General features: G+C 44.6%; 5 protein-coding genes across 6 annotated transcripts in view; all 5 read left to right on the forward strand.

Annotated features, from left to right (window-relative positions):
* Positions 1–8226: 8226 nt before the first annotated feature.
* On the forward strand, positions 8227–23769 carry tspan7 (tetraspanin 7). 2 transcript variants are annotated; one of them, XM_085375253.1, is made up of 8 exons: positions 8227–8359; positions 18215–18403; positions 18771–18845; positions 18949–19044; positions 20189–20344; positions 20588–20671; positions 20764–20849; positions 20949–23769. In XM_085375253.1, the coding sequence occupies exons 1-7, from the start codon at positions 8294–8296 to the stop codon at positions 20830–20832; spliced, it is 735 nt and encodes a 244-aa protein (XP_085231379.1). In that variant the 5' UTR covers positions 8227–8293; the 3' UTR covers positions 20833–20849; positions 20949–23769. The 2 variants fall into 2 exon arrangements, with proteins under 2 accessions (XP_085231379.1, XP_085231380.1); XM_085375254.1 differs by lacking the exon at positions 8227–8359 and adding an exon at positions 14715–14854.
* A 6631-nt stretch (positions 23770–30400) lies between these two features.
* LOC146615960 (mid1-interacting protein 1-B-like) lies at positions 30401–32353 on the forward strand. Its single transcript, XM_085374094.1, has 2 exons — positions 30401–30518; positions 30745–32353. The coding sequence occupies exon 2, from the start codon at positions 31091–31093 to the stop codon at positions 31583–31585; it is 495 nt and encodes a 164-aa protein (XP_085230220.1). The 5' UTR covers positions 30401–30518; positions 30745–31090; the 3' UTR covers positions 31586–32353.
* Positions 32354–38999: 6646 nt separating this feature from the next.
* LOC146615961 (cyclic AMP receptor-like protein A) lies at positions 39000–92540 on the forward strand. Its single transcript, XM_085374390.1, has 13 exons — positions 39000–39151; positions 44155–44207; positions 45723–45777; positions 46924–46980; positions 47083–47143; positions 48979–49066; positions 51925–52014; positions 52508–52546; positions 57958–58036; positions 61201–61248; positions 66485–66567; positions 82696–82843; positions 90986–92540. The coding sequence occupies exons 1-13, from the start codon at positions 39071–39073 to the stop codon at positions 91145–91147; spliced, it is 1044 nt and encodes a 347-aa protein (XP_085230516.1). The 5' UTR covers positions 39000–39070; the 3' UTR covers positions 91148–92540.
* A 9604-nt stretch (positions 92541–102144) lies between these two features.
* On the forward strand, positions 102145–134116 carry bcor (BCL6 corepressor). The gene is made up of 15 exons (XM_085374272.1): positions 102145–102160; positions 102506–102704; positions 111408–111489; positions 111680–114826; positions 116341–116397; positions 116971–117130; positions 118216–118554; positions 119636–119920; positions 121208–121533; positions 122759–123043; positions 129625–129791; positions 130530–130675; positions 132526–132603; positions 132775–132928; positions 133014–134116. Exons 1-15 carry the CDS (start codon positions 102145–102147, stop codon positions 133342–133344), a joined length of 5772 nt encoding a protein of 1923 aa, XP_085230398.1. The 3' UTR covers positions 133345–134116.
* A 9029-nt stretch (positions 134117–143145) lies between these two features.
* Positions 143146–143820, forward strand: part of atp6ap2 (ATPase H+ transporting accessory protein 2) — a 6449-nt gene continuing 5774 nt past the window's right edge. The window contains exon 1 of the mRNA XM_085374581.1: positions 143146–143235. Within this exon, the coding sequence (XP_085230707.1) occupies positions 143160–143235 (76 nt within the window). The 5' untranslated portion in view covers positions 143146–143159. The remainder of the gene's footprint in view (positions 143236–143820) is intronic.

Genomic DNA, 143820 nt, shown 5'->3' on the forward strand with positions numbered 1-143820 from the left:
CACCGTCACTCTCCGTCAGTGATTTAATTGGAATGTTTACGTTTTGTTTCTGTTTTTTTTTTTTCTTCTCGTTTTTTTTTTTCCTCCTCTCTTTTCCCCCTCTTGGTTTTATGCTGCTCACCCCTGTCCTTGGTTTCTTTCTTTATTCCTTTCACTGCCTCGATCACCTGCTTCGACACTCATCCACAAACATCCTTTATTTCGACACATACGCACCATGCGCTCAACGGCAGCACATTTACATCAGTCAGACAGCGCACACAGTCATATAAGATACACACACACACTTAAGCCAAGCCTACTCATATTAGTAACTATGCATACACAAAGTCAGACTCAGGGAGCATCTCGCCACACATTTTTTCTCTCTCTCCTTCTCTTTATTTATGAACAAGTGACGTATTCTCTCCACCTGTCTAAGCAACGCACACAGCATACATCCCTAGTTATACACAAACATCTATGGGTACACTGAGGTTCATTACATGGAATATAAATGGAGCTGGCTCCAGAGAAAAGAGGTTAAAAATATTTAACCAACTCAAAAAACTACAGGCAGATGTTGTCCTATTACAAGAGACCCACAGACCTCTTAGAGGTTCGAATGAACTTAAAACACCTGAGTTTCCTAATGTGTTCTCAGCTTGTTATAATTCTAGACAAAGGGGAGTAGCAATTTTAATACATAAAAATATTAATTTCACAGTACTCGATACAGTTATAGATCCAGAGGGCAGATTCTTAATCATTAAACTATCTATACGTGATAAAAAGCTATGTATTGCAAGTGTATATGGTCCAAATGTTGATGATCCCTCATTCTTTCACGGTTTTTTCAGTGCACTCTCTGAACACTTAGATGGCACACTTGTTCTTGGAGGTGACCTCAACCTTGGACTAAATGAAGACATGGATAGGCTCAATACAGCGGGAACTCAGCGTAATTGGCAGTCCACAAATATAATCAAACAGTATATGAGCGACTTTGGTCTTTGCGATGCATGGCGCTCCCTTCACCCCACCAGTAAGGAATATACTTTTTTCTCACATGTCCATCACTCCTACTCTCGTCTGGATTATTTTTTGGTCAGCAGCTCACTGCTGAACGACATTTCAGACACTGAGATTCACCCTATAGCTGTCAGCGATCATGGTCCTGTATCTTTAACACTAATGCACAAGAATAATACTACGCCAAGAAAAAACTGGAGATTTAATATATCACTACTTAAAGATGAAGACTTTATTAAATATTTTAAAAAAGAGTGGACTTCATATTTGAACTATAATGACACTCCCGAAACATCAGCTTCTGTTCTATGGGAAGCAGGGAAAGCTGTGATGAGAGGTAAAATAATTTCTTTCTCATCACATAAAAAGAAAAAAGAAAACAAAAATATTCAGGAATTAGAAAAAAACATCAAATCACTAGAAGAAGCCTACGCGTCCCACCAAGATCAGGAAACATTGAACAAAATACGCAAAACAAAACTAGAATTAAATGAGATAATTGATAAAAAAACAAAATTCTTAGTACAAAGACTACGCCTACAAAATTATGAACATGGTAATAAATCCGGTCAATTTCTAGCAAACCAGCTAAAAATAAATAAAGAAAAAACAACTATATTTGCTGTTCAAGATTTATCTGGGAACACAATATATGATCCGATACAAATAAACAACATTTTCAGGGATTTCTATAAAACGTTGTATTCACCACAAATAAACCCATCTAAAAAAGAAATTGATCAGTTTTTGGACAACATAACTCTTCCAAAATTATTGGACACTCAAGCAATGGCACTGGATTCACCACTGACACCAGGTGAACTCCAGGAAGCCCTGATAAGTATGCACAATAATAAGGCTCCAGGTCCAGACGGCTTTCCTGCAGAATTCTACAAAGAATTCTGGTCGATTCTAGCACCAGTTTTCTACAGAACGTTGTTGGAAATTAAAGAAAAGGGCAGACTTCCATCAAATATGAATTCTGCAAACATTAATCTCCTGCTAAAACCAGGCAAAGACCCTGTATATCCCTCAAGCTATCGTCCAATATCCCTTATAAATGTAGACCTTAAAATAATCTGCAAAGCTCTCTCAAAGAGACTGGAGAAAATAACCCCCCTCTTAATTCATCCTGACCAAACTGGTTTCATAAAAGGTAGGCACTCATCAACAAATACACGTAGATTACTTAATTTGATAGACTACTCATACAGTAAAAACCTAGAAACTACAATATTCTCTTTAGACGCAGAAAAAGCATTTGACAGAGTTAACTGGAAATTTCTATTTGCAACTTTACACAAATTTGGTTTTGGATCCTCTTTCATAAACTGGTTAAAAATATTATATAATTCCCCAACAGCTTGTGTTAGAACAAATGACCAGACATCCTCCAGCTTCTGTCTCTTGAGGGGCACCAGGCAGGGATGCCCACTCTCCCCTTCACTATTTGCAATTTTTATTGAACCACTAGCAGCAGCAATTAGACAGAATTCAGTAATTAAGGGCATAAAATGCAAGAACGTGGAACATAAAATCAGCCTTTATGCGGATGATGTGTTACTCTTTCTCCAAAATTCACAAACCAATATCTCTGGGGTGATTGAATTGATAAACTCTTTTGCAAGAATATCAGATTACTCAATTAACTGGTCAAAATCTACAGTCCTACCGATTAATTGCTCCTTCCATAATTCCTCTTCTACACCACTGCAATCGGGAAATATAAAATATTTAGGTATTAATGTTTCTCCCAAGCTTGCAGATCTAACTAAATTAAACCATATCCCACTTTTAAAGAAGGTAGAAGATGATCTGGCTAGATGGAAATGTCTACCCATATCACTCATGGGAAGGGTTGCCGCTATAAAAATGATGGTCTTACCAAAAATAAATTATTTATTCTCAATGATCCCAACTAAACCGCCACAAGATTGGTTCAGATCTCTAGATTCATGTATGTCCAAATTCCTTTGGAAAAATAAACCCCCACGTATAAGCTTAAAAACACTACAAAAGACCAAGGATAAAGGAGGACTAGAACTGCCTAACTTTCAGCACTACTTCTTAGCCAACAGGCTTCAGTTTATCTCAGGATGGCTAAAACACACCCTCTTAGATGAACCTTGGCTAGATGTAGAACAAGCACTCTGCAATAATCTAGAGATCTCAGACCTACCATTTATCAGCTCAAACATCCAACGACATGAATGCTTTAAAAGCATCAACATCAGCTCTTCTCTGACAGCATGGTGGGAGTTTCTAAAATTGACGGCGTCTTCATTAATCCCATGCAAACGTACACCTATCTGGAACAACCCTGACATATTACAAAACAATAATATGATAAACTTTTCAGATTGGAGTGATAAAGGAATCAAATATTTAGAACATATACTAGAAGGAACAGAATTTATTTCATTTGACGGACTAGTTACACAATATGGGATCAACAAGAAAAGATTTTTAGAATATCAACAAATTAAATCCATAGTAAAAAAGAAATTTAAACCGGGTCAAGTTGAACTACAAACACCACCAAGTGTGGTTCAATTTCTTACTCTTAAACCCCCCAAATTACTATCCAAAATATACAGAATGCTTTCTAAAACAGATGAATCAATATCACTTCCTATTGCAAAATGGGAAGCGGATTTATCAGTTAACTTAGACCTAAACTTCTGGTCTCAGATTTGCTTAAAAACCTTTCATCTAATTAGAAATCCCAGTCTTCAATTAATTCAATACAAAATATTACATAGAGTGCACTATACAGGTCATCGGATGTTCAAGATGGGCTTTACGTCTACCAACAACTGCTCACACTGCCAAACCAATTCACCGGACAATTATATCCACGCTCTTTGGTTCTGTCCACCAGTTCAGAAGTTTTGGCGCGAGATATGTGAAGACTTATCGAAGTGTCTGAAATGTAACATTCCAACTTCCCCCTTAGTGTGTTTGTTGGGCAGCTTAGATAATGTCACTTCAGAAAAGAATATCGCCCATATGGTTTTCACTGCCCTATGCATAGCCAAGAAAACAGTCCTCATGAACTGGAAAAATAAAAATAATCTTAATTCTAACCAATATAGAAATTATCTATTAGATTACATTAGTCTTGATACAGCCTCTGCCACCACATCAGATCAATTGCTCTGGGCTCCTTTGATCAGCTCCATCACCTAGTGGGGGTGGGGGGTCATAGTTTGGTCCCGCCTTCACTGTTGTGATTGGTGTGGGGGTAGGGACAGGCTTAGGGCGTCGGGGGGTTCCCCGGAGGCATCTTCCTTGGGGGGCTCAACCCGGGGTAGCGGTCATGTCCGGTTAGGGGCTCTGTTGGCTCTCCGGTGACTGTTTCCTCGCGACTGCGTGCAGCGGGGCTAGGGGAGGGTCTGTGCTGACGGACGTGGGTTACTGACCTGGTAGCCTGGCTGCCCCTGGGTGGGTCCGGGATGGGCGTGAGGTTCTGGGGGCGCTCCGTCTCTGGGCTGGGACCCGGACCGGGCCTCGGGGGCTTGGGTCCTGGTTGGTGTGTTGCCGGGGTTGTGGGCGGGTGGGTGCATGGGGGCCCAGCCCTGGAGCAGGGTGCCGCCGGTGCGTCGAGCCACCTGGGGGGCTCTTCAACTGGTGGGGGAGATTGTCACATCTTGCAGGAGCTTTCCTCTCCTCAGGAGCTGCCTCTGCAGGAGGGGGAGATACAGGAGAGGTGGAGGAAGATCTCAGCCTGGGTGTTTATTGTCTTATGTAGTCTGGAAGATGAGTGGATGGTGGGGTGGGTGCAGTTTTCTCTGTGGTGGGGTTGGGTGGACTGTCCCGGGCTCTGTGGGGCCGGGCGGCGCTGCTGCACTGGGCCCGGTCTGGATGGGCCTGGGCCCCCTTTCCCTGGCGGGTCGCGGAGTATGGGGGTGCCTACTGGGGTCAGCGGGGGAGCTGGCCCCAGGGAGGGGTCACTTGCCCCTCCCTTCCTTCCCTCCCCATCTCCAGCTGCCTCCCTCTTCCCGCTCCACCACAACCACCCACACATGCAGGGCCTTGGAGTAGGGGTATGTCACCAGGGTGCAGAAGAGGCTACCCCCCCCCCCCCCCCCCTCTGTCCCCTTCTGGCTGCCTCTGCCTCAATTTTATCCCACAACTTAGACATTCACATTACTCACACTCTCATTACACATACATATAGGATCTTGGGGGTGGGCACGATACACGGAGTCCAAAGTACCATCAGGGTGTACACTCCACCCCTGGCATCGTTGCCCACCTCTCAATTTTAAATACACGTAGACATTGAGGGCTAGCAGGAGGGACCATGCGCTTACCTGCTGCTCTCTGGCAGGTAGCTCCAATCCCTCCTGGGTTTTAAATGCACCTTAGAACACACATGCATCAACATTACAATGAGCGGGTGGAGGGAGGTTCGGAGTCTTCTCTCACCCCCGTTCTCTGCGACCTGCTGGAGCAGGGGGGCTAGGACTAGGAGGAGGAGTTGACCGTCCGACTGCGGTCTGGAGTGTGGAGCCTTCCTGCTGCTGCGGAGTCGGGGCGGTCTGCCTCCCCCCACCGCAGGGAAAAGGGAAACACCACCTGGGTCTGGGTGCAGTTCCCCCCTCCAGGGGCGGGGGCACCTAGACCCGGTTTGTAGAGTACGCTTGGGGAGTGTGAGCGTGTGTACAACGTCTCTTTATGTCTGTCTCCACGTTGGTTGAGTGTGGAGTAAGTGCATATGAGAGCATGAGGGTGGGAATGGATGTTTGTATCTGTGTGTGCCTGTATGTCTGTGTCTATATGTCAGGTTGGGTGTCAGGCGCCACCTCTCTGGGGACATCTCAGGCCCTCCAAGGTTTGGAGGCCTATCTCCCCCTACCACCACTTTCCCTGCCAGTGGCGGACCCCCTCAGACATCGGTGCGTTGGTGGTTCTTTGTGTCCGGGGATGGGCGTCCAGCTGGCTGCCGGCGGAGCTCACGGGCGCGTCACTGCAACTCCCCCTGGCTTCTGCTCCGCGGCTGCTGAGTGAGCCCTCATCTGGGACTCTCCTCAGCTCTTTCCGGGACAGTGGCGCAGCTGCCCCTCTGTTGGTCTTCCTTGGTCTCTTGTGTTCTGGGGGCCTCTGGATGTCTGGAGTTTTGATCTCCTCCACACCTGCTTCACGCCCTGGAGGACGGGGCTGTGGCCCCCCCACACCCTCTAGCAGATTATTACATGAAGGAACCTTTTAAAAAAAACAAAAAACAAGCGCGTCCATGCTCACAGGTGTACACACTGGTGATCACACCCACAAACTACACCCTTTTTGGCTCCTACCTCAAAGCACACTGTGTTCTGTTGATCTTATGTGCTGCACAATAATGTTTAACATTTAGTATTTACTGTCATATTCCCATATATCATTGTGATGTTGTTTATTCTATTACTCTTGTTCTCTTCTGCTTGCTTTCTTTTTTCTTTCTCAGCAGGTGATCCAGGTGATTGATATATGCATTTTTTTTTCTCTGCCCGTTCTGTTGGTTTTTGTCTTTTGCCCTTCTCCCCCGTCCCTCTTCTCAGCTGTTTCTCTTTCCCTCTTTCTTTCTCCCCTTCTTTCCCCCAGTCAAGTCTGTCCCGTATTCAGTAAGTGAAAATAAAATAAACAATAAAAGGTGAATCAAATGGACCATTACGGCAAGGCTGGGATGGTCAGTTTGGTAAAGTAAATCCGTTGGGCATCTTTCTTTGCCTTTAGACAACAATTCTGATGGCAAAAGAGCCAAACGGGACAGGCCAAAAAAAAAAAAAAAAAAAAATCTAAGGGTTCTAGGAACTTTTACATTTTCAGTTGTAATTATAATATACCAACATTTTTTATTTAAGCTTCTAGGAATTTTTTGCACTTTTGAGTGCAAAACATGAGTACTTTTGTACTCACATTTTGTATTATTCTGTCTTATTCTATCTCAATTTTTCTCCACCACGAGCATGGCCAAAGAGCTGTCAAAGGATGTTAGTGACAGGATTGTAGAGCTGTGCAAGGCTCGAATTTGCTACAGGACCATCATCAAGAAACTTGGTGAGAAGGTAACAACTATTGGTGTGATTATTTGGAAATGGAAGAGATCTAAAACTATCAATCTCGCTTGGTCTAGAGCTCCATGCAAAATCTTGCCTTATTAAAAGAGTGCCAGATCACCTGAAAACTACACTGGAGGAGTTTGTTAATGATCTGAAGGTAGCTGGAACCACAGTCACCAGGAACACCATTGGTAATGCACTACAGCATAATGGATTGAAATCTTGCAGCAACCGCAAGGTTCCAGTGAACAGCTGAGTGATTTAGACAAGGCTTGGGAGAAAGTGTTGTGGTCGGATGAAACTAAAATCGATCTCTTAGGCATTAAATGTGCCTGCTGTGTTTGGGACTTTGGGGCTATTTTTTTCTGTTAAGGGTACAGGGTCCCCAACACACTGGATGGGGCCATGTACCATAAAATATTGGACAAAAACTCCCTTCCTTCATCCAGAACACTAAAGATGGGTCATGGTTCTTCCAGCAAGGGAAAGAGAAATTGTCTCCAGTCTCCAGACCACTATCCTACAGAAAATCTATGGAGGGGGCTGAAGCTTTAAGTTGCCAAGCAGCAGTCAAGAAACCTAAAGGATTTAGAGTTTCCTTAATTGGGGAGTGAGACAAAATCCTTACTGAGACACGTGCAAACTTGGTGATCAGCTACTACAATAAACATCTTACTACTGTACTTAGCAACAAGAGTTTTTCCACCAAGTACTAAGTCATGTTTTGCTCGGGGATTAAATACAAATCAATTTCTAACTTTTGTATAATGTGGTTTCTTTTTTTCTGGAATTTCTGGTTGATATTCTGTCTCTCCATAAAAATTAGAGACTGTTCATTTCTTTGTAAGTCAGCAAACTTAACAACACACCAATACATGGTACTCACTTTACCTGAATAACCTTTGGAGTGTAAATTTTGACTGGTAATGGAGTATTTGTTATTTTCACTCACTTTAAGAAGCTTTTACTGGAGTCACCCCCGAGGATCTATATTTTTCTTCCGCCACTGAGGAAATTCAGCATTATTAAAAACTGTTGGCGTCATGCAGTAATCGATGCTGCTGTTTGATGCTAAATGAAAAAAGAGCAGTGATCATGATTTGAGAGCTGTGAGCAGGTCTAGTGACGCCGTGCGGCTGCATCAGAGCAGGGGCGCAACGCGACAGCTCGCAGGAGACGTTTCTGTTTTTTTCTGCTCCCGTTAATTTTTACCACAGCGGGTCCAGCGTAGATCCACAATGGAGACCAAACCGGTCATCACCTGCCTTAAAACTCTCCTCATCGTGTACTCGTTCGTATTTTGGGTAGGTAGCCTTTTTCTATCCTCTTAAACACAAAAGAAATACCCTGCGGAGGAAGATGTCAGTCCATCTCAATCCGCCGCTGCTCTGTTTTTGTTGTGCGCGATGAAGGAGTGGACAGTGCCAGCATCATCGACGGATCCATTCCGTCGTTTGAATAAACGCTCAATTTTGATAATAATCCACACAGGTGAAATAAAGCCGCCTATTTCGGCGTCTGTGGGACATTTGTTATCTGCTAGCGGGCTATGTAACGGGGGTTAAGGTTACACACAGCCCGTTTTGGCTGCTGGGCGTCAGTGCGTAGCTTATATCACATATAGCATCATGGTTGGTATCAGTTAGCGAGGTGGATGATGTTAACATCACTGCGATGGTTTAACTCCGGCGTTAAGGGCCTGGTCTGTGCAATGAGGCCCTGGTTAGAGCCCATTTTCCCCGGCCACATACTATAGATTTCGGGGTCGCTGGTATAGATTCTTAAAGGGCCCTCGCACCGTCGGTGTAGCCTCAGTGGTGGAATTTATTTTTACTTCATCGTCAGAAACAAGTGCACATGATGCTACTCTGTTGCGCTCCAGACTCAAACGTTACATAAAGGACTACAAATTATGAATAAACTACCAAAAATATGCGATTAGCTGATTCATATTAATGCGTGAAGGCATCAAATTTAAAACGAGTCATTGTGTACTAATTACTTATTACTAAAGGTGGCGCTCACCAGACATCCCGCTATATTATCGTCGCAACACTTCACTCTACCATATTGCGATTTTTAAAAAATTATTTTTTACATTTTGTGATGTTCATTTTATTTATGTAAAGGTAAAGGCCCTACAGTAATACAGCGAAATCCCCAACAATCAGACGCCCCTCTGTGAGCAAGAGATTTGGCAACAGTGGGAAGGAAAAACTCCCTTTTAACAAGAAGAACCCCTCCACCATAACCAGCCTCAGAGTGGAGCAGCCATCTGCCACGACCAGTTGGGGGTGAGGGTAGGGAGACAAGACAGAGGACGTGCTGTGGAAGATAGCCAGAGATTAATAATATCTCATAATTAATTGCAGAGTGGTGCATAAACACTCGGTGAGAGAAAGACAAACACTCAGTGCATCATGGAAATCCCAAGTAGTATAAGTCCGTTAGAGAATAACTAAGGGTTGATTTAGGGTTTATGATATTAAATATTGCGATTTTACGATCGCAAATAAGGTCCTCAAAGTTAAACACTCAGGATCTGTTTTATCCAATAAGATAACGTTATCTCACTTCTTTTTGTCTTCAAAATGATATTGTCAACACTCTGACTAAAACCTGGAATAAATGTTGTAAGACAGCATCAGGGGCTCAAGTTAGCAATTACATGCAATCTGTTTCTGATAATACAGCGTTTATCGGTGATAAATGATCAAAAATCACACATCCTTTGCTGTCTGCATAGACATAAACCCACATTTAACTATTATATTTGTGCTCACCAACCTTTCTGTTCTACAGGAATGTAACCAGGGGCACCAAGTTGTGTCGAAACTGCACTAATTGATAAAGAGTCATTCAGACTGATGGTAGCATGTTGGCAACCTGTCTGCATTTATAAATTAGACAGCAATTTGAGATTAAATGCAGTCAGTCTGAGTCAGACTGCGACTGCCTGCAGAAAGATTGCCTCCTGTCAGATGAGACGAGTCTTCTTCTTCATAGTGTTTTAATTTATTTATTTATTTTGTGTCTCTGTACTATGCTGTATCGATTCTTGTCCTTATCCCTATTTTTTACAATGTAGGAGTCTTGCTTGTGATGACATATTTTGGCATTATGTAGCGCTGTGAAATACTCAACTGCAGAGCAAAAATGAGCTTAGAAAAGTAAAAGGTCTGTAAGCTCTGTCAGCCTCACATTGTTTTACCGCTACTTCATAATTATTGCTGTATTTCAGTGTTGCTGTTTGAAGCAGCAGAACTAGTTCCACTCATTTAAATGTAGATTTGTGTGGTTTAACTAACCACATAAAAACTGTTGTGTGTGTGTTTTATATGCGCTTTGTCAGCTTTTAAATCATAATCTGTAGAGCTGCATAACAAATATAAGTGCGGTGTAGTCAACAGGATAGTATTTCTATCTGAAATAGTGGATTGTAAATACACAGTGGCAGTGTCATATTGAGATACAGCGTTCCTGTTAGCAGTAAAATACCTGTTAGCTTTAAATGTGACGTTAATGCAGATACTGCTTATTAGTTTTGTTGACTCCCTGTTTTGTTGTGGTTGTGAAAGGATGTAAATATCCAGCACTTTGCTGAAAGCGGTGATGCAATAAGCAAATTATTGTTTTATGTAGCAAACACTTAGAAAAAGAGTATTTTTTGTCTGCCCAACAGTCCATAAACTCAAAATATTCAGTTTAATATAACATAAAGAGGGAAATTCATTAAATCCTCCCACCGAAGAAGACAGAACAAGATATTTAATTTATATTGAAATATCATTCAAATGTGTTTCAATATACATCAGTCAATAATATATAGACTACATAATTGTTTTAGGGTTTTTTTATTTTTCCAATTTCAGTTGCTGGCTATGCAGAAGAGTTGTAATTTTAGGGTTGTCCTTTGGGTTTGTGCTGTTGTGTTGTATGATACAGTGCTGTGCAAAAGTCTTGAGCCGTCTCTTATATCTTTCTTCTTTTTCTTTCTGAGCAGCCAGACCTTCTTGTCATTTTTTTAAAAATGACTTCCTGAAGGTCTTTCAGAGTTTGTCATTGGACACTGGCTGCCAGCCCATGCACCTGACCATTTTCAGAGGAATATTTTTGTTTGTTAAGCCACAAAATAATTACCAATGAGCAGTGTTGGGTAAGTTACTTTAAATTAGTAACTTAGTTACATTACTAGTTACTTCTCTCAAAAGTAACTCAGTTACTTCAAGTTACTCGTTACTTTCAGAGTAACTAGTTACTAGGGAAAGTAACTTTGGTTTTACTCAGAATTCTCTTGTTAATGTGTTTCTTCCATAACTTTGCCAGTCTTCTAGCTTGCTTACTTGCCACAAGTGCACTGTGCCACCTACCAATAGAAAGGAAAAGATAATGTGCACATTTCCACGAGAGAAATCCCACGCCTGGACCGTTGTTGACCGCCGCTATGATTCTAGCCTACGTCACAGCGTCATGTGCGCTTTTTACATCCAACACAAAAACTGCAGTCGTGGTGCTTTCAATTGTACTCAGAACTCGGAAATTCTGCCTTCTGAATAGGAAGATGTAGGCAACACCAGACTGCAGATGAGCTGCATACAGGGCTGGACTGGGACAAAAAATCGGCCCAGGACATAGGAAAAATCATAAAGCCTTTGAATGAAAACAAACACTGTTGTGACAGTGATGTACACTGTTTTCATGGTATATATGTATCAATGTATCAATCTATCAATCGTTTGTTGTAAGACTCAGATAATTATTTTTTAAAAGTGAGACATTTTAAATGAGAATAAGAAAGTATTTCTTTGTGCCCCCCTTTCCCTGTTAACGCCCTACATGGCCCCCTGGTAAGACTTTGCTAGACCCGCCCCTGCACAGTTACCAGCTGTCAGCTGCTTAGAAAAGGATCCTGGTGTTATTTGTCTCTCAGAAACAGTTCATAACTTCCCTTCAACTCATTCATGTCACCTAAAAGGTAAACCTGTTTCTCCATCACAGCTCTGATGATTCAGTAAGGACATCTCCTGGTTTCATCTTCATGTTTCCCTCTCATCACATATTCAAACCGACATCATGACCAGCAGGTTTACAGCTGTGGCTCCAGCAAACATCAGCTGATACTAGAAATTAATATTAATTAAATTCTAACATCAGCTGATCAAGCTTAAACGTGCTGCTGTTGTTTACCGCGACATCAGCTGGTTTCGCCTTTCTGTGGGCGATAAACAAACAAGAGAGAAAAGTCGATCAGCTGATCATTGATCAGTTTAATGATTGAAGTAGAAACAGGAGAGGGAGGGTGAGAGGATGAGAGGAGAAGAGGCAGCTGTGCAGCAAAGACACAGAATAACTCCACCTTTGTATCTTTTTCATTGTAGCTGAAGTCCGGGACAAATCGCGTTCCTTTTCACCTCAATATGAAACGCGTAATATTTTCTCTGAATATGAGATGATTCCGTTTTTAGGGGACGGTTGGCAACTCTAATATTTAACCTTATGAACAAAACAAAGTTCAACATCAGTAACATCATAGCACCCACCCAGCTGTATAGAAACTCCCTCATGCTAGCTAGTACCCAGTAGGAAAAAGTCAGCACAACGAAAATAAACTTGGTTTATGTCTGACCCAGATGGACTGCAGGTCATAACTTCTTACCTGAAGTTCAGTTCACCTGACACTCGGACCGGCAGTCGCTTCGGGTCTCTCCTCTTGCCTCCCCTTTCCCTCATCCACCTGCTGGCCTCCACCACTTGCTAATGTTATTGAATCTGTGGAAGCTCCGTGATAGCCACCACACGAAGTAACGAATAACGAGCCCATCTAAATCCCAGTAACGAGTAACGCGTTCCTGGTTTTGGCATAATAACTAGTTACCGTGCTCATTACCACAATAATAACGTAGTTACTGTAACGCGTTACTTAATAACGCGTTAGTCCCAACACTGCCAATGAGTCATTCAACTATAATAAAAGGCACCTAACTCACTTTGTTAAAGCACTTGATTTATTACCATTTATTTATTAATGAATCCATGAAAAATGCCTAAAAGGCTGTCAGGAACTAGACTAAAAATCAGTGGCAACACATCTTATAGAACAATAAATAAAAATGTGAAATTTTTGGTTAAGATCATGGACAATATGTACAAAACAATGAGTGTCTACAGCCATCTGTAAAACTCAGCGGAGGCTCTGTCGTGGTTTGGGGTGGCTTTTTCGCCAGTGTTGTTAGAGATCTTGTCATGGATGGGCCTCCCCAGAGCCCGGGCCTCAACAAGAAATAACAAGAAAACATATCTAAGAGGGGTCAGGCTGTGTTGAAGCATAAAGGTTGTCATACCAAATTCAAGCTTGTTAGAGTTGTTTGAATATTTTACACGCTTAATAATGAAAGCGCAAATACAAATTATGCAAACCAACACAGCGCTACAAAAGCCTTAAATTTGTAGTGCACAATCAATATTTCTGCCAGCTCTTTTTTTACTAGGGTGTTAAGCTGCAAATTCTTTTTCCGATTCGAAAATAATACAAAAAAAATTGATTCTGCTCAGTTGTATTTAACACTCCTTATACTACTTTTCCCGAGGATTTGAAACGGCAGATCACTCAAGGAATCGCTAAAACCAAATTTTGAGATAAATTTGTTTGCGATTAATCCGTGAAGTGAGGAGTGAAATGCTATCTCTGTTTGATTTGCAGTGCTTTGGATTTTCCTCTGTTTACCTTTTGATTATCAGCCCAGTCTTCAAATATGATCATGCAGGGAACAGTACAAACATAAGGCAGCACTGAACACAGTACTGTGTGACTGATCTTTTTTAGCCATAATTGCGCATTACAGACTTATTCCCGTCTGTCTTTTTGGTAGCAGCCAGATATAGCCAGGGGGAAATGATCTAAAAGCTCCCCTCTGCACTCACCCTGAACATTCACCCTAGAAAGCTAAAAAAGAAAACCCAAAAGCTTCAATACTTTCCTTTGAGCAAAACCTGAATAAATCCTAACTGAATTAACCCTAACTTTGTAGAACGTCGTTAAAGCTGAGATCAGCCCTTCGAGTTAGGATCTGTAGTCGAAAAACTCTTGAATAGAAGAGTTGTGCTGTGTCTTCCTACATTGTAGACATGCACCGGTGTCACGCGTGTGAACTTTTATATTTAGTCTGGATTGGATGGTCTTTTAGCACTCCCTTACATCAACAGCTTCAGGTTTCATGCTTCGTGCGCCGAAAGTGCAGAAGAGTCTCGCGGCTCACTGGGTGTCCTCAGCCCCTTAGGGCAGAGCTCGGAGAGAGCGCTGGCACCGCATTTAGTGCAGAAGAAGTGTTTCTATGGGTTTCTCGTGGCAAATAATGTCATAATTGGGAAGAACACACATACATGGGTGTGCACATACTGGGCTGGGGAACGCAGAGCAGGTGGTGGAGTCATATATTTTGTCATTGCACCTTCTGTTTCTTTATGAGGCCGATGAAGGGAGGAGGAGGAGGGAAGAGAGAGGAGGGTGACCTGTTTTAAACTCTGTGCTGGAACCAGGGTGGCCAGTCGGGCATTGAATTTCAAACAAAACACCCGAGGGTGGGTGGGTGGAGGGGGGTGGAGAAGGAGGAGGAGGCAGAGGTGTTTGAAATTCAGCAGCAGAAGTGAAGTCGAGACGATTTTGCCCCATGCTTCTCTGACTTGATTTCCCAGTTGACTTTAAAATTAGCACTTTAGCAGTGACAAGATGATCATTTATTGGTATGCAGCGGCAGCGGCTCTTTTGAGGAGAGACATTTTGTCGCTGATGGCCATAAACAGTGAGTAGATCGTCATCAAGAGGACTGTTCTCCGGAATGACAGTCTGCTCTGGCTATTAGATTCACTGTTAATAGAAAGAGTAGCTGTCATTACTAAAGAATCTAATCATCAGCCCGCAGTCCTTCAGTTCAGCTGAGCAGGGAACTGAAAAAAACAGCTTGCTTACATATGTTAAGTTGCATCAGTTTAGCCAACACTTTGTACCTTCTTTTATTAGGTCTGCTATTATGACAGTATAATAGCAGGCCTGTCCCATTTAGTCATAGTGTTTAAACTTTTGCATCTGTGGAGCCTCTTAAAAATGCTGCTTTTTTTCTCCTTTCCACATTTCGAAGCCCATATATCTTTCTTTATATCACATTGTGTTATCTGAATGCTTTCAGTGTCCTCTGGTTTTCCAGTATAGATTTAAATTGAGAGTGCGGAGGGGAAAAAAATAGATTTTATGAACCAGAAATGTTCTCTCCACTGTATTGGCTTTCAGGGGGTAATGTTGCAAATCACTGTCCACAGCTGCTTTATGGCACTATTGGATTTTTAAAATGATTTTTGCATCAGTGAAGTGATGAAGTGCATTTCTTTGTCAATTATTTAATTTGAAGCGTCCATCTATAAAGTGTCCGAAAACAGTCTCTCAACAAAATGTAATTGCGTCGATTATTATCGCATTACAGAGGTAGGCGAATCGATCATTTTTTGCTGATGGTCTAAAGCAGGCGCGTCAAACATACGGCCCAGGGCCCAGAATCGGCCACGCAAAGACTCCAATCTGGTCCACTGGATGACTGAAAATATGATGTCGAACATAAATTTTTGTACTTTACAAAAATGACAAGTTTTACCGCTTGTTCCTCTGATAAAGACCTCCTCCACAGCCATTCATAAGGCACCAAAGCAGCGAAGTAATAGATAAACAGTTAAATGACTGTTTTTCACTGTCTATTATAGAGATTTCTGTTAAGAAAAAGAAGAAAATGTTCATCAATCAAGAAAAACAAAGAATAATAATAATAATATAGTTTCACTTGTCCGGTCCACTTAAAGTCAAAGTGGGCTGTACAATTAAAAATGAGTTTGAAATCCCTGCTCTGAAGTCTCTCATTTGTAGAGTGTTCAATTCAAGTTCATAAGGGCGACAGACAGCCATGCATATGTCACAGAAAGTTGCCTAAAAATGTGTTGAATTTTATTATTTAGTCAAGATTAAATGACTGTAAAAGATTTCTGTTTTAAGGTATTTCAAAAAAAAAAAAGATCATAGTTGTCAAATGCCATCCTGCTTTTGCTCTCCACATGGACTGTTTACCTGCAAGCCTGCTCGAACATAATTAGTTTACATAATATAGTCAATAGAACCATAAGCACACACAGATGGAAACCAGAAGGCTTCTGCTGCCAAAAGTCTTTTTCCTTGCCTACTTACACCTGATTATACATATAATGAGCATTACTCTATTACTAATAATTGGATGAGTGTATATAATATGAGTTGTAGTGATGAAGCCACAGAGATTCTGCAGCTCTTTAGCGTCTTTTAGCTTTTTGTTTTGTGACTTTAACAGTTTGGTTTAGTCTCACTGCTTTCAACAACCTTCTTTCCAAATCTGTGAGACTGGTATCAGCCAAAAAAGCTGTGATTGAGCTACATTTCACTGCATGCTCGCCATCAAACTGGGGTCAGATAAATTATGCAGCTCAGTGGTTAATATTGTAGAGCAGATAACAAGACAGCTATTTGATAGAGACCAAAACAGAGCGAGAAACTGAATTAATCATTCATCAGTTCTTGCCTCATGTTTGTACTGAGATCAACTTTAAAGTTACAATATGTCAATTTGTAGTGCTTTGTGTGTTGTTACAGTGCAAATGATTTAAAGACAGCACAAGTCAACTTATGTGCATGCACGGAGTAAAGTGCTGAAATAGTCATTGTCAGACCCAATGCTGCTGCATGATGCATCGAACACATAATGGGTAGAACCATCCAGCCGTCCATTTTTTTCACACTTATCCCATTCAGGGTCGTGGATGCGTGGAGTCTATCCCAGCTGTCACGGTGCGAGAGGCGGGGTACACCCTGGACAGGTCGGCAGTCTGTCCCAGGGGTTATTGGATGAATCACTCATGCAAATTATTTTTACAGCCTCAAACAAGGAATTTGAAGATACAGCGCTAGTTCAGTTAAAGTGCTTTGCCTCTCCGTAGGCCGTAGCTGACCTCATTGTCTGGGCGTGCCATGATGCTGATAGGAAAATTCATAAGCGCATTTTTGCATGAGCAACAATTACGTTGAGCCATTTTACTCCGCAACTGCATTTTATTATTATATTCTGAAGCTACAGGTCAAAAGGACACCTAAGGTTTGCTCAAAACCTGCAAACAAACAAGTCAGAACAAAGCAGCTCAGTCAAAGCACAGGCTGGCTATTAGTCACGGTGAAAGACCTTTGTCGAGGCATTGTGTGTGCACCCTGCCAAGGGGGCAAAGTGTAAATGTTGTTAACACCACCATTAACCTGCGGAGGCTTTTCTGAATTTACAGGCAGCCCCGGTTTCCGTATTGCTGTTAATCATTTCTGTTCTGCATCAGTGACTAATAGCTAAGAGGGAACCGCAGAGAGCCGAGTGTATTTCTCTCATTAGCTTTAAAGGTTTCAGGCTGCACAGAGACATTTTGTACAGGCTGCTCCCCCTCCAGTCAGAGGGCCATGGCAGCAGGACGGCGAACAGCCTCCTCTTGGAAGAAAGGAGGTTAGGATGATGAGTTGGCCCTCGCTGGAGTCAGCTCATCAGCAGCCGTTCCACACCCCACTCTCTTTCTGATGCCAGCAAGACATACCCAGCTGAGACACACGCCGCTTCAGCTGCCTCGTACAACACGCTCTTTTATCCGTAGCCTTCATTTGAAATGCTAAGAGAGGCGCAACAGGAGGAAGCGTCTCGCCTCGGATCAAAGAGCTTCTTTGATTTGTCCTCTTTCCTTTTCTCTCTTCCTCTGTGTATTGTTGTGTGTGTGTGTGTGTGTGTGTGTGTGTGTGTGTGTGTGTGTGTGTGTGTGTGTGTGTGTGTGTGTGTGTGTGTGTGTGTGTGTGTGTAAAGCAGGTGATCGCCATCCTGTACTCCAGATAAATGTGTGTCTTCGGTCTCCCGTCTCCTCCTCCTTACTCTAATTGCACTCCTTTCTTGTTCTGTATTGATCCCCTTCCTCCTCCTCCCTGTTGCCGTGGCGCTAAAACACAACTTTTTGTAAACCATGATATCGCAGAGGTGCAGCAATAAAGGCCTGCTCCGCAAATTTCATTCTTGTTCTCCGTGCTTCTCTGTTTAACATCTGTCTCGCTCACAACCTCCACCCTTTAGATAACAGGAGCTATCCTGCTGGCGGTGGGAGTATGGGGGAAGCTGATGTTGGGCCCGTACATCTCTCTGATAGCCGACAACTCCACCAACGCCCCATACGTCCTCATCGGCACCGGGACAGTCATCATTGTTTTCGGCCTGTTTGGCTGCTTCGCCACCTGCAGAGGAAGCCCATGGATGCTGAAGCTGGTGAGAGGCTGTTGGAGGAGGAGGGGGAGGGTGGAGGGGGTGTTATGTTGCAGTGAATGGTGTCGATGCTGATTAATTAGCTTCAGGTCACATTATACAGGGAATAATGGTTGACCGCTATCCCACAGAGGGGTTGCTGCAGGGCACTTTGTTCCATTAATGAATGACAGTCAAGTAAATGTGTTGGAGTGTGTGTGTGTGTGTATGTGTGTGTGTGTGTGTGTGTGTGTGTGTGTGTGTGTGTGTGTGTGTGTGTGTGTGTGTGTTGTGTAGTAGTACAACCATAGGCAAATGATATTCATCTAAAGCAGAGGGTTTTCACACTAACTATGCAAATCTCCCTCCTCCTTCCCTTCCTTCTCTGCAGTATGCCATGTTTCTGTCACTCGTCTTCCTCGCTGAGTTAGTGGCGGGCATCTCTGGATTTGTGTTTCGCCACGAGGTCAGTATGCATGTACCAATTTTCTTTCTTTTTTAAGACTGTAGCTCAGTAAACAGCCTTTCTCTTGTTAATGCCTGTGCTTACGATCGCCCCTAAACCGCAGATCAAGGGAACCTTCCGCAGAACGTACACCGAAGCGGTGAAGCACTACAATGCCGAGGATGAGGCGAGCCGTGCCGTCGATAACTTGCAGCACAAGGTGAGCCCTCATCCTCAAGATTAAATAAATGAGACATCGTCACTTTAAAGTGGTATTTTTCCCCACCGCCACCGTTGGAGTCTACATATGCTTATGACAGTGGAGCAAAGGGTTAAGGATGATTGTGGAGTTCTGGGGGGTAGGGTAGGACTACTCATGAGACCCACAGGCAGTGGAGTTAAAGAGGGTAGAGGAGGCTTGCATTGATTTGACACTGCAATGACAGCTGACAGCACTGGCTCGCACATAGGGACTGTGGCAAAATCAGATTGATTTAACTGTGGAAAGAACACGCCTCTGCCAGCTGATGTGATGCGTTTGGAGCAGGAAAGGAGCAAGAGATGGGATGAGAAAGAGAGAGAGGATATGAAAAAAATAGTCTTAGCATAAGCTAATAAAGAAGGAATGAACAGCTAAAGAATCCAGCAGCAGAAAATCAAAACACGCGACTAAAGCTAAAGGTTCACAGATGTCAGTAGACGTTTTATTTTTCTTATTGCCAACAAAGCCAATCAAACAATTGTTTTTTAAGCACTGTTTGTGTACAAAAAGCCACATCACATTATAATCAGATCCATGACTCGAAGCCCTTTACAGCACAACCCACATTTGCCTGGCTTCAAAGAACCGAGGGTCAAACCGTCGCCACCCCAGTTAGTGGATGTCATGCAGTGAGAAATTCATTTCCTGTAGACCGAGAAATCTTTCTAGAAAGATTTACAAAGTGTCTAAATCAGGCATAAGACTATTAACAATGGGCACTGTTGCTTAGCTGCCATACACGGCTCATGCGTTTGAAGTGTGTCGGTCTGATGCTGAACTCACTCCTTTGTAAGCAGCGTTTGCTGAAAACGAAATGACACTGCGCTGCGTGGTGGTGTGGTGGTTAACACCCATTGTCTTACAACATTACAGTGTGTATGTTCTTCCTGTGTCAGGGTGGGTATTCTGGCTTCCTCCCACAGTCCAAAAAATGCTTACTAGGTTAATTGGTGACACTGAAGTGGGTGTAGGTGTGAATGGTTGATGTACATAAGAAGATGTGGGAAATTGTTGAACAAAGGAAACTGTATTTTTGACTCGTCGTTAATGTGGATTTATTGAAGGATAATTCTGATCTTTCTCCGTTTCCGCCTCTCTTCAGCTGCGTTGCTGTGGCGTTTATAACTACACGAGTTGGATTGAGAGCGTGTATTATCCCTCAAATGGCATTCCTGCCAGCTGCTGCTTCAACTCCTCTGACTGCCACCTCGAAGACCTTCGCAACGCGACTGTAGCCCCGAGCAAGGTGTACCACCAGGTCAGTTTTTGTATTCTGCTTTCCTCCTTCTCATCTATCTGCTGTCAGACAGTCGATAAAACTCACAGGTTAGAAGGTAGCTATGTTTACATCAGACGTCCTCACGTGCCTTTTCAAATCCCTGCCTTCTCCATATACTAACACCTGCCTCAGATACGTTCCCACATACCCTTCTTGCCTCTGATTTGCTCATATAACATGTCCCCGTACACTCTGCGGACTAACCTGCCCCCTGTGTTCCAGGGCTGCTTTGAGTTGGTCACTTCTTTCATGGAGACCAACATGGCCATTATCGCAGGAGTGACGTTTGGGATTGCGTTCTCACAGGTAGGACTTGAGGTTTTTGCAGGTGACGGCGTGCACGTTTGGTGTTTGGTGTATAAATAAATCCTCAACGCGCCGATTTTTCTGTCTTTCAGCTGATTGGCATGCTGCTGGCCTGCTGTCTGTCCAGGATCATCACAGCCAATCAGTATGAGATGGTGTAGCTGATGTGAGGTGGCAGGTAGGAGCCATTAAAAACCAAAGATCACCTCTCCAAGTAAATTTAAAGAAAAACGTTGTTCTCTCTATTCTACAACGTGAACTCTTCTTTATCTTTCAGAGAGGGAGTCGAAGAGAATTAGAGACGAAGACTCTTGACACACGACCAGAGTAAATTCCTGAAACTCTACCCAACATCCGAATTGGAATTTACGTCCCTCCGTCTCTCTGCCTGTGATCTTAATGTAATATCTTAATGTATCTTACTGTAAAGCACCATTCCATGACTCACTTGCACCACAGCTTTCTATACCACACGTTCCATCGCGGCTCAATGTAGAAGTTGCTCACCGGCACGTATCTCAGATCAGGACGGCCCACGGCAAGCAGGTAGACCAGAGTTGTCTTGAGTGGACAGCGGTGTTGGTCTCGGGTAGATGAGCGGGCTCAAACTTGGTTTCTCAGTTGGCTGCAGCATGCTTAAAAAAAACACTGCACATGTTTGTACTAAATGACTTTGCTAAAGCTTGAGAGCAATCCTTTTACTAGGTAGATTCAGTTGTTGCATTTGACTTTGCTGTCGCTCATCCTTGTGTATCCTTTGGTTGTGACACTTTGTGAATTGATTACATGCACTGAGGAGTATGTTTTAGGTTTATATGAAAAGTGAGGAAGCCGAAAAAGAAGGGGAAAGATTATTTTTAACCTTAAGACAAAGCATGATATATTTTTCTTGTCTAAAATAATGTATTTAGGTAGTTTAAATATGAATGGCACAGGTTTAATGGTATTTGGAAACTTTAGTGTGGGATACAAATACCAAACTACAAAATAACAGTCAACTTTGCGCACATTTTACAGTCTGTCATTAGTTTTACATGGAATGAAATGCAGTCCGTTCAGCGAGTCACACCTTTGAGGTCAGTCTAAAAGGCCTGGTCACACCAATTGCCAATTAGCATATTAGTGTAGATAGCATCTCTGCATCTAAAAGAAAAGGACACTCTTTCAAGGATGCCAATGTTCCCATGTCGGACAGAGAAGACAGGCGGTTTGAAAGAGGATTTAAGGAAGCCATCTATGTCCACTGTGAACAACCAGCGTTGAACAGAGGTGGTGGTTTACGACACCAACTGTCTATAATCCAGTTTTGAGATCCCTTCCCAGACGCCTTAATGCCCACTCACATCCTGGGCTTTTTGACCTCAGGAAATCACATGATAGGGTGGGGCTAGGTTTCACAGTGGGTTCACCTGAAACCTTGGTCCACACCTGTTTTCACACCTTGGCTCGTGTGATTAGGTAGAGGATCAATAGAGGTTCCATGACCTTCTTGGGGACATTCCCATAGGACTTCACTAGTTGCTCTTAAAAGTGAAGAAGCTTCTCGGATGAGAGGTGAAACGTCTTCAAGGAAACTTAAAGAAGTCCAGACGCTTGTCTTTCCAAGCTCCTTAGATTAGTGTAGATGCTAACTCAATCAGTTTCTACAAAACACAGATTATACCATTGAAAGCTGTCTGATAACTGTATCTACATTTTTTGGTTGGTAGATGAGGGTTAAAATAAATATTAAAGAAAAAAATTGGACTATCCAGTTTAAAATTTAAAAAAACCAAAACAGAAAAACATGCAAACGTCACCTAAACATCTTTTCACTACTGCAAGTTCATTTAAATGTACTGATTTTGCTTCAATACTGGTGTGACCGGGTTTTTTCAGGCTCTGAATTAGACCTCTAGTAATTAGTAATCGTTAAGGTTACTGCTCTTCAGCTTCCTTTGAGGAGCAATCAAAGGCCACATGTGCTTCAGCTGGGGTTTTTTGAGGGTCATACTTGTAAACCTGAATATGAATTAAATACAGAAAAAAGGCCCTGACTTTTACACAGTCTCTGCAAGCACATTTAGAGTGTTGCTGATATAGAGAACAGATGGAAAACAGGATGAAAGTTGTCTGCAAGGGGAAACAAGCACTTATATGACGCATACTGACACTTTAGTGATGTTTTAGTACTCGTGTTCGTGTTATTATATGTAGAAAATGTAGAAATTACTGGCAGATTTTAGCTTTAAAGAGACCCGTCTTACTTTTTGCTTCGTTCTAGTGGTTAAGAGCTCGCAGAGCAGCGCTTTACAGCTTGCTAGTGTCATGTCGAATCATTAGGGTCGCCAATTGTTTTCTGCTGGTTTGAGCTAACGTCAGCGGTCTGCTACGGCAAAGGATGCCAGATTTAGCAAGAAGACACGTGTTCATCTACTGTATTGTGTGTGGTGCCATGCAACATGCTTAATCATCGTCATCATCAGCTGTAGATATGTATCGGAAATGTAATTTATATGACATACCGTTTCTCATTCTAATATGCTAATCAGTATAAATGTTGTGTCACAGTTTTGAATCCACACTTTGTGCTGTATTTGTTTAATAGTTTATAGGAAGACCCCGCACTGAAAAAAAGAATCGTGGCCGATGTTTCGTTGAGAGTAACGCGCAGTTTAGCTGTGTATTTATTAGAGTTCGGTTGGCATTCAGTTTACACTTTCACCAAGTGGTTTTTTATCTCTCTTTCGGTATGCGTGTGCGTGTGAGACTTTGTTCCTCTGTAGCTGACTATCTCTGTAACTTTGAGCGTGCGTGTAAGCGAGAGAGTGCGAGCGTCTAGACTCTGTGGATCCTGTTGTTATTCGGTTTTGGTCAGTATTTGGTTGTGGCTTTTCAAAGCTTGTTGCTTTTGAAACTGTATATTTATTTAGTGAATGTATGTTTTCCAGCACCCTTAAACTTACTTTACCTTTCTCTGAACTGATATTTTCCTGTAAATACTAAATTGTAATACCATCCTGCTTACACATGGGGTCACTAGACACCCGAAGAAGAACTGCACCATGCCGTCTACTATCGACTAAGTCACCATCAGTGGTCTTATTATCAATAAATATACAGAATAACACTTTTGTTTGCACTGTGGTCATTTTGCTTCAACAGAAACGTAACTGGGGATTTTTTTCATTTACAGTACTGTGCAAAAGTTTGAACCATCCCTCATTTATTTATATGCTGCAGGGAAAATGGCAACATACATTGACAGCCACTCTTCCGTTGACACCGTTTCTGATGAGTCTTCAGTGAAGAAGAGTAAGGTGCATCTCTAAGGTTTCTTTTGGACTTTTTCAAATTTCTTAATGTGACAAGACTTTGAGATACCGTTTGCATGCTGTAGATATTATTTGTTTTGTGACATGCTGCTTGTAACAAAATGCCTAAAGATACGATTTACAATTTGTTCCGGCTCATCCCTTGAATTGGGTGTCTTTTTTAAGCTTGAATGAGTCATGGGTCGGTGTTAAGTGGAAAGAAACATTCCTCTGAAAACGCTCAGGTGCAAGGACTGCACTGGAAATGAGTGAAAAAGTAGCCAATGTCCAAAGAAAAACTTTGAAATACCTTCAGAACTGCTCCTCAAGACCACTTCAAAAAAAGAAAAACTACAATAAAGTCTATTTTATTTTTTATTGCTTTTGACTTTTAAGAATTTTGCACAGCATTGTAGCCATTTCTGCATCATGATTTCCTGTTGTTTCCATAAGACTTCTTCTAACAATGTAGATTGCCATCACCAGTGTGTGAATGTGTGTGTGAATGCGTGGATGACTGAATGTGTAAAGCGCAAATACAGGCCATTTACCATTTAACACGAAAAAATCCCCACTCGGTTCACTAAAAATATTCACTTAAAATTGGGAAATTATATCTAATCCGTATTTGATTCACTAGATGGCTCGTAATTTGACCAGTGTATAGGGCCTCGGTTTAAACGAGAAGTAGAGAAAAGATCGGATTAAAAGTAACAACATGTTAAACGTAGGCTAAATAGACGACAAGCACCTATATGGTGTTATAATAATACCCCCTAAAAAGTAAAATGAAAATAAAATAAATGAACAAAAATGTAAATTTCCATTAAACGTGATCTCATCCTATAAATAATTTCACTTATGTTCTTCCAGTCCTTTCAAAAGCTCCCTCTTCCCGCATCGCTGCACACTCGCTAACGGCGCAGGTGGCCGTTTCTTTTATCTTATCACGCCGTGCTCGTCCACATGATGGCGCCTGGTTATCAGCTCAAAACGGAACTGTGGAGAGATTTCACCGAGAGAGAGAGAGAGAGAGAGAGCGTGCGGAGGGAGGGGGGAGAAAACACGGAGGGGAAACCGCATTTGTCAAAGCGCCGCACACACATTCCCCGGTCTCTGTGTGTCTGTTTTCCTCCCCTGCTGCAGCTGCTGCTGCTGCGGGCTGCGTCGGAAACAAGGCCGGAAAAAGCGGTGCGACGATAGGGGAAGAGAGGCTGGTACTCGCAGGGAGACCGCGCCGACCGACTGGGCTCGCTCCAATCTCGTTACGCAAATTACCGGCAGAGCGGCGCGGCAGTGGGTCCGCTAATGGAGCGTGCGTGCCGTTGCCTCCCGCGCCCTGCCTCGCCCTCGCCTCCGCCTCCCGACTGCACATAATGGGTTATAGGCTAGAGGGAGGCATTCACTGGGGAAGCGCTATTACTCACACGCACGGCAGACACACAAAGCGCCGCTCCAGAGCGCGTCGGTGTGTGCGCAGTGCAGCGGGTCTAATTATGAGGAGATAAGTCTGCTTATCGTCAGTCCACTTTAAAAAAAAAAAAAGAAAGACAGAAAGAAAAGAAAAAAGAAAACACAGAACATAAGGAGAATTTAGAGTCTTTGCCTTCTGAAATGAGCCAGCGGACGGAAATGTGACCGCTCTGAGTGCGCGGTGGATCAGCAGGGCGGTCAGAGAAAACTACTGAGGTCAGGAGTTGTTGGGGGGCCCCTCTCCACCCACGCCCCCCCCCCCCCCCCCCCCTCACCCCCAGACTGCAAATTATAACCAGACTCTGTGGGAAAGCCTCAAGTCTCTTTTAATATCCTTTAAAACCCGTTTGTTGGGCTGTGTTAATTAGGTCAGAGTATTGCAATAAAGTTCAATACCTGAAGCCTCAAAATGACCGTACAGTTGAATCAATGTCCCTCTTAAACAGTTTAGAGCAATAACGATCATGGAAAAAAAAGTTAACTGCTACGACTGTGTTCATTTTAGCTTAGTATAACCATGCCGCATCCTATTTTTCCCCTAAATGCGATGGTGTGCACAAGACTCTTTCCCTATGAAGTTGCATCTACCTCACTTTAAGCCTTCTTTTAAGCAGCTTGACTTGACCTAGTTATTGTAGTTTGGCAGAGACTTTTCTCAAAAGCATCGGGACGCTACCAAAGTCGGAAAAGCACAGTGACATATTTAAAACTGAGGACGGCTTTCCTCCAATGAGCTTTAGCAGTCGCATTGTCCTGTGCCGGGGACATACGTCATTGTTTTCATGGGTTTTATGACTGCACTGTTCAGTTTACTCTGCAGACTTTAGAGAGTTCATTGCACAACAAACAGTCATCAGTAAGATGTTTTATTCAATAATTCAAAGATGCAGAAATCTGAAAAGAAAACCAAAAACCAATCTTAACCAAGGTCACTGTGGCAAGGTGTTGATACATTCAGCAATCCCGAAATTCTCCTCCTGACGCTCAAACAGCTTCATTATTTTTAGGCCTTTTAAAAACACAAAAGTCCACAGCTTTGAAATGCGTGTTAACGTAATTCTTTTGGGGTAACTAAATAGTCCAAATGTGCTTAAAATTTACAAATAAGTTACAATATTACATGAAATCCAACAACTGTACAAAAACAGGGAAATCACTCACTGCAGTATTGTTGTAAAGTTTTCAAACCCCTGTCGTGGTATCCCAAGTATCTGAAGTCCTTCTTACCTGAAAACATTATGTCATTAGAAGGTTCCCATTTATTGTCGTAAATGCTAATGTGCTACATTGGACGCTGCTCCTGATTTGTCTCAGTGATGGCTGCCAGCCTTAAGCGGCGCACGAGGTTCAGTATGAAAGACAAGTTGGGTTTTTTTAAATGGCTGATTAAAAATCGTATTAAATCCACAACAGGAATTACTTTGACTGCTTCGACACACACCCACACCCACACCCTACCGTCTGCACCCCACGGTGACGCCTTATTTACTGTCTTATAAAGTAAAATAGGAGGCCTGCCCCATTCCACCTGTCTGTTTGTGATGGGAGCTGTTGTCGCTGTTGTTCTCGCAGCTGTTGTTGTTCTAATTGCTGTTGCTGCTTCGCCTCAAGCTTCCCCGCTTAACTCAGACACCCCTGCCTCACACTTTTCAGCAACATGCAGTTGTGATGACAAGTACTAGAGTTCCCACTCAAGCTGCCTGTTCCTATAGCTCAGCACACCACTCTAACCCTCTCTCCCAACCACCTCCCCCTCCTCCTCTATCTCCTCTCTCTCCCTTACTCTTTGAAGCCTCGGGGATGATGATGACACCCGCCGTAATCGGTGGATGCTCAGCTCCTGACATGACACACAATCGAGAAACTCTCCCGAACTGATCCGGGTTTGGTTGTTGCATTCAGGCGCGGTACGTCCTCTGACAAGTGGAAAGGCCTTTCACGGTAGAATAGAGGAATTCAGTGAGGTGGGGTCCATGACTGACAGGTCTGTTGAGAAAGCAAAGCCAGCTCCAGTTTCACATCTCTCCTCTGCAGTGGTGCACATTTGCTCTGCTGACCTGTTTCTTTTTTTTTTCTTAACTAGATCTGGGATCAGCTAATCTTCAAAGCAGCACTAAGATTAGTTCATTTGTTTTCATGAGGCTTTGCAGTTTTGGAGCGGGAGGGATGTGGGACAGGGACAAGGCTCCAAGCACATTTGCTTTTATCCAGAAAAGGTCCTTTGTTTAAGCATTCACATTTTTACTTCTTCAATATTTTGCCTTCACTCTACAGCACAGTACTGTGCAAAAATCTTGAGACGCCCTCCTTTCTTTATAGTTTCCTTCCAAGGTGCTCGACTTTCTTTTAATTTGTGATAGTGATAGTTCTCCAGGCTTCTCCAGGGTTTGTTAAGCCATTTAACACTGACCTATGAATCATTCAAGCACAAAAATTGCACCTAACTCAAGGAATGAACCAGTGTTGAGGCAACTTAGCAAAGAAATGGCACTTTGTTACTAGTCGCATGTTGTAAAAAGAAATCATTTGCCCCCATGTTTTTAGTTGACTATGAAAAACACAGTTTTACACATCTCGGCATGCTGTGCAGAGTGTCCTTAAAAGATTTTCGAGGAAACTGGAAAACTGAAAGGAAAAAGAAGAAATGTCAGGCTTAAAACACAACAGATAAACAATGATAAGAATGACAATGATCCCAAACACACTGAGAATGCAGTAAAGGGCATAGATGAATAGAAAAACACACAAAGGAACACTGTCAGCCATGGATTGGCCTCCCCGGAACACAGGCCTCAACATTACTGAAGCAGTGTGGATCATTTTAACAGAGAACAGAACAAAAGGATTGTTAAAGAATGTCAGAGATCTCTACCTGAAGACTACTGTGTTGAAGAATAAAGGTGGTCAAACTATTGATTTTCAAGCTTGTCAGAGCTGCACAGACTCTCTTTTGGCCTTGTGTACTGTATTTCCATACATGTTTGCACGGTTCAATAAATCTCTGCGCCTAGTTCTCATTTTCCTAGCAAAATATAAAGAAATGAAGGCTGGCTTGATACTTTTGCATATTGCTGTATTTATTTATATGTTTAGGGCACTGAAACAGATGATAAAACACAGAGTACAGTGAAAGTCAAAAATAAACAAAAGCAGCATTACATTAATGCTTATATGTTACTTTTTGCTCATACTGCATTTCACAGGGAAATATATTTTGTCATGCTAACCTTTGCATTATAATTTAAAAAAGTACAAATTGGTTTTTGCTTAATATGAATAAGTATGAATCAATAATATGTTATAGAGCAATAGAATAATGACACACAACCTTTCTGCTTACATAGTGAGTAGTTTGATTCTTATACTTTAAGTATGTTTCATTGGTATTAGCAATACTTCCTCCACCACTGGGTGTGCGGTGGAAACGATATGACAAGGGACATAACAAAGAGAAGCTGTAGGTAGATTACGAAACACAGAGAGACAGAAACCCAGCAAACAGGTTTTTGTCTTCACATTCTCACAATTCTTGCTGAGTGAGACTTCTTGAATGCTGATGCATTTACAAAGAATCTAGAACAAACTGTGCCCGCATACATCATCTCCAAGACACACAGCATGATTCAGGCCACCCCTTTATCCGTGCTTTAACTTCCGACACATCCTAACATCATTCATATGAGCTTATCCCTGTTTTGATTTAACACATTTTGATTTAATGCCTGTCAACATGGTGGAATTTTATTTTTGCTGACGGTGGTATGTGGAAAACATGTGTGTACAGTTTCACCTTGGCCAGAAGTGTTTACCAAAGCTCAGATTTCAGACTCCCACCGGGTGCACCTAGTGTATCAAGTACTAATGCTGGGCTATTTCTGATGCAGGGGCTGTGTGGGAGTTCCCCTGTTTACCAGCAGCTGAAGGGCAGACGAAAATCAGCTACCCACCACCACTGCTGGAAACCGGCTGGTGCAACAGTTCAGATTTTAAGCGTAATCTCACAAACCTTGACAGCGCTGCACCTGGTTTATGGACTAAATTACCCCGAGAGGAGTTCAGCAGGCCTGTTATATTTCTGTTAGTGTGAGACTGGTACTCAGTAACGAGTAAACCTGTACTCTAATCACATTTTTTGTTACTTTAATTGCATTTTTGTTGCCATAGATGCACAGTATCCATGGTATTTCTGCCTATTATGGGTATTTTGTACACAAAATACACCAAAAAAAGAAATTGCTTTATGAAAAAACAAGTTGACAGTATTATAGACTGTAAGCATACTGTATATGATTAGCATAAGAGGACACCAGGCAACTTCCCTGTGCTATTAAACCAAATAAAACCTGATCCACAAAGAGAAAAAGGAATTAAAATTCAAAGATAATTGAGTGATAGATGTTGCAGGACATTACTGCCCCCTCTTTCTTAAAGCATTAATTGTGTAATGACTGTTTGCACTTGACACACCCCAACGTTGAAACACCCAGCTTTATAAAGTATTTAACACAGGCTACACCCCCTCCACCTGCAACAGTAAACACTTATACTAACGTTTAATACAGATAAAGAACCACTGAATACTTCTATTATACTGCTGCTTATAATTTGCTGATGTCACTGCTGTAGACTTGCTGCCTGTGCTTTTTTACTCCAGATCATGAACCCAGTAACTCTACATTAGTACCAGTTCTACCGGAGTGTCTTTCACATACAGAAAACAGGCACTACGTGGTCGAGCTCTCAAGGATTCCAATAACTACACTATAAATATACATCGTTGAAAGGACTTCTTCCACGTGTTGCTTCTGTGCTCTTTGCACGACTACCGTCTCCTCATTGGTCAAACTCGGACTTGTCCCGCCTCCGGGTCATGATTGGTTTGCCTGGAAACCAAAGTGATGGGCTGATGGCTTGGATAATGAATATTCATAATACCGGTCCGCACGCTACAGCCTCACCCTACGTGCCTCAGCTGTGTGCTTCATCGGAACAGAATGTGGGATGTGGTGATGTAATCTCAGCGACTTTTTTTACCGGAAGACAGCGGTACACTGTAGGTTTACAGGACGGCACGTTGCACAGTAAGTGAAGTTTGGGATGAAATTGTTACGCGTAAATACGCACCGTGAAACATCGCGTGTATTGGGCTTTAATTGACGTCTGAACTCGATTTTGAGCTTTTTCTCGAGCTTTGCATCGGTGTTTGAGGTTTACTGTGGAATGTGTTCTAGTCTACCTGTCAACATAAAGCCACGCCTTTTCTAGAGAAAGCGCCAAACCTCTGTTCTCTGCTCTGTGCCATTTCAGGTCATTTGGGTCCGATTACTCTTGGTAGAACTCGACAAACAAGTTGTGGCACCGCCTTGAAACTACCTGTGTGTATATATCCCAGCGCTTTCGACGCGTTTCAGAACGATCGAGAAGAGCAAGCAACTGAGCGATAAAGCTCAAGAACCGAGCACGACTACCAGAGCAAGTCGCATGATTGCTTGAGGGCAGCCAATCTTCGCTGGAGCATTAACAGAAAAGCAGCCTCTGCGTAAAGCCGATCAGCGCGGTATTACAGCTGGGCACACACAGAAGAGAGGAAAGCGAGACAAGACATTCGGATCATTGCTTTCACGTTTGGAGGAAAAAAACAACTACCGCCAAGATGATGATGATGCAGCTGCAAGAAACCACAACTCAGAAAAACTCCCTCTTCAACGCCATGAACAGCTTCATCGGGGCCGTAAAGAACATGGACCAGACCATCCTGTTACCCAGCCTGCTGCGGGATGTCCCGCTGGATGAGGACAGCCAGATGAGCTCTCTGAAATCAGAGGAGGACGAGGGGGACATGTACAGCTACTACCAGCTGCTTAAATCTATCCGCGGGGAGATCGAGTGGGGAGTCAGGCACGGCACCTCCGACGAGACGCGCAAAGAGAGCATGAAAGTCACTCGCTCTCACTCCTCGATGTCGATGTCCTCCCTCTCTTCAGCCTCATCCGAGGAGGAAGACGAGATTGAAGACGAGAATCTGCAGAGCCAGTTCCAGTACCATCTCACCGGGCTGCAAATGGTGCTGTCCAAGCTCACTGACCAGGCTAACTCTCTCACCAAGCGCTACAAGAAGGAGCTTGGCATCGGAGGTTGGGGCCAGTAGAGCCCACATAAACTCTGACGCACAGACTCTTTTCGTTAACTGAATGACAAAAGTGTCTTCTTTGAATAGGCCTTCATGCTGCTGCTGCTGTTACTACTGATGAAATTCATGGACAAACATTTGAATGGTAGAAAAGAAAGCAGCTATTTTTATCTACAGGCCTAAATGGTGTTGGTCTACTTTGTGGTCTTGACTGTAGATGTGTTGATCTTGGAGAAAGCATTTGCGTGCTCATCACACTTGACTATATTTTTGCACTCCAAAGTGTCACACGCAGAATGCTTTCAGTTCAAGTGATCCACAGATGAAACGTATTTAAGCCTTTTATTTAATGTGTAATTTATTACCTCACTCTGTATGTTTAAGAGCCAGATGTTATTTCAAAGTTGGAGAAGAAGTGGTCTGTTGGATCTTAGACTGTTCTTCTGAACCACCTCACTGACAGGGATACTGACAAAAGACTTAGCGTCCTATCTGCGACACTGATGATGTTAGTGTGTTCAGATGAACTGTATGTATTGACTGTTGTTTTAGTCTAATGTGTCTCATGTAAAGTTCTTTGGAAGGAGGCAGATGCTTATTGTAGCTGCCCATGATCGCCTCATGTCCTAAATGGTCAATGAACTGGAAACGATGGATAATTCTTCTGGATGGAGAATAATGAGGTTTTCCATGAGATACATTAGTTATTGTAATTTTACCCTGTTATGTCCATCTGTCAGTTTAAGCCGATGCTTTTGTATGCACCTTATGCCCCATTTTTGTACTTGGTAATATTTGTCTTTAAAATAAACTTTTATAGAAACTTATTGCACTTGTTGTGTTTTGTTTTTTCTTTTTGTAAAATCACTGCAGTTTTACATTTTAGATAAAAAGTGGGAGATTATTATAGCGTATTATTTTGTTTTGTCTCCCTCCCCTCACTCCCAACCTTTGTGGCAGATGGTCACCCTGCCTTGAGCCTGGTTCTGCTCTCAGTTTCTTCCTGTTAAAAGGGAGTTTTTCCTTCCCACTATCGCCAGGCACTTGCTGATTGTGTGATTGTTGTGCCCAGATAGCAAGGAAACATTGAAACAATGTTGAGTCAATATCAGGCTGTGTCATTGAACCAACGTTGAAGTGTGACGTTGACCTAACGTCACTCTTGCACCCTTTTTTAATGTTGAAACAACGTCAGGTTTTGATGTTGAATCAATGTTGAAACCTGACGTTGATTCAACGTTATATTTTCTAATACTGCTGACATTGAAACAATGTCAGATTCTGATATTGAAACACTGTTGAGCTATGGTGTTGATTTTCCGCCTCTTTCGCACAGTTGCTTTTTATTAAAACAGTTAAATCATGACTGGAAATCTACCTTTCTTTATAGGTATTTTAACCAATACTAAACTACTGCATGTTTCCATCAATACTTCAACCACCTAAACACATTGTACTTATTCCTTAAATTGGACACCCTTTATAAAAAAAAACCCAAATGTCTCACAATGTATCATGTCAATATTAATATCCTAAAATAAGAAAGCATTGCATGTGATGTAACAGAGAAAAAACATAAACAAAAAAGGTCAATAGGCATGTTTCGTTTGCTAAATACTTTATTAAAAGACAGTTTCCTATTTACGTTTACATGATTCACAGAAGTTTGTAATTTTTTGCATGATGTGCGTCCTGCACCACCCAAACGATCTGGGGCGTATCGGAGCCATTTCTGCACTGCTTGTGCAAAGACAAACTCGGACATAGAGTTTGCCCCTAACTGCTGCGTCAGGCTCCAATCAAGGCAAAGCGTCTCACCTATAGACACATTTTAAGAGATGGAATTAGCGTGTCTCATGTCTTAAATGTGTATGCAAGTGCTTGTGTGTTTAATCAACAGGCCGTTGTTATGTATTTAAATCACATCTGACAGCTATTACACTTTATAGTTACAAAGTGTACATAACCTTTATATACTTACCATTGCCTTATTTGCCTCTTGTGATTGAAGAGCTGGCTCTGCATTGTTTAGCTCCTCAATGTTGTGCAAGGGCAAATCCAGAGGCAGTACCCCAGCATCTACCGATTCATTGCAGCCGGTATTGCGGATGGCTCTGACCTCCTCACGGAGTTCGTTAACAGCTCTCGTCAGGTCTGACAGAAAAAGATGATTTTTTTTAAAGTATTTAAGAATACAGACAACTTGTCAAAAGTTTCCTTGTGTCACACACAGATATGTACAAAGACACTAGACAGTATTTTATTACCTGGTATTTTCACTCGAGGGGCCTGGGGAAACCATTTTTTTGTGGGCTGCTCATCCTCTGAGTCACTATATGTGTACAGGGGATTTGGTCTAAAGAAAAAAAGTTGAAAACGGTCATAAGTAATTACAAATGTGCTTTTGGAATATTTTTTCCTAAAGTTACAGTTTGATTTATAACAACACACACAGGAAACGGAGATGTGCAAGAAGGTACAGTATACAAGGAATTTTTGAAGTGCACAAGTGTATACGGCTTTGCATTTATAAAAAGTTTACAAGCTTCCACTTTTTGGACTATATTATGTGGTGATATTGCAGTATGCAAGCACCACAGATATGTATAAAAGACAAGATCATAAATTCTTAGCAATCAAAGATATGTTTGTGAAATAAAAAAAGTTTTACTTGTGCTTTCTTTTATGACTGGTCTGAGTTTCAGCTTCGGACTGAAGGTCAGACGTATCACAGTGTTCACTTAGATATTTCTGAAGACTGCGTTCTGCTTCGTGAAATGTGTCTGGAAGTACAAACACAATGTATGGCCAGACATAAATTAGGACACGAAAAACTTGTTATTGTTACATTTATACAACACCAATCCAGATGATACCCACCATGGCTTATTAGAAGTCGGACTGGTGCATAGGTGAGCCATGTTGCACCAGGATGAACTCTCCTCTTTACTGCGTCGTGGATCCTGAATGTGTCTCACGGAGGATATGGAGGCCATGACAATTTCTCCCCATTTATCCATGATCTAGGGACTATTTCTGTACCACCAGTGCTAAACTGCACAATGCACCAGTCTTTCATTTTTATCTTTTTTTTTAATTTGGAGTCCTTTTTTGCCCTGTCTAGGATAAACAGGAAACAGATAATTACAATATATTTCATAGTCACTACAAAACTTGATCTATTGATTGAACTAAATAATAAATAATAGCTTAAAATGTATATAGGCAACAATTACAAGCAAACCCGTATATGTAAGCATTTAAACACTGAAGATAATAAAATTAACAGTATTTTGTCTAAGTCTGCCATTGTAGGAATTCATGGCACCGAGACAAAAACTTGGCGCACAGTGTGGCGTCAAAATAGGCGCACACCTTTGACGCTGCGTTTTCTCCGTCTTCCTCGTCCACACGTAAATGCTAAACGCAGTTTACGTGTGGACAAAAGGTGCAAACGCAAGTTAGGTGAGCGTGCAGCGTAAAGTTAGGTGAGCGTGCAACGTAAAGTTTGAATTGAGTGCGAATCGAAGCGGGTGCTCACCAATCATTAAAAGTAACAAAGTCATTGAACACATTTATACAGTTACCTTTACGTTTATCAATCATATATCACAGATTTACAATTTTTTGTAGTACTATGCTAAAAAGCAACTACAGAGCGAAAGTCTGGGTCAAGCGCCGAGGTGACGGCAAGAACAAAGGAACCCTCGAAGCGTTAAAGCTAGCTTTGTAAGGGAATATAACGGAAAAGTATGAAACGAAAATGTTTTCTTTGTTGATAGACTTTGTTTGCAGTGCAATTTATTTGTTGCCGGATTGTAAGAAGAAAGTAGACACAATTTCGGGCTCCCACATTTTATCCGAAACTTTACATTAACAAGTTTTTTTTTTTTTTTTTACTGTTATTCAAATGCGACCGTGGAAATAACGAATAGAACAAAAGTCATTCATTCTTACCTTATACTAATCGTGGTGCAGGCCAGTGCAGTGCATGAACTGATGCCTTCTCCGGTCAATTCCGCTGAGAGTAAATCTAATGTCCCGCTCTACTGTACAAGACAATGGTTACCTGGAGGGATGTACCACTGAGAGGGGTGCTGCGGAATAGTCCAAGTGGTAGCAGCTTTAATTTCCCGCTCAACCATAAATCGATGGTTTTTCAACGTGATTGTTGTCACCTTGTCAACTATAAATAGATCAACAATCAACGATGACGGAACAACAGTGAATCAATGTTATTTCAATGTCAGTGTAAGGTTTCATCAGTATTTCAATGTTGTTTCAACATTGGTTTTGTGTTGACATTTCAATCCTGACGATTCTGATGGTTCAGATGGAAAATCAACATCTGTTCAATGTCTCCTTGCTATCTGGGTGGTTTCTCTATATTATTGTAGAGTCTTTACCTTACAATCTAAAGTTCCTTGAGTTGACTTTTGTGAACAGATACTATACAAATTGAATAACTATTGAGTAAAGACGGCAAAAAATGGAGTTATTTCTTGATTTTTACTTGGGATTTGCTTTAAAGCTAAACACCTAACACAACTGATCTTTCCTCTTTTGATCACAATGAAAGCCTGTAGGCTATTCTTAAACATTCAGAGTGTTGGTAATGTTAAGAGTTGCCACAAATTATGCATTATAAACTTGAACCATCTTTTTAAAATAATATGCAACATGAACATGTATCCAGAGATGGAAAGAGCCAGGTTATACATTACAAAAGAGAGAGAACGGAAACATCCAGACTTCCTGGTTGCATTCAGCTTCAATCCTTGACTTTTAAAAACGACTGGTTATCTCACAGTGATGATGGTTGTGTAAAGTCATTGTTCTGAGCTCTTATCAGCTGGTGACAGATAAAGTATGAGTTTTGTTAGAGTTATTTTATCATAACACCCAAATATTTTGTTGCTCAACTGCACTTTTGTTTTGTTTCTTTTTCTTTTTTGATCATTTGTGTTGTTGTTGGGGGAAAAAAAATAGGTTATGACGCTGTAGCATTGTCTGCATTTTCTAAAGACAATCTCTGGGGAAAGGTGGATCTCAAAACCAGCAAGGGAATTAGTTGATCTTTTTGTATTTGCAGTCAATAGAGTGCCAACATATGCAGCCTGACCCAACAATACTGCAGTTTTGTCCGTGCTATGATAACCTCTCAGGTTAAAAACCAAAAGATTCACAGAAAGGCATTCTGACCTTCAGATTTACCACAATTGCATTCAGCCATTTGGAATTTAAAAACATGTTATAGAGTAGAAGTAGAAGGAATGCTACCTGCCAGTTAAGTTTCGAGTGACAACACCTTAACCCAACTGGGCTCTGTGTGATAAAAGGCTGATAATATTACATGTATTTGAATGCGTCGAAAAAGACTTGTTACTTCCTTTTCTTAAAATCTCATTGTTTCCTCTGGATATTTCCAACTGACTAAGTGTATGACACAGAAAGAAAATATGTAAAATATTTGAAATTACATTGTTCAATCAGCATTTTCCTGCAGTCTGGGAATACCTGTGGCAGTTTAGGTGTGCTCTGTAACTACTTTCATCAAACTAACATTTTACAGTATGTAAGCATTTTGGAATGCATGAAAAGGAGTGCCAAGTCTGTTGTGAATATACACATGTGTTACACATGTGTTACACACTAATGTAACACCCAGAAAACATCCAGAAAACAGATTTCCTTCACTGAGGTAGTGACAACCTCAAAGACCAGCAGGTACAGCTGGAGTTCCAGTGTAACAATAGGGCAACAAAGATGCACACACCCACTTTCCACTTTGATTCTCTGTTTCATTCACACTTGTGTAGAACTGCAGAAAACAAAAAGCCACAATCATCAGCAAATAAGGCAATTTGAAAGGAAAGGTGACATTTGAGGAATGAAGCGCACTTAATACATTCATCTCTGTGATGCAGCCAAGCTCTCTACAGCTAACTGAAATAAAGATTTTTTTTTTTACTTTTATTTAACTTGTATATTTAATTATACCCAATGCAATGCATGAACAAAATCTACAATAACTAATAGAAAGCTACTAATGGCTACTACACTGGGTATCTCTGCCTGTTTGATATGGCAGATGCTCTTCCTGATGCAGTCCCAAAAGGAAAAATTGCTCCTACGAATGAACTGGGAATCATTAGGTTGTTAAGTGAATGTGTAAACCACTCCAATATTGAGACACAAAACATGGAATGAAGTGAAAACATTGCTTAATTTTCTCTTGCCTGTCTTGTTTCAGAGAAACATAAAATTTACACATCCTTTAAAATGCATATAAATAGAGCCTAGTCCACAAAAATAAAAAAATCTCCAAACATACACACCTTGAAAATACATCTCAGAGGTTTTGCACAAAATCTAAACCCTGCCCATGCGAAGGACAAAGGTAACATGCTTTGCTACATTTATCAGTAATCTAAATGAGCTGGCAGTTTGTAAAAACATCCGCTGAGATAGTACAATCTTATCTTAATCTCAACCTTAAAATGGCTACCAGAAACGACCAGAAAGGCTTTTGTTGTCAGTCACCAGACAGTAATACTGCAACATGCTTTAATGGAATCACAAGGTTATGTTTTGTGGGTTGTGCTTGTTTATGTTTGTTTAATTATTTGTGCCCATAATCACGTTAGACATGGGGGACTTTGCGACCTCTTAGTTGCATACTAAAGGTTAACTGGTATGAGATATCTTGCTTAAATAAACATAAGAATGCAAAACTTTGTTCATGTGAACATTCACTAGCTTACTCAGCGTAAAGGTTCTTTTAATTTTGGGGAGATGTTATGCTATAATAAAAACAATCTTGTTATTTCATCATATTTTTATGGCCATATAAACCTTACACATTTCACCATAACACATCAGGACAGGTAATGTTTCTGCTTTATTGTCCCTTTGTTAAACTGGAGAACAGAGGTATGGTATTGTATATTTATTTTGAACATATTGAAATAGTGCAACAACAACAGAGAAAAGAGAGACACAAAAACTGAGCAAAACAAAACGAAAACAAAACAATAATACTTATAAATAGCTTGCATGTTCAAAAGGGAGTAGGAGGAAGCATAAGCTCATTTAATCCCACCCCTTTCCAGTATTTGATAACTAATCGTCAACACTTTTTCTTTCTGTTTATGCCCCATCCATCATAAATTCTTCCTTTGTTGAATGTATTTGCATTTATAACCCCACTAACACACCAAAAGATATACAAATTTACAGATATATACATATATAAACATACATAATAGTGGGTTAGAACACCTGATCAAAACCTTACCTCATCACTGTACTTTTCAAAAACCATATTTTTGTATGGCTTTCAGAAACATGGGCTACAAAACGTCTGCACTCGATTTTTTCGCAAACAGTGTCTATCAGTTTTGTCCCCTTGCGCACACGGTAGAAACAGGAAGTTAATGGAAAGCTACAGCAAAATAAAAACAAATCGAAGCGAAATTGGCTGAAAATCGCTGCGAATCAAATATGGCCAGTCCAGATCCAAAGTCAATAAGTAACGATTCACGCTGCATATTTTTTAACACTCATTCAGGAGACTATCAATGCGTAAGTAGTTGACGTCAGTTAAACTTCAGCTTTTGGCTAATTAGCTAGTTAGCCGCGAAACGTTTTACCGTTTTTCTCTTCTGGGGGACTCTGCTGATTAAAAGAGAGTAAAAGAAATGTCCCATCCTGTTTTTAGTTAATGATTAGTTGATAAACAAAGACCTAACCCCTGCTTGGTTCCTGCTGCTAAGCTTTGGCACTTCACCCGATTTCATAGGCGTCTCCCATGCTAGCTGCGGCTAATCAACGTTAACGTCATTTCAGAAACCTACTGTGAGGTCCACTGGCTCATTAAACGATAACTGCACTCACCCACACTTAACCAGCCTTACACTGAAACACTACTGTCAATACGTATTGTTAACATATCTTAGTTTATATCTAAGCCGTAGGCTTGGAAAGAGTACGTTCATATGTTTGTCTATATAAAAATGATACGTGAGCCAATTTAGTAATTTTAGATGTTAATTAGAATTTAAATTCATTCAACTCAATTAAATTTTCTTTTTTAAATGAGTGCCACCACTCATAGATTTCTGAGGAAGCGCTGGATCGTTCGTGGAGAACCATTTAGGCCTAAATGATGTGTGCTATCATTGGGCTGCTTGTTTACTAAAACAAAGTTTGTTTACTTTACCAAAACTAGAAAAAGTCGATTTTGAAAAATATTCATTAAATAATCCTGACCACCAAGTTAATGTAAGTAAAAGATAGTCATCATTATGCTGAATACTCATTCAAATTCAATGCAAATTCAGACAAGGCTTAATTTATATTAATGTAAGCAACTTTTCAAATTGTCACACCTTTTATTCTTTCTTTCAGATTTTCACAATGTATACACAAGTCTTTGTTCAAATACATTTTATAATTCAAACTATAAAGAGGCAATAGATTAAACGCTTTTGAGATTTGAGATAAACTATTGTTATTAATTAAAATAATATAACAAGGTTTAAATATACTGAATTTTTAACATTTATTTGCAGTGAGTTTTTTTTAAATTTTTTTTTTATGGTAGTGCTAGACCTAGAATTAGCGCTTTCTGAGGAAAGAATGCCAGCTAAATGGAGTTACCTAAACAAAGGAAGGAAACTGAAAATAATTTGTCTTGTTTTGGTTATTTTTGTAACGGAGTTGCATTGATTAGAGCGACAGTCTCGATCTGATCAGGACAGAAACACAAAAGACTGACTGACCTTTGTTTTACCCGTGGTGTTCGCACATGATCCGATCATATCACATTCTGTTTGTTGTGTCATATCACTGTTTATTCTCTTCCTTTTAAACGCTAAATAGGTTTTGGTGGCGGGGTTGCACATGGGGTCATGCATAATAACTGTTCTTTAAAATAGGTTGGTGTCAAATAAAATTGTTTAACAATTATAAGAGACATGTATGAAGAAATGAAAGCCACATAAAAATTGTATTTATAACTAATTTTACCTCTTGACGTGCAGTTTGGGCATCAAGAAATTGGGACAAGACAACAGGTCATTTTTGGGGTTCTCAAGAGCTATTTTGTATTTTAAATAATATTTTGGAACCACTTTATAAAGCTAACTTTACATTTTGTTGGAGAGCAAGAGTAGTTTACACAGAAAATGCGTGTTTTAGTATTTTGTGCATGGAATATTTTCAAGTTCCTGGGTGGGACCAGAAGTGTCCTTGTAGAATGGCTCAGTAGCTTTTACTCCACAATATTAATTTATTAGCAGCAGCTGTTTATCCTCCTATAAATGAAACTACTCAGTCTGTTTGAAGCAGTTAATGTTTGTACAACATGAAGGTAGTGCTAACATGTTAATACATCAGTAGTAATTATGCAGTGATAGAATAATGTAACAGAGTTTTATGCAGATATTGGCAGCATATCTGCGGTCAGTGATCCAGTTTTATATTCTGAATATCTGATTGTTGTTCATTGCCCTCTCAAAACCCACCACCTCTTTGAATATTATGGTGTTTGTATAGTGTCAAAATGTGTCAGAGAGTTGTGGGGTTTTTTTTGTTTTTTTACTATGGCAACAGCAGTTGCTTCAGGAAGAACAGTCTCTTCCTCAGCAGGGGGTTGGCAAAGAGCATCATCTGTCTGAACTGCTGAATCTCCTCTGCCTGCCACCAGTCCTTTGAAGCTAATTAAGAATACTGCTGGTGTTTAACCTCCTCAAATTTCCCCATATCACTTCACATCTTTGTTCCTGTTGCTGGCCCTCTGTTCTTTGCGTAATCTGGATTGAAAGTCTGATGGTAGGCTACCGGTACATAGAAACTGCTCCTCTTATCTCTAATCCAAGGCCAAACCCTGCACTCTGGCGGCTCAAACTCTGTGTCATTCCTCTGCTGCTTTGGGGCTGTAGTGGTGTTGAACTGCCTTATGACATAGACAGAAAGCGCAACTGTTAAAACAGCATCTATCAGCCCTGTGCTAATATTTACAACAAAAAAAAGAGACAGAGAGACATGGCAAACAATCACCTTAAGCCCAAAGCGGCTTGAGGGTTCAATCAGCACCTCTCTGCAAATTCAAGTGCCAAACCTGGATACTATAAGGCACTAGACATACAGGTGGTATGGAGTGTGCACTCTTTAAAAGGTCATTGATAAATAAATTTATCAGGCGTAGCTTTCTGCCTAAACCAAAGTTGACATGAGCTTGGGAGATTAGATTGGAAAGACAAAATCAGTACTTTTTCTGGTACACTAAATTTGCTTGTGTGAGAAGGTGTGGGTCTCGTGTGCCAGCAGTATCAGGCTGCAGGTTATCATCAGTTCTTGCAGCAGCTCAGCTGCGCTTGATAAAGTGTGCTGCAGTAGGGCTGTCTTGTGCGGCGCCCAGATCAGTAATGATGCAAAGGTAACTGCAATTTCCGGGGAAATAGCTGACTAACCCACATACAGATGTTCCTCAGTGAAGAAGGTAGCTATCTGAGTTTTTGGACAGTTTTTATTCATCGATTTCTTACTTTATCCTCTCATTATTAAAGATTGTGGGAAAGATGTTAATGCACATGTTTTTGTTGGCTTAGCAACACCTTGACAATGAGCCTTTCAGTTTGTGGAAATGTTTTGTTTTCAGACACATTGGAGGGTTTTCAAGCATGAGCGGCCCATTTGAGGTCATGTGAAATCAGATTTAATTTTAATTCTTTAATTAGGCTATTGCAATTTGATTTTGATTTTTGTTTTTTGTGAGCCATTCATAGGTGGACTTGCTTGTGTGTTTTATGCTTCATTGTCCTGCTGCATAACTTAAGTGCACTTGACCTTCAGGGCCAGACATTCTCCTTCAGGATTTTATGGTAGAGAGCAGAAGTTGTGATTACATCAACATCTGAAGCAGCAAAGCAGCCCCTGACCATCACACGGCCACCACCTGGCATGATTGTTACTTGTGTTGTATTTTGAGATCTTTTAGCCTATTTCACTTAGTTAGATAGATTATATTTAACTGATTTGTCAATTGAGCAGGTCTAGCAGTAATCAAGTCTGGTTGCGGCTTTTTGAAAATAAACAGCCTTTTTCCTCAATAATTCAAGTCATCATTTAATACCAGATCAAGATAAGTGGAAGGAGACATATGGCAACAAATATACACCGACCCTCTGAATGGATTCTGCTACATTGGATGCTTTGCAAAGAATTTGGTGGATTTAACACAGTGTGTGGTTGATTACCTTTAGAGCTGAAATCTTTAAGTATTTAACTGATGGGTTCATCAATTAAAAAATATAATTAGCAATACAGTATAGTTTATACACAATCAAATAAGAAAATTAATAAATACTTTCTTGTTCCAGCTGCTTAATTGTGAGGATTTGTTGGGGGTTTTTTCTGACTCAGCCCCCGTGTCTAACCCTTCATTACATAGTCAAAGTAAACAGCCATATATGTTAAAATAAGGCTGTTTTCACTGAAGGTTCATTACTTTGTCAGTTTTTAGTAGGAATGAGACTCAGAGGTAAAACTCACAACTATGATATGAGGAGAAAAATAAAAAATAAAAAAATGGAATTATGAGCTTTTGTACCCTGAGTGTTGTTAACATTCCTGCAGTACTACATTGGAAGTCCTTCACATGAAACGAAGACAACAGGAAGGCCACACAGACAAAAAAGAATGTTTGAAAAATATGCCTTTAAATAAATGAAATCTTTCCTATCTTAAAACCTTTGAAAGTCTTAACTTCTAAGTTATGCATTAAAGGAAGACTTAATTTTTTGCAGTAAATTTCCATCTTTTTTTGAAAGGGCTGGATATGACGCAGCATTTGTTTTTTGCGGAAGTGATTATCAGACTGATCGAAGGAGCTCCTTGTTATTGTTGATGTGTCCCTTCCGAGAACACACGTGTTGGATGTGTGCAAAGGGCCAGTGCAGCGATGTTGCATGTTGGATTGTGCGGACATGCCGTTGTCTGTTTTGTATGCAAGGCTTCTGCTGCTGGCTCGTTCATCTACCCAGACTGACAGGACTGACTCACATATAATTCATTCTCATCATTCTTTCGCTTTCTGAGATCAGTTTCAGGTTGCACACAGCTTTTAGCAGAAAATGTAGAGTGTCAGGTTCTAGCTGTGTCTGTGTTTCATTTCCCAAAGCTTCCTCAGAAACCCTTTCTTTATAGTGCATTAAAATAGGTTCATGGACACTGTAGATGTGTCAGGTGCCTCCAGTTTTGATGCCCAGGTTGCCATAAGTGTATGCAAATCCTGTTCTTTTTTTTTAAGCTTGCATGTTTGCATTTATGTACACAAACACAGAGAACACATGCTAGAACAAATGGCAGACGTGTAGCCTGAGCTTATCAGGCACAGCGTTTGTACATCTGATGCTGTACGTGCTTCTAGTGCTTTCCAGTGCTTCCAGTAGATCATACAGAGTACACTACAAGGAGTACGCATAAGTCAGCTGAAGATGTTTATATGATTTATGATTTATATATTTTTATGATTAGTGCACGTGACCTGGACACTAATAAGATTCATTTTTTTTGTTTTGCAGGGGGTGATTTTAACAGTAAAGCGAGCCACAGGAACCTTCTCGTTAGTAGGATGGTGAATATATTTTGACTTATATCTTCCTCAAATTATTCTTTGTGTTCAGGGGTTGATTTTTTCTACATTGCTAAGTATTTAAGATATACAGACTGAGTGATGTGAGAATTTTGAAGACCGTTACCAATATTGGTGTTTGGCAATATAAAAAAGAAATTTGATTTTATTTTTCTCTTTCAGACACAAAAAAAATATTTCTTATGTGTCGTTTATTTACTTGTTTACACCCTGCCTGATTTGCATGGATCAACTGGTAGCTTTGTTTTTGGTGTTCCAAAGGTGTGACAAGGAAGTTGCAGACTGCCCTCTGATGGATAAATTATGCAATGTCAATACTCAAAACATGGTTGAAGGGTGTTTCTCAAATTAAGGATGACAAAAGGATGATGTATGCATCGCATTTGCACTGCTCACACTGATCTAAAATTTGTGCTTTTAACCAGAGCCACAGAGTTGAAGGAGGACTTGATGACTTGATGAAAATTGAAAACAAAAAAGAAAAAGAAAACAAAACAGGCAACACATGGGGCAGATTCCATAACACGAGGGATGACTGCAGTATTTTGAGCTACTTTGACAATGAAAATGAAATTGCAGTGCTTGTGTTCTCAGACTTAGCAAACTTGTAGATCAAACCCAAAAATCACCCTTCTGCATCCTGTTTGCTTGACATTTCTTTAAGAGTATTACTTACTCATCCATGAATAGATAAATTAAGGTAATCAAGTGGCCATCAGTGCATTATGTAGTACAGTCAGTGATATTTTCCAACACAGTATGTAGGTGTTAGTGGTATTTGATGTTGGTGATAATTTGCTTAATAGGTCACTGGCCTTTCCACAGTATTACATATTTGGCTAAGCTGCTAATTAGAATTAGTCATATAACATTTATAGAATATAATTAAGAGTGCTTGATGATCTTTTTTGCATTCATTTTTCGAGATGATGTGGGTTGTGTTGGGGTGGATGACATTATAACAGCAAAAAATTCAGTCACCTTTTATAGGAATAATACCAATAATGAACACTGTCCATGTAAAGCTTCCAGTGAGCCTTGAGGTTGCTTATGTAGGTAGAAAAAAAATAGTTGAAAATAGTAATGAAACTAAATAATTTATATCAAAATTTTCTGAACCCCCAGGCTGGTAGCATTAAGAGTTTAAGTGGACAATTATTTTAGTTAGCAGTTCATATATTGGACTCTAGCATTGATACTGCTTTGACTTTACAACATTTAACCCAGGTGGTCCTTTGTTGACACGGATTAGGCCCGCCACACGACTCTAAGCAAGCCGTAGCGGTTTAGTTTTTATTAATTTCAGCCTAAACAAGCTTTCATGCTTAGTGATCTTACTACAAGCTAAACAGTATTAGCAGTTAAGAGTACAAGAGAGCCCGCAGGGTTACGTGCTGGAGTTGTGATGATGTATAGAGCAGTAATTGGTCTGTAATGCTCAAACCGGTGCCCTTGTAATTAGCCAATCTCACTGATGTTTTTCTTCTCTCTCCTCAGCGTTTTCATGCTGTTTGTAATCTGGCTGCTTCGCAGGTATCACTCTTTGGCGCAGGTAAATTTGTACCTACGGTGTTCAGTATGTGTTTGACACTTCTTTTCCTGTTTGCTTCATTGCCAGCAGAAAGATGTTTAATTAGCCATGGCAAATCTTGGCATAATTGAATCCAATTAAAATGCACCAGATTAATGAAATGTGGAGTTAATTGACTTAATGGTCATTCTGCGATAGTGGTTGCCGTCTTGGGTTTTTTTTTTCTTTATTTGTTTTTTCTCTCTCCAAATGAAGAAGTTTAAATATATATAAAAAATGTTGGCTAGCTTTTTCTCCACTTTTTCATTCGTCGAGTCAAAGGGAGTTTTTCTGCAGTATGCTGCTCTTTCTGTTTTGTGTTTTTGAGACCATGTGGAATTTTTTGTGTTTTTTAAAGCCGGTCCAGCAGGAATGTCAGGTTTAGAAGCAGTGCATATTATCCTCTTAATCTGAAGTAAATGACAGCTTAGTGTTGGGCTCTGATGGATCCTATTACCTCTGGAGCAGGTTGCAGGGAGTGACCTCACATCCCTAATGCTCTTCCTCCTCCTCTTCCTCATCCTCCTCCTCTGCTCCTCTTATGCCACATAAACCTTCTCCTTTAGTCCATCCACTTTCAAAGGTTATCTGTCAGTCAATAGTCTTTAGTGCTCTCAAGGCCCTCCTGCGCTCTTTTCCTGTCTCCACCTCTCTCTGTTCACCCCCATCCTCCCCACCCCTCCTGCTCTGTAGCCTTGGCCGGGTCACTGTGGGACGCAAATTGATAAAATACCCTGTGTGTGTGTGTGTGTGTGTGTGTGTGTGTGTGTCTTTTTGTGTGCAGCCACTTCCACACTGTGTTACCACCTTTACAGGCAGAATTTAACTAACATCTGGCGAGCACAACCTTCCCTCCGGAAATTCTGCAGCGTACAGATTATTGATTCATTTCATATAAAATACAATGATTTTGCTCTAAAGCGAGTGGAAATACGGAGACTCTCTCGTATCTGATATTTTCACTGAGTTGTCACCAGGGATCCCAGTCTGTCAGTTACATCAGTGATCATTCGAACAATAATTTGCCCCTTCTCTCTAAGTGAATATAAATACGCAGTCTTTTTTTTCCACCTTGGATGTTATCTTAGAGAATAATCCTTTGTCTTTTTTTTAATTTCCACTGTACAGAAGATGATTCTTAGCCTGACTGTAGCCGCCGCCTTTGACAGCGTAGCATATGTCATGGTGAGTTACTCTTGTGTCTTCCACTAAACACACACGCAGTCTTTTTTTGTTTTCAGCGGTTGTAAAAATGTAAAACCGTGCTGCTTTTCTTTCTCTGCCCAGGGTGAGTCCCAACCAGATGGATCACTTTGTGATTTCCAAGCCTGGTGGCTAACGTATTTTGGTAAGAACAGTTTAATTGAGTGTTTATTGGTGCAGTTTGCATGACAAGCATGTGTAACAATAGACATCAAGCAAAGACATCAGATAAATATAAGGGGAGTTGTTTGTGCATTCAAGTGAGCTTTCCACTGTTGATCAAATAACTGCTACAACCCTGCTTTTCGGTATTAAAATAGATCCTTAAATCAGAAATATTCATTACTTAGAGATGCTTACTCATATGTTGGTAATCAGTGTGTTTTTTCTCAGTCATAATATGAATGGATATGTGCTTTTGTTGCATTTGGCATTGTGATTGTGGCTATTCTGTTTTATGCTATGGATTTAAAATTAATTCAGGGACTGTGTCATAGATAGCCAGATAAAATTCCGTTAATTTCCACCCAGCGCGTCCTACCCTGAGTTCTCCAAAAAAGGCAATGATCATTGTTGCTAACAAAGTGGTTAGGCCGGCTCAGCTTTTACAAGTATTCACACACAAATATGTGCCAAGTATGGGTGTGTAATATTTGCGACTGTGTTTTGTAGTCATTGGCCTGTTGCTACCTTTTTAGTGTACCTCCTTCAAACCAGAGGGCGGTGCATTAAGAAGTGTATGAGGAGACGATTCTCCGCCAATGACAATACAGGACTTCTGATTTCATTTGTGACAACCGGGCACACCTCAAGGTTCTTAGTGTTCATTTGCTTCAGGATTCTCGGGTGTATTTGCTTTGCTTGCATTTGTTGCAATTAGCGTTGATTAGTTTAAAGATTCTTAGTTAGGACTGGCTGTTAATACGACGCTACACCAGGCTCGTTTTATTGGTCTCGCTGGCAGACACTCACCTACACGAACACACACGCGCGCGCAAACACACACTCAGATTGATGCAGGGTAATGGGCGGTGAGTTAGTGCTGCAGGGTTGGTGTGTGTCACCTTGGTTTATCATGAGGATCCTCGCGCTGAGGACAAACGGGCGCACATAAACACCAGCTGAACCGGCACTTTGTTCTGTAGCACAGCGTCGAGTCTGGCGGGAGCCGCAGAGCGCAGCTCCGCTTTTAACTCCCACCAATAAAATTTTATGAAATGTGTTTGAAATAGAGGAAGGCGGTATCAGGGGCAGCAGCGGGACAGGAGGTGAAGCCGAGCTGTATGTTGTCCAGCTCGAGAAAACCTTTGGCTGCCTTCTGCTTATGTAAAATGCATTAGCTATTGCAGTGATAGTAATTTATTAAAATAATGACATAAACAGCCATTCTTCTTCTTTCTTGGCAATTGCACAGCAATCCCAAAGGTTCCCTAAATATAAGGGGAGCATGCGTAGTGGAAAATATATTTGTGTAAATGCGAAGCTGTCCTTCTAGACTCTTCCTCGTCTCTGTGTACACCCATTTTCCCGTGCTGCTGACTGTGCCTTCCTTCTCCTTTCTTTATATCTTCTTTTCATTGTTTTAACACTCGCTGTAGTCCACTCCGCCACCTCCACCCCTGATTACCCTGCCCCTCACTTTACTGCTCTTTTTTTCTCCCTCCCTCTCTAGTCTTATCTCCCTTCTGCTTTTCTACAGTTCATCATTATCTCTCTTTGAGCTCCCACCTCTCATCCATCACCCTAAGCTACAGGTTTCCCTCATATTACTGCTGAATGGGCCTTCATTTATCAAAAAGTGGAACACATGCACACACGCGCACACACACACACACACACACACTCACTCTCTCGCTCTCGCTCTCTTTCATACATAGGTGTATGTTTGGACACACGTTTGCAGGTGCATGCTGTGTGGCAGCGAGCTGTGTTGTAATTTGACCTTGGTGTTTTTCTGTGTGTGTGTGTGTGTGTCTGTAGACTGGAGTGCCTTGGCTTGGGTTTGCCTCATCACACTAAACCTCTACCTCAACCTGGTCGGAGAAATAAGCACCAACAGATATGAAATGTAAGTAGGGAACTACTTGAGGATCTTTTTTTATTTTATTTTATTTGTATAACTTCTTTTGATTTATCGTTTGGTTTGTTGTGTCTTTAAATGTCCTTTTTTCTAACCTGCTTCACAAAATGTAAATGTATTCAAATTGTAGTGTTTCAAGAGAGCAACGACAATTCCTCATATTGGAGAGGATGCAATCACTTGTTTATCACTTATCAAAGATGTCACTGATTGTATTTTTTTCTAATCTTGCCAGTTATTAATAATTTGATCAGTTATTTAAATTTAACATAATCCGTTTATCCCTCGTGTGCATGAACAGTTCTTTTTCTTTCTCTCTGTGTCCACATTTGAATGTTTATTTGTGTCTTGTTTTGGGCTCTTCCTCCTTCGCGTGTGTCTTGTATGTCCATATGCATGTTTGGTCTGCCAGAGCATGTGTCTCCCCACAGAGCATTGACAGACCCCTCCTCCTCCTCCTTTTATGTTCCAGCCAGCCGACACTCTAATTGAAAAGGGAGTGAGTGTCAGCCGTTAAGTGCGTTCTAGTGTGTGTGTGTGTCTGTGTGTGTGTGTGGGCGCGCATACCCATCTTCACGCTTTGTGGCTCTATGTCTCTATGTTGCTGTCGCTCAAACTCCCATGAGCACTTTCCATGGCGCAAGTGTGAATTTGCCTGTGTGTGTGTGTGTGTGTAATATTTTTGCATTTTTAATGCCTAATGAAAGCTTTGTGAGAGAAATGCACAATCTGAAGGGGGGGGAAAAGACGCAACTATGCGTGCTACGTCAAGCCAAATTGTTAATGGGCGTATCCTGTTGATGTGTCTTGGTGGTCCAGAAAAAAAAGTCCCACCCTTGTGTGCGAGAGGGTGGGCCATTAAGATGTGTACGCCACCCACCACCACCCCCATGGGAATTTTCCTGCATTGATTAGCAATACGCCAGACAATATAATGGTGGTATAACTCAAAAGGTGACGGTTTTATGGGTGCTGGCAAGGGGCAAACTTGGAGGCCAAAATGAGCTTGCTTCAGAGCCTTATCTGCTGCATACCTCTTATAAGTCCTGGGGGAGCAAAGTGGGAGGAGGATATATCTGTATATTTGCGGCTGGTCGCACATGATGTGAAGAGGGGGAAAAACACAGCGCTTTAATAGTAAGAGCGAAGCAAAGACGGCGTGTCAGTGGGGCTCTCGTGTGTTGACTCTGCGGAGAGAAGCTGCATGTGTTTAGGAGGCAGTATGTGGCTTTGCATCCATACGCAATTACGTCTCAGCCCCCTAACCCAACCTCCCACCCTCTCGCTCTCGCACTCACATTCACAGGGACGACACAGCGCGATGGTTTATGAATGAACAAACTGCTAGAGGAGATGGAGAATGGAGGCCGGATGATCTAAGAATGATTGAAGTGGATGCAAGAGAGGATAGGAAGTGTGCACACGCGCTCATGTGTGTGTGTTTGTGTGTATGTGTGTGTGAATGTTTATGAGGATTTGAAGTAAGAATTTGCGCAAACCGAATGTGCTGGGCGATAGAAGCTAAAGGGGTGGGGGCGATAGAGGAGTGGTGTGAGGCAGTGAGAAATGAGATTGAGCCTCGAGAGAGATTTCTATATGAGCTCGTGCGTGTGTGTGTCTGCACACGTGTGGGTGTGTATGCAGGTGTGTGAAATGCAGCACGCATAGCAGTCCTGCTGTGCCTCATTAAGCCCATGTTGAGCGCAGCTCCGGACCTCGTCATCTCCCTCTCAAAGCATTGCAAGTGTGTGATGCGTGTGTTGCAGCGTGCATGCTGGTGCATGTGTGTTTGGGAGGGGGTGGGGAGTGAGGGCTCTGTGAGCTCTCAGCATTGATTTCCTGACAAGCCCCCCCACATATGCACCAGTTGTCATGCCATACACTGGCAGCACCGATTTCACCGTTTGTATCCTCCCGCCTTGTCTTTCTTTGTTTTGTTGTTTTCTTTCTGGCCTCTTGCTTGCTTGTTTTCATCTTTCTCACACACTTCCTTCTCATGTTCGATCTAAAGACAAACTCTGTCTGGATCCATATATTTACTATGTCTCTCTCCCGCCTACTTTTCTGTTCTATTTAAACCAGCAGCCTTTCCTTTCTTCCTGCTCCTCCCACACACTCAGGGCTGTCCATCAGCAAGAGGGTCGGGGAGAGGGGAGCGTACAGTGCGCCCCAGTGAAATAGAGTGATAAAGTGTGTGTGTGTGGGTGTGTGTGTCACACAACTGGAGTGGGATTGAGCGTGTGTCAGCTGTGTCACCACTGCTCGATTGACTGTACTCGGAACAAGTCAGGGCAGGACTTCCACTCTATTGACCAGGCGACGCTGTACGCTCTATCGACTCCCACACAGACGCCGAAGACACTGGCGCACACACCTCGTCTGGCACACACACGCTCAAAAGGCCGTCACCGTCACTGTTATCATTTTTCATCGATAGCCTGTATGAGGCTCTCCAGCCTCCTTAACCTCCTCCCTTTGAAAGCAGACTGTTTTTATAGTGCACAAACATATTTTAGGTACACAGTTACACTTAAATTGTCCATCCACTAGGATCCCCTTGAGTGAGAATCTGCATCCTGCTTGTGGTTTTGATGCAGGGATTTCCACTGAAAATCATCTTTTCCCCAACAGTTAAGCTAATTATGGTTTATATTACCATGAGTAATTGGCTGTCTGGCTGGTATAGACATTCGTCTGGACCTGAAAAATGACCCTAGTGTGAGTGCCAACAAAGGGATGAAGTGAAGAAGAAAAGAATTGATTTATTTATAAGCTTTTTTTTTTCCAGGGAAAAACCTGCCGAACCCTCTGTGCTCATAATGAAATAAATGTGTTCCTTTTATCAGGTTTTACCATCTGATGGCGTGGGGGGTACCTTTGGTCATGGCCTCGCTGCCGCTGTTCAAGGGTTACTATGGCCCCGCAGGAGCCTGGTGGTGAGTACGCCCCAGCTAGAGTGTAGTTTTTGTGTTTTGTCAGCTAGTGACCGTGTATTTTCCATTAAATGTCTTTTCTTTCAAGGGAGGCCACAGCACTGGCCTCATTCCAACTCTAGATTTGCTTCAACCATTATAGGAGTTTATGTGCTTAAAATTGGCAATTATCAGCACATCTGATCACAGTGCAACACCTCCTCGTGCTCTCCGGTTCTTGTGGTAAATGGGAAAGGCATTATTTGTTTGGAGGGTTGTTAAAGGGGGTGAGGAAAAGTGGAAGAGGCCAAGGAGAGGAGGCAGTGGAATGAGAATTGGGACAGAGCCTTAATCTCCGGGCTCGGCTCTCTCTTTCCACTCTCGGCTTATTAATAGCTACAGCTGCACAGCTTCTCCCCTCTGCAGTCACACAAGTCTCTCTTCCGCTCACGCTCTCCCTTTTCCTTTGTAACCCCCTCATCGCTCTCTCTCTCTCTCTCTCTCTCTCTTCCCCCAGCTGGATCACAGACGATCACGTAGCCTGGAGATTTGGGATGTAAGTAGACCCTTTCAGCACCGCCATCAAAGCTTCCCCCACTGGGGGAGATGGGGAGGAGGAGGGAGGAGAAGGGCTGTCTCTGCGGGGAAATGTGAAGGGTTGCATGTCAGGGGAGCCTGCAGGGTTTTTTTCCCCCTTGGTGCAAGGCCAAGAAGTGTGTGTGTGTGCGTGCGTGCGTGCGTGCGTGCGTGCGTGTGCGTGCGTGCGTGCGTGCGTGCGTGCGTGTGTGGATGTTCCTGTGTCTGCCTCTGCCTTGTCAGATTTAGGGGAGTTGCTACACTGTGTATTTAAGTGTTTAGGACGGCTATGAAGGATTATGCCTGTCTAATGCTTTCTGCAACTGGCCCTAAGTCTGCAAGGGCTCTGCCAATCTGCCGGTGCAGACACGTAAACACACACACACATACACACAACAACACTTTGCTATGAGCCAAGGTAATCGCGTTGCTGCTCGCAGCATCAGCAGGGAATCAATCTTTTTAAACAAATAAGCACACAAACGTATACACACACACAGAGGGAGACTCACTCAGACAAATACACACACGCACACATATAGAGAACAACACATAGCTATCAGCTGTGCTAAACGAGCCCATGTCTCTTTTATCAGTGCTCCTCTGCTCCCCGGCTCTTTCTAGTTTTCCACGCTGTCGTGGCCCAGGGGGACGAGCCGCTCAGAGGATCAGGGAATCTTCATTAGCCTTAATTACATCAAACCAGACGAGAGATTAGAGGCCAAGGCAGCACCCGTCAACGGACAAAAACACATGCACTCACACACACACACAGCCTGCTGACACCTTGTGGGGGGCAGAGGCTGTAGCATTAAAGGTGAAAAGTGGAAAAGACGGGAGGGGTAACATACATAGTCTAGTTGGACGGAGACAGGGAATTATTCAGCACGAGAAGGAAAGAGGATCGGCATTGCAGGACGGGAAGGAGAAGGGAGTCAGAGAAATAGATTGTCCTCGTGTCTGCCCACGCCCTGTAGTGCGTCTTCATCAGAGTTCAGCGAAGCGCACGGGCAGAACAGAGGAGGCAGGGAAGGTTTGATGGAGGAGGGGGTGTGCGAAAGGGAATGAAAAAGGAAGGAGAAAGCAAAGCGGAGGACAGGGCTGTGTGATGAAGGTGCAGAGTTTCAGGGCTTGAGTCAGCAATTGGAAGCACTCGAGCTTAGCTGAGTCAACGCTCTTAGAGGTCCCCCATCGGTGTGTGCCACGGGCCCCACTCAAGCATAAGGCTGAGAAATAACAGTGAAAATAACTTTGCAAGTGGAAGTTAATGGTTATGTGGTTGTTTTAGCTGCATTGCTTTACAGATGTTACAGAAGTCTGTGGATCTGATCAGTACTTTGGTTCAGATTTATGCAAAAATGCGTGCAGATTTTCTTACAAAATGCATTTTTATACCTGTGATCATTGTTATATTCTTTTGCAGCACTGAAGTTCTTCACAGCGGCAATGCAAGACTTTTTTTTATGCTGCCCATGTTTATTTACCATTTTGTCCACACCTGAGAAAGTGTGCATAAGGGCACTAAGAGTTAGCTTGGACTGGACACCTCATTTCTTTGCTTTTGGTCATCATGTGTTTCCAGTTATGTTTTTATTAGACATGCCCCTAAATTTGAACCTAGCCTATGTAGTAATTTCAGTAAATCTCCTATTATTATAAAGTGCTGTCACTGTCGGTTTTATATTGCAGTCTATGAGTTCGGATGTAACATAAGTGGGGGCTTGTCCGGGATTTGACCCATACCCATAGATCTCCTGACTGATTGATCTCCTGGCTATTTACTTCAGTTCTAACATGAGGCTACCATTTGTGGTTTTAAATAACAACAATTTTAGCACTCACACGTAGATCTTATGCTTACTTCAAGTATGTAAAGGTCCAGGTGGGACAGAGCGATGTTAATTTGATGATCAGTGGGTAAATATGAGGCTCCATTTGAATTCAGTTTGCTGTCCATTTCTGTTGTGTTCACCCAATGACGCTGCACGCTTGGGTTGCCTTTAAGTCAAAGCACCTCTAGCTAGGCTGTAGATACCTTATGGCTTTTCCATTAGTGCATCAAGTGAGACCCGACCTTCACCCTGAACACACTTCTCCTCCTTCCCTGCTTCTAAGTCTCCACCTCTCTTTCTGTCTGTCAGGCCATCCTTTCTTGCGTAAGTGGTTGCTCGTGATCTTTCCCTGTGTGCTAGGATCTCCCGGGTCAAAGCTGACGGCTGCAGTTGATCATTAACCTGCATAGACGGGTCTCTACCATGCTCTCGTCTTCTAGCAGGCACTTCAATTAAGACTTCTTTCAACCGAGCCTCATTCTTCACTTCAGAGCCGTACTGGAGGGAAGGCCAGGCTAAGGCCGAGTGATTGAATTTGTGCACATCTGCGATGATCTTTCTTTCTGCCACTTTCAGGCAATCCACTCTTGCTCACTGTTGTCCTCTGAAAACCCCACTGTGGTTATCCGTATTTCTATCCATCTTTCCCTAGTCGATCTATCGGGTGCAACGAATTTCTGCTGTTCCTTTCATTCTCACTGCGACCTTATCCCTCTGCTTGCCTTTTAATCACCCAGAGCTTCTTTCTCATTTCTGCTCTTTCTGGTCCTGAGCCGCAATCCGCAGTCATCTATCCACCTTTGCATCCTCTTCTCTATTCATCTCATCACTTTTATCATCCTCTGCCCACTCTGAATCTTCTCTCCCTCTGCTTTTACTTCTTTCTCTGTCTCTCGCCGTCTCCCTCCTGCTCTGACTCTCTCTCTCCGGGTAGTGCTCAGCTGTAGAGCACAGCGGACTCTAATGGCAGATCATTATCATGCTAATTAGAGCACTTTGTAGCTGCCGCCCGTCATTCTCTCCTCCTCACAGCCCCCCACACTATCGTTAAAAAGGCCATCCCTCCTTTTCCCCTCTCCACCAACCCACCCATCCCCCAAGCTCGTCTTTCCATCATTAACAGGACGTGCGCTGGCGTAATTGGACGCTGTTTATTCCGGAGAGCGGGTTATTAAATCACACCGGGGTGACGCTCGCACAGGTCTCCCCCTGAAACGCTTTCATCAGTGTCCCATGCCGTTATTGAACCTGCACAGATGCACACATGCAGATGCAGTCATACCAGCTTTCAAAGACAGGCAGTATCCTTTGTCTGCCGATGTTCCCTACAAGACATAAAGGCACATAAAGGAGCCTTTCCCTCAGCCTGTTTCCTGCATTGAAACAAACGCCTACTGTATCGGATTCCTCCTCCAATAAAAAGTTTAATTTAATAATGCTCAGTGAGTTTCTTTCAGTCCTCGGGCATGGAGGACAACCAAAATAGACAGACGAGTCAGTGTTTCGGTTTGGAGTTGGCGTGTTCGTCCAGTGTCTGCGTGAGTTCTGTCTGAGTAATCTGGCTTCCTCCCACAGTGTAAAAACATACACATTAGGTTAATTTGTGATTCTAAATTGCCCATAGGTGTCATTGTGAGTGTGAATGGTCATCTGTATCTATGTGTTAGAACTGGGATAAATTGCTAGCCTGTTCAGGGTGTACCCTGCCTCTCAGCTGGGGTTGTCTCCAGCCTTTCCACCACACTGAATTCGATAAGCAGAGGAAAATGCATGGATGGGTGAATTATTGGATGTTTGGATTCTGCATTTGCCTATGCCAAGGACTTTGATGATCTCTGTTGGACATTCATCCATTTTATAAGCGTGTGTCTGTAAATTTAAGGGTCTGAGACAGACTCTTTGTTTTAATAGTCAGCTGAACCATTTTGTCTTATCATGAGTGCTATAATTACTCTTGGTGGCCTTGTTCAGTACTGTCCAGTATTTTTTGCCTGTGTCAAGTGCAGGTGCAAGCCAGAAAGTTGTATTGAAAGTTGAATTTGCATGCATAGGACGACACAGGTGGGGGATTGGCCAGTCATATTTCATGTCAGCCCTTGAGACTTCTTTAGATATGAGGTAGGTGACAAACACAACAGTTGTGACTGCTCAGGGTTACCTAGACTGAAAAGACAAGTTGTGACCAGGAACCTGTATATCAAAGTGAGACAAAGACCTGTTTCACAATTACAGGGAGAGGTTGAAACTCCTCTGAACTTCCCTCCCAAGAGGTTGCATAACATAAGACTGCCATTCCACCAAAAGTAATCACCTTCATTTCCCCTGCTCGTCTTGCTCGCTTTCATCCGCTCTGAAATACCTGACATATTATTCTCCCACACCTCCCCTTTATAAATTGCAACCCTTGTCCCATAGGAATGCCATGCATTTACAGCATTGTGACTTTGCTGGAATGATCTTTTGTTCTTCATCTACCTCTTGACTCAGTATGTAAAACTATATGGAGTGAGGTCCAGAGTTGCCTCGTCAGGTTTTTTTACAGTCTTTGGTGACTGTGTACATACTGTGTGCCCTTTACGCATCAGCTGTTTAGAATAATGCTTTCTAGTGTCAGCCAGCGAAACAGTCTCACCTGAACTGGTTATGGAAAAAGTACTGATAAACTCTAACCTTTAATTTCTTTTTTTTTAGCTTAAGTTTTTACCTGTTAAGTTGATATAATCAGCTTCTTAACAAACAACTGCCTATTTAAATTCCTTCTTATAGGGGCCTACATTATTATAAGAGTAATGTGCCTGTCTGCTTGGTGAATGCATGTCGTATATTCACGGCCCATTTGTTCTTTCTTGGTCGTTTCCCATCCTCTGAGAGAAATAGCTGCCTCCTCAGCTTGTAAATGCTCTTAAGTGTTTACCAGCAAGTCTTTAACTATATTTCCTTTTGGTGCTGAGCAAGTAGCACGCAGTGGACTTCAAGACATTTTTTTCCAAAAATGCAACACTTCTGCAAGTAAAACTGGTGGCCAACAGCTAAAAATTGAACTGCAGAGCTCTGTAAAGCTAAGGAAAGCAGCACAGAGGTGGTCATTTGCTGTAGCTTCTTTCCTCCAAGCGATGTCGTTTACTTTATCATAATGTTTTTACATAGTCATGTCATAAATGTATGTTATATAAATTTGTAAGTTGGTGTATACACTCATATTGATAACGCTGCCTAGAATGAAAAAAATGTATCTGTAGGCAGATCATGAGCAATGATTTTATGCGACACGCCAGCTAAACATAAGCTTTTATTTAAGTCTGGACTAAATCCTATAGCAACAGGACACGTGGCTTGCTTTTGTGTTTTCCTAAGGTGTGAATTCCTTAAGAATGCATAAGAGTATATCACCGTAATCATAACTTTTGATATTGTTCATGTGATTTCATGTCACACTTTCTACAACTGAAGCAAGGAGGCTAAAGAAACAACCTCCACCGACAAAACAGCAAAAATGATCTTTTAATAATGTTTCTCGTTTGGAGTTTTGTTATTGATCTGTTACGCCTGTGCTTTGCAGATGGTACGTGCCTCTTTTCGGCCTCATCTTCCTGATGATCTTCTGCTACGCCAGGATCATCTGCGTGGCCAATAAGAGAGTGAGTACTCAATATACGTCTATTTCAAGACAACTTAGCCGAACGTGACGGCGCTGTGAGCTTTTAAAACCTGGCATTAGTGGAACTGCTCTGTGGGTGTACTAATGGGGTGGGGGTGTAAATGTTCTCACTGAAGTACAGATATAAGAAAAAATTCCCCAAAACACTATGCGCTATGAAACGATCCTATCCTGTTGATCAAAAGTCATGTAAAGGATAAATGTGGTTTGTGGAGATTTGAGAATGTGTGGCATATACTTAGCAAAAGTACATGAATTCAGACAACTAGACACATTTAAACAATTGTGATAATTTCATAGTTTGCTTTCGTTTTCATTTTCGCTTCCAGTGCATTTGGAAAAGGTAATAATGGTTGTTTGAATGTCAAGCAGCTCTTTAAGGAAGAGAAATGACTACAGGTCAAAACTGCTGAGATACAGTTTACAAGAAGCTTGCAATATTGTTTAAAGGTAGCAAGGAATAATCTCATCTAACTTTTTGAGTGAGAAATGTGTTTCGTGATGCATTTCTGGGGACTTTTTTCATACTGGAGTAACGGTGTCATAAAATGTCGTCCTGGTTCTATACTTAAAGTAATTTATCAAGCAAGAATACCTTTCTTTCACTTGGTGCAGCTGCTACATTGTGCCAATTTCTGCTTTTTTATTCATTTTAAATTGTTTTTTAAACTGATGCTTGGACAAAACATAAAATATAATGGCTTTGATTTATTAATTATGCTAACATTTACTTGGTCTAACTACTAGAATATGAGGATTTTATGCTTCTCTAATTTTTGTGTGACTCTAAATTGTCTACTTTGGCTAATTGGAATTGATGTTTGGGCAAATAAATTGTCTGAATTGATATAATTGTGGACTTTCAGTTCTTGTGTGATGGGCATTTTTTACCGTATTCAATATTTTGTACTGCAATCCATTAAATTGTGCAGGAAATCAGATAAGTTCATTTACCACTTAGTTGATGTGCTCACCATGGTAGCTTGTAGTTTTGCGTGGCTCTTCATCGTGCTCGGTGCTGTAGGAGCCCAGGGGCAGCATTCCACAAAGTTCGCATAGCTGCCATTCCCCTGATCTGATGACACCCCACACTGCGGCCGCTGGAACAGCGACGGTAGACTTGCGTTGCCACAGTATGCTCGTGAGCGTTTGACGTGAAGGGAGGACGAGGCCAAAGCCTCATCAGACTCACAGTCGTTGTGTTGCTGTTGAATGTTAGCATTCATTGCTTGGGCTGCACAGGGAACGGTGGAGTGAGAGAGATTCTGCAGATAGCCAGGCTGCAGGAAGACGACAACGGAGACAGACAGCAGGTAGCTGAGAGGCAGGGAACGGGAAAGAGACTACACTCTTTATCACGCCTGCGATAAAGAGAATGAATGAATGTCGCTGGTTTCCAACCTGCATCTCATAACTCATTCAGCTCACAGTATTCAGCTATCACTCCCTCTACCTCTTGTCTCTATATCTGTTTCCCACCTTCCTTATTCTGAATCCCTTTTTTGCATTCATTTGTCACTCTCTCTCTCTCTCTCTCTCTCTCTCTGTGTTCCCGCTCATTTTCTCTTCCCCCCCCCTTTTCCTTTCCCCCTCCGCGTCTGTCTCCCCCTTTCACTCTGCCGTTTTGCTTTCTCTGTCGTATTTATGAAGAGCTCAAGCCTTATCTCTTTTCAGCTGCAGGCTGTCTCACTTGAAAGAATTTCAAAAGCTTTGAAAGTAGGGTAGGTGGTGACGCTATGGAGAAAGGGATAGAGACGAATAGGCTGAGTGAGGAGAGGTGGGATGTTAGCTGGACGGAGAAGTTTTTCCACCTTCCGATTTCACCGAGGCAGATGGGCGTGGCGAGGGAGGGGGTTCCAAGTCCTTTACACCCAGATTGTTTAAAAAAACAAAACAAAACAAAAAGAAACAGGACACATTCTGAGTGGCTGTGCGAGCTCATAATAACTGGAGGGATTTGAAGGCTAATGAGTCATTTCGGGCCACACAGAGAGCTCTGGGAGTGTGTTTGTTTTACAGATGCAATTTGTACATGTCCACTCCCTTCCTTCCAGCCCTCACCCCTCAACACGCCACTAGCATAACCGCTTCCCTTTCAGTAGCGTGGCTTAAGAGAGACTGCAACGAAAGCCGGGTATGTGGAGACCTGGCCAAAGCCTAATGATATTGCCACTTATTATCAGCGTTTGTTGATTTTGATGGATAGCGGTGCTCAGCTGGGCAGCAGAGGGCTGCTGTGGAAACAAGTTGAATCTAATGACCAAATGGCTGTCCTTTTTTTTTTTTTTTTTTATCCCCGCACTGCACAAACACCACGGTCATGCATAGATTTACAATGACAATCACGTCAGCACCGAGAAACCATGGCAACATTGAGTTAATAAATAGCAGAATAGAAGAGCTGTTAGTGCATGTTGTTCATGCTGCCTTTTTGTTCATGCGTATGAAGCTCGCACAGGGCCTCCAGAGATTTGTCTCTGATGTCTTGGGTTACATAAACCTTCTGGCTTCATACAGCCCCCTCCCTCCTATCCCACCATCGCCAATCCCCAGTCCTGTGCATGGTTGTGTGCATGTGTGTTCCTGCGCCTGCCTGTTGACATTTTCCATTCATTCCCCCGAGAGAGGACGCAGAGGAAGAGCGAAAACTATTCCCACGTTCTTTCCAAAGGCCTCGTGTCTGCCATGTTTGCTCCACTTCTTTTTTTCCCGACACTTTTTTCTAAACAAAATTCTCTTTTTTCGCTCCCCCACGCAACCCCCTCACACACACCCCTACCCTCCGCCTTGTTTTCTTCTTCCTCTGTCAAATTGTGTGCACTGAAGCTGATCAGGGTTTTTTTTTGCAAGATGCTGGGAGCTGTTTAAGAGCTCCCTTCTGCCTCTAAGCTGTGCGCTCGGTTGTGAATTGGGTAATTTTGCTGAGGCGTGTGAGAAGGTGGTGGGATTTTGCATTGATGTGGTAGTCAGTGTGATATTTGTTCAGGTTTCTCACTGCAGGCAATGACCTCTAAGCACAATGTCACTCCTCACTAGGAAAACCCATCTGATTAAAATCGGAAAATCACTGCAATTTTTCTTTTTTTCCCCTGCTTTTTAGCTGCCCTGACCTCTTTCTTCCTATTTTGTGTCTTTTCTGCACAGATGCAGTCATGGCTGGGAACTTTCAACCCAGAGCGAGAGAGGCGCAAGGTAATGGTCTGACCATCAAATTTCTTAGCACATACACGCACATGTACACGTATAAACACAGAATGTGAGGATTAGCGTGTCTGTAGGATTAGCTCTTGCCTTCACGCTGGGTAGGTGTCAAACACAGCAGGGAGCAATTTGACCTCTCAAATCTATTCCTGTGTGAGCTCTTGTGTATGTGTATATAAATGTGTGCATGCACGTAAAGGTGTGTTTAAGCTTCATTTTTAAATGGAGCAGGAGATAGGTGTAAATCAAGACAGATTGAGAAGTGCGACATGAGGAGGAGGAGAAATAAGGGGAATAGAAAAAGGGAAAATTAATTGGGGAGAGGGTTAACCTAGCCTAGTCTGAAGGGGCACTTCACTGATTTTACACATTAGTGCTGGGTTATACGTGAACAGAACTATCTCGCGAAAGTAATTTTTCCGATCGCAGCAGGACTCAACGTGACTGGAGACATAACTTTATTTAAATGTGTAAACCACTACACAATGGAGCCACTGTTTAAATGTGAGGACAGTCAGTTCTGCAAGCTTCTCATAGTGTTGCCACAAAACACAAAATATTGCAGAAATTAAATAAAGGATGTAGGCAGGAAGGGTTTATGAAATAGCTGGTTGCATGATGGAAATCTAAGATGCTTGACCTGCACTTGAAAATTAAAAGCCTCTTGTCTCCGCTACTTTGATTTTTAACAATTTTCTCATCTCTTGTGAGACACAGAGTTTGGAAAAGCTGAACAAAAGTAGATTTCTTGAAAATCCTGGTATTAGAAAGTGGATCGTTAAACAGGTTTTTGCCACGTCTTTTTACCTGGTTCATTGACTGCTCATGATGCATTGTTCACCAGGAAGACTATAAAGCCTTACTTCTCCCTAACCAGGTGCTATTGAAACAATATGACTAATGCATAGTAGGAAAAACTAGCAGCAGCAATCCCTCGCACTCCCTCCGCCCTCCTCCTTGTTTGGTGTTGCCACTCCGCCCAGCAGGGTGAGGTGTCGGAGGGCAGGTTAGGGTTAAGGTTATGTAGATGCTGCCCCTAAGTGGCAGACATAATTACTGCACGGTGAACTGGCGTAACCTTAAGCGGAGTCGCGTGTGCATGAATGTGTGACCACACACACATAAATGCACACACACACGGTCTTCATGTGGGCTAATTGCTATGTGTAGCACAGAGTGTAAATAAGTCAGCAGTGGTTTTTATCACACTCTCTTTCCTCGTATTTCTCTTTCCCGGTCACTCCGCTCATTTCCATCTGTTTTTTTTCCTCTCTCCCTGCCTTTCACTTCACGCTCTCTCTCTCTTTTTCTCCCTGTCTTTCTCTTTCTGTCTTTCTCACCCCCTCTCTCGCTGTCTCTCTCACTGTCGTGCTCATACCCAGCATGAATAAAGCAGCAAGCCAGGTTCATGGACATGAATATTTATGAGAGTTTATGCCCGCGCTGCGATGCTTTAAAACAACAACAACAGCCTCCCAGATTGTGCTTGCCAAACCAGTGAGCTCCTGCTCATGTGTGTACGAGTGTGTAGCAGCAGGTGTAAACTAGAGAAAGCGATTCCTGCTGGGTGTCTGAAGACCGCTGGCTCTGGTGATTTCCATTCACTCTGCCACGTCTCCCTCCTTCTGTGCCTCACACATTCTCTGTTACTGTCACACGCACACATACACTCAAACCCCTAATGCCCTGTGTCCACACGCATTTCCCAACCCTTTTTTTTTTCCTCCCTGACTCAGCGCAGCATCATCCCCCCTCCCGCTGTCTGAGTGCATGTGCGTCTGCATCTGGCTGGAGTGGTGACGTACGTAACTAGCGCTGGCAGTTATCAGTGCTGTAAGTCACATGTTGTGACCCATCTGTGTGTGTGTGTGTGTATTTCTTGAGCAATTTGTTTGTGTTCATGCATGAGCACACATGATTGCCACAAGGTTTTGAAGCGGCACAGGTCAACGAGAGGATATTCGGATGACGGTTTTTCAGCACCCCTCACACATGCGCGCGTGCGCACGTTTAAATACATTTGCACAACTGCACACACAGCAGCTCAGTCCCGTCGGGTAGCAACAAAACTGGCTGAGCAAACAGCAAGTCGCTTGTTCGTTATCTTCTCAAGATGTTTGTTTACCGATCCACACAAGCTTTGCCTTGAGTAACAATGCAGTGGCCTCTACTTTTATGTCTATACAAGTGTGTGTGTGTGTGTGTGTGTGTGTGTGTGTGCGCATGCATGCACAACCTTGCAAACCACTGAGGGTACGCTCTATGTGTGTGTATTCTAATTGGTCTATCAACTTTTTATTTTATTCTTGGCCAGCAAAAGGGAATAGTATGTGGTTTTTCTCTTAAGGGCTCTCAGTAGGACGTTTGACTTTTTGACAAAACACACATGCCTCCTTTTTTTAAGGGATCAGCTGTCCAGCTGTTAAACGATCAGCAGTGATATACAAATATATGGCTGGAACACAATATTACTAAAGCAGTTCTTCCTCTTGTGTTACGTTATCGATGCCCTGCCGCCAGACATCTCTATATTTAAACGCACAGGGTGTCTAAAAGGATTCCCCACCAGCTTCACTTACCAAAGTCGCTATTTAATAAGTCAGGCTTATCAAATTAATGGTAGTAAAATGAATATAAGTGAAATAACTTTCAAAGAAGATGAAGCAGTTCACAGAAGAGGAAAAAAGCAGACAGTGGCACAAGTCAAATTAAAGAGCTAATTAATTTAATTATTTTTAAAATGTATAATAAAGTTCATACATAGATAATGACAGCATGCATACTAATGCATGCTAATCTAACACAGATATCATAATGTATTTTTGACGACTGCCTTGTAATAGCCTAAATATTGCAGAATCACTGTATCGTGATATGTTAGATATGGTGAGCATCATACGTGATGCAGCATGCAAAAGCCGGCCAAAGACACAGGCCGAGAATCCCCACTGTGCTCAAAAGCAGCCAAGCAATGACACAGTCATTAACAACCGGGCTTTCCAACTTCCACTGCTCTATTTTAAATGTTAGTTATCTCAAAAGTATGTCCTGTCTTAAACGTTTTTTTATGCACAAGCTGCAAATAAATGATGCAATATTTTGACCCAAACCCTCATCCAGCAAACCTCTCAGCTGCGAGGGGAAAACCCAGAGCTCAGCACAGCCACACACACACACACACACACACACACACACACACACACACACACCTGAGGGTTTGAGCTGGCCAGTTCGCCGGCAAAATTTACCGATAGTGATGCTGGTGACTTTTCTGTGTTCAGCCTACAGCGATGAAGCTGTGTGGATTGTAATCAGTCGCCGTTTTCTTGTAAACCTAGCCAAGTTTTTTTGTTTTTGTTTATCAGAAGTGTAATCAGTTACGAATGAATGCACAACAAAGGAGTGTCTGTTTGCATCATTACTAAACCACAGTAATTCAAAGAATCGGCAACGTTTGACATCTTCAAGATAAAAATAATCAGCAAAAGAGCACTTTCGGGTCTTCTCAGCCATGTTGGCTTAAAAGTTGTAACTGAAAGTCTGAAATACTGCAGCAGATGCTGCTGCTGCGCCTTATGTGGTACAGCTTTTTAAGGAGAAACATTTTCCATCTATTATGTTATTCAGTTTTAGTTCCTGAATTTTACTCCCAAAAATCCTTTAAAAAGTCCTTGAATTTAATGCTAAAGTGCCCTCAGTAAACCCGATCCTCTTATTTTTAGAGGAAGTTTTTCCTGAGACGAGCGCAAGCCCGGGTGAGTGCTGTGCTTGGTGGTGGAGGGGATGGGTCGCTCCCGATTGCTGTCTGTAATCTAGCGTGTGTCATTAACGTTGGGACCGCTGCGCCCTCTTCACATAATTACGGTTTCATTCCCCCCTCTGCTTCCCAAGCAGCGCAGGGGCCTCTGACACTGGAGGACTGTGATTAAAAACACGAGGCAGCGGAGGCACTTTACCCACACTCTTCCTGTTTCTCTTCAACCCTTCTGCACCCTTTCCTTGGCTCACTGAAATTCCTCAAATGCCTGTTTCTACGCCTCACCGAAATCTGATCTGAGATCACTTGGCTCCAAGCAGTCTTTGAAGTTGTTTTTTTTTCTGGATTTATTTTTTCCCCCCAAAATATACACACACATGCTCACACAGCCACAAATTGCCTTTTGCATGCAGCATCCTTCAGGCTGTCCTTTTCCTCTTCCACGTTGCAAAATTCTTTGCAGTATGCGTACACTCAAGTGCCCAACCATACACACACCATGCACACAAGTTAGCAATTGGCAGATCTTGACACGGCCAGTGACGACAGGGCTTCCCGTGATAATAGATGCTAATCGGGCTGAGCTTGGTTTTTGCCTTGGGGTTGTGCTGTTAAAGACAGTGATGTGGAAATACGACTGGTCTCTGTTCAGTAGATCACATACAGCCAGCCTTTCTCACACAGTGAAACACCGCCTCTTGCATTCGGTACCCCCCTCAAGAACACACACGCATATATGCGTAAGATAAAATACCACTGGATTTCATCTGAATTGTTTAAAATGCTTGCGTTAGAGCCTGACTGCCTCAGGGTTTTTCTGGTGAGTAATTAATTTCCTCCATGTGGGGGTAGAGACCAGAGCTTGTGGGCCTGCCTCCTGGCTCCGACTGTGTGTAAGTGTGTGTGTATGAGAGAGGGAGAAAGAAAGAGAAGGAGGCTCTGCGCTGGCTCCGCTGCTGCGACCTAGCCTTGAGGAGGAGGAGGGGGGCGAAAAAACAGCACAGCGCAGAAAATCAATCCAGGGGCCGCTCTTCTCAGCCTCTTCCGGACGCAAGAGTCCTCCTCTCCCGGGAATTAGATAACGGCTTGTAAAAGCTCTCCACCACCAGCCTCTCACCCCCCTCCTCGACTTTTAGCTGCTGCTGCAGCATGTCTCTGTCTTCCTCTCAGCTTGTCCACGAGATATTGAATTCATCCCCTTCACATTTGCTGCAAAGTATTTGCTTCTCGTTTAATTGAAATCCCCGCTTTCTTCTCATAACTGTGTGGATGTTGCGTATTATCAGCAGGTTAATATTTTATTAGGTTTTAATTGGCCTTTGTTTCTCGCCCCTGCGCTCTGATCTTCCAGTGAAGACACTGACGCTGCGCGTGCACGTGTATGTGCGCGACGCAAAGGCGAGACGAGAGCATTAACGTGAGCATTTGAGTTTCTCTACATGGGTGAGCAGCCAATTTTCTCTCATCTAGGTTTCCTTGGCGGAGGAGATCAAGCCGTTGAAGTGGTATCCCTCAGTTTACCTGCTCGTGTCCATCTTTCCCCTCATCAACAGGTAACACACAGACACACACCTGTGCAGCTATAAACTCTGTTGTTTTATTTGCATGGGGGCTTCACTCTGCTATCTTATCTCCTCCCACCCTCCAAGCCCTGATGTGCCTTTCCCATTCTTTAGCTCTCTCTGTTATCTTAACTCTCGGAAAGCACTGCTCTCCCTCTTTCCGTTCGTAGCAGTTGAACGCTAAAGGAGGGCGTGCGTGTGTGTGTGTGAGAGGGAGAGAGAGAGAGAGAGAGAGAGATGGAGGTATAGAGCGTTTTATTGGCTTTTATAAAACCTGAGCTTCGTCGGCTGAGGGTTGGGTGGGAGGAGGCGGGTGGTCCAGTAAATGATAACCCCAGCGCTGTTATTACTCCTTCCCTCCCTTTCCTTTCCCTTCCTTTCCTTACTCCTCATCTCCCTCCCTCTCCTTTTTCATTTATTTGCCCCCCCCCCCCTCCCCATCTCAACACAGCACTGGTGTGATTGACAGGTCAGGGTTACTAAGTGATTAGCTGCAGCGGCTCTGCTTGTCGCCACGGCGATGTAGGCGGAGACACAGGTCAATTACAGGGTCAACGTCTTTCAAAAGCTCTGCTCAAACACTGCCCATCACCCTTCACCCCCCCCCCCGCCCTGCTCGCCACCTCACCCTTCCCTTCTCCCCCCATTCACCTCTCCATCCATTCCAGACCCTTTCCTCCCGTGCCCCGGCTGTCGGCTGATGAAGATGACAAACTGCATCCTGCGCTAACGCTGCCCCCCCCCCCCCCCCCCACCTTACACACACCACCCCCTTTCCCTCCCTTAATGCCACTTTCCCTTCCTCTCGCCTTCTTTTACGCTCAAAAAGTCTTTGTTATTGTCCTCTTATTTTCACTCTTCCTTGCTCAGGCGCTCCATCTTTCTGCTGCTGTGTTTTTATGTCACCCCACTCCACTCCACCCCCTCCCTCCCTTTTTCCTCCTCCTCCACTTTTCCTCTCCTCAGCGACACAAAGCCCCCCTCTCTCTCTCTCTCTCTCCCCTCTCTTGAGCAAATACGCTCTCGCTCAGCTCGGCTCTGCCTTTCTCCAGAGAGCGAACGAGTAGAAAACGGGAATGAATTGCTCTCTCGTCGTCCTCCTCCTCCCCCCCCGTTCAGCAGCGCTGGCTGTATATATCTCCGGCTCCTATTAATTTGTTAGCCCCCCCCCTCCCCTTCCCCTACTCACTCGCCTCCCTCCCCCTGCCTCATATCCTCCACCTCTTCCTCCTCCTCTCTTTCTCCATCTCTCCCTCCTTCCTTCCCTCCCCTCTGCTGAGTGCTGGAGTGTGTAAAGTGTTTGTCACGGTGTCGTGCCGATGTCGCTGTGCTCTGCTTCCGCACGGCAGACAGCCTTAGTGTGTGTGTTTTGTTGTATATGAGAGCGTGCGTGCGCGTGGGTGGGTGGTTGGTTTCATGTCGAGGCGAATGTGCTGTCTCTGCTTGTTCCCCTGTGTGTGTGTGTGTGTGTGTGTGTGTGTGTGTGTGTGTGTGTCGGCGTGAATGCGTGCGCACTTGTTTGTCCGCCTCAACCGGAGTGTGTGCTTCTTCGCGTCTGCCCGCGACAGCTCCCATGTGTTTGCGTGCGTGCGTTTTTTATTTTGTGTGTGCATGCCTAGCGCGTGTGTGTGTGTGTGTGTGTCTGAGTGGGGGATTATTTCTATCTGAGCTCCAAAGCCTCCTAAACAGGGCTTAGAGAGACGGCCCAGGGCAGCAGCTAAAGCCGTCGGGTAGAGCTCTCTCTTTCTCGCTCGCTCGCTGTGCAACCCTCTCTGCTGCTCTCTCTCTCTCTGTGCCATTTCTCCCTGCCCTGATCCATTGCGTTAATACACAGACACTCCCACACACAAACACACTCTTGTTTTGGCCCTCATCTGCTGCTGCCACACACACACAAACACACACACATACACGCACATAGTCACACGCCACACGCAATTTTAATCTGTTCCAAATGCACTCTGGTAAATGTGTTAATTCGACACCAGCTGTTGCGAATTGAAATGGGAAAACGCTCCTATTTCGTGTCGCCCGCGCTTGCACACACTCGCACGGACAAGCCATTTTACGTCATTTCGCCGTACACATCCATCTCTCTCACACGCTCGCTCTCTCGCTCTCTCGCACTCACTCATTCGCTTGCCCTCATTTGGCAACACAAAAGTAGCACCAGACACTCGCACCTTCGCACTCATCCCTCCTCCTTCTCCTCCCCTTTCTCCTTCTCCTTCTTTCTCTCGCGCTCTCCCACTTCAGTCTCTCTCGGCTCTTTGTGTGCGTCTGTGTGTGTGTGCGTCTGTGTGCGTGTGTGTGTAAGCACTGCCTGGGCACGACTAGAGTTTTCACAGTCTGCTTCTCACATCGCCTCCCCTGTGTGCTTTATGGTGTGGGTGTGTGTTTGTTTACAAGGCTTGTCTAGATTCCTACTGTGCGCGCTTGTACGCTTGTTTGCATAAATAAGCCCTCTCTTCGGAACCTAGCTGCCGATTTCTGTGGTGCGTCGCAGCTCGATGTGCAAGTGCTCCTCCCGGACAGCCTGCTCGTCTTTTGCCAAGACTTCTTGCTCTCCTCAAAAGCACCCCGATCCCCTTTTAAACACCAAAGCGCACCACCAAATTGGCCTTACCATTCAGTGCTTTTTTTTTTTCTCCCCTTCTTTTTCTTTACAGCTTTGTCTTGAAGCTGCAGCTCCAGTTTTCAAAGCCGCTTGGCTTTGAGCAATCAGGGTTACGCGCCTTGTGCAGGGGGGCGCTTCAGTGTGGATAGATTGGCCCTGGCGGCAGGGCTTGAACCGGTGATGTGTCTGTAACCTTGAGTTCACCCTGCCGCTCCAGGAGGTAGCTTGCATCCTCCTAGTTATTCTTGGTTTCACTCAGTGCTGTCTGTGTGGTTTTCGTGGTGTGTGTATAGGCCTATACGGTGCTAGCACAAGATTTTTATTTTTTTATTTATTTATTTTTTTTGTATGGGCTCCCTACAGCGCCTAGCCCCCCTACACCCCCACTCGTCTTTCTCTGGAGGAGATCTGATTTCCCTGCTCCAGGCGAGCAGCGAGAACAAGACAGTGTGCGCACGCATCTGTGTGTGCTTCAGTGCGTGTCTGCACTTTTGTGTGTGTGCGCACACGCGCTACCCGGGCCAGGCAGACCTTCCCCATCTCCGCTCTGCGCTTTGAAAAACGAGGGAGGAAATCTCAGAGCAGCAGTTATTATTCATCCCTCAAAGAGAACGGGGAGGAGGCGGGGGAGGAGGAGAGAGGGAGGGAGGGAGGGATGGATGGATGGAGGGAGGAAGAAAGAGAGAGCCAAACGGGAGGGATGGAGGGAGGGGCGTGGGGGGGATACATTAACTCTTATCACACTGTATTCGGCATTCTGCATCCCAGGATGCGCTCTTGCTCTCCCTCTCTCTTTCTCACTCCTGCTTTCTCTTCCCTTTCTACAGTCCCCTCCTTCCGTTCCTTGCCTCTACGCTTCTCGGAATATCTTGCATTCAGCGCATATGGACGTGTGTTTGTGACTCCCCGTGTGTGCGTGTGTGTCTAGTCTGGTGTGTGGTTCGTACTGTATACCCTTACTATCTTTTGTGGTGTATTTTGTTTACTTGAACAAGTAAGCTGGTGCTGAAAGGCAGTATGTGAGGTTCCAAACTCTCATCTTTCTTTGTCTGCAAGCCTTCTTTATTTATCCATCGCCTCACTTTCAATTTACAGTGTAAGAGTGGCAGCGTTGTCCTGTTTGCTAAAATAAGTTTTGAACTTGATATAACTTGCAGATAAGTGGTGTTTTGTTTTGTTTTTCAGATCTAGAGGCAAAATGAACCATTCTTGTCTTTTTTGGGATGCTTTGATTTGCGGTTTTGCAGGAGTGACATGACAGTCTATAGGGATTTGCCACTAAAGTTGAGATTAGCTTGGTTTAAACTGTAATTGCGCAGAGTGAAAGTTAACATTTTAAGAAAGCACATACTTAAGAGTGAAACCTCTAATCCTTTAATTTTGACATTTTATTTTAACCTATTTACACACAGAGAACATCAATGTTTGCAAATCTGACCTGTCTGTAGCATCAGATGTCATGCTCTTTGAGCAACCCGATTGCCTGTGCGATAGCGTAGCCACAGACAGCTGTTCGACCCACATAATATTTGGTGGTTATGTGACCATGCCTACTGTGCGCGCCTGCATGCGCACACTTGTATTTGCATCACGGGCAGTGATTGGTGTGCAGCTGGAGACGGAGAGCCACACAGCCATTCGTCTCCCATTGAGCAGCAGTGACTCTCCGCTATTCATCCCCATTTAGCGAGACGGCGAGATGGTCTACAGGGCTGTGTGTACTTCACACACACACACACACACACACACACACACACACACACACACACACACACACACACACACCAAGGCTGAATTTTCAGTTTTGAAGTAGAAACATAGTTGTAACATGTATCTCTTTGCATACATGTAAATGACACCAGCAGAACACACAAACACATTTGCATGACCCCAACACATTGAAATGTACTGACTTGACTGCTCTTACATACATGTAGGTCATGTAGACAAATATCCATATATAGGCATACAGGGTCATTCTGGTGTATATGCACATGAACACATATGCATATGGTATACACATGCAAAACCTAAAGGAGATACTGGATAACCTCCCTCACACTCTGCCGTATGCAAACATAAACACATACACACGCACCCACACATACCCTGTTCCCCCTCCCTCTGCTCTTTCAGGCACGTCTTTAAATATTCATCACTCTGGCTGCTCTGTGAGTGCCGTAAACGCTGCCTCACACTCCAGGGAATAGCTAAAGCCTACTCTATCATCTGCTCTCCCTCCCTCCCTCCTCTCTCTCACAGACACACACACACGCGCACCCACCCCTACAGACACGGACACACTTCTAGCCACAGCCGCTCACAAGGACGAACTGACTCGCACAAACACTCTGAGGCACAGCCAGTGGCATCACTGGACGCACAGACACATGCAGGTACATGAATCAGGTGCAGGGAAACACGTATGCTTCGATGCACGAAGAGATTTTGTTTGTGTGTGTGTGTGTGTGTGCGTGCGTTTACTGGCTCCCAGCACAGTGCGTTGAGCGGTGTTGTGTTCCAGGAAACAGGATGTCTCTTTGTTTGGGTTTTATTCTGTTGGTGAACGTTAGCCGCTTTAGTCCCTGGGGTCTGTGTATGCCGCTTTGTCTGTTACCGTGTGTGTGCGTGCGTGTGTGTGTGTGTGTGTGCGCATCCCATGCAGGTGTGCCTGTTTATGTGTTTCAGGATTATTCCAGAAATTTTGGCAAAAATGAACGTGTTTGGACCAAGCATGTGCGGTTGTCTATAATGGGAGCATTTACACCCATATTGACCTTATGCTCAAAGTAGATCATCTTCCAGTTTTCAGTTGTAGCGCACACGCATGCAGACACACTAGCACGACGCACATGCAGACCGTGGTTTCATCTACGTGTCGTTACACCCAGGAGAAAGAAGATAAAGCGCACCATCCTCTAGCAGATAGTTCCCAAGCAATAGAGCTGAACACACGTTTGCGCGGTTGATCACATGTTGTCACTGTACAAAGAAAAGCCTGTCCTGGGTTTTTGCTGCCCTAAAGGCCACCACACATGTATCAAAGAGACGCAAGCAACCAACGGATCAACAGGTCAAGCTTTATGTAAATGAATTTCAGGCACTGAGTTTAAAAAACCCAGTGTTGAGTGTTTAAAAAAAATCTTCTTTATTGCTTTGTCTATTGAGATTATTGAGAGGAAAAACCACAAAGATTAGAGTTTTTACGTGTGAAGAATCTGGATTCAACAAGTGGATTCTACCATATTTTGAGTCCTTTAAAAGGCTATCATGGCTCGAAGCACTGTGAAGAATAATTAGACGAAAATAAACTGTGACAATGTCTAGTTCATTTTTCATCCTCTCTGTTTGAGATTAGTGTTTGTCTTTCTAAATGTTTTAGAAATATAGATATAATAGAAACCTTTGAGCTGGATTTAGTTTTAGGGGCTTAAAAGCTAAAATCTTTCTGAAACCTTCAGGAAAGGCAGTAGAATATCATGTGAGCTTGGCATACATTTAAAAAATTATATATAAATCTCCTTCTTTACTGTCCTATACTTGCATTGATTTTGTCCCACCTATAATTTATCTTAGATATCAAATTCAATTTTACAGAATTAGACTTTCTAGTCAAAGAAAAGTTCTGATTCGCTGTCAGCAGCGGCACCGCAGGGAGAATGAGAGCCTTGTTTGGGCACTGTGAAGCATGTGATTTGTCTGGAGGGAAGAAAAAAAAAAAGAAGTAAGGCAGTCAGTCATAGAGCGGAGGAAGTGCAATCGGGTTCAGGATGACTTCTCTGTCTGGCTGCCCTCCACTCTGGGGAAGGAGTTCTCGTCCAAGCTGTTTTAAGTGCGTTTCACCCACAGCTCTGAGGATGTTCGGCACAACAATTAGAGGCAGACAAAAAAAAGAAAAAGAAAAGGTGAACGCTGATAGAAGGAGGAAATGGAAACGGAGGGAAGGAAAGTGGTATAGACTGGCAGGGTGGGATATTGGAGGAGATAGGGAGAGGCAGTAAATGAGGGATTTTGCAGAGAATGCGGAAGGTGAGATAGACGGGTTCAAAGAGTGAGTGACAGCTTGATAGATGGAAGGTCTGAATAAGTGAGCGAGGCTTCGGAGACGCTGCGCGAGTACTAATGATTGACTGCATGCTTACAGGTGGCAGCAGGCTGAGACTTAAGGCTACATGCGCCCGCGAGCGTGAGCGCAGAAGCGTGTCTTCGTGTTTATTGTTGTTGACCATTTGCTCCCGATATTGTGTACACAGCATCATCCCTTTTGTGAGACTTGCTCAACTACGCCGCACACACAAAACCCCGACACGCGCGCACACAGCAGCTCAGCCAGGCATCGCCCGCAGCCACACTCTCCTTCTCACCACTGCCTCCCTCATTCATCTTTCATTAGCCTGGCTCACACAGGAGAAACAGCCTACCACCCCCTACCATCCTCCCCCATCCTCCGCACGCCTCCACCAGCCTCTCCATCTCTCCCTTCTCTCTATCTAACCTCCTTGCACCCCCCCCCCCCCCCCCCCCCCCCGTGTCTTATCTTGGTTTCTCTCGCACGTAATCTCTTTTGTTTGTCTCACTCATGTCTTGCAATCTGTCTTTTTAGATATCTCTCCTACTCCTCCTCTTCCTCTTTCCCTTCCCTTCTCTCTCTCTGCCTCTTCGGCTTCTTTTTTAGTCTTTTTCATTCAGCCTCGCTCCTTCACCCCTTTGCCCTCTTCCCTGCTCTTCCTCCTCCATCGCTCTCGGCCCCTCGTTCCCCTCCACGGCCTCCTCACTCTTCCACGTTTTCACCTCTTTTATCGTCTTCTCCGTTTTCGCTCCCGCTCTCCCTTCTCTCCTTCCTGTGCAGCGCCGTTTCTCTGACACTCGTCTCTGCCCAGCCTCCCCCCTCCCCCCGCCTTCCTGTCTCCCTTTCTCTCCCCCTCGCCTGCTCTTTTTCTTCCTTTCATTTTGCTCTCCGTCTCTCCCTCGATGGAGGGGAAAGGCTCTTCGCCTCTAATTGCGGCTGTTCCGTTGCCATGGCGCGTGTTGCTCAGCGCTGCGAGGTGCTGTCTGTGTGTGTGTCTGTGTGTGTGCGCACGCATGTGTGTGCGCCTGCATGTGTCTGTGTGTGTGTGTGTTTGTGTGTGGCAGGCAGATGATTGCTTGCTGCCAGCTCTCGTTTCCCGGACGCCGATCGTGTTTCTTTGCGGCAGCAGGAAAAAAAAAATGAGACGCCAGAAATAGCCCCCCTTCACACAGACCCACTCACTCTCACCGCTGTGCTGTCAGAGAGACACACATACGCAGGCAGGCGCACACACACAGCCGCTCACACAAACACACATCCACTGCATTTCCTCTCCTTCTGACATTCTCGGCGTATGTGACCCAGGTTAGACTGAATGTAGACACCTATTTTGCACACGCACGGGCAGTGATGTGTGTTTATGTGTATCCACATGTGTCCAACTTCCTCTTCGTGCGTGTCCGTGTGTGTGTCTTTGTGTGTGTGTTTCCTGCGTCTCTTAGGAGGTTGTATGGGGACTCCTGATTTATTTCACCTTTAATGGGAAGTGAAATGAATGTGACTAGCAGCTGGTCTGGTCCTCGGAGATATCGCGGTAGGCTAACCCAGAAAACAGTTCTGAAATGGTCCCTACTCTGACAAGCACCAGGATACGCCACTCTACGCTCCACTGGCTGCACTGTTGGTTTTATTTTAAGCTTCGTTTAGACGTTTAGTCGACACCTTTATCCAGAATTACGGCAGGTAGATTCTTGTTGCCGGTTTATATTCGACCTCTGGCCAACTCAACTTGTGCTTTTCTTTCTGTCACAACTTTTTAAAGGGTTGTTGGAAGGTAAATGGAGACAGATTAATGGCAAATAAACCTTGCAACCTCACGCTGCAAAAGAGGATAAGAGAGGATTATAACCAGATTTGTGGATGAATCTCCATAATCATCTTCTGTGCTTTTCTCCTGCAGTTCTCACTGGGCTTTTAAGGGAAAAAAACAACAGCCTGTTTATGTGCCTGCTTGGTTTTGACAAAGTTTGCGTAACTTAAATCTAAAAGTTTTAGGAGCTGTTTGTAAGACTGCTAAAAAATAAACAAAATGTGCACAAATGACAAGAAAAAATACACTAAAATCTCCTTAATCATCCATCCTTCCATCTGTTCATTCATCCATCCATCCGTTTTTCTACTGCTCTGGATTCCAGATCGTGGGGGTAGCAGTTTAAGCAGAGAAGCCCAGACCTCCTTTTCCTTTCTCCAGCTCATCCGGCGGGAATTAGGTCTTCCTGATAGAACATGCCCGAAACATCTTACCTAGGAGGCATCCAGGAGGCGTCTTAGTCAGATATCTGATCTATTTCAGTTAGTTTTGTTTTATGTGGCAAAGTAGTGGGTCCTGCCAAACGACACAACTCGCCCTATCACTAAGAGAACATCTGGCCATCCTTTAGTGGAAACTGATTTCTGCAGCTTGTATTCTCAGTCTCATTCTTTAGGTCACTATCTAGAGCAGGGGTGTCGAACTCCAGGCCTCAAGGGCCAGTGTCCTGCAGGTTTTGGATAACATCCTGGGTCAACACACCGGAATCAAATGATTAGTTCATTACCAGACTTGTGGAGAACTGCAAGGCACGTTGAGGAGGTAATTTAGCAATTTAAATCAGCTGTGTTGGATCAAGGACACATCTAAAACCTGCAGGACACCGGCCCTCGAGGCCTGGAGTTCGACACCTGTGATCTAGAGCTTGTGGTCTTAAAGATGAGGGTGGGAACATAGATTGGCAAGTAAATTGACAGCTTCACTTTCACACTGAGCTCTCTCTTCCCTACAGTACAACATCTCTCCGGTCGCTTTTGGTGACCGTTTATTCCCTGTCAAATGCACCGCTGTTTTAGTTTTTCTTTGACCTGTTGACTTTTGTTACTTGGCACATCGTACCACTGCTATCGCAGCTGGGTTGAGGTACGACCATGATGGTTTTTACTGCCATAATAATGATATAAAAGTTACTGCTCAGACAGAGGGAGATGGTGCAACAGTTTCTGTGAGACTGTGGAAAAAACATCTTCTCTTCCTATATCAATACTGATATGACGGTATGGTTTGAGTGGTGCTACCTATCGTTCAGGAGAATATTAGAAGAAGTCTAACCTCTTGTGAATTGCTTGGAGTTGAGGTGAACCAAGCTCTCTTCCCACGCTTAAGCTTACTGTCACACTGTTTACAATATGCCCTAACCCAGCCCGTGGCATCAGGTGATGCTATACTGTCTGCATTTCCCTCAGTATGCAAGTAAAAATAAAAATGCCTGAATGTGGCAAAAGCATATGGGCACAGTGCCACAAAGGTATATAGATCCTCAAAGCTTAGATGGCGACATGTATCCCTTATATCTTTATGCAGTCTTTTTTTGTTGGGAAACAGTCTGGTTTTCAACCAGTGCCGACTGTTTCATTCACTTGTTAAAAAAAGAGTTCTGTCAGCGCATAATTTAAGCTTTCACTAATTAATTAATACATTTTGTGAGTAATTATTAATTCTCTGAGCAACTCGATGGTAAAGCAGAGGGGAACCCTCAGGACCATTTAGACTTTCTCAGAAGGATTTGTTGCATTTAGCTTCTTTGGTTTAATAATAATAATTCTGTTCTAATTTGAATTTCAGTCTAATTTTCTATCAGGTTTCCTTCATAAAATGGCATAGATACCATCCTTTCTCAGCCGGCTGCAGGTACCATAGCTGGATCGCTCACTGATTAGGACTTCATAATGGGGCCAAAGACCATAGCCGTGTGTGTGTTTGTTTAGAAAGTGACAGGTACAGTGGGGCAAAAAAGTATTTAGTCAGCCACCGATTGTGCAAGTTCCCCCACTTAAAATGATGACAGAGGTCAGTAATTTGCACCAGAGGTACACTTCAACTGTGAGAGACAGAATGTGAAAAAAAAATCCATGAATTCACATGGTAGGATTTGTAAAGAATTTATTTGTAAATCAGGGTGGAAAATAAGTATTTGGTCAATAACAAAAATACAACTCAATACTTTGTAACATAACCTTTGTTGGCAATAACAGAGGTCAAACGTTTACTATAGGTCTTTCCCAGGTTTGCACACACAGTAGCTGGTATTTTGGCCCATTCCTCCATGCAGATCTTCTCGAGAGCAGTGATGTTTTGGGGCTGTCGCCGAGCAACACGGACTTTCAACTCCCGCCACAGATTTTCTATGGGGTTGAGGTCTGGAGACTGGCTAGGCCACTCCAGGACTTTCAAATGCTTCTTACGGAGCCACTCCTTTGTTGCCCGGGCGGTGTGTTTTGGATCATTGTCATGTTGGAAGACCCAGCCTCATTTCATCTTCAAAGTTCTCACTGATGGAAGGAGGTTTTGGCTCAAAATCTCACGATACATGGCCCCATTCATTCTGTCCTTAACACGGATCAGTCGTCCTGTCCCCTTGGCAGAAAAACAGCCCCATAGCATGATGTTTCCACCCCCATGCTTCACAGTAGGTATGGTGTTCTTGGGATGCAACTCAGTATTCTTCTTCCTCCAAACACGACGAGTTGAGTTTATACCAAAAAGTTCTACTTTGGTTTCATCTGACCACATGACATTCTCCCAATCCTCTGCTGTATCATCCATGTGCTCTCTGGCAAACTTCAGACGGGCCTGGACATGCACTGGCTTCAGCAGCGGAACACGTCTGGCACTGCGGGATTTGATTCCCTGCCGTTGTAGTGTGTTACTGATGGTGACCTTTGTTACTTTGGTCCCAGCTCTCTGCAGGTCATTCACCAGGTCCCCCCGTGTGGTTCTGGGATCTTTGCTCACCGTTCTCATGATCATTTTGACCCCACGGGATGAGATCTTGCGTGGAGCCCCAGATCGAGGGAGATTATCAGTGGTCTTGTATGTCTTCCATTTTCTGATGATTGCTCCCACAGTTGATTTTTTCACACCAAGCTGCTTGCCTATTGTAGATTCACTCTTCCCAGTCAGGTGCAGGTCTACAATACTTTTCCTGGTGTCCTTCGAAAGCTCTTTGGTCTTGGCCATGGCGGAGTTTGGAGTCTGACTGTTTGAGGCTGTGGACAGGTGTCTTTTATACAGATGATGAGTTCAAACAGGTGCCATTCATACAGGTAACGAGTGGGGGACAGAAAAGCTTCTCACAGAAGACGTTACAGGTCTGTGAGAGCCAGAGATTTTCCTTGTTTGAGGTGACCAAATACTTATTTTCCACCCTGATTTACGAATAAATTCTTTACAAATCCTACCATGTGGATTCATGGATTTTTTTTTCACATTCTGTCTCTCACAGTTGAAGTGTACCTCTGGTGCAAATTACCTCTGTCATCATTTTAAGTGGGGGAACTTGCACAATCGGTGGCTGACTAAATACTTTTCTGCCCCACTGTACATGAAACAGTCACATTTCCTTAGGCCTTTCCAAATGGCCAGGCGTACCTTGCTTGTAGCATAGATGGAGTGAAGGCAGGGCATGACGTCTGTAGCCACTACGACTCTTTCCCCTTTTCCTTTTATTTTGGTGTGTGTGGCTAAGTTTTGACAGAGCTGAAGCCTCCGCTCTCATAGTTACGGTCCTCCACTGTGGCATGCCAATTTAAAACATATTTGTAATAACAACCATAAACCACGAGGAGACTGAGTTTCTCTGTCATCCCAACTCAAACAGAGTGAGACACTTTACGCAGTTCTCAATTTCTGCAGTTGCATTTGCCCAAAGAAGCTTAAAATCGAATCCATATTGGCAATTAAAGATCATTTGTTCTTGAATCTGGACCTTCAGTATTTGGGTCAGAAAGGTGCGCCAAACAGATACACAAAGACTCGGGATCAGTATCAAGGCAAAAAATAGAAATAAACACTGAATCGTGCATCCCCGTTTTCTATAACGAAAGATTTTGGCAGACATTGTAGTCGGTTCATTTATACTAGAAAAGGGAATTTGGCATCATTAAACTTCATGGTTTCTGTTAAATTAGCAATGAGCAGACAGCAGTCAAATTCTATGGCGTGTAAAGAATTTAAATTATCAAAAAAAAAAAAGAACTGGACTGTTGTTCAAGCAAAAGATGTTAGTGTATGTAACAGCTGTAAGGAGCCTATGTCTTCATAGCCTCCATACATTTTATGTTGTTAGTGGGGCAGTTTGAACTCTTGCTGGCAGAGCTGGGAGCACATCTGAGGAGGTGGGGAAATCATTTCAGAGAGCCGATTGACCCGCAGCATCTAGCTGTGTGTAAGAGGTAAAATAGTGTTATTTTACTATTTGTGTATCCAATACTGGTGCACATTTTGAGCTACAGCACACTTGTTGCCATGTGCAGCGGTCCAATTGGTCAGATATGCTTATTTGAATCATAAAAATTAAGCTTGATTTGATATTTGCAAATATTATGTTAACGTGTCCAGTGACTGAAGGCCTTTATTGACGCATTTAAGGATCAGAGTTTGGTTTCACTTAAACGTTGAGATTATTGAGTGTGGTTACATCAGGAAAAAATAATCATTTATGTATTATTGCTCCAAGAGACCACAATTAAAATGATGGATAGCCTCTGTTGCAAGTTTTATCTTTTTCTTTTCATATTTAAGAGTGGCTTGCAGGTTGGGAATTTATCTGTATGAAAATGAAGCAGAAAGCAGATTTAGCAAAACCGTGTCTGCAAATGCACTACAATAAAAAACATTCACGGTCGTTATTGTAGTATCGGGTTGGAATTTGCTGTAAATAAACACACTGTAATGACACAAAAGTGCGAGTGGCCAGGCTAGGTTAAGTTTAGGAATAACAAATGGATCCGAAAACGTATAACCTTAAAATATTTTGAAAATGCAGGGGTTTTTTGTAATCATATCTCGCTTGGGTAACATAAATCAACGCTGTGTTTTTAGTTGTCACGTTGGCGAGAGCAAGGTGGAGGAAAAAGCTGGCTAATTTGGAAGTTATCAGACGTTAGGAAAAAAGCATGTACAGCGCCTCGTTTATATTTTCATCAAGCAGAAACTCAGGCTCTGCTATCGCTGCTGCTGGTAGTGTAAGAGGTTGCTGTTGACAGCGCACCTGAAGCAGCTGTGTGTACCAAAGAAGCTGCACCAGCTATTAGTTTCATACAGCTGCGACATCCCAACTGGAGCTCCATCTTATCTCCGGGAACAAAATCTTCCCGTCTAAAAATGGGTGGTGCACGCAGCCTTTTTCAAGACAGTGATGCAGAAGCAGAAGAAGTCTACATCCACAAAAGAACTCAAGCACAAAAATGAGCTCAGTAGTTCTTATTTGTTTTTTTTCTGGACATGATGTCCTGACAGACTGGGCAGAAAATTGTGAAATGCCATCTACTACTGAGGCCTGATTTAGACTGAATCGAGCCGACAGTTTGGCCCATGTGCGTGGCTGACGTCGAAGTGTTTATGCTTGTGTTGGTGGACTTGTGTGTTAATTGCTCCATGGTTTTTGTGGGGTAAAACATTTTTGTTGCTCAAGTTTTCCAATTCCTTTTTCTGATAGGCAGAAATTTGCTGAGATCCTTATATTGATGCTTATGATTATCACCCCTCACATTGAGGTGACAAATTTCCTGCTGAAGCATAAATCCCCAGTAAGAAAGAGAGGACTCCTGTTTGGGATATATAGTGTTTTGTTTTTTCTTTTTTTTTTTTTATGTCTCTAGAAATGTAAGACATTGCATTAACTTTTTAGTCATTTCCAAAAAATAATGACAAATATTAAATATAAATCAATTTGCTCCGATTTTAGTTGATTCTCACGGCAAGTAACAGAGTCGCTCCTCTTCCTGGCACCTGGGTGCTTTTCAATGCTTGCTTTGTACTTAAATGTGTTAAAATGGATTTATCCATTGCCTTTTCAGTGCTTAAACCATCTGCCATCAAATGAAACTCCTCTGAAGGATAACCCTGCCAATGTAAGTTTATGTGTTTCCTATTGGAAATAAATCCTGTTGCAAGCCCTGAACCTACTTTGGACGTCTCCACTACACAAAGCTTTTTGTTTATTTTTGATCTGGCCTTCAGTGTCCTGTTATTGTAAGTAGAAAGTTTCCAGTCTTTTGAGTAGTATTCTCTAAAACATTATCTGCCTCCTGTGCGACTAGAAAGTGACAGTGATGTAATAGCATCACGACATTTAACATTGTTTTTATAAAACACATTTGGTTAGTCACCAGGAGTTATTTTTATTAGCCTGGCTGATGTCACTGCAGCCACGAAGACTCGTCATGTTCATGTGCAGGGTGCAGTGATGGCTCAGTATTTGTGGTGCTATTGTGAAGTGATTGCTACAGAGAGTGATTTAAAGCACAGCGGTGTTAAAATTGCTAAAGATTTCCCCAATATAATTGTCATTTCAAAAACTAATGAAAAAAAATCTCTCTGAGTCAGACAGTCACATAGGAATAGGTGATTGGAGAGTCCCACGTAACTTTGTGCAACCACAATACAAGAGTGGCCCACCCAACCCCCAAGACACAGATGACTTTGGCGACCCTGAGGTCAACCACTGTGGCCACTTAGTTCGTGCTGCACACTAAACCCAAGAACACAACACATGCAGAAAATGCCATGAGCCGCGCGGCGGTTTGATTCTCACGCTAATAGATCAATAAAAGACATTAGTGGCGGGCTAGCCCAGCGAGCAGCGCTAATACAAGGTTAATCCAGGGTTAATGGCTGAGCAGCATCGTTCTCAGAGGCAGCCATTAGTTCTCAGCCGCACCATACAATATCAGGTTCTTCTCCTAGTCGTGCCCCAGGTTTCCAGGCGCGGGGAAGGAAATTGAAAAGAAAGGAATAGCGGCTCACTCTCACGAGTCAAGATGAAAATGAGATATCCAGATAGATGAAACTGAATGCAAAGAAATGGGGGCGATATCTGAGTGAGGCCGAGCAGCGTGCAGGGGAAACGTGCGCGGAATGAAAAAGAAGGGAAAGATGGGATGGCGAAATTGTGGTCAGGAGAAGTAGGAAACTGAGATGAGAGAAAGGGGGTGAGAAGGAGAGGAAGGGAGTTGAGCGCTACACATCTCCCTGTCCTTGTAAAGTGCTGCGTGCTGTCGAAGCGGCAGCCAAGAATGTGTCAGCCCAGCCGTCTCACGCTGCCTAATGGGCTCTTAAACGCTGATATAAAGCTCACTCGCTCTTTCGCCCTCCCCTTTTCCTCTCTCTCTCCTTTTTCTGCCTCTGCCACTCACTCTCATTACTTCTCGTTCTCACCCTGTCCCTCACTCTGTCACTCACTTGTCCTCTGCCTCTCTTTCCCTCTCTTTCTGCTGCTCTATCAACCTCTCGCTCTCTGCCGTTCCCCTTTCCCCCGTTGCCGTCTTCTCCCTCTGATTTCTCCCTGAATTACTCCATCGTCACGTCTAAAGCTCTGCTCCTAGTTGTCTCTGTATTTACAACTTTTTTACGGGAGAACTTAAAACTTCTCTGTCTTCTCTTTTTTTCCTCCTCCTCCAGGCTCCATAACGCCTTCTACCCTAAGGCACCGTCCTTCTACCTCACACTTCTGCACGTCCTGTCGGCACCACTCCACGGCTTGGCCAATGCCTTTGTGTTTGGCCTGAATAGGGATTGGTGGAGCCTCCTGAGCCCAACTGGCATGCAGGTAAACTTCACACACACCTGTGAGAACCGCATCGTTATTTAAATCTGGAGGCTATTTATACATAGTGGTTACGCTTGAATAGACACTCAGTCATCTTTCATGTGATTGCATACAGTAGTCTGTTCAAAGACTTGCACTGATGCGAATCAATCCTGGGTGACAAAAAATAAAGGTAAATACATGTCCGTGTCACTTGAAAATATTTAACCCAACACGCGAGGAACCAATCAGGCTGTTGCACTGACACGAGCTCTCAATCGAGGCTTATACTGGTTGAAACTGTGCATTTGGTTAAATGCTTACAGTTCAGCGCTAAGTATGCAAACATGGTCACAATGTGTGCATTTACATGGACAGAGTATCCCAGGTTACCTAAGCTTATCCTGGTTTTAACCATATTCAGGATATGACACTTATATACATTTGATTAGGCATGCAAATAGTTTCTCACAGTTCATCTTCATAGCTACTAAACATAAGCCCAGGTGGCTTTGACCTGACTTGTCTCACTCTACATGTTGAGAAACAGGCATTCTGCAAACTGTCTTCTGTAGACTTGAATGTCTTGCTCCCACCATTATTTGTGTTTCTATGAGGTAACTTGGCTGGAACATTCAGACACCTGGATGTGCTGTATAAGGGTACTTCAACATGTTCAGAAGCATATCCAGGTTTCTTAACACCTAGAACAACGGCCCATTCAAGTGTCAGAAATAAAGACGCAAAGACAAAAACAGAGTACTTCTAAAAGATTGTCATAACCAGGATACGCATGTAGACACACTCAGCAACCACCCAATATGCAGCTGGTTAGCAGATATAATTCAGTTTAACTGTAAAGTAATAGACACGTGAATTAAATGGGCAAATTTAAATCTGTGGTGACGGATTAAAAGTCTGGGATCACCAAAGTTTTCCAATACATTTTAGTCCTAAGAAAAAAACATCAGCTTTGCTGTGACATTTAGCAAAAATGATCGCTGGGATTACTCATTTGAATTATGTGAATTTCAGATTGAGCATCATTGTTATTCCTGCTGTTAGCGTGGTTTAAAATCCATTCCTTCAGCAGATCTATTCAGTCGGCAATGTCACAGATTCCACGTCTGAAAGGAGCTTTATAAAGCTCTGAATGCCATCTGTCCTCTGCAGTGTACCTTTGCTTACTCCTTTCAGGGACTCAGGTGGCTGAAGCCCATCCCAGCAAAGACATACGAATTGAAGGGCATCGAAATGAGTGGCTGAATTTTCTGTTTATACCAGTGTTGAAATGCTTACGTAAGGAAGATGTTTAAGTTTAATGATGTGGTAATTCTACAAAAGTCATTTTACTTTTTTTGCAACATCATCTTAGCCCTCTTCCCAGTGAGAAATAATTGCTTCAGGATTTGTAATTAGGCCATTTAACTTCCCACACTGACTGTTACCATCTGTTACAGGTGTTCACACGCCACCTGTACGGAAAATGCTTGTTGGGTTTTTGGTACAAACCCCCCCCCCTTTTTTTAAAGTGTAAAATGGCAAATTCAGGGCTTAGGAACATGTAATGAAGACAAGCTTTTCCAAAAAAATTACGTGTATATATTATATTTAATTTCTCTCTTTTTTTAAATTTGAACCACAAACCTGCGTGGTTGCATTTCAATAAACACCACAATCAATAGGGTTCTCCACAGATTTGTCTCAATCTGCAAACATTGACTGTATCTGCAGATACGAGCCAGAGCAGATATTGAACCGCAAACACAGAAAATTCTTTGTGGTCTTAGCTCACGCGTACACAAACACGCACGCACACACACACACACACACACACATATTGTCGCCTAGTCAGTACCACCAACCACGCTGATAACGGGTCGTGAGCGCAGTGTGGAAGACTGGAATGTGCAGTGTGACCTTCAGCCCAAATGTCAATGTTGCACTGTGGTGAGCGGAGAGAGAGAGAGAGAGACAGAGAAGTGAAACGGAATCTCAATGTGTTCGTAAATCACAGAGAAAACGCTGTTTGCGCGTCTCACGGAGAACGAGAGAGAAGGTGAGAAAGAAGATGACAGAGCGAGAGCGAGTGAAAGAGAGAGAGAGAGAGGCGGCGTGTGTTCGTGCGCTATCGTGACTAACAGCCGGTTGTTATTCATCTTGGCATGCGGCTCCCAGCAGCCCCCACACATCAGGTGTGAGATTGGCGGGGAAGAGAAGGGGGCGCGGGGGGGGGGGTTGGGAGAGAAGGAGGTGGGGGTGGTGTGGAGGGTTTTGCAACAGCGTCAAAACATTCCTCTCTCAAAGCGACGAATCTGCGCTTTCAACCCTACCCCCCACCCCCACCCTGGCCCTCCTAACCCTGTCTCCTCGTGCTCACTCACCAGCGCTCTCTCCCTCTCTGCCTCTGTTGCTGCTTGCCTGCAGTACATTTGCATGATTTAAAGGGTAAGCACCTTTTTTCCTTCTCCCTAGGCTGTCTTCACTCTGCTCTCTCGTGCCATACGTACTTTGGAAAAGTTGTTGGTGGCTGTTGCTTTGGGTAGGCGGAGAAAATCAGTTTAATTAAAGGTGACCTGTTATGCTCGTTCCCACCTTCATGTTTTTATTCCTGGACTCCGCGATAGTAGTCTTGCGTGATTTACAGCTCATAACGATCCATCATTATTCCGATTCGCTGCTCCTCATAAACAGAGGCTTTAAACAGCAGGTGGATGGGACCTTTGTGCTCACAGGCAGAGCTGTGTGCCTGAGATGACTACATTAGGGACAGCCACTCTCTTTGACGTCATACAGTACCAGGAGCAAAAATGAAAAACAACACTGTCAGGGTGCCCGTGCTGACCTCTGTCAACCGTCGAAAGCAGCATTAATGGGAACTCGAGCAGTAGAACCGCACCACAGATAAATGGTAGAAGGTGGCCTCGTCTGATAAATCACATTTTCTTTTACATCACGTGGATGGCCAGGTGTGTGTACTTTGCTTATCTGGGGAACACCTGGCACCAAGATGTGGTATAGGAAGAAGGCAAGCCAGTGGAGGCAGTATGACGCTTTGGGCAATGTTCTGCTGGAAAACTTGGGTCGTGCCATCCATGTGGATTTTACTATGATGCTATGATTATTACCACCTACCCTAAGCACTGTTTCCCTGATGGCTCTGGCCTCTCTCAGCAGGATAATGCTTCCTGCCACCAAGCAAAAATGATTCAGGAATGGTTTGAGGAGGACAAGTTTGAGGTGTTGACTTGCCCTCAAAATTCCTGATTGCAATCCAGTCAAACATCTGTGGGATGTGCTTGACAAACAAGTCTGATCCATGGAGCCCCCACCTCCCAGCTTACAGGACTTGAAGGATCTGTTGCTAACATCTTGGCACCAAATACCACAGCTCACCTTCAAGCCACTAGTGGACTCATGCGTCGACTGTAATGTAATGCATTTGCTGTATCTGCATCTGCACCTGTACTTTGGGTAGAGACCTCTTAAAATGTTAGTTCACCCACAGTTTTTAATCTAACTCCACCCCCACGTATTAAAAATAAAATGAGGAAAAAGGGTGAGAAAGGGTGAGGAGAGGGCTGCCCACTCTCTTTTCCAGTCCAGAGAAAATGGAAAGAGACACATGTCTGCCACAGAGGGTTTATTTGAGGTGAAGAAATCCGTAATCAGCTGAAACAGACATTAATGTGGTGGAAGGCCATGCTGGTCCTGACCATCCTGGTCTCGTGCTGCATCAGTTCAAGCCTTTGGCTCCAGCGCGGATACTGCTTAAAGCTTCTGTGTGTCTTTGTCTCTCACTAAAAAGGGGGCATCTTGCCACCTTTATTGCTGAGCTATGTGAGGGTCTGGTGATGCTTTCGCAGCCCTCAAAAGCACAAGTCCAAACCACTGCACCAAAACTGAAAAACCCTAAGTAGAGCGTTTGCAGGAAATGGCAGACATTCATGTAAATGAGTTTCCATCATTCAAGTATGAAACACTAAGGGGTGGGAGGGGTTCTCCCACAGCTGATCTGAGACATGTTGATGAGCCCTAAACAGTCTGACCTGTGGCAGTCTGGCTTTGCAAGGTTTAAAACAGTAGATTGCTTATTGAGCCATTTTCAAACAGTGACATTCAGGTTTTTATTATTTGCAAAGAAATGTCATTACCACCAGCACTGACGTGTTTCATCCCAGTAATAGTGACAGTAATATCATTAAGTTTATAGCTCAATAAACTCAACATTTAAGTGCGGAGTACCTTTTTAATATCCAATATGTTCAGTCATTCAAACATGCCTGGTACTGTGCCATTGGTATTTTTTAAACCTTGATACTGGACTCCAAGATTTTGAATTGTTCTCAGTTTATTAGGTTCCCTTTTGGCTTATGCAGCACATAGCAAAAAGGCATTATTATTGCTTTCCGTGGCCCTGCCAGTTTTGTTCTGCTCAGTGCATAGATAGCACATTAGGATGAGACAGTGCAGATAAAAGCACTTTTGTGAGTTCTAAGAAAGGCTCACGCATTTTATAGGGTATGGCAAAAATGTGCCATTTATTTGTTTCAGTGCTTGCAAATGGCCACTGGAGCAAATTGGCAGCAACGCTGAGTTTGGGCACCACATTTAGATCCCTCAAAACATCCACAATTTGTTCCACTCTCACTATGAAAAGTAGCTGCTTTGATTTGAATGGTGACATGTGAAAGATCGTGATGCAGAGTTTGCTAAAAATAACTAATTTACATGTTTTTTTAAAAACCTTACAAAATAAATGATCTTGGCAGCCATTCGAGCAGCTCCCATGTCAACTAAAAATAAAACTGCAGGATGGAAATGAGATTAAATTTAATGGCATTTCAGGTTGATTATTAGGCTAGCATGCATGATTGTGAATACCACTGGGTTTCCCTGAGTCTAGACTCGTAGTGGACATGGGTCCTCGTCACTAGAGACATAAAAGCACAGCACACTCTGCCTGCACGATGTCTATTGGCCAGTTTCAGTTGAGAGATTGAGCAAAAACACAGGAAGCGCGGTGGCTTTCAGTACACTGTTTACTTTGAGCCATAGAAATTGTAGCTGTTAAATTTTTCAAATAGCCTTTGCTGCATACACCCACACATTTTCACTGCCATTCATTTTTTCCCCCTAAATTTAGTTAGACACTGACCTTTAAGGTGAGTAAGCCTACCTGCCAGTTATGTTTCGTACTGCAGTGCAGAGAATTACAAAGTTAAAGACTCGGCACACACCAGATTAAAACTCAAATCATGACACCAAAAAACAAAAAAAGAAATCGGACCAGGTCGTGATTTTAGCAGATATTTCCATTCCTCCTCGCTTCCTCTTGAAGCTAAATTTAAGCGTGAGGAGAGTCGGTCTAACTAAAACTAAAACTAACACACTTTCACTGAGAGGCCTCTTCTGGTTACAGATCTGATTCATGCATTCACACAACCAGGTTATTACTGTGAACAGAAGCGCATTTTTTTGTTTTTTTTTGTTTTTTAAAACCCATTTTCTTCCATTAACCTGCTTCTTTGTCATGGCATCGTTTTCTTTATCTAGTCCTCGGTTTCCCCCACCCTCCTCCTCTTTCGCGGCAGTGAAGCCGCTCTTCTGTTTCTCCCTCTCTCTGCCCATCTCTGCCTCGCCGTACTCTTCTGCTGTCTCCTCTGTTCCCAGTACCCTGTTACAGCATCTCTGGCATTTATCTATCTTACATTATTTTTGCTGCTCTCCAGCATCTCCCTCCCACCTGTGTACTCTCCGTCTCGTTCCCTCTTCCTCTCGCTCCTACCCTGATATTGATCTGCATTCTAGCCATACAGCTGAACCGCCCGTGGCTCTGCAATGAGCTCACATCTCACTTCTCCTTCTCTGTGTTTATGAGTGTGCACGCAGGAAAGGAAGCTCTTCCAAAGCCCTACATGTCTCGGTATCGTGGCAATCTTAACGCAAAGCAGGCTGATTTTAAAACACGATTGTTGTTGGGGTTTTGGGGTTTGTTTTTTTTAGTGGAAACACCGCGTGCCCACACGAGCATGGCCCCCTTTTGTCCACCAATAACCGAAACTGCGCATCACAGCTGTCGTGTGTTAAGGAGAGGCAGACAAAGCCTTGTTACGCTGCTGAGGCTCAGCTGGTTAAACCTCTGTTCAGTCCTCCCCCTTGCTCTCTTATAGTGTATGTGTACTGTATTCCCTTCTGGCAGGGCTGCCAGTGAAACCCCAGCAAAAAAAAAATATATATAAATAAATAAATAAATCCAAACTGCAGCAGCACATCTGAGGTTCAACCAGCCAAAGACGGCATATGTCACTCTGCGTTTCTTTACTCTTTTCTGGGTATTTCAGCAGAGTAGCCATCAGCACATCTCCCACTTACATGAATAATCCCATGCAGGTTTGTGAGCAGTCCTATTCATATGATCTGCAATGGAACAAGAGTCTTGGTAGCAATGTGGATTTTAAAATCCCAGTCTAAACTGGTCTAAACACCCTTCATCTTTCCATCCTACTGTAGCTCACATTGTCCTTCTGCAATGAAAAACCTGTGAACTGTGAGCTACTCTGGCTTGGCTCGGTAACAGTACTAAAAAACAAAACATCTGCCAGTTGAATAAATGTAAATATAAAACAGCCAAACATCTGATTCGGTTTGCATAATCACACCATTCAAAAAGCATAAAAACAGTTGCTGTGCATTAATCACATTCCCGTTTCACAGTCACTAGCTCATCTGACAGAACCAAAGTCAGTGGAACCCAGAGACGAGATTTGTGCTGTGAATTTTGTAATGTTTGCGAGATTGAAAGGGGACAAAAGTCCCCCCCCTCTCACCCAAACAAGCTTATGTAATTGTTCACTCTTGAGTTCCATAGGTAATTTTCTTTGTTAGATCGAAAACAGCCCCACACTGAGGGGATTTTCAAGTACCAGTGAAGCAATTAAATGCAATCAAGGAAGGGAAGGGTGGTTTGACTGCATTATGAATGATTTCCAGGGCTTAGCAGAAGCCAAAACACAAGACAAGGTGTTTTGGCAGCTTAAAAGTTAAAATGTGGACCGTTATTCCCACTTTCATTTGGAATGGTGACTGAGATAAACAGGAAAATTCCAGATTTCCAGATCCAGTGTAATCTACTAAACGTTTTCCCGGTTTCAGTATTGTTGGCTAGGGCACTGTGCATCGATATCCCTGCTCACACGTACAAACTCAAATGAGCAGAATCTCATTTGCCTCTCATGAGCCTGACGTTTGTGAGCGTGTTTAGAAGCGTGCATATCATTTACATGCTCAGGCTTGACTGGACAGTTAGGCTATTTTCTCCCGCTACTCGCACACATCAAAGCAGTTCATGCTTAAGTGATGTAGGGCTGCACACTTTCTTCTTCAGATTTAGACGCTCATTAAAGTTTTATTGCACTGCCGTTTATTTTTTTTTCTTTTTCATATTGTTTGAAGTACGCTGCTTTCATGGAATTTACAAAAGGTGGAATCTAGCGTTGTGCAGGATGACCAAAGATTCTAGCAGAGCCACAGTATGAGTCTTAAAATTAACTCTGCATAAGTGGGCCTTTACAGCGGCTCGTACTTCTCACACTAGTATATAGAATTTTAAGCATTTTAATGTCACCATAACAAAAGTTTTACTGTTGCGTCCCGAGGCAGAACATTCAATGCTTAACGACCTCAGTTGTTCCTCGTGCCATCCTATTCCAGCACACACTGCATTGAAAAGGCGGGATTTTGTTGGTCACACCACAGCGACCTTCACTTCCCACTCAGTCTGCTCAGCAAATCTCCCTCCGTGCAGTCTCGTCTCTTAGCCAAAATGAAATTGAAGTTGAATGGCCAACGTTTTGACAAATTAAAGATTGTAACATGGATGCTTTAAAAAATAGCAGACGGGGTTAAAGCGGTCCAGAGGTGCATGAGAAAATGAACTTGAAGGGGATTATTGGTTCTTATGGCCCGCGACCCACAGCTTCACGATGACGCCTTGGATATGCAAATCTGGGGTTTAATATTTTCATTTTTATCTACCTGGGGCACTGTTTTTAATTTAATGGCCAAAAACGTTTGAGTCTTGAGCTTTAGTGTGAACATCCTTTCTACACCAGTATAAGTGTTGTGTACTAATTCCAAACTGTATGCGTGTCTGTTTTCTAGCTGGCTCTGCAGTCACGGCTCTGTGACAGAACACGGATTGGAGAGTACTACCCCGGGGCGGTGCGCTACATGCAGGCTGACCTGGCCGACCTCAGCGATGACGATGACACCAATGTGCTCTTCTACTCTCCTGACATGACCCTGAAAGACCGAGGGCCCTGAGAGAGCGGGAGGGAGGGAGAGCGAGGGAGACAAAAGAGATGGAGGGAAGGAACACGAAGGAGGGTCAGAGCCAGAGAGAAACGCAGCAGATTAGAAACTGAGAGGGAGGAAAAAGAGGTAGGGAGGGAATGGAAGGGAAGATTGTGGGGGACAGTCAGGCAGATAGGAGCCGGAGATGAGCTGTCAGGTTCCATTATTAATCCCCATCCTTTACTATTTAATATCCTAAAGACACACACACCACACATACTGAACAGAGCTCCAGCTCAGCGCATTACTACAAGAGAAGGGGAAGGACTAGGGCGCTGTAAAGATCCTCTCGATGTTAAACGCATCTGCTTCTTCCCAAAAAGGTCTTGAAACGATTTCCCTCTCTGCATCGTATTCTGTACGTCTGCAGCATTTCGGCATGCCACGACAATAAAATGGAGAAAAAAAGAACCCATAAGGACCGCTGAAAGGCAATCATAACAAGGTGTTCCTTTAGCATTCTCTTTTCACGTCTCTGCAGGAGATTAGTTGAAAAGGAGGCCTTTAAGATGTATCCCGTGTGTCTGACGTGAAAGCATCTGCATCTACCCTGAGATTGATCCTGCTACTGAACAATTTTCTTGCCAACAGGGGGGATGTGGGTGCGGAGTTGAACTACAGAAGTGGGAGGGGTTATAAACAGTCAAGATGCCTCAACAGGGCAACTAAATCCCAAAGCACCCATGTCACCTTCCTCACAGTATTTGTTTTCTGCCTGTTTTTTGTTCCTGTTGATGCAACTGCTGCACATGTATTCACTTCTGGAAGGTTATTTTGTATTTTTTTTTTTAATGAAAAATACTACACTTGTTTGTTATACAATATTTCTAACAGATCAATGTATTGTACATATTTAACTGTACACTCTATTTTTGTACTTTGCCTTGGACCAGATGAGATGAAACTTTTTTTCTTGGTCCAGATCTGCTGCTCGGCGGTGTCCGTCAAGCAGAACCGAATTCAACACACACAGCCTTATGAACAACTACAGAGAGATGCTTTTGGTCAAATAAATCCCCTGGTAGACACACACACACACGGATACTTTTTTATTTTTTTATTTTTATTTGTTTCTTTAAGGTGCCTCTGCCAGCCTGTTTTGAAGTAAGGAACAGTGTCGCTGATTGTCAGGCTAATAGCGTGAACCACCTGCTATGCTCTGCCACAGCCCATTTGGTTTTTTCTGGTTTCAAGCCTTCGTTACGGTCGGATCTCTCCCAGCCGTCAGCTCCGTCTTTGCCAAACTGAACTACGAAAACCAACTCTTGACCTTTTTGTTTTAAATCTTTTCTGCCGAGTGTCAGCCACACCTGGGTGAAACTTTGGTTTGCAGTTCACAATCACACCACCGTATCACCCACACTGCCCCCCCCACCCCCCCCCCCCCCCCCCCCCCCCCCCACCCCGGCACTGTTGCTGGTTTGATTCGGCTGCGCACTCCATCAAATAAATGAGCAGGAGAGACATTTCATAACAAAGCTGAGACTAGGCCTGTTTATTTCATTTTCACATTGATGCCATTCCTCATTCCCACTTGCCTGCCTGCAAAGTGTTTGTCTGTTTATGTGTATGTACATTCAGGCCTGTTTTAGGCGGGGCCTGCTTAAATAATGGATATTAATTATTGGTCGGACTCTACCGGACCCTGCCCATCTCCAAACGTTATTAACTGGATTTTGATTAATGGATCATGGGCAACGTGTCCTCCGGAAAACCAGATCTTTTTCCTCCACGTGCATAGACAACACAGCTTGCCCACAAACGTGTGAACACATCGAGCCCTGCGCCCCCACTTCATATAAAGATCCCGTGAAATAAGCGAATCTCCCTGTCACGCAAGAAGAATTATTATTCCCCCCTCATATCGTCGCATGCGCCGTAATTGGATACAATTTAACACCCGCGGCCCACGGGCATGTCAGCAGGCGCACTGCCTACTATTAGCTCGCCTCGCCTCGCCACCCTATCATTTGTCAGATCAGTGTTTGTGTGCTCCTGGTGCCTTTGTGTGTGTGTGCGTATGTGTGTGTGCGTGCGTGTGGCTCGAGAAACCGGAGCATTTGTTGGAGTCCGGCCATGACCTAGCTGTGACGCACAGAAACAGAGAGGAGAGGAGAAGTGGAGAGAGAGGGGAGAGGCGACAGCGCAGCAGCAGACGCTGAAAAACAAGCTGGAGCTCTGTCACCTCTGAGCCAAAGGGAGGCAGGCAGGCAGTCCTGATGGGTGTTTGTGGCTGCTCTGCTCTGCTTCCACAGGGAGCCCTGTCTGCTGTTTTTTTTTTTGTTGTTGTTGTTTTTTTTGTTGTTGTTTCTTTAGAGCCCCGGCAGTATTTACAGGCATCGTTGGGGGAGGGTATAACCTCCTAATACCAGCTCACTGGCTGCTTACAGTAAAAAAAAAAAAAAAAGGCTGAAGAAGGTTAATGAGGAGATTACAGCATGACTGATCTAAATAATTGAGTGGAAGTTGTTGCAAATGTAGAGAAACCTGTAAACTGGGCTCCTTTTCCCCTATGCCTCTCAATTTGTGGCCTAGTGCAAGACCCCTACCCCCTTCTTCTTATTATTAACCTTTTGCCCAGGTGATCAACCAACAGGTTAATGTGGCCATTTTTTGTGGTCATAAAAACAATACCAAATGCTATAAAAGTTGACTGCAGTGTACAAAAATCTTAAAACTGTCTTTCACGCATGGTCATCAAATCTGGCAAAACCAGAGTAGCAGCTGCAAAAGTTTCTTACTCTGCTGTAACAGTAAGAAACTACTCTGTTTTTGATATCTGTATAGGGGCACAAAAGATGGATTTTAGCCTAGTCTCTTCTTTTAAGGTGTTGGTATTGGTGTTGTTTGAGTGCCTAAATATCTAGAAGAAGAGTGTGCAAAATCCTCAGGTCCTCTTAACGCTGACCTTGGGTCTGTGATCATTTGCTCAGAGCAGATCTGATCAAACTGTAAATACAGAACAAATATCACCAAATACCAAAATTCTATTTTTGGGGAGCACAGCTTTATTAAGATGTGAAAATGCTCTAAGTGTATGTTCCACGTGGTTTTTCCAGGCGTCACCAAAAACGAGACTGATTTGCCCAATCACAGTGCAGTTTGGAACAAAATGATTCAGTGTCTACACAAATGTGAATCCACTTATGTGACAGATACCATCAGGTTCCATTTAGAGTATGAACCAGGATTTCGTAAAAGCTGAAATGATCAATTTCCCCCAGATGCTTCGACTCAGCCGGTTCTCTTCTCAGGGGGTGTTATTTTGACTGCTGGCACGGATCATTAACGCACAGTGTCCTTTGGCTTCTGTGCGTAAAGCGCTGAGATGGTCGCTCGTTCCCAACTCATATTTAACGCACAGGGCTACCAGTTTGAAGGGGAGGGTTTTACACGGAACCACGATCCTTGCCTTAATATGACCAAGTAGTTTTTAGCGCGAAAACCAATCAGGAAAAAAAACGTTAAAAACGCTGGTCTGCAGGAGGACAGGCCTGCCACTAAAAAAATTGGACCCTAATCTCTCTGCCATTGCAGTCACGACTGCTGCGTAGAGATGTCGAAGGTCACCTTCTGCGTAACGGCTTTGACAAAATCACGTCATATTACTAGAAGGCACTGAGGTACCTACGAAGTTCTAGCCGCAGACCAAATTAGTACATTAAGAGAATTTTGAAAACAAAAAAGTTGCATCCACTCGGAATTCAGTATAATGTACTAGAAAATAGTCCAAACGCCCCTCACCATCACGCATATCCCCAAATCCTTATATCTAATATTTGTGTTGCCAACGCAAACACACAAAGCCAGAAGCAGCTTTGCTTCTTTTCTGTCGATCAGTTAATCGACCAGGCGTCATTGTTCCAGCCCTATAATCTAAACATCGCATGCAGTCACTCCTAGTGCTGCCAACAGGCTGCACGATCCTTTCAGGTTTTTCATTTTAACCTCTGAGGATTTGGTCCAAAAATATCAGTATAAGCTGTGCAGAAAACCTGCCTGTGTGTGACTCGAATAATCCCCTGAAATTCGAGAAACGCCACCAATGACGTGACCTCGGTGGCCGCGATCTTTCCTATTTATAGCTGTCGCTTGCGAATCGTCTGTTTAACGTCCCTATCTCCCAGCGTGTCGACCGCAGGCCCGCTACTGCTGCTGCCTGAGCACAGTGCAGCAGCGAGCGGCGCTTTAAGCGCTGCGATCCGGCCCCGAAAGAGTTAAATTAATCTCTTTCTCTACCCCCGCTCTCTCTCAACACACACACAGGCTGCCACCGCCCCAGATAACAGAGGGGCGCCTCTCCCCAGCCAGCCAGCCTCCGCTAATCGCAGTGGCAGGAGGGGGGAGTGGAGTGCCGGCGGCCTCTCACAGCGCTGGGCTTTTTATTGACGCTGTCTGCCTGTGTGTCTGTGTGTGTGTGTGTGCATGCTTGTGGGTGCGTGTCAGAGCGAGAGAGATCTATAAAGAGGTGTGTGCTTGTTTCCGTGCGCGCGCGCGTGTGTGTGTGCGCTCCCAGCCAGCAGCGGAAAGCAGGCAGAGGCGGGGAACTGGGAGGGTGGGTGGCGAGGTTATGAGCGGAACTCGACAGAGGCCGACAGACGAGAGAGAAGGAGGGGAGGATGAGGAGGAGGGAAGGCAGGGAGGGAGGGGGGGGGAGAGATCTTTCTTGTACTGCGCTGCTGAGAGCCGCCACCGCTTCTCCTTCCTCTCAGATAAGGTTCGTTTGAAGGTTTTCATATTCTCCAAAAAAAAAAAAAGAGCGAGAGAGGGAGACGGGTCTGTTCAGTGTTCTATGCGCGCGCATTTGGAAGCGGGGATTGCCGTTTCTAATCCCCACCACCCCATCCAAGGTCGAAATAAGAAATGCGTGACAGGGATCGCATTTTTTTTTATGTCATGAGCCCACTGATTGATCGCATCGATGAATTTAGCAGCCCTATTGATTAGGGCTTAATCTATAGGTTAATGTCTCTCAGCGCTCCAATTATTCTCTCTCTCTCCCTCTCTCGCTCGCTCTGCTTCTCTCGCGAGCAGCAGCATTTTGGCTCGGAGCCACGCTCGCCCTGCCGCGCCAGGCTGTAATTATCCCCGGTGAGGCCGCGCTAACACAGCGTGGCGCGCCTGTGTGGAACCGGTTAGCCCTACAACACCGGGGTGGGGGGGCAGCGGTGCGCGCATGTGCGTGCCAGAGCGTGTGCGCGCGCTCGTGATCGTGCGCTGGTGTGGCACAGAGGGAGAGAGAGAGCGGCTTCTGTGTTGATATTTCGGTAGCCTGTATCAGAGCGCATTTCGAGTCCTCGCACGAACCGCGGAGCTTTGAATTGCAGATTAGACAAAAGTGATTTAAAGCAACTGATGGCGGGGCCTTACACTTAGGAAGGAGAGGAAAAGAAAAAAAAGTCACGATTAGTTATTAGATATGCAAATGAGCCCCCCCCCAGGTGTCCACGCTTTAGCGCAGTCACCGTTTTTAAGGTGAACTCGAACAAAGCAAAACATCAGTGAGTGTGGACTGTCGTGAACGGCGTGCTGCAAGCGAGCATAGATCTATTGATTGCACACGTGCACATGTCCGGGCTTGTGCGTGCTAGCGAGTGTTCAGGCAAGTTTCTGTGTTTGAGTTGCAGTAAGCGATCCATAACGATCTGCAGGTGGATTGTGCTGATTAGTACCGGCTGCTGTGGACTGAGCTGCGTGCAAAGAGCTTCCTGCAATCTGAGCCCGCCTGCCTAACTGGAGTGTGTGCATTTGTGCGTGCGTGTGTGTTGGCAGTGAGCCCCCTTTAAAAAATGTGTGTCGGCGCTGTGTGGCTTTATGTCTCCGTTTTTAGGCAACTGACAAAACGTGCGCCGAAGGTGCACATGTGAACTCACCATGCGAACTGCGTGTTTTGCCAGGCCGCTGCTGCTTCAGTGTCTGATTGCAACAGCAGATGGCTGGATCGCTGTGACCCCCCAGAGTGCAGCACTTTCCACACCAGGATGCATCTGTGTCTGCGCGCGTGTGTGATCACGCTGTTTTGGTTCTTTTAACAAGATGCACACGTTACATGCGTGCTTCTCTGACATGACATAAAATGGCAGTGAGAGGAAGGCATCACGATTTAAAGCGGGATGTTTTTGTCACTCTCATCCACTGAGAGGGTTTTCAAAGGCACATGCTGTTCTCGGGGCTGGCTTTTCAAACCGCAAAGTTCACACACAGCCATAAAAGTGAGGCCATTATGAAAAAAGAAAAAAAGGGCTGGACTCGCTCTCCCCAGACCTGTTTATGTGTCTCCCTCAGACTCTCTGTCAGCGAAGGTGTTTTTCTGGAGCTGCAGCTGTGTGTTTTTGTGTCCAGCGCCAGAAATCTGGTTTGGCCTGCGGTTTCTCCCAGCAATATTCATCCTAATCCAGTTTCCCAGTGAGTGATGGAGAGAGCCACTTGCCATCAGGGCCCCTTGAGTCAGAGCTGGAGGGGAGAGAAGAGAGAGGAGGGTGTGTGCAGTGATGTCTGTCTTTCCAAAATACCCTCTGACTTCCTTTTTCCTGACTCTAGACTCTGTCACGTGAGCACTGTAGGTTTTCCATATTTGTAAACGATAGAGAATTCTTGGTGACTTTGTATTAAATGGAGCCTCATAATAAAGCATACTGTCGGGACGGTTGGACAGTTCTGAAAAGTAGCCCGTCGAATCCCTTTATAAGCCAGTATTTACACTAACAGCACAAACAGCCCGTGCTTTGCTAGGAGATCTCAGGGTTGCCAGGTTGGATCCTACCTGCAAAAATCTGGGCAGCAGAAGTAAATGGGACATATGGTGCAATGTGGCTGAACGTGTAGAGCATGACACTCACTTTGCCAAGGCTAAAGATGGTGTTATATGTAGTGGGGGGAAATAAATGTTGGCATATTTCTTTAGCCTGGAAAGAAACATTTTAGCAGAACCAAAATCTGGCTACAGAGCTACGAGGGCAGTTTGTCACATGCCAGCTGCCGCTTGTAACTACATAAATAATACATCTTAACCAGGATAGTCCAGAATGCGTAGTTTAGAGTCTCGGCTTGCTGTGTTTGATGGAATAAAAAGATTATTGTGCGTCCTGGGCCTTTTCTTCAAAGTGTTATTGCAATTTCGTTACCTCCCTTAGATCCACAGGAAAAGTGGAGGAGAAAGCAAAACACCAGCAGTGACTGAATGTTAAAGTTTATCTTACAAGTCTCATTCAGCCAAGTTCATTATCTTCCTTTTTTCTTAAGAAAGACTCAAATATTGCCTAATTCTTCTATTCTTGTGTAATCCATTCATTGTCATGCTCCTAAAACCAACATGAAAAGTCTATTGGATGGTGTGTGTTATGTGTTACACACAGTCCCATCTGTCAGCAGCTCCTGTTCAGCCTCTCCTAAAGTGAGGTATTTGAACGACAAGCTACATCCTCGCCAGCTGGTGAAATAGGAGTGGGCAACAGCTCCTGGGAAACCGTGACGTGAACCTGCTCTGTGGCAGTGAAGCTTTCTGTCATCGTTAACCTTCAAGGTCAAAGGTGCCAAGCATGCGGCCTGTGGGCTCAGAAGTGGTCCGCTAAAAGGTCCAAATCTGTCCAAAGTGTGAAGATTTCTAATGAAAGGCAGAGGAGGATGTCAGGACTTCTCATTGCATTTTTCTTTTTCCTGCACCAGGAAGTGTTGTGTTGCAATCCAAACAAGAGGTCTGAATCATTTTCATTTTTCAAACTTTCCTGCTTACAAAGATAATAACCACGGCCTACCATAGCAGTGGTTACACCATAGGGCCGTGCCCACGTGTTTCACTGGGTCACAATGGTAGTGTTTCATTGTAATGAGAGCAAAGAGCCCATCATACTTCTGTTTCTTAACTGTTTCTTCTGTTCCTTCTTTGTGGAACCAGCTCCCAGTTTGGGTTTAGGAGATAGACACACTCTCTGCTTGTAAGATTAGGCTTAAAACTTTCCTTTTTGATAAAGCTTATAGTTAAGGTTGGATCTGGTGACCCTGAATCATCCCTTAGTTACACTGCAGTAGGTCTAAGCTGCTGGGGGCTTCCCACGATGCACTGAAAATTTCTTCTTCACCCACCTCTTTTCACTCACTACGTGTTTATACTCCACTTTCTGTGTTTTCAGTGTGTTTTTGTACTGTCTCTCTCCCATCACACCAAACCAGTTGCAGTGGATGGCTGCCCCTCACTGAGCCTGGTTCTGCTACAGGTTTCTTCCTGTTAAAAGGGTTTGTTTTTTTCTTATCACTGTCACCAAGCTCTTGCTCATATGGGGATCATCTGATTGTTAGGATTTTCTCTGTATTATTGTATTATCTATACCTTACAGTGTGAAGTGCCTTTAGACACCTGCGCTTGTGATTTGGCCTTATGCAAACAAAATAAAACTGAAGTGGATAGAGCCCACTCTAGATGAAATTTTAGTTCATGTTCTAAATGTGGCCCGTGAACTTAAATGACAACTTAAATGTCAGAGTATGGCTTCATTTTGCAGTCACATCAGTAGTGATTTGATTGGAGTCTTGTTGCAGCAGCTTTAGAGTTATGTCAACAACAGTGCATGACTCAGTCCCGTGCTACTTTATCTGATAAAAGCTGACTCAGATTTAGATTTCTTTGTCAGACTTTTTCTGCTTCTTTATGAATGTTTTCCTGTCTCTCTTCTCTCACCATCAACTGCTCAAGGCAGACAGCTTTCCCCTCCCCGAGCCTGCTTCTGACAGAGATTTTTTCCTGTTAAAAGGGAGTTTTTCCTTCTCGCTATTGCCAAATGCTTGCTCACAGGGTATCATCTGATTGTTTGGCGCTTTCTCTTTTCTTTTGAAGGTCTTTATCTTACAATATAAACTACCTTGAGACAACTGTTCTTGTGATTTGGTCCTGTACAAATCAATCTACATTGAATTGATTATACTTTTTCAGGTTCTGCAGAGCAACACCTGGTGCATCAGTGGACAAGCATCATTTAAGTGAAGCAAGGCGTTTCCTTTTTTCACGCTATGCTGAAATTATTCTGAATGCAGCCTTGTTGTACAGCAGCACCAGCATAGACAGTTCACTAACTCAAGCTTTTTCATTTGTCTGAAGACACACAGGCGAAAAAGAAGTGTTAAAAAAAAAAGTGTGTCTGGTTGTACATATGTGGTCATAAAATGAAGGAAGGAACTGCAGAGAGGTTTAACCAGCTGAGACTGAGCAGAGTAACCCGCCTGCCCCACTTCTTGCCAGATGTTGGCTGAGATGCATGATTTTATAGGTTGTTGACCAAAAAAAAGAGAAATAAAAAGCAATTAAACCATTTTCCCTATTGATTAAACATTTCAACGCGAATGACAATGATTTTAACACCTCGCAAACGGCGCTTTCACATCGAGTTGGTTAAGCGTGAACACGGGGCTCAGCTGTCTTGTGGTTTAGCAGCTGTGGTTGCAGTGGGATAGGTCTCATTTTTGAGAGGTACAGGTGGAGCTGATCAGAGCAAACGTGCCCGGCAGTTCACCCTGAAGTTATTTAGGTTTGGGAGAAAAAAATAAAAAATAAAAGGATCTTTAAATTGCCTGCAATAGAAACTTGCACCATGGCTTTTTCACCTCGAGTTGTGTCCAGCCTGAAAAAGCACTGCTCTTGTCGCGCACCCAGCTACCTTTTCTTTTCATTTCACAGAAGAAGCTCTTCTCTCAATTCCACGTGCTCTGACGCCAAACTTTTGGCCTTTGCGATGAATTGAGCTTCTAAACGCGTCCATATGTGAGTGCTCTGTGAGCTTTGTTTATTTGTGTGTGACTGTCTGGTTTAACTCCTACTTTCAACAGCTGTGGCAAATGCAGCCAGACCTTCCATTGCCAAGTCTCCCTCTTTTCCTACTCCTACTCTGCTTCTGTCTGTCTGTTTTTCTGTCTGTGTGTCTGTCTGTTGGCTTTCCTCTCTTTCTGCCTGGAGCTCTCTCTCTCTCCCCTACACACACACACACACCCATGCAGGCACACGATCCACACACCTCAGGCTTGATATTCATAGCCTCCTCCTCCTTTACTTGACATGGGAGCCTTAACAGATGTGCCCCAGCCTTGAGCAGCTTCCCCCTCTCTCCCCCTCTTCTCTCTGTGTCTCTACTGCCTTGTGCTTCGCTGATTTTACCTTATCTCATCTCAGGGAGAAAACGGACCAAACTGGCATTTAATTTGAAAATAAAACAGTGGAGTCAAAATTAGAACATTCACAAAGAAGTGGATGAAATAAGGAAGCTAAGAAGATGCTGCTGTTAAAAACATAACCCCCCATGTATGTGTGGTTAGGTTAGAGTATCGGGCCATCTTAATTACCTTCACTCAATCAAGAGGCAGAAACAGATTTACATGCATATATGTAACTTTTCGTTATGTCTCTTTATATATTTAAACATAAATGTCCCTGTATCTGTTACCAAACTGCACATTGAGATCTAGAAACCCAAGTTCTTCATTGAACTTTTCCTTTAGTCAAATACCTATTTTCATTTTTCATCACTGAATTATTCTCGGTTAAAACCTCAGCTATTCCTGTTTTGGAGTTTCGGCGACTCTCGTGTGTGTGTGTGTCGGTGTTTCTGTGTGTGTCTCTCTTTGCGCGTGCGCGCGCAGTGAGTGCCGTGAGCTGGAGGCTTATGGTAATTGCGGTCTCCCGACTGGCCTTCTGGGTAGAGCTGCGCGAGTGGGAGTGGAACGAGCCGCACGGTCTCGGCAGCGCTCATCCATTCTGTGCGGCACTCCCCGTACAGCTCCGTGCGTCCTCGGTGCGAACCGAGGGCTCCGACCGGGCTGTTGTCTACGATCCTCGAAGGAAACGCGCGGGACGGAAAGCTACGCGGAATAACCTTCAGCAAACCCTCTGCGACACAGATTCCGCCGTCGGAGAGGACATGGAGTGACGGAGAGCTGGAGAAAGGGGCTTTTTCCGAGGACGGCGTGCTCCGCTGAAACCCAACATGGCGCTGCTGCGCGGTACGGCCGAGCTGAATTAATTTCTCCGCGATTCCGCCGACCTCGTCACCTGTATCCTTCAGGGGTCCGGGCCATACGGCGCAGTGCTCTACGACTTAAAGGACCTTAACGGATTTTCTTTAGTGGATTTCTCTTTATCCTGCCGTTTGTTTTTGCTCGGCGCAGGATCTTTTTTTGTTTTTGCTTTATGGAAACCCAAGTGACATTTTCAGCAGCAAAAACTCCTCTTGAAACATAGTGGAATGGATGAGAGCTGCTTGTAGACAAAAGAATAAAGACCCAAAGCTTTATATGTAAGACTTGTTTTGTTTTATGACAAGTGAGTAACCTGTTAGGCACTTTTAGTTGTTTTTTTTTTCTCCCTCTGGCCGGGATCGTCTGTCTCCAGCGGACAGGACCGTGACCGGGCAAGTCTACGTACGCACGGATCGCTGCCCTTCCAGTTAACTTGGGGGAAAAAAACAGGGGGGGAAAGAAGAAAAGAAAAAATAAGGCGTGAGTCGGGGCGCGCTGAGCACGGTTGGAACTTGCACCAATTAACCAGGTGAGGCAATCAATGGCAAATCAGAACCTATTTTCCTTAACGTGTGTCTTTGATGTGAAATCCCTCGCGTGACGATCGAAACGTGTAGCGCTGTTTTTTAATGGCAGTATAACGTCCAAGGTGTTTTAAATTATCCTGTGTTTTCATGTGGTGTGTTTTTGATTAAAAACAGTCCCCTCGTGGGGCTGAATCTAAGCGCGATCGTCCAGTGTTGTGCGCAGACTGGGGAGAGGATCGGCCACTTCTAAGAATAGCGCATAGGGTGGTCTTTGTGCGTTTCGGCGGGGCAGTGGCATGTGGTTGATAAATAACACACACGCGCGCGCGCACACACACAATTATCCGAGCATGAGTTTGTCCTTTTAACAACTGCCCTGTCAAGCTGATAGAGGTGAGAAGGACATCCCAGAGATTAGCGAACTTGAAAGTGGCGCCGTCCTCGAAGGTGACTATTCAGGCTTTTCGCACCCTGTTGTGTGACGAAGAGCGCGAGTGTGCCTGTGGGGCTGAGGGTAGGTAGTGTGTGTGTGTGTGTGTGTGTACGCGTGTACGTGCGCGCACACGGGAGCTTCTGCGCTAAACAAGGTTACGGAATCCAGCCTCGCCCTGCCAAAGGCGAGCGAGCGCTGCTGCTCCGTTTATGCACAGTTCAGTTCAGTTGGAGGGCATCCCCGCGGTGTGTGTGTGTGTGGGCTGTTGGTGTGCCGCGGAGTGTGTGTGTCGCGGGGGAGGTTTGGTTTGGACGGAGTGGACTGATAATCTCTTGTCTCATCAAAGGTATAGCGCTGGGGGAAGAGACGGGACGCGGGGGCTGCACCGCTCACCTTCGTGTCTACTTGATGGAAACCTCTTTGTCTCTCGCTCTCTCCCCACTCACACGCCGAGTCTTGCAGGTGTTTTCGGATATGACTTTGCGTTACACTCATACAGGCACACTTGCTGTATGACTAGGCTTTGCAATGCAGGGGATTATTCTTTGCGCACGGAGACTCGTCGTAGCGCCAGTTTGGATCTCTCCCCCCCTTCCTACCATCTCCACCTCTCCTCCTCCTCCCGGAGCTCCGATACGCGCTGCTCTCTTGCACAGAATGTGTCACCGGGACGCTTTCACTTAGAAAAAAAAAACCCAAACACTTAATAATAATAATAATAATAATAATAAACTTCCCGTAATTATCGGTTTCTTTCTCCCCCCCCCCCCCCCCTACACACACACACACACACACACACACACACACACACACACACTCCACTTCACTGACTTACACTGCGCTAACTTTAAAAATCGTTTTCGCCACCCTCCTCACGCTGTTGTGCGCGACGTCAATCGGCGCGATCCGCTTCTTCCACTATTGCAGTTTAATTGAAAATAAGCGCCGCGAGGCGCGTTGGATGCGTTCCAAACTGAGTCGTCTTTTACCTCGCGATTCTTTGAAGCTCCTCTGTGAGCAACGCAGACTGCGTTTCACGCGCGTTTTGTGGGGCTTTTTGTTTTTTTCATTTATTAGAAGGTTGATGTTATCGGACCACATTTTCCACCGCAGACAAGACGGTGAGAGAGATTCGTATCTGGGGAGTTTTCCTTCCGTGCTGCCCTGCCTGCTGCCTGTCCTGGAGCCACGCATGCACTAATTAGGGGACGCTCTCTTAGGACGATCGATGTGCCTCATATTGGCTGGCTCCAGCTCATTGACGAGCTGAGTGAGGGAAGCAGCTACTGAAAAGACCACTTCAGCCCCCAGCAGCCAACCCGCGCAGGATAAACGGTCGAAGAAACGCTTGCAATAACGCGAACGGCTGCCGGCAGGCTGCAGGAGCAGGATGGGACACTGTAAAGGGGTGGGTGTGTGGGTGGAGGGGTCAGTTTCAGGTGGCTTTGAGTCAGAATAAAAGAGCTGTTTATATATAAATTAAACGTCGGTCTTACTTGGGATGGCAGAGAAAAGCTGGACAACTGGAAGGCATTTATTTGAAGTTAAATGTGACTTTGCGTGACAGTGGGGCTAATTACTTACTGAAAGGGTATTTTTAAGTTTAACTTCTATTATAATTGAAATAACTGTTCAACAACTTTTGCTTGTGTGTTCAGTGACGATCTCAGGTTTAGTCCGACTTGGGTTTTTTTTTTTCTCGGTGTCCAAATAAAAGTTACGCACGGATTTCATTGGGGCCCGTGGAATAAACACTATCTGCACAAACTTGGACGGCTGCTTAGTTTGGTTCGTCTGCAATAGAGTCTGGTTCCCAAGCGCTGCGCGCCGTGGAAGCCTAAAACAAATACTTCGCATTTGTGTGGGCCGAGTTTATTTTTAGCGAAAGCTCGTCGGACTGTTTTGCGCATCATTTTTCCACTGTGCGCCGCGAAGTCAGTGTGGGACTGATCTGTTTTCCAGGTGTCGGAACACAGAAAGGGAGGGCTGCTTTCGCTAGATTGACATACTTGAGTTTTCTCTGTTTCACACGAGAAGACTTCACACTTCTTCCACAAACAGTGTTGTATTGCCAAGGCCCATTAGCTGACAGAGTGCGGTTCAGTGCCACCCCCCTTTAGCAAAACAGGATTGCATCTGGTGCTAATTTTATTAATTAGACATAATTTAGAATCAGAAACGTGCAAAGAAAAGAGGGGGTTTATTAATTACTTTCACCTTTGCCAGCGTCACCTCGCTTGCATACGTGCAGCCAATTCATGTGCAGGTTTTTAATCAGCAGAGGTGGGGAAGTGATGTGTGAAGCATTAAAGACATTTGAGCAGGCAGACGTGGAGAAATCCGCAGTTGTAAAAAGCACAGAGGTCCGTGGGCGCACAGTTCACCTGGAGGCAACAGCAGCCTCGGGGACTGCCGGACTTATTGTCCCGCTGAATGATGTGTGACAGCGTGTCAGCGTATTGCCCCGCGGGGGGGCTGGAGATCTGCTTGCCTTTAAGAGAATAGAAACAACCCTCATCACCTCCATTTTAAACCAATTAACCCCCCCGGTGTTTGTCCGCTTCTAATCCGGAATCAATAGGGAACACGCGGGGAATATTGTGAGCAGAGAGAGCGTGTCATTACAATCACGGGACCCGCTCCTGCTTATCAAACCTTCTGTGCTCTAAATAGTCCGGGGGGGAATTCGTCAAAAGAAATGCCCTGTGTCCCGGTAAACATCCAGACAGAAATATGAAGGCGCTCTTATTCTTGTCGCGCTCCTTTGTGTGTGTCTGTGTGTGTGTGTCTCTCACGCGCATGGATATAAAACAACAGGCTCGTCGCTGCCGGCGCTGCACTCGCTGCTGAGGCGAGATGCGTGTGAACAAAAGCGGGAGGCACGGCAGAGAGCCGAGGAGAGATCGGTTTTCCAGGCGCTGCGCAGCTCCCGGAGGAGACGTCACGGTTTGATTGAAGCTATGCTCCATGCTGGCCTCCCGGGACCTCGCGATGAAACGGGAGAACCCACCCTCCCCTCCGCCTTTTCTCCCCCTTTCCCTCCTCTCCCCTCTCCACCCACCTCTCGCTCTCTCTCTGAGAGAGAGCTTTTTGTTTCGACGAGGTCTGGAGCTCACGGGTCACTTACCCTCCCACCCCCTCTCTCCACTGCTTTACCCACAGAGAGAGAGGGGGGGCACATAGCATTATTCTTTCCTCTAGCAGCTGCTTTCTGGCGCCGATGACCCAGGGATGTTGGTTTAATAGCGATTTTTTTTTTAGACATTTGCTTATTTTACAGCAGCGATCGTTGATAAATGTCATCAGTGGTGGCTTAATGTAACGTGAACGAGTGGGGGGCTGTAATTAAAGTCTAAATCTCACTCTGAATGGATTTAGTTTGCTGACCTCGCTCTGGCCCGCGGTGTGATTGATTTAGCGGCAGAGTGATGATGACACACCTCACCTCCTTCCTCCCTAGTCTCTGCAGGCTCGGTCTTGAAGCTTTTTTTCCCTTCTCTTTTTTAGACCGCGTTGCGCCTCGGGCATCTCTGACGAAATCCCACAGACTCTTGGCAACGCAGCATGTTAATAGCGACAGGAGTTTATTACGCCGACAGTCTTCAAAGCCAGGAATGCGTCATGCGCTGTCTGCACGTAACATCGCAGCCGCGGAGCTTCTGACCTCGAGGTGGGGAAGGTGGTCACGTGGGTCGTACCGTGAGGGTAAACACTTAATTGTTTCAGCAGAGATTGTCTGGCCTAATTTACAGGGCGCAGTTAATTAAGCAGCGCGTATGAAAAGAGGCAAAACATCCTCTTGTCTCCGTCTGCGCGAAACACTTTGGAACTTCAGCCTTTGGAAGTAGCGAACAAATAGAGGGCACATGAAAGAGGATCATTCCTTCATCATCATGTGCTTTTATCAGAAACACATGAAAGCAATGCCAGCGTTTCCAAAAACCTCCGGTAAACGCGGGCCGGCTCGTGCATGCGCATCTCTGTTACAATCGGGTTCTTTGGTGGCATAAAGAGCCATTTAGTCCTCATTTGGCCTGGGATGAATAGAGCCAGTTCAGCAGCCGCCGCCCGAGCCCTGGTGACAGCACTGGAGGGAGAGCGAGGGGGGAGGGGGGCTCACAATGTCGCCGTTGTTGACGGCCGTGTTGCTGCGGGGGGGAACTGAACCGTGCACCGACTTGCGTGCGGCTGTGCAGCGGCCCGGGAGGACGCGGGGGGCCCTTGTTTACAACTGCGCCGCTAATAATGTGACAGCTGAAGAGGCGCCGCCATCTCTCCTTCCAGCTCCGCGCTCCGGCAGCAGCGCGCCTCTCCTCCGAGTCCCCGCACAACATTTATCTCCTCCATCTCCTGCTCACTCCCCCCCTCCCCTCCCTCCACTTTGCGCTCACAGCTCTGTTAAATCTGAAACTACAGCGTGTCAGCTTTCCATAGATTGCGCAGCCTGCGCTGAGATGATCAATTGGTCCATTTGGCACACGTCGGCTCGATAATCAATAACCATTAAAATTGGGCCGGCGTTCTCTTCCGAGGTTTTTTTTTCCCCCTTTCCCGGCTCATTACGGTGCTGGGTGTTAATGCCGGGGATCGGGTGACCTGAGGCTGTGGAGTTTGTAGCCAGACTGTAGTTGCTGTTCACGTGTTTTGCCGCAGATGTTCTCCGCCGTGTGCGCAAAAAAATTCCTTTCGTTTCGAGTGCGTGTAAACACACCGCCGTCACGGTGATCCCGTGTGTGTGGTGGTGGGGGTGCGTGTGCGCGCGCGCCCGCATTTAATCCATGTTTATCCCCACCCCACCCCCGTCGCTGCGGAGATTATCCTGCGTCACAGTGCATTTTTTTTTCTTTTTTTTCAGAGCTGATCGCAGCTCTGCCGCTTCAGAGAGTCTGGCAAAGCTCCAGGGACAAAGAACGAGAGGGCGCCTATGTAGCCTACATTCTCCCCCGGCGCACAGCAGAGACCTGCCACCCGGTTTCCTCGTTCAGTCTGAGAGAAATTCAACAACAGGGTCGCGCGGCGGGCTGATCGTAAAAACGGAACAGCCGTGCTTAATATATGCCCCGAGCTCTTTCACTGAAACGTTTCTAGGCGGTCATTTATCAACTTTTAAAAGGAGATGAGGCCTGTACACGCGCGCGCGTTATTGGTATGCACACAACCACTGCGCTGCGCGGGGAGAGGCCTCAGCCCTGGAGGAAATGATGAGTGGTGCCGGTGTTTGTTCTGGTGCGCCTGCCGCGGGTCACTGAGAGTTCAAGTCGCTGTCATCGGAGACGGGAAACAAAGGAGGGAGAAGCGGGACTGTCTTCTGGCTCTCCTCTCCTCTCCTCCCTCTCTCCTATTTTTTTTTTTCATCAGTCTGTCTCTTCGGCTTTGTTTACAGCTGCTCCGTTGAAACGCAGCGCTGAAACCAGGTTCCGCTAAAAAACACCCGGTGGTTTTCAGTTTAATGGTGCGCGTCGGGGCTGCGCTCCAGCGGTCTGGTTTATAAACGCAGCAGCACCGACCGCTGCCCTCCCCCCTTCCCCCCTCCGCCTGCTGCAGGCCAGCGTAATGGATTGGACGGCCGTCGGGAGTTGTTTGTTGCGCAAACTATTCTTAGCCAGTGGGGTTGGGCGTCAACACGCTGCCTTTTCCCTTCTCTCCCACCTCCTGCTTTTCTTTTCATTCTTTTCTTTCCATCTATCCACTTACAGTGAGAAAGTATGTCAGGACTTACTCCCGGAAAATCCTCAAACACCTATTTTACAGGGTTCTAATGACACCTTATCTGCTCGCGTCTTGATAGCCTGTGGGCCCTGATTTAATCTTTTCCTGCCTGCACACGCGATGTGGATGTGAGCTGAGCAGCAGGTTTTAAAGCGTCTAAAACAAACACCAGCCCATTTATCATATTAACATAAACATATGACTATATATCCCACTAATGTAGGAGGCAGAAAGAAAGCTTTAGCGTTTTCGTGCAATTCTGAAGTTATGCGGGAGATAGTCCGCAGACACGCATTCTCCCCCTCAGCGTTTATCAGGTGCCTCATCCTGACTTTTGCCCCGATACAACCTCTTATCTCGGCCCTGTTGCTGCTCATTTCATCTAAAAATAGTCTAGGTAGAGATAGTACTGTCATAAAACGCTCGATCTCCAAGTTGCTGTTTTTTCCTTCCAGAGAAGCTCAGCAGATTTATGTGTTTATGATAGTTTTCTTTCATTTGGACAGAAACGCCGGTAAAGGTTTGAATGAGGGTGTTTTGTGTCCGCTGCTGTTATAGCTGTTGAGCTCTGGTTGAGCGCAGACTTTTCAGTGCAAGCGCAACACGATCCGCTTTTTGACAGCGGCACGCAGAGAAACGCGCTGAGGAAGGAGCGGTGTGATTTCTGAACAGCGTCCCCGTGCACTGACGAAACTCCTGCAGCTGAACACGTGGTCGTGCACACGTGCGTATACACCGTCTCGCTTGTGCCCACGAACTCTCACACAAGCTACCCGTTTCGCTTCCGACGCGGATGATGTTGACGGTGGACTGGCGGCGGAGCTGTGGCTTAGGGTGGTGGTGGGGGAGGATGGGACAGGGAGAAGCCGTGTCGAGGGGCCCACAGCAGGCTGATTAATGTGCCCCGGGTCACGGCAATAAAAGTGGCGTGCCAGCGAGGCGCAGAGGCGTTTTACTGCAATGATCGAGGGGCCGTGTTTCTCTGCAAAGCTTCATTTCCCCCCTCTTTAAAGCCTCTTCTCTCTCTCACCGTCTCTCACCGCACTCCTGTATGTGCTTGCTTACCACGGCTGCCCTTCAGAAAAAAAAGATTTTTATTTTTTTTACCGTAATTAGGGATCGAGTCAGAATTCAAAGTAAAATATTTCCCAAATCGTGAAAAGGGGATCAAATTTAAACAGTTTTTTCATCCTTTCATCTGTTTGATGGTTTTATTTCATTTTTAATCTTTTAGGGAAAAGCTGTTAAGATACCACATGACCCGTTAAGGGTCCGAAATACTTTGACATTTGCGCAATTAAAATCTTTGAAACCCTGTGTGTGTGTGTGTGTGTGTGTGTGTGTGACATTGTTTTTCAGGGCATTGTGATGTCACTCAGGCAGTAACGAACATGCAGGGTTGACGTCGGTTGCCACTGCTCTTTAAAAAAAAATCCTAGCTCTTCAGAAAGTTTCTGTACATTTGCTTTCGCAGCAGTTTAATTAAATTAGGCGTGTTTGGTTCTTTTCCCCCTTTTGAAATCGAACTCATCAGCACCCAGCTGAGAAAAGCACAGGTTTAGCAACCAGTTGTTGAATCTGTTGTCTTCAGAATTTGTTGCAGTAATGAATAATTGATAACCATCCTCTTGTAACTTCTCACATTTTCCCTGTCATTACAAAAATACAACAACAACCCTGTTGTACTCTGGTGCTTTAGGAAAATTCTAATCTATACTAAACAGAAGACATTAAAGGACGTTTCACACAAACGGGGGTCTTATGAAGATTTCTTTTTCTTCTTCTTTTTGTCACTACCTCTGGGGTTTAAAAAAAGTTTCCTATTGTCAACTTAATTTTTAAAATTTATGATTTATTTTTCAAATCTATGGTTTATTAAAAATTTTGCACAGTCGTCTCTTTTCTCTTGCTGCCTGATATTCTTTTTGTGTGCTTGTGTGTGTGTGCGTGTTCTGGTGTGAGTGTTTGTTGATCTGAAGCTCTGTGTTGGCGGGTGGTAAATGGTCTCCCACCGAATTGGTCTGTGATGCATAATCTTCCCTCGCTCTGCTGGCTGAGGCAGCCGAGGGGGCAGGTCAAAGAGGGCATAGAAAAACCAGTGTGTGAGGAACGTGACTGAATAGATGCAGCTTCACAGTGCACGTCTAGCCCAAGGGTGGGCAGGTTGGGGGTAACGGGAGGGGGATATGGGGATGGGGGAGATGTTGACAGATTAGAAGGGGCGGGAGTGGGGAGCCCACACTGTGCTTTCATCTCTAGCAAGCGCTTCAGTGGACAGTGCCATTTTGTTGCTCTTGCCTCGTTTCACTTGCACATCCCTGGACTGCGTTTAATCCCTGTTTAGCAGAGACACATTTGTTTAAGTCTTGGCAAGAATTAAAATGTGTTTCCTCTTTTGAAATTTTATGAATTCGCTTTTTTGTAATTGCTTGTTTGGTTTTTTTGCTTTTGCAGCAGCATTGCAACACAGCTGCGGTGCATGCTTGCATGTGTGTGTGCCTGTTTGTGAGTGTGTGTGACGGAGCCAAGACACTGACAGCTAACTGTTTGCTCATCTCCACAGGGCAACATCTGTTCGTGATGTCGATGCTGAGGCACAAACCAACCTGGAACTAAGACAAGGGAACCATATCGCACGAAACATGGCAAGTCCCCGTGCTCATCCCCATGTACAGATTGTACTCATTTGTCGCATAAGTCACTTTAGCAAAAACAAGCCAAGATTTTCTTTTTCAATCTTTAGTAGTATTTTTTCTTTTGTTTTTGTGCTGATGTCAGGATATATATATATATTTTTTTGTGTGCTAATAGATACTTTTTCCTTTGTTGCTGCAGGTGGATGCAAGGTTGACGCCCCTGGCAGCAATGGGGCTGGACCGAAGCACTCTTTTACACGATGGGCTTCATCTCCATGGTGGGGTTGTGTATCCAGGGATCAGAGCACTTCAGGCAGAGAAGGGCAGAGAGGCGCCTGCACTTCCACTTACTTATAACAGGGATGGACTCCCAGAACTCATCTACAAGCCTGATGGCCCTCTGGACAGTCGTAAGACGGCGAATGGATACCTAGGCCTCTATAAGGGCGCTCATCCAAGTCTCCACAAGCCCGTGTTGGTTCCTGGAGCCGAAGGTCTCGGCTTGGAACGCAGAGTAGGGCCTGGAGAGAAAGCATCTGAACTGGGCTTGGCAAGTGCTGGTGGCAGCTACCTCCGCATGCCATGGCTCAGCCCTTACCCCGAAGCGAGCATGTATCCCTTCATGGACACATCCAAGTATGCAGCTCTAAACATGTACAAAGCCTCTTTGCTCAGCCAACCCAACCCCTATCTTCCCCAGCACCTGGCCTATCCTTCTCTGTGTGCAGCCCAGGGAGGCAGTGTTACCCCTGCTGCAGCGGTCTCTGCTGCTGACAGGCTCTATTATATGCCTCCCTATCCTGCTTCACCCATCTCTTCACCCCTGGTGGCACCACCTATGAGGATTCCTGCAGTCACCGTGGCCCCAACATCACTGGTACACTGCCAAGACAAGGGGCTTGGTGTTGCACCTCCATTTGCACAGCAGCTTCACCAACCCTCACCTCTTTCTCAGCACCATCAAGCTTCTATAGACAGGGACCGCTCACCTAACAGGAGTATCAGACCGAGCAGACCTCCGTCCAGGAAGGGCTCTAGCAACAATATTAATACAAGTAGTATTATTACTAGTGGTATCAGTAGTCTGCCTACTGATTCCTCTCCTCGTGTTTCTTCTCGCCTGCCACAACCTCCCCTTCCTCCTGCTCTCATCGACAATTCACTGGATTTGCAAAGGCCGGTTGCCAGGATAGGACAACCGGTGTCGTCCACTTCCTCAATATCTGCCTCATCCACATCCGCACAGTCCATTCCTCTTACGTTCTCTGTTAGCAGCATGGCATCAGAGCAGCCCTCTCCTGCCCGACCCAGCCCCCACAAATCAAGGCCAAGAGATGGGGCCCCTGAACCCAGAAATGCAGGAGTTGAGAAAAGACCCAGCAGGTCTCCCTCCAAAGCCAGCTCTGAGAGACCAGCTCACCAACCACAGGCAACCAAAGACCCAGCAGAGAAGCCTTTGGATTTGTCTGGAAGAATGCTAGACTTTGGATTGCCCTCCAATGGATTCCCAGTTAAGATGGACACTTCAGGTCCACGTTATGGACTTCCCCCTAACAGAGAGCTCTTAAAAGAAAACCTTTCCCCTTCTCCCCATCCACATTGTGTGGTCAGCAGCACTTCTTCAAAGGTCTCAGACAGACCAGAGATGATCAGCACTTTACACTCCACCTGGGTCGTACCTAGTCCATCACCTTCTCACGCACAGCACACACCGGGCCTGCCCACCTCTCCGAGACCTAATACAGACCTGGGTCTTTCACAAACTAAAGGCTCTTCACCCTCTGTTATCAAAAATAAAGGTCTGGAGAGAGTACTCCCTCAGCAACGTAGCTCATCCTGTCCAAGGATAGAAGAGCCCAACCACTCCTCGACTCAACCATCTGGCACTTCTGTGGTCAACTCCAGGGCTCTTTCTCCCAAACATAATGGTGAGTGGGTCAAACACAGCCCCAGCCAGTCAGAACCTCCACCAGCTGCGGGTCACCACAGAGAGGGAACAGAGAAGCCCTCCCAGACCAGTAAGAGAGCTGAAACAACCCCAGATGTGCCATCTTACAAGAGGCACTGTGTAGAGAACGGTCATCCTCCTGGCCATCTTTACCTTCCACAGAATGAGGCTTATCTAAACCACAGCTTGGCTTATGCCAACAGATACCTACCTTACCCCATCACAGACAACATGACAATACATTCTGTGCCAATTGGAGGAAAAGGCCCAGTTTACCCTCACCCAGTACTGCTGGGCAGCAACAGCCTTTATCCAACCCACCTGGCAGCAAAACACCCTTTACCATACCACAATCTCCCTGGTCCAGGAGGAGAATATCTCACTTATAACTCACAGGAGATGGCCCATCCCTTGATGCAGACACACTCTGACAACAAGCTGGCAGAAAGGGCAGATGCAACACTGAAGTCCCGGGGACAGGAGAAATCTCGGGGAACTGTTGAAGAAGGTGGAAGCCACAGAGATAACAACAGTGGGAAAGAGATAGGCGAAGGAAACCAAATGAAGCCTGACAGGGAAGCTGGAGCACAAGGACAGTGTGGCAGTCAAAGCAAACACCCCTCTTCCTCTTTAACATCCAGAGAAAAGATTGTCTGCATTGACCTTGTACACTCAGACACAGATATGGAGACTACACCATCAGGCCACAAACAACATTCTGCCGAGACCAGCACCAAGGCTTCCCAAAATGAATGTTATCATAGTAACCAAAATCTCACAAAGACTGAGTATGAACCAAAACACCACCTTTCCCTTCCTTATCCAATCCACTCCAGACAGAGTCCTAACCTTAAGCCCAACCACAGTGACAGACAACCAGAAGCTCCCTTTGGGAGAGCAGAGGTTCCCCAGGACACTGGCTGTGCTGGGGCAACATCTAGCATATCCCCAGCTTCTCCGTGCCTGGTTGCCCAAGCAGAGGAGAGCTGTGAGGAGCAGAGCCCCAGCCCAGACCTTGAAGACCAAGATCAGAGCACCTTGCGCTGTGCTCGAACATCAGGGGAGCGCAGCTCTGGTAGGGACAAAGGGGACAGGGGGGACAGCAGAATTTCTCGCCTTACACAACACTGCACAGATATGGTGAAGAAATCAGACCTGGAAAAAGTCCCCAAGAGAGAGACTGAAAAAGAAGACAGTATTGTTGACCTGGGGGAGTCTCAGGGAGAAGGGGATGAGGAAGAAGACGGTAGCCAGACTTCATCTAAAAACTCTCGTAGATCCAGCCTGGCCAAAAGGATTGCTAACTCCTCAGGCTACGTTGGCGACCGCTTTAAATGTGTCACCACTGAGCTATATGCTGACTCGAGCAAGCTGAGCCGTGAACAGAGAGCTCTGCAGGTAAGGCTGCAAACAACTGTGCACGTTTGTGTATACATGCAATACGTAATGAACTGGGTTTAAGATAATTGATGGGATGGGGAGAGGTTGTTATGAGCAACTTTTCTTATGTGCAGACATTTCAGACATACTTTGATTTCTAACATCCACACAGGAATAAAACCTCAAAGGCCACTCTCAGTTTTCCCCTGCTGCAATATTCAGATCAGCCTATAGAGCAAACCTTGCATGGAATTGGCATACTTTGCATACAATATAATTGCTGTCACGCTACTGTCCTGGCCGTAGATTTGATTGTCCCTTTATAGTTTATCATTGTCTTAGGGATCTGGCCAGTCGAGACCCTCCTTAATGGGGTGGCAGTTCAAAGGTTAACCAGAGCTGCTATCTTTGTATGTTGATTAGTGAGCAGCCATTGTAAAGGTTATTTCTGTGCGTGTGTGCGTGTTTGTGTCTCCGTATGTGCTTGTCCTTGTGTGACTGCCTTGGGGCTAAAGCATGTTAGTGCTGAGTGTGCTAAAGAGACATGTACAGTAGTTTGGGAGAATGACTGTGGCACCCTCACAGTTCACACTGCCTTTGGCTACGCTTAACCCCAAGGTTAGGGCCAGTGGAGGGCTTGCAGTGTGCTTAACAACCAACAGCTGCCCTCTTCAGGGTTTCTCTAAGGCTTTCTGCATGCCCCCATCTGCCATTCACTATCCTCACCCAACCCACCTCCCTCCAATGGCCTGTCCTGCCTGGTTGCTGTCTAAGGTCATAATTCTCCTCATCCCCGCTCCCGCCATTGGCTAAAATACCAGCCCTCCTAACAAAGATCACATGACCTCTATAAACATACTATTACAGTAGTATCACCTACATTTAGCTATTATCCACTGTCATTCATACATGCACACTGAGCTATTCATTTCAAACTGTTTATGTCTTTTGGGGTTGCCTTTTGCTCAATGCTGAGCACAGAAACACAAAGACACACTATGCTATATTATCCACTGGCTCAGGGGCAGAAATGTTAATAGGTTGCACATGTCTGTCTATGTTGTGAATGCACCCTAGAAAACTGTGGTTTTTGTCTTTTGTCATGCTTGTCAATCCACAGCTGCAACTCAAAGCTATCAAACACTGGATTTCTGGATGCGTAAAAAAAAATCAGATGTGGTCTGCTTGGATCACCCCTCTGCCGCCAAAAAAAGAAAGCAAGCAAGACAGCTGAAACTGAATTGGTGTCATCAATTATACCTCAAATGCCCGTGTTATTTCCATTCAAATTTTCCAATTTGTCACTGGTGCAGTTCAGAGATTATTTGATGGTTTTGATGCAGTGTTAATTGACCTGTTGATTCACTTTAATTTGATTGTTATTTTTGTTGGGATTGTGGCTACCTGTTCTGTGTAAAAGAAACATGTGGAGAAACGTAACGTAAATTCATTTATTTAAAAAAAAAGAAAAAGAAAAAGATGAAATGCTGGACAGATATATTGAGCCCCCCCCCCCCGTTCTAATTGCTTAGATGGAAGTCATATCACGAGAGGGGAGTAATATAAGTCAACCTGCAGCTAACTGGGAGGTCAGTTCTTTACATTTCTTATCACATCTGCCTCTGACGGGCTCTGTCTCCTTTGTACTGTGTATCGCTGCACACTTCTTTTTTTATTTTTCCCCTCCCCACTCCCTTCTTTCCTTCTTCCCTCCTTTTCATCTCCTCTCTCCGCCTCAGGGCTTAGATGTATATGTTTCCAAGCCATGTTTATGTTTCAGGAAGGGAGAAGCCAGGATTTAAGCCCCAGAGCGCATGGACTGACAGTGGCTGCAGTAGTCTAACCTGTGTCTTGACGCCGTGCTTGTGATTTATCTGTCCTCCTTTGTGTCCTGCGTGTATTTGTGTGCGTATGTGTGTTGTGAGTGTGTGTGTGTGGGGGGGGGGGGGGGGGGGGGGAGTGGGGGGAGGTTAATTCTTTTGGCATATTCTTCTTTTGTTTTTTAAGACGATGTGATTTCTCATGCTTTTTTTTTTTTTTTTTGCTTGTGTAGCTGTTGAGGCCAGATTTAGGCTTAGAGAGGTGCGTGTGTGTGCGCGGCATGGGCAGATGATGAGTGGTTTTCATGGGTTTTCTCTGCATTTTTGTGTGTGTATGCACAGCGGGCAATGATGCGGTTCTCGGAGCTGGAGCTGAAGGAGAAGGAGGGCAGCGGTGTGTGTATGACTGCCTCGGCAGCAGGACGGGAGCTGGCAGACGGCCAGTGCGGAGAGAGAGTGCTGGAGTACTGCCAACACACCACCAGGCAGGGAGAGAGGGAGGGTGAGTAACCCAGCACCACACACACACACATATACACAAGGCATGCACACACATACATGCAGACACTCTGCAAATGAACACTCACAAAAAAAAGGGACACGCACGCAAACAATAGGAGCGTACACACTCGCTCTCATGCACTTGCAGCAAATGCTGAGGCAAGACCGGGTCACTCTAAAAAAAGACACTCTTCCACTCACACACAGAGACACAGACACACACACACAAGCGTGTCCGTGTGTGCACGCACTTTTACACAAGCTAGGCAGCGCAAGCCAATGAGCGGGCAAGAGAGACAGCGAGGGGGAGTTTTATTTTCAAGAAGCCTTTTGTGCTTATCTGCGCAGAGAGACGATGGCGAGGGGAGGGCAATGGGGGAGAAGGAGGGGCAGGGAGTGCGTGAGTGAAAGCTGTGGTGGTGGTGGGGGGGGGGGGGGGGGGGGGGGAGTTGGTGGGTGAAAGCGGATGGGAGAGCGCAACGGAAAGAGCGGGGTGGGGTGGGGAGCGGGGTAGTTACATTGGCTGGCAGCCCAGCTGTGTGTTGGAGCGAGGCCGCAGCTGACGTGTGAGCCTAATTATGGCATGGAGAGAGACAGAGAGGGAGTCGACGACGAGAGAGGGGAAGGAAAAGGGGGGGGGGGGGGGGGGGGTAGAGTCACGCTCTGTGTGAGAAGGGCGTGGTGCGGTCATGGAGGGGGGGGCAGGGAGATGACGAAAAGAGGGAGAGGGAAGAGGGATGGGAGTCACCATGCACAACATGTGCGCAGGATGTTTTCGTGCCTCTCTCTGCTGGAAGTGTGCACGGCTGCACTGAACCATCAGGCCGCTGGCTCGGCTCGCATCAGATTAAAAAGTCTTTACCTCATCAAAGTTTTACTGCCTGTCTTTAAAGCAGAATAAAAGCGGGCTGGTGTTTAACTGGCATTCTCGCTCCATCAACCCCCACCAACCACACCTTGTGTCACCCTGTTTCCCTGCTTGTTTTCTGTCTGAAATCTCTTCCCGTGTGTCTGCACCCTTCCCATCATCTTATGTTTATATTTCCTCTGTTCGCTTCATGTCCCCGTCTTCTCTGCTTTGCTCAGGTGTCCGGCCGGCATACACAAACAACAGAGTTCCAGTCCTTCAGAGGTGTGGAGGGCAGAGGGAGCCTTTATCCCATCCTCATGAAGCCCAAGATGGGGCCAGAGGTCCGGGCCAAGGAGGGCTAAAGGATGGTGTCAGGAAGGGGATGAAAGAGTGCGAGGAAGGTCACTGTATGCCACCCACACTGACGCCATCAAAGGGCTTTCCCGACGAGAGGACTAGCCCTGGCTTTGGGGTCACCAGGAAACGCCCCCTTGGCCTCAAAGCGGAGGACGAGGACACAGAGATGGAGGGAGAAAGGGTGATCCACTTGGAGAAAAGAGCCAAGCTTTGTACGGGTGAGAATTTCACAAACAAGCGTGCATCTCGCATGCCTCAAATAGCATCCCCCTTCTGCTCTTCATCCGCTCTCCATGCATCCTTAGAATTCCGCCCAGTTAGTTTTCCTTCACCGTGTGATGCCGAGCACCGTTTCATCCCTTGTTCTTTTTTTAAAAAATCCCACTTTTATAATCACTACTTCCATCCCAATCAATTCCACCTCACATCCGTTCCATCACAACACGCTCTTCCTCCCCTTTCCTGCTCTCTGTCCTGTGTTTTGCTCTGTGTGGCAGCCAGCTCTGAGAAGTGTTTAATCCTGCCTTTGAGTGGAGTGCGAGAGAAGCGACGAAGAGGGACAGCTATTCCCTCTGTCTCTCTCTCTCTCTCTTCTTTCAGCACTGCCGTTCCTTCGCTGTGCTTACCCACCCTCTTCAAAGCTGCTCTTTTCTTCTCTTTTCATCTCCTTTCTTTTTTCCCTCATCTGTTTGGGTTTCCTTTTTATTTCTTTTCTCGCTGGCATGCGGTATCGTGCTTGTTCTCCTCGGCACTGGCAGACGAGTCAAATACCCGTCCCCTGTGAATTTCATGGGGGAGAACCCTCCCTCTGCTTTTCCAGCCTTTATTGCTTTGTTTCTCCACCCGACTCTTGACTTCTCTCCCCTTTCACTCCGCAATCTGTCTGCTCTACATCCTGCTCCCTGCCTCTCTTGCCTGGGTGTGTGTCACATGTAAGGCTTAGATGGGGTTTTACCAGCCATAAGAATGTCCTGATTAATGGCCTTTGTTCTCTGTGCTCTGTAGCTTGCATGTCAATATCTACAGTAGTTCTGCACGTTGCAGACGGTGACAATGACGGCTTTAGAAAGCAGAAAACCTTTTAATCCAAATGTCAACTCAGAGACACTTAGAAGAAATCTTTTAAGTAGCTCATAATGCACTTTTCAGACTACCGAGCGTTTTTTTTTTTTAAATGACCTTTTTATAATAACCGAGGCTCGAGAGCTTGCTCTTCACATCTTTGCATCGAGGTTTAAACGCAAAAACCATCAAACTGTTGCGTTTCAAGCAACATTCTGTGTTTGTGTTCATCTGCAGACGAGCGTGAGAAAGCCAGTGCGGACGACGACGACGACGAGGAGGTGCGGAAGCTTAAGGTCTGCATAGAGCTCAAGGGACTGCGACTCAGCAAGCCCGCCGCGGGCGCTGCTTCACCTGATGGGTCCCAAATCAAGCAAGAGAGGGCATGGCCTCAGCCCCGATTGGTTAGCCCTACCCAGGGCCTGCGCGAGCGCAAGATCAGGCCCGGCGAGCACGAGGACAGAGCCGCGGCGCAGAGAAGCGAGATCAACAGGAAATGGGGCTGCGAGAAGCTGCCTAATGGTAAGAGTGAACCACCAGCCGTACAAACCGCCGAGTTCAGCTAGGGTAACGGAAATCTATCTTTGGCTCACGTTTCACTTTCTTGTTGAGCAGTCTGTCTTTAGGGGATTTCCCAAAAGCTGTCAGGGAGCACGAGGGGGGGGGGGGGGAGATTCTTCCTCTTGCCAGGGTAAAGGCTTGAGGAATCAAAAAAAAGGGGGGACGCAGAGAACCACAAGATAAAATGCCTCTCACCACCCTCCCGGTGCGCAAAGATTTAGGCTTTTTCTTTCATGTTCAGCTGATCTACAGCGGGGTCTCTGTGAGGACGATTAAAAAGCAAATGAGGGGAAGTGGCTGGTGGAGGTATGTGTAGGCAGGTGGAGTGTGACTAATGTGTGATCAATGATTTTCTTTTTCTTTCCCCTTTGTTGGGTGTGTGAGGTAGAGGGGTCTTACTAAAGCCAGGGCTTTCCCTTATGAGAAATGCAAAATGGCGTCTCCGAGGCAGAAGAGAGAATAAAAGAGCAGTGGAGAGATTAAAGGAAGTGAATAAAGCAGAAGAGGGTTTGAGTATTTTTCTGTAGAAACCACAGACCATTACTGGGCACTGATTCTTTTTTTTTTTTTTTTAAATAATATACATTTATTTAATTACCTCTCACCTCTCATGACTGTGACAACGGTTGTGTTGATAATGACTGTGGTTATTCCACTGTGTCTGTGTGTTGTTTTTTTCTTTTTTTTCCCCTTCAGAAAACCACTAGTCACATGAAATGCATGAATCTGCCTGTTAAGGATATTGCATTGTAAAAAGCTGTTGTCTCTGCAACAAATTGCTGTTATTAAATTGTTATTCTAAAAGTTGTACTGCAGCAGAAATCAGACCTAGACCAGATCGCCAAGTAGATTAAAGCGGGTTTGCAACGATCCTTAGGAGCAAATGTATTTCCAATAAGCTTTTCGACATTGAGGTTTCAAGGGCAGCTTTTTTATTTTTGTGTAAATATGTACTATAAGAGGCTGAAACCAGACAGTGCCACATTTGTTTAAGGAGATTACTCCTAGCCGTGTCCTTGCTGCAGTGAAGAAGTGCACAGGAATCACTATAGCGGTGTTTATGCGAGCTTGCGTGCGAGAGTGTGTGTTTTTTATTTATAATTTTTTTTTCCCTGGGCGAGCAGGCATGCTGCGCTCCCAGACAGCTCTGTGTGCTCATTAATAAACCAACAGAGGGTGAGAGATGGCCTTGCAATACTTTCCTATCCTCGCACTCGCTCACTCTGCCTTCCTCTTTTCCTTCTCCAGGAGTAGCTGCTGCCGTCACTCCCCTCCCCCCCAGCCAGCTGAAGGACAGAGCGCACCCGCCGAACCCCTTCTCAGGTGACCGTGGCCTCAAGGAGTCCAGGAGGGGCCCCCCCTCTCCGGCCCCAGAACAGTCCGTGGGAGGCACCCCTCCCCTCAAGGTCCGTCGCCATAGTGACACGGACAAACCCAAGGGCAAGCGGCCGTGCAAGACCAAACACACCAGCCAGAGGGAGCGAGAGCGGGAGAGGGAGAAAAGGAAAGAGGCAGCCGCCAGCAGCCCGGGCCAGCGTTGCGGGACTGAGCTGGGAAAAGCTGAGGATGACAAGGTGAGTGCGACCAAGACGCAGGCGTCTGGATGTTTGCAGCGGCAGACTCTGTTTCAGTATGCCTGTTGGCGCCTCTGATTATGCAGCTGGGGACGGGAGGGAGGGACTGAGGAAGGAAGTATGTTTACAATGTTTAGAGGACTGCTGGAGCTTTGACCTCCCCGCGCCCTCAGCGGCTCCCTGCGGAGGGCCCCGCATGCATGTGTTTGTGTCTCTGGCCTTAATTGTCGAACGCGTGTCATCTTTTTGTGTGTGTGTGTGTGTGTGTGTGTGTGTGTAGGTAGGTGAGAGACAGGGGTGCGAGTGTCTGCGTGTTCGCAAGCATTCAAAAACCCTGGAGCAATTATATATCACACTCACTCCTGAACACAAAGCTACACACACGCACACTTTCTCGCACTCGCACAATGAGGAATGTGGCAGCTACGACTGAGCGTTTGAAACGCCGAGTTCAAAAGGAGGAGGGAGGGGGGAGAGCACGGGGGAAAAATTGAGGGGAAAAAAAAAAGAAAAAAGAAGGCGAGTCGTTTTCCGCCCGTGCTGCTCTCCTCCCCTGCTCCTCCTCAGCCTGACAGCTGCTTCGACATGGAATTCCACTGAGAGGGCTCGCAGTGTTCGCACACACTCAGTCAGACACGCACACACTCAAGCAGGCAACTCCCTCTCTCGTGTGTTGTGTTCAGAGGGCTCTGTTGGTTTAGCAGTTAAAGAAAAGTGGCGTGCCAACCTGCACTGTTTTAGGGCGTGAAAGCTTTGTGTGTGAGTGTGTGTGTGTGTGTGTTTTCAGCGATGCATAGCGTATCTCCCAGACACAATAGTCATATATAAACACAGATGTTGTTGATAAAAAATCAATCTGAGTGTGTATATATAGAGTAGGTATGCTGTTAAAGAGGTAGTTTGGAAGTCATGTGAGGATAAGTGGGGTGGGGGGGTCTAAACACATGGCTTAAGAACAGATTTGAGCTTCAAATTTCAGTATGAATTTTGGGCCCTGATTTGAATACTTAAACCACCTTTTTAATTGATTCTCCTTTTAACTTATTTAAAAAAGTGGATATCATTTCCTGTGCATGGATGCACATTTTAATTTCCCTCCGTGCGCGTGTGCGTAGTCTCATCCCTGTCCCCTTGGATGCTCGTGCTCGTGTGTGTCTGTCAATGTCCCGTCTGCTTCGTGGCAGGGACTGTAACGCTCTCTCCCCATCTCTCACTCTCTCCTCAGCTGAGTGAGCAGTGCAGCGCTCCGAGGAAGAGAGCCGCTTCTCCTAATCATTATCCCTGCTCTCCAGTCAAGCCCTGCTCCCCCACCGCGCTCTGTCCACCCTCCCTGCAGCTCCAGGCTAATGACAGAGCGGGCGGTGTTCCACCAGAGCCGGCGGGCTTGCACAGAACCCCCCCTGCCGAGCCCTCCGTGGTGCGTCCGATCCCGCCAGAGGCTCGTCGGCTGATTGTGAACAAGAACGCCGGGGAGACGCTCCTTCAGAGAGCAGCGCGACTGGGCTACGAGGTAATAGGCTTCAGTCGAAGTCATCCTCCCTTCTTATCTGCTTTCTCTCTTCGCAATTTACACCCTCAGACTTTGTCTTTTCCAAATCTCTCGCTTTCTCTCTCCCTTCTTAAATTGAGCTCATTTTCTCCACCTACTTTGTTCCTGTCTGTGACTCTGCCAAACGTCGCTTTACTCTTTTTTTTTTTTTTTTTCTCCCCTTCTCAGAGTTTTTGAGATTCTTCTTTCATCTGTCCTATTCTTCCTCTTCTTCCTTCTTGTATGATTTCCTCCTATTTCGCCCTCACTCGCGATTTCTACTTCAAATGCTCCATCTTTTCGGCTCGCCCGCTCTACTCTTTCTCTCTCTCAGGTTTCCGCTCTCTCCCTCCCCCCCTTTCCTCTCAGCGCTCTCTTTCTCTTCCTCTCTTTGTGACTCAGATTGTCGTTGGCACCCCTCCTCTTCCCCACAAGTGCGCACACACACACACACACACACAGCCTCCCCTCTTCTCGCCTCGCTCCGCTCTCACATCTCATTAATTTTCCGTGAGGCGAAGTGTGACACACACCCCGGCGCGCACACACGCACAGAAACGAGCACGCGCAGGCAGCATGAAGGGATCGGTGGGATCATTATGCGCAGACTGATGCTTGCTGCCTCTCCGTAGCATCGGGAGATTTTTTTTTTTCTTTGCTGCCGATCATTTGCTCCTAAACCAGATCCTCATTCTCCCCACACGCAAGAAAGAATGAGACTTGTGTATATTTTACCGACTCTTTCTCACTCTCTCGCAACTCCCATTGCTCCGAAAGCTTTTAATTAAAGTTGGATGGCCCGCTCTCTCGTTCTCCCTCATCCCCCGTGTTTCTCTTCGCGAGCCTAAACGTTTCTCCCCCCTTGTTGACAGATGTTACAAATTGATTTATTGATCTGAGTAGTTTTAATGCTACTTGAGCTGCGGATTCCTGCTCTCTCAGTGTGTGTGTGTGTGTGTGTGTGTGTGTGTGTGTGTGTGTGGGCGCCTGTATGCGTGTCCACTCCTTCGGTATCTCCTTTGATGCCGCCTGTGTGCGTGCGTGATAATTTTTATCACCAGCAGAGGAATCTTCTCAGAAACTGTAAATAGGTGTGGGTTTCTTTTGTTGCTCATTCACGAGTTGCTTTATGGTTGTGTGTGTGTTTGGACACGTTTATGATGATGAGGTACGTGCGCGCGCGCGTGTGTGTGTGTGTGTGTCAGTGATTATGTGTGTGAGTCTGAATGGGAGAGAGCGAGAGTGTGAATGAGAGGTAAGCACTGGGAGTATAATCGCGTTCTAATGGCCCTCTAATGTGCCGTGGTGACTGTGGTTAGCAGTGGCGGTGGCTGTTTTTCTCCCTGGCTCGCTCGCTCTCTCTCACTCACACACACACACTCTCACACACACAGATACACGCGCACGAACAGGGTGCAGCGCAGCAGCAGGGTTCAGTCAGCCGTGCTGGAGAGAAGCTGGCTCGTCTCTCTGATTTATGCGTCTCTCTCGAACGTTTTTTTTCCCTCCCTCTCCTTCTTTTTTTTTTTTCATTCCCCCTTCGCATTTTTCCCTTCCTGCGCTCTGCATGTGGAGAGGGAATGAAGGAGGAGGGAGGAGAAAACCTGAGACTACACAAACAAGGCACTGACCGCTGCGCAAACAACCCCCTCTCTCCCACCCTTTCTTTCTTTCTCTCTCTCTCTCTCTCTCTCTCTCTCTCTCTCTCTCTCTCTCTCTCTCTCTCTCAGGAAGCTCGTCTCTCACTGCCTGTGTGCGATAAGCCTGGGGCAGGCCCCTGGGGCTCCCACACATGCACACACAAGGACGTGCTCAGGAACACACACACCAACTATGCATAAGGCCTAACACACACACACACACACTTGCATACAAGCCTGTAGATGCGTACAGCGCTTGTCTCACGCTGGTGTTTAAGCGCCGCGAGCTCTGGGCTTATCACATGCAGGCAGAGAGATATGAGGGCCTGCGAGACGGAGGCACGCACACGAACACAGCTCACATGCCGATTATGAGCATGCGACGGAATACGTGCGCGCACGCACACACGCACGTTCTGGCCCAGTAAGCACATGCACAGGCATCCTGACATGTTTGTTCTCCATATGCCACACAGACAAGGCGACTCTCGGCGTTCGCTATCGCACACCCACATAGACCTGAACATGCAAATTCAGTGTCTCCTCATGCACGCACAAGCCACTAAATACACCGCTGCATCTTTTTTGTGTGCGTGTTTGTGTGTAAATCGGCACATGCAGGATGCAGAATCACCTCATGCATGCGATTTTAGCACACATGCACTTCTCCGTGCTGTTCTCGCTGCCCGGGCCGACACTGTGCATATTTCACGTTCATTTAGTTTTGCAATCCGTGCCTCTGCACATGAAAGCCCACTCTCTCTCTCTTTCTCTCTCTCTCTTCCTTCCTCCCTCACTCCCCTTTTATTCTCTCGCTCTCCCTCGCTCTCCGAGCATTTGAAATGGTAATGAGCAGAGATTCTGCGGATGTCTTCATCCCTCTAGTGCTGGGGCTCGGGGCCCCTCAGCTCTCTGCCCATTGAAAGCTCAGATAAAGGTGCAATCTGTCATTTATTCTCCCCATGAATCGCTTCTGATTTTTCTCCTCAAATCCATGTATGATCCAAGCAAAGAGGAAAAAACTGGATTGCATTTTAAGTGCGTAGTTGGACCAGAAAGCGTGATGGAAAAACTTGGAAAATGAAATCACTGTGATCAGTGGTTTTTGTGGTAAAGTACATCCACAGTGACTTAAAGTTCAGCTTTGACCGATGGCAAGCAGTCCCGACAGTGCTGACCTTTGATGGAACTACAGACCAAAAAGTCCAAAATTTAACACGTTATCACACTAACTGTATTGCATTTCATTAAACAGACTAATACTGCACATCTCTTTAACTAAACAATTTTAAGCTGAGGTCGTTAGGGTCGTTAGCTTACTCGTCGCAGGCCAGCTAGCTATGACAACTGCTTTGGCGGGTTCGCACCATCATGTTGTTGGGTAGTAGCAGTATCGCTTGCTAACTAGAGCTAGTTAGCAAAAGATTGCTAACTAGCTTCGGACGTAACATCAACGTTTTTTGCAAACTTACATTTGCACTCTGTCATCTTCTGATCCAACGAAATACCAATAGCTACTAATCTCTGAGTGACAAAGGATTATGCTTTCCGTATCCACAAGCCTGCTTGGGTCCAAGTAATGTAAATTTCATCATCAGACGGTGAGTGTGAAGTTCCGTGGGGACGTCTGCGTCTACCTGCTTTTGGTGACTGCAAGGAGAATTTACATTACAGTGCAGCAGCTACGCATGCTCACAAAGTGGTGGACTTCAAAGAAGCATAAAGCAGGGGTTATATTTCCGAGTCTGCTTGGGACTTGACGTAAATTTCATCATCAGACGGTTAGCATGAGGGTCTGAGGATTCAGTACAACTCGACTGAAACGAGACGAGTCGCCCCCTGCTGGTTATTAGCAAAACATTTTGGGCCGTCTATGTCTAATATACAGAATATGGTAAACAATAACACAACTGTAAACGGTTATTGCAAGACCATTCGCATACCACAGGGTATGCATGTGCAGCAGGCAACGGCACAACAGGATTGACGAAATTCAAGACAAGGTTTCGTTTTTCCGCCTGGACTACCAACGAGGTGGAAGGTAGAAGCGGCAACAAGAAAACCAAAACAGACTTTGCGGTGTTGCAGAGAAAATGTGAGGACAGTGGCAGGACCATTTTTCATCGTTAGTAAAAGCCACTGGCATTGGCACAAGAAGGACGACCTCAAAAGAAAAGTACGCAAGCTTAGCTGTTATGGTTTGATCAGTGAACGCGGGTGTTGCGTTATCATTGTTTGTCCAGATTAAAACAATATCTCATTATTTTCACACAAAGGTTGGGTCAGCAGAGCTTCCATAGGTTTATTTTCGGGGCTCTTAAACCGGCCGAAGATTTTGGACAGCGGATGTGAAAGCAGAAGTTTTAAAATGAAACTGGATTAGTGTGGACGTACCCATTTAAAAGACACCTGTGGAGAAGCTTTAATGTGCAGGTTACTGATGAGAATGGGACATCCTCCTGTTTTTCATTCTTCTTTTTAAGTTGGCTTAAATGGCATATGTGTGGCTGAGTGTGAGATTAAGTCTGACTGACATCATGAGTAGTTGCATACTGAGGCTTCCCGTCTCCCTCCAGCGGTGCCATTCTAGGAGGGCCGGGCTTTCACGCACACTTTACACATGCACTCAATCATCCGCACATTTCACTTTTCTGAGCACGCACAAACTTTGCTGCCTAGACTTCATCATTCAAAGGAAAGCCACTCGTGCATCTGCGCACGTGATTCATCTCGACATGACCACATGTGCTGTATGCGAGGACTCTGCGAGCCGCGAGGGGTTAAATGTCTGAGTGATGCATTGATTGCAGGCGAGCGCAGGGAAGCATTCTAGAGAGGGAGATTAGAGGACGGAGCGAAAGAGCGAGAGGAGGAGGAGGGGAGGGGTGTCTCATTTTACTGCGGAGGAGTGCGTGTGTGTGTCTGTCTGGCGGGAAGCCGGGGCTCTCATGCTAAGCTCCTCGCTCTCTCCCAGCGATATTAAACACGGCTCCGGAGGTTTAGCGCTACGCCTCCTCCACAGCCACACACAAAAAGGCACACAAGCGCACAGACACAGACCGAGGAAAGCTGCATATCAACACTCTCTACCCGTCAGTCTCTCTAACACTTGCTCTCATTCACTCGCGCGCGCGCGCACACACACACACACACACACACACACACACACACACACACACACACACACACACACACACACACACACACACAGCAAGTGGAATCCCCCAGAGGGGAGCTTGAGCACAGTGCTCCTGAATCTCTCTCCAGCAGGCAAACAGAGCGTTGGCAGTGAAAGAAAACCAGTTGGAGCGTCTCTCCACCTTCCCTCATTTCTCTCTCTCCCTCTTTTTATTTTGCACTTCTTCCTTGCCTGCTTTCCCTCTTCCTTCTCTTTCTCCATTATCTCTCCCGCCTCTCTGGCTCGTCCGATCGCTCGCTCTATCACTCCTTTCACCCCTCCCCGTTTTCACACCGCCACCCACCACCCCTTCATCTCTTGTTATTATCAGCTGCAGCCCAGAGGACTGCCCCGGCAGATTTCATCCACAGATTCATTTATCTGTCATCTGTCGGGGTGTTGCCTCTCGTCTGTCCCGTTCCGCGTCCTCTCTAACCCTCTGCTCGTCCCTCTGTCAGTCTGTTTTCTCTCTCCGCTTGCCTTTCCTTCCCTCTTCCTCCCTCCAGCCACCCTGTTCTGAAAGCGCGAGTGAGAGAGAGAGATAAACACTTGGACTAGATGGCAGCCTAGAATTAGCATAGAAATGGAAGTTTGGAGTCATTTCCCAGGTTCAGATGAGCAGCTCTGCTCCCCTCGGCACAGGACTGTCAGCAGGACAGGGTATGAATGTGTCTGGATATAAGAGTCACGTACGTGTGTGTGTGTGTGTGTGTGTGTGTGTGGTTACAGTTGGATCCATAAGTTTAAAAAATCTATATATTTATATATAATTTTGCTTCTATATACCACTACAATTGATATGAAACATAGCAATAAAGATGTAAATGTATGCAGCTTTAATTCAAGGGGTTTTAAGACAAATATTGTGTTAATGTTAACGAGTTCAAGCTATTTTTTTTCTATATTTCTACGTGACATTTCCATTTTCACAGGCTCAAAAGTGAAAGGACAATTTACTGGTGTCGTGGAGACGGGCCACTCGTGGTCACAAAACTGCTCATTTCATGCGAATTTAAGGACATATTGGATTTCAAAGCTATTTTAACGTCTGGATATATCTATTTGGGTTTACAAATACTAGTAATAGCCAGTGCCACACTAAGTTGCCTATCCAAAAGGGCACAAACTAACAAAAAAAAGCACACTTGTCTGACTCGAACGGGCCCTGTATCGACACACTTTTAGGCTGCTTTCTGTCTCTCTGGCTCGTCTCTGTTTAATGGCAGCAGACGCTGCTCCAGTCCAATAAAAACCAGTCTGACTACTTAGTGCTGGACCTCCAACTGTCACAGCCCTAGACCAGAGAAAACGCTTCCAGCTCTTGAGCGGCGCTATCAAATCTCTTTGTTCCGCTTCCATTATGCTGTGTTCAGAGCCCAGCCATTGTAACTGGCTGCCACAGCAGCGTCCAGGCCCAACCATGCCCCACACACACACACACACACACACGTGCATGAGGAGAATCTGGCAGGCTAAATACAGTTGAGTCACACTTGGTCTCCTCGATGTGTTTGGCGCCAGCTCCAGTATTATGGAGCATTTGTGTGCGAGCGTGTATGTTTGTCCAGCACAGGAAACACACTCAGTTCCTCCTTTCCTTCATTTTTCTCCCTCAGGAACCGTAAAGGGAAGGACTGTTTGCGCATGCATCTGACTTGTGTGGCTGCTCTCGCAGTGTTTGCTTCGCAGATGCTCTCACACTAAGCCCTGCTCTCTTTGTTGGCTCTTTTTTTTATTTTTTTTAGGAGGTTGTGCTGTACTGTCTGGAGAACAGAGTGTGTGAGGTGAATCACAGAGATTACGCCGGTTACTGCGCGCTCCACGAGGCATGCGCCCGCGGCTGGCTCACCATAGTCCAACACCTTCTGGATTACGGGGCTGACATCAACTGCAGTGCTCAGGACGGCACCAGGTAAACGAACTCTTTCATGCACGTGCACACTCGATCACAAACACCAACGGTTACATAAACACCCCTCTTAGGAAAATGCAGAAATGTAGGGATTTTCTTTTTTTGGTTTTACATGAATTCCCGAATAAAGAAAACCAGGGCTTGGCCATCAATAAAGTGACGCGAGCTTTCTCATAACTAAAATTTCTGGGATTTATTTTACATTATTGTACAAGAGCAGTGATTTGGCTGATTAGCTGCACTTTTGGAAAGGGAAGGCTAGTACTTTCATTGCAGTGTTATTAAAATTTACACTGGGGGGTCTGTTCTAAGAAACTGTGCTCAGGTCTTACAGGAGTATTGCCCATGCAGTTTTGCTTTTGAGATTTGCAGCATCTGCAGTAAGAACAACAGTAGTCTTATAAATCTGAATTTCATTTTACTTTATGTCTCGCTACGTCTGAGTTTAGGGAAAATCTAAAAAAGGAAAATATAGATCGTTCTTGTAAGTTTGATCAGAAGTGAATTCCCAAAAATATCCTCCACACCATGTATAAATTTTATCCATAGATTTTGAAGGATATGTGGATCCGAGTTTAAAATATTTTCTGAAGAAGGTAAAGAAGACATTTCCCTCTTATAATTTTAATTTGATATGTATTTGTAAAGATATGATGCAAAATGCAATTTCCCCCCTAATCTCATCCTGGAAAACCACTCCAATAGTTAATCAATGAACTTACTTCCCTGTGTGTGTAGACCGATTCACGATGCCGTGGAGAACGACCACCTGGACGTGGTGAGAGTCCTGCTGTCTTATGGCGCCGACCCCACCTTGGCAACGTATTCTGGCCGTGGCCTTCTCAAGATGACCCACAGCGACAGCATGGAGCGCTTCCTCACTGGTAAATGTGATTTTCTTACATATGAAAGAAAGAAATTGACATTGAGTCCTTGACTTCAGATTCTTACATTTGAGTCTCATTTTGGCACGTGTGATAGATGGCTTGCAAACAAAGCCTTCTGAGTTAGGCCATCATATGTAGGAATTATCTGCAATATGAAGAAAGACAAAACGGATCTTAACAAAAAAAGGTTACTTAATACCTAATTTAAGATCCTTATTAAAATCGCAGTGTAGTAAGAGCTAAAGTTGGTAGAATGTTTCTTCTCTCATGCAGACAAAATGAAATGCAAAAGCCACAAAATTTGAATATTAATGTGCCTTTGACCACAGATCATAAAACTCAGCAATGCTAGAAAAGGGAAATAAAAGCCAACGCGAAGCAAGGATTTCTTTTTCAAAAAACACACACGCACACACAAAAAAACAAAAACCAGAAGGCACACCGGAGTGTGGCCATCAAAAGGTGAGGCAAGGGTAAACTGTTAAAGAGATCGGTCACGAGCCCGGTTCCCGAAAGCTCCCATCTTGGCTTGTTTGCTGTTCTTTCAGCGCTCTGACCTCTGTGCAACCTGTTGGTGTGAGGCCCCCTCCGCAAATCCTCCCAACTACAGCTCGACACGTCCGTCGCTGTCATCCCCGTCTCCCCTCCAGCGACCTCCCTACCCCTCCTCTCCCCCTCCCTTCCTCCCTCGACCACCTGTTAGACAGGGAGTCTGAGCCCGCCAGGGTGCGTGCTGCTGCCTCTGAGCTCCTCTATCTGGTTACTTAGCAACGGCAACTGTGTTTGCTCAGCGTACGTGCGGAAATGGGCTTTGCTCTGGCTAGAGACTCTGCTTTTGTACGTGTGCATGTGAGCGCCTGTCTTTTCACAAGGCTGCCACGCTACAGTCTGACGTGTGTGTTGTGAGGGCTTGATGTTTGTACTCGGGTTGAGTCAACACGAATCTGTGCACAGGAGGAGGAGGAGGAAATGAAAGCACACACACACACACACACAAACAGGCTCACGTTTCCCCTGTAGCCAGCTGCTTGGCATTACCTGAACTAGTTAAAAGCTATTGCCTGAGAGACACTCGGGGGCTCGTAGCGAGCAGGAGAGACGATCGCGGAACGGAGGCGAAAATAAAACAGGTGGCAGGAGGAGGTTTATGCGAGTAGGTAGACGCCTGCGAAAGCTGGTGCTGAATGTTGAAGAGAACGCGGGTGGATGGATCGATGTCGGCAGGGAGATCGAGCACCGGAGAAAATGAGCGAGTGCAAGCGATTGCTGCCCTCCCTCCACCTGGTCCCACTCATCTGGAGGCCGTTAATCCCTCCAAACACACGCCAGACGCCCCACGCCTCAGCACTGGCACAAAGCCCAGCTCTCACTCTGCAAGTGTGTGCGTGCGCGCGCATGTGCTGAATACACACTTTGCTCTCGCTGGGTGTGCTTATCCAGCTCCCTCTGCCTGTTTGTTTCCATCGCTCTGTGTGTGTGTGCGCACTCGGCGACTGTGTGTGGTTCTTGTTTGATTCCTGGCAGCAGTCTGCAGGCCTGCTCTGCACTGAGCCAGCTCTAACCCAGCAGAGACAGCCACTCTCCTCCCCCGTGGTAGAGCCGCTGGCCCCTGACCATCAGCCTTCCCGTCCTCCCCTCCTCCCCCCAAAAACATTTGCTCTGTTTGTTTCTCTTTTCTCTCTTGACACTCCCCCTCACCCTCCTCCTCCTTCTCTCCTCTTTTTTTTCCTGCGCTCTTTATCCATTTTTCTGCTGTATTCTCCAAGGGCAATTGTATTTGCCTCGTTGCCTGTCCCCAGGGCTTTGGCTCTTGAATAACAGGCTTCGCTCCTCTCCTCTGTCCGTAGATTATTTTGCCGACCTTCAGGGCCGCTCAGATGACGACCCAGGGCTTTATTGGGAATTCTATGGCAGCGCTGTGTGTGGTGAGTACTGATCAGCACTCTGCGTGTGTCCTTTAGTGCTTACAAAGTCTTTATTTTTAAACATCATCAGTGTCTGTACGTCGCACTGGCCTCTTTTAGGCAAGGCAGCTTTATGGTAATGTTGACGCTCACTAAAAAACGATCCGTGCTTTTCCTTTTTTCTGTGTCCAGAGTCTACTGAAGAGGGCGGTGTCTATGACATTTTAGCAGACGCCCCAGGTCCAGATGATGAAGATGAGGATGATAAAAGGGAGGTGTTTGAGTTCGAGTTCTCCGACCGACCTCTTTTGCCTTGCTACAACATCCAGGTGTCCCTCTCCCAGGGGTGAGCATTATTCTCAAAAGCAGATTACATTTTCAACTCTGTTTTTTCCTAAATTCCTAAACGTCTGTTAATTATTCTCTTTCAGGCCAAAAAACTGGCTGCTATTCTCCGATGTGCTCCGTCGGCTGCGGATGTCCGCTCGCGGTTTCCGGCAGGCCTTCCCTCACATGGAGGTGGTGACGGTAGCGGAGGCGGAGTTTTACCGGCAAGCATCTCTGTCCCAGCTCTTCTCCTGCCCAGAAGAGCTGGAGGGCTTCCATCCCGACAGCAAGGAGCTGCTGGACCTGGTGGAAGACAGCGCAGAGCTCGCAGCCCTGCTGGGCTCCACGCTGGAGTTTCTGGACGACCGCTGGGATCACCCCGGTGACAAACTCAAGGACAAAATCAAGGCTGTGGAAAAGTTGGGCTCATCCTGACCCTTTGACCCACTGAACCTTGATCATTATCGACTGCAGTTTGCTTTAGAACCGAGCAGGGGTTATGACGATATGCCTTAGCCTGACCTTTAGTTCCTGCGCTTCGGCCTGACTCTGGACCAGCACTGGTGCACTGTACAGATGGACTGACCTACTGGCTGATGGGCTGCTGAAACATTTCCCTCTGTTAACTGAGGATCAATATATTTGTGACTCAATAGACTTAATAATGGTCTTATTTTTATAAATTAATATATGTATAAATAAATATATAGATATATATATATATATATATACATAAATAAATATATAATATCAAGAGATTTTTTTTTTTTGCTCACACGCCCCTCTGAAAGATTTTGTATGGCAACAGAGCGTAAGCGTGTTGTCAGCAACTGGATGCCGTGCGTGAGCGCGCGGCACATTGCGCATGTGTGTAGTTGTACAGAATAGTACCGAGGCTGTGCTATTGAATGTGGTATCTGTGTTTATAGGAAGCACATGATGTCCTGTTTTTCTCCCCCCAGCCATCCCCTCCTCAGACTTTAGTGCTCGCTTGAGCCTCAGGGGCTTTTCTGTTGTTGTTGTTTTTTGGGGGTTTTTTCTGGATGTTCAAATGTTGCTTCCTGTTTAGTCTGTAATTTAACATGCAAACGACAAAATTGTATAATAAAGTTTTAAGATAATGTTGATATTCACCCCTTGGCACAGCTTGTACATAACAAGGAGGCTACTGCAGTAAGGTAATTTTTGGTGTGTCCAGTTTTGTTTTGTTTTGGGTTTGTTTGTTCTTTTTGTTCTAACTTTGTAATTAAAATATCTCATAATTTGTATTTATATTTTACAAACGAAGTTGCTTTAAAATAAATATACAAACCGCAAGATGATCTACGCGTCCTGCTCCTCGTTAAGTCATTCATGAAGTCATTTGAATTCTGAGAAGTTGAGCGGTGATGGGGGCCCTGTCGATTTCAATCTGTGTGTATAATTACTCCTGTGCCTGATGGAAGTGCGATCCACCACGATCCTCTATTGCCATCTCTTGGAAATTTTAAGTATTGTAGGTTTAGTGCAATTTATTGCTGCAACCCTGAGAGAACAATGTGCCAACTCCCCTTTTGCCGCCTATGTGGTGAACAGCTGCTGGCTTGCAGCGTCCTCTAGTGTATAAATCTGCAAACGCCACCCATTCAATGGGGCTTCAATTCTAAATCCCAACTTTTGTGTGGGTGCCGATGCTTTTTAATGTTAATGGAAATCCAGGAGGTTTTTGACTGCATCAAGGCAGGATTGGAAAACACAATATGTGAGTGTGTGTCATGATTTGATTACTTGATTAGCCAAATTAAAAGTTTTGGGTTTTTTTCAATGGCAATAATCACCTAATGATCTTCTTACTATCAGCAAAATCAGCAATGAAGTTCTCCTTCAAATGAGCAGTATCACTGAGGCTGCGGATCTCTATTCATTTGTGCCACAGAGCTCTACTGTTGTACACAAGTGACTTTAAACTTGGACTCATTGTTGGTGCCAGACAGACTAGTCTGAGAGTTTCAGAAAGTGCTGCTCTACTGGGATTTTCCCACACAAATGCTTAGAATGGCTTGTAAAAGAGAAAATATTAAGTGAGCAGCAGTTCTCTGGGTGAAAATGCCTTGTTGATGCCAGAGGTCAGCTCATACGAAGCCAACAGTTACTCAAATAACCACACACTATAACCAAAGTATGCAGAAGAGCATTTCTGAATGCGCAACAAGTCTATCCTTGACGCAGATGGGCCACAGCAGCAGAAGACCACACCGGCTCCCACTCCTGTCAGCTAAGACCAAGAATCTGAGGCTCCGGTTCACACAGCCTTAACAAAACTGGACAACAAAAGGTTGGAACGGCACTTGGTCTGAAAACATTGTTGCTGACCATGTTCATCCCTTTATGACCACAGTGCACCATCTTCCAGCATGATAACGCTCCATGTCGCAAAGCTCTGATCACCTTAATCTGTTTTCTTGAACATGACAACTTACTTCAATGGCCTCTATCGTCACCAGGCCAGATTTGAAATGGGAGATTCACATTGTGAATAAGCAGCTTCAAAATCTCCAGAAACTCTGTGATGCCGTCATGTCAATATGTTCGAAATATATTCACTATTTACTATTGTTTGAGAAATGTTTTCTAAATCCACAGTGTCCATCTTCCATAACACGAAAACGAGAGTGGGAAGCACCACAGGCACGTGCAGTGGGAGTTTGCCAAGAGCACGTATATGTTACTTTATTCACATGTTTAGGTCTTGTAGTGCTGCTGTGTTTCTGTGGCACATAATTCTGGAAATGTATATTTCAGCTAAGCAGTTTGGAGCCAGGTGATAAGGTGAGGTTGTGTTTGATAGTGTTATTTCGTACTGTAAGCCAGCTGTCACTCAGGAGTTACCGTAGCGATAAGCAACACGTGTTTGGCGTCACTGAACAAATAATCCACGGTAACATTTCAGCATATTGTTACTCAAGTGGTCCGGGATGGGACTCAAAATCTCGTCTGGGCTCTGCAGGTTTTTGTTTTTGCTAGACTCGTGCTATTGGAGTTTTAATAGACAACATTTTCTGCCACTGTCTCCTGGAAGATATTTATAATGTTTCACTCCATGTGAAAAGAGACAGAAATGCTGTAAATTTGTTCAAAAACAAAAAGAAGACCACTTCAGACTCTGGCTGCTTTCCAACCCCTGCACAGTTGGCCAATAGCCAGTGAAGGTGGTGAATGTCAAATTGGTAGTTTCAGAAAGTCAGACAGGTGTGGAAAAAGGGGGTTTCCTAAGGCATCTGAGCATTCGGTGAGCATTTCTGACAGACTGCACAGACGCCTTTACGGTATAGGAATAACAGTTGCTATCCAGGGCTGCGGGCAAACTATAAAATATATTAAAAAAATGCAATGCAATTGTCAGCTGTGTGCACTCTACTAGATAAGCAATGATTGCATGCACGTTACAGGGTTTGCTGGACTTGTAGGACTAGCCCACAGCCCCACAGTGAAGCAATCTGCAGTCTGCATCACAACTTCCACATCCCCTAAATGTTTAGATTAACATCGACACATCCGTTCAGGAAATAAATATCTGGATAGACAGACTGCTGTGGATGGAAACAGCAAATTGCAGTACATGAGCATAAACCAAATCAAGTTCTTCAGACAAAGTTAAAGATAAAGACAAACTAATATCATTGTGGGGATATAAGATGATCTTAGGACTTCTTTTTAAGTCCAGCAACATCACTCAGAATGCTCAGTGTAACTGCTTGCTTTTGCTTAGGTGAGGAAAGTCTGAGATGAACTGCTTTCTGCATGCAGGTCGAGAGGAAACGGCCCATTGCAGATATCCTGGTAAAGGTGTCAGACTCGTGTCAGGTGTCAGAGTCTGTCAGACAGCTAATTTAGATGCTGAAGGCGTTAGTTTGTCAGCTGAGACTCTGAAGAGTCATATCCTGAGGCAGAGGTTGCAGGAGGGTCACAACTCAGTGTCAAGAGGATCTCTACTCTGACTAACTTCCCACTTTACTCAACAGCAGGATGTAATTGCAGATAAGGGCTTTGTCTCTGAATATAAACCTCTAATAAGCACTTATTATGGGCACTATTAAGTGGAAAAATTGGGATGACACAGAATACGGCGTGGATATGCTCGTCACCCACGGTGAAGGCTTTGTTTCTTCCTAATTGTCAGTAAAATTCATTAGAATGGAGCCAAGCAGACTGAAAAATGAACGGTTGCGTGCAGCTCGATTTAGTTGGTAATGTCTGAATCTTGGGGTTTTTCTCCATTATTAATGAGCTCCCAGAAATAGTCTGATGATTTAACTGATTTATGGAACTGAAAAATCTCAAGCAAGTGTTGTGATAAAATTTGATCTGCAGTGTCGATAAATCAGCGCTGAAACGTCTTTTAGCCACTGCAACCCTGACAAAGGACAGAAAGGCAAACCAACCAGGGGGCCATTTCTGAGTGCCACTCTGCATGCATTCTACTTTTCTTTTCCTGTCAAAGTGCATTTGGATGGCTTGTTGACATCTACAGGGATGCAAATGGACACACTTCAGCTTGTGCACAATTCTGACACGCTCTTACTTAACCCTCAGTCATTTTTTTTTCTCTATTTGGCACGGCATTCTTATGAAAAGTCATGTTTTCTCTCAGACATTTCTTGGGTTCGATTTTCGAGCTTTGCATGGAACGATTTGTAATCATTTTAGAATTAAGACAGCATAACGGATACCAGATGACTTTTTTCACCGCATCATCATCTCTGGAGATGATGGAGCGGTTATCTTATTTTGACACAGCCCTCAGACTTAGGGATAAAATCACGGCGACTTAACACTGAACGTGTGGAAATACGGAACCGCCTTAGGCCAAGTCAGAAAACAGGCGTGTGCTTTGCTTTGTGCCAGCTTCTAAACAAACCAGTAGGGCCACAATGATAAAGGTCAAATACTGATTGAACATATCCACAACTGGCAAGTTTTGTGTGCTTTGGTTACTACATTGATTTGGACCCTGGTTACACCGCATTCCCAACAATGCTGACAAAGTGCAGCTGTAGAACCATTTCCGTCCCTTTGAACATCTTTCGATGTCATTTCTTCTACCATACATTTTTAAGTGCTGAGCTATCACCAGCTTTTCTGTAGTCTTTTTTTCCCCGATGAAACGCTCTGATCAAGTCATAACTTAAGAATTCAAGGCGTGTAGATGAAAATGAGGAACTGCCAACTGTAGTTAACACACAACTCACACTCATTTTCATATCTTAGTGGGGACATTTAATTGACATAATGCTTTTCCTGGCATCTTACCCTAACCCTAACCATGAAAAATGAATGCCTAACTCTAACCCTCTAAACCTAACCATAACCTAATTGTCACCCTGACACTAAAACCACATTTTGAGTCTCAAAAATGCCTTCAAACTCATGGGGATGGGCATTTGGTCCCCATAAGTGACAGTTGGTCCCCACAAGTATAGTAACACACACACACACACACACACACACACACACACACACACACACACCTTCTCCCAAACATAAAGACAAAGTGCATTCGATTCCATTTATTCCTGAAAGACTGAATCTCTAACATAATGGAGACCACAACACCTGCACTTTACAGCAAGTTTGCTGCTGGTTTTAAAACGAAAGTAGCATTAAGTAGCGTTTCTATTTTTGTCTCGATTTGCTGCCTTTTATTTTATGTGTCTGTGTGTTTTTGTCTATGCTGTATATTCACGTGCTTTTTATGTGTCTGATTATTGATTATCACTGTTGATTGTCAGCATATAGTGGTGGTCTATGGGTTTATGTCTGTTTACAAACCATATTTCTCCCATGATCATAATAATGTTCAAAGGAACAAAGAGAAAAAAAACCTGGATGGTTATTTCACTGTTTTGTGTAGCTATAAATATTGTTGGTTTCATCATTTAACTATTAATTTACAGAGGAAATGAAAAATATTATTAATGCCCTCAAATTTACAATTTTATCCACAGTAATTCTAGTTTGCAGATATACGAGTCATTAAAAAATTTTTTTGTGTACAAGGCCTTTGTTTATACACCAGCAAGACAATTATAGCAGAGTAAATAATCTCATATATCTCACAAAAACTTGTAAGCCCTCCAGGGGATATGTTTTTTAAAGATAGGATAAGAAAGGCTTTATTTAAGGCAAAGGTTGGGGTGGAAAATTCTAGTTTTGACTCATCAAAACAACATAGTTATTAAAAAGTAGCTTTAACTGGGTAGAAAAACAGTATAGCTTAATTACATAAAAAATCCCCCAAAGAGCTCAATTAAATAGAAAAACAAAGCAAAATAGAAACTTATTCTAGTTTCTTGCAAGAGGTCACCACAGCAGATGGATCTGCATGTGTAGTTTAACAAAGATTTTTCCTCTGAATGCCCTCCATGACATAAGATTATTCATCAGCACCACAGTGTTTCCTCTTAGTCTTGAGCTTTCAGGTGTGAAGCAAAATAACAAATAATAATAATTTAAATAAATAATTTACTGCATAATTTAGGAATTCTGTTGTTACAGAAGTTGAAATCATCATCATCATCATCATCATCATCATTATTATTATTATTATTATTATTATTATTACAGCTAGGTGGCCAGTTGGTAAAGGGGTTAAAGTGGAATTTGGCTGTAGTGGCTCAGCGTGGGGAAAAGAATGACACCTGAGAATCACAAGTCAAAATTCTGAGAAAAACGTCAAAGTTCTGACCTTAATCTCAGAATTTTGACTTTAATCTCAGAATTCTTACTTTATTTCCTCAGAATTCGTCAAAAGAAAAAAAAAAGAAGACATGCCCACTTTTTTTCTTTTCCAATGTTCCTTATCCTCTTCCGTGGCTAAACTGGACACTACAACACAGTGTGGTGTCGCAGAAGTGGCGAAAAGGTGAAGCTGAAACGGTAAGAAAAGAAAATTAAACTAAAAATAAATGCAGCAAAATTTGATAAATGAACATGCAATATGTTAGTTGGGCCTTCAGCTGCAACAGTAGTACCAGCAACAGCTCAGTCTCATAGGCACCGGAAGCTGTTCTTGCTAGCACCATCCATTGAGAAGTGCAGGAGGGAATCCCAACAACAACGTAAGGAAAGTCAAAGTCAAAGTCAAAGTCAACTTTATTTGTCGATTCTTCCACATGTACAGGACATACGGAGAATAGAAATTGCGTTACTCTTCAATCCCTAGATAAATAGCAAATGAACATTTAAATATATTTAAATATAAAAGTGATTTAAAAAAATGCAAGTAAAATAATTAAAAAGTAAAAATTTAAATAAATACAATTTTACATATAACAAGGAAGCTATACAATATACAATATAATGGGTAAGTGACATTGAGTGTAAACCAGGCAGAGTAGTGCAAATAGGCAAATAGTGCAAATGGAGATTTAGTAGTGTACGGTAAGAGAAAGTGTAACAACAAAGTCTTATGAGGTAATGGCAGTCCAATGCTCCACAAAGTGACTGGTAACTGGTGCAGGCCAGTGAGTGAGTCAGAGAGTGTGTGTGTTTGTGTGTGTGTGACAGAGTTCAGTGAGACCGTGGAGGAGAGAGGGGAGAGGGGGCAGAATCGGGAGGGAGTTAAGCTTCCTGACAGCCTGATGGATGAAGCTGTCCTTCAGCCTGCTGGTCCTGGCCTGGAGACTCCGCAGTCTCCTCCCCGACGGCAGCAGCTTGAAGAAGCTTTGCATTGGGTGTGTGGGATCAGCCGCTATGCAAAGGGCTTTTTTAGTGAGACGGGTGCTGTAAATGTCCTGGAGGGAGGGGAGAGAGACACCAATGATCCTCTCTGCAGCTCTCACTATGCGTTGGAGGGTCCTATGACAGGACGCATTGCAGGCTCCAAACCACACAGTGATGCAGCTCGACAGGATGCTCTCGATGGTGCCTCTGTAGAAAGTGTACATGATGGGGGCTGGTGCTCCTGCTCTTCTTAGTTTGCGGAGAAAGAAGAGACGCTGCTGTGATTTCTTGGCCAGTGCTGTGGTGTTGTACGTCCAGGAGAGATCCTCTGTGATGTGCACACCCAAGAACTTGGTGCTGCTCACTCTCTCCACAGACGCTCCGTCAATGGTCAGAGGAGCATGTTGGGTGTGCATTCTCCTGAAGTCCACAACAATCTCCTTCGTCTTCTCCACATTCAGAGAGAGATTGTTGTCAGCACACCACGTGGCCAGGCGTCTCACCTCACTTCTGTAGTCGGTCTCATCCCTGTTGCTAATGAGACCCACCACCGTTGTGTCGTCCGCAAACTTGATGAAGAGGTTGGAGCTGTATGATGGAGTGCAGTCATGGGTCAGCAGAGTGAAGAGGAGGGGGCTCAGCACACATCCCTGCGGGGCCCCCGTGTTTAAAATGATGGTGCTGGATGTATTACTGCCAACCCGTACTGCTTGAGGTCTTCCGGTGAGGAAATCCAACAGCCAGTTGCACAGTGAGGTGTTGAGCCCCAGCTGGACCAGTTTTTGAATGAGCTGTTGGGGGATTATGGTGTTGAATGCTGAACTGAAATCTATGAACAGCATTCGAACATATGAGTCATTTTTGTCCAGGTGTGTGAGTGCCGAGTGGAGTGCAGTGGAGATGGCATCATCGGTTGAGCGGTTGGGCCGATAGGCAAACTGGAAGGGATCCAGGGAGGGGGGCAGGACAGTCTTGATGTGTTGCATGACTAGTCGTTCGAAGCACTTCATCAGGATGGGAGTAAGTGCAACAGGACGGTAGTCATTAAAGCAGGAGGGAGAGGACTTTTTTGGAACCGGAATGATTGTGGTGGCTTTAAAACATGTGGGGACGACAGCCTGGATGAGTGATATGTTGAAGATGTCTGTGAAGACATCAGTGAGTTCCACTGCACAGTCTCTCAGTACACGACCAGGAATGTTGTCAGGACCCGGAGCTTTACGTGCATTGATCCTGCTGAGGGATCTCCTCACGCTGTCCGGTGACAGAGTCATCACCTGGTCACCAGGAGGGGGTGGGGTCTTCTGTGCAGTGGTGCTGTTTTGGACTTCAGAAGAGGTGAAATTAGCCTGGTAAAAAATTATATGGAAGGAGATACTTAGGAAGTGAGCGACTCGAGGGTTCCAGTAAAATGAATGCTTACTTTTACTCAAATCCACCATGACACCTCATGTAACATGTAAATTTAAGAATATTTATTTTTTGTTACTTTTTAAACGTTATTTCTGTCTCTAGTGGAGTTTAATTTTATATTGTTCTATCTTTTAAAAAATATATATATCTTATTATATCATATTTTTTAGATGCTGGGTGACTTGTTTTTTCCTCATCGCACTCACTTCATTGTAATGTTGACCCAGTGTTAACCACAGGTGGCTAAAGTGCAGACCTTCCTTGCTTGAGTTGAAGTACAGATACCCGTGTTAAAAGCAAACAAACAAAACAACTTTACTCCAGTAAACCCTGAAGTACTGAAGAAACTTCTTTACTCAATTAAACATGAAAGGTACCGGTGTTGGAGTTAATTCGGCGTTGGTTTTGTGCGCAGAAACATTGGGTAGGATGTTTTTCCAGGTAGGATGGATTCCCAGAACACCTCGGCTCCAAAAATGTACTTAAAGTAAGACAGTAAATATTAGCTCCTTGAAGGACAATTCTTCTAAGCATTTTTGTACAAAGGTAACTGAACCTTGTGCTATATTAGTGTAATAATAAAATGATATTAGTGCATGAAAATACAAATATTATTAAAATATACACTCTATTTCTAATTATTGTAATGAGCTTGAATGGGTGATGCAGAACACATGCAGTGAAAGATAATTTAGGACAATGACTATTTTTGTTGCGTACATCATAGAAAGTGACTACACCACTAACAATAAAATGAATACAGTCAAGGTTACCGTGGAATTCAGCACGTAGGGGAATCCTAAGAGCTGTGTAGTGGCTCGGTATTGGGAAAAGAATCAAGTGAAGTAGAATAGCGCAATAAAATCCATAAAGCAATATAAAACAAAAATTGCTAACGAAATACAGTAAAACAGAAGCACAGCAAATACTAGATAAGATTAAGGTGTATATCGGGTGTAAAGTTTAGTTGAAGTATAACTACGATGTAATAAAATCTCCTTGGAGAAACATCACAGCGACGTTTGGTCGTCAGCGAGTGTTGTTTCCCCTCCAGTCCAGCAGGCGGCGGTAGCGCACGTGAAGTCCTACAAGAGCGAGACGCAGGTCAGCTGATCGCTGCTGTAGAGGAGAGAGAGATGTCTGTGAAGATCTTGCGAAGGATGGAGTCTGTTTTTACCGTCACTTTGACCTTCTACTGTCTGTTCACAGTCGGTAAGAAATACATAATAATAGTTTTTCATTACTGACGTGTTGGGGTGTTTTCCTCCCCCCCACGTATTTACGTGTAATAGTAAAGTATCTTATATGCGCTGAATGGCAGGTCGCTCGCCGAGCCCGGAACATTGTTAGCGTTGCCGTTTAACTCATTGTAATATTTCTGTGGCCAGACTCGTACGACCGTGCTAATATAAACGAGGAAAAGTGGAATAATAACTCTGCGGATGCTGAGAATCATTGTTCGGCTTTGGACTATCATCAAGCGGAAGACCACAGGGTTAGCTTGTTGCTAACGGAGATTATAGCTCAGTCGCTTCTTAAAATCTGCCAGTGACGACGAGGACGTGGTTAATATTCGTAAGGACGAGGTTGACAAATTCGTCCAGGTCATGTAAAAATGAAGAAAGTACTAAATATACGGCTTCCTGGTAGAGGGTTACGATTTTACAGAAGCCTGGGTGGTCACGTGACATGCTCTACGCCACTGGTTCCCCTTTATTCACCATCAGCTCTCTGTCACGAGTTCTTCCTTCATCCACATGAAAGGTGAGGGGCGATAGTTACTGAGCAGGCTGCTGC

Source organism: Diplotaxodon limnothrissa, linkage group LG16 (assembly GCF_057381915.1).
Source record: "Diplotaxodon limnothrissa isolate DT_005_m linkage group LG16, D_limnothrissa_male_GT1.1, whole genome shotgun sequence".
NCBI lineage: Eukaryota > Metazoa > Chordata > Actinopteri > Cichliformes > Cichlidae > Diplotaxodon > Diplotaxodon limnothrissa.

Coding starts and splice junctions, on each gene's coding strand:
- tspan7 (XM_085375253.1), top strand. CDS start 8,294: ATGGAGACCAAACCGGTCATCACCTGCCTTAAAACTCTCCTCATCGTG. Junction 8,360..18,214: donor TGTACTCGTTCGTATTTTGG/GTAGGTAGCCTT, acceptor TCCACCCTTTAG/ATAACAGGAGCTATCCTGCT. Junction 18,846..18,948: donor GATTTGTGTTTCGCCACGAG/GTCAGTATGCAT, acceptor CCTAAACCGCAG/ATCAAGGGAACCTTCCGCAG.
- LOC146615960 (XM_085374094.1), top strand. CDS start 31,091: ATGATGATGATGCAGCTGCAAGAAACCACAACTCAGAAAAACTCCCTC.
- LOC146615961 (XM_085374390.1), top strand. CDS start 39,071: ATGGCCAGTCCAGATCCAAAGTCAATAAGTAACGATTCACGCTGCATA. Junction 46,981..47,082: donor ACAGCGTAGCATATGTCATG/GTGAGTTACTCT, acceptor TTCTCTGCCCAG/GGTGAGTCCCAACCAGATGG. Junction 52,547..57,957: donor GTAGCCTGGAGATTTGGGAT/GTAAGTAGACCC, acceptor TGTGCTTTGCAG/ATGGTACGTGCCTCTTTTCG.
- bcor (XM_085374272.1), top strand. Junction 116,398..116,970: donor AACCTGCAGCTAACTGGGAG/GTCAGTTCTTTA, acceptor GTGTATGCACAG/CGGGCAATGATGCGGTTCTC. Junction 132,929..133,013: donor CAGGTGTCCCTCTCCCAGGG/GTGAGCATTATT, acceptor ATTCTCTTTCAG/GCCAAAAAACTGGCTGCTAT.